The 144,179-nt window shown below is 39.9% G+C and overlaps 1 long non-coding RNA gene across 1 annotated transcript; it reads left to right on the top strand.

Annotated features, from left to right (window-relative positions):
* Positions 1–61,134: 61,134 nt before the first annotated feature.
* On the top strand, positions 61,135–108,513 carry LOC132709701 (uncharacterized). The gene is made up of 3 exons (XR_015731975.1): positions 61,135–61,235; positions 93,109–93,166; positions 108,177–108,513. It is a non-coding gene; the product is annotated as an uncharacterized LOC132709701 (long non-coding RNA).
* Positions 108,514–144,179: the final 35,666 nt, after the last annotated feature.

Raw genomic sequence — 144,179 nt, 5'->3', positions numbered from 1 at the left:
TCTTTCTCTAGAGTGTGGTGATTCTCTTCTCTTATACCTGTAATCTGGGGAGGTTCTGTCTAAAAAGTGTATTCTTCTATCCTTGTGTTTATATGAGTCACTGTATCCTATATTCTTGGGACAGTCTCTACTCTGATGTCTTTCAGATCCACATGTGAGACATTCATGTGGGTATCTGTCTCTGGCCCTGAAATCAGTCCTTCTTTGATTTCTACCTTCTCTTTGTTGTGTATATCGCTCTCTTCTAAGTCTATCTTCAGTAATAAGCTTATTGGTAAGGTTTTCTAAAGTAATTTGCTCTATACTTAGGTTATCTATTAGTGTAATGTAGTTATCCCAGCTGTGATCTAGTGAGTTAATTATAATGCTTTTCATGGTGTTGTCAGAAATGGTTTCTCCCCTTTGAATAAGGTCTGCTCTTACAGCGTTTAAATTCAAGATATGCTCACTCATGGATGTATCATGTTTTAGTTTGGCAGAATAGAATTCCCTAGAGATTTTTGTGGTAGTGGCTACATTTTTGCTATAGAACAGTCTGAATAATTTTTGATATACTTCAAATACAGTTAAATTATGCTCTATACTGGGGAGTATACTTGGGGAAATAGAAACAATTAACATATAGTATGCTTTGTGGTGGAGGCAGTCTATTTCATAGGTCCAAGGCTTATTTGGTGGGTTATCAATAAAAAATAAAACATTTTCTTTCATATATACAATCTGTAAACACTGATCCCATTCCATTAAGTTGCTTCCATCTAATTTCAATTTTATAAAGTCTGGAGGTATTGTCCCTGAGTGTAGTGAGGTGTTATTCATGTTTAGTAGCTGTCCATGATTTAAGACCTTAGCATACTCACAATAAGGCCTGGGTATGGTAGATGTATGTCTGTATTTACTTATCTCTATGTTGCGCTGACTTGTATTTATGTTTCCTTCTTCTTTCTTTGCAGGCTCGTTCTGGGCATGCTCAGTCCTCATTTTTCTCCAGCAGTCGATGAGGGAGGTTCCTGTGTCTGCAGCTCCTGGGGTGAAGTCCCAGACGGCCTTCTGTTGCTCTGCTTTGTTTCCGGAGGGCCTCTGGTGACTGAAGAATGCCTGGGGTGCTGCTCTGCTCATCGGGGAGTCTTCTCTGAGGTCGTCAGTAAGTGGAGCTTGAGGCGGGCCGCCATTGCCAATGGAGCCGGGTTGTTCAGGGAGCTGCTCTTCAGTAGGTAAGTATGATTGCCAGCTTGTCTTTCTTCGGGTGGCTAGGCCTTTCTTTAGACAGTCTATTTCTTTTTGGCCTTTGGTAGATGGTAGTTTAGAATTTTCTATTTCATTTTCTGGTTGTTTGTTTGGTATTGTTAGTTTAGTCCCGAGTGCTGCAGTTAGCACCTGTATAGCATTGTCTATTTCTACTTCAGTAGGTTGAGCTTTGTTTTGTTTAAATAATTGTTTTTTATTTGTTTTTGGACTCGGGTAATCATCTTCTTGGTAGGTTTTGTTTTTTATTTCGTAGTTTGAGGTTTGGAATTCTTTTAGTAATTGGTCAGGCATTTTAGAGGTATTAGGTGGGTAAGATGGCTGCCATGAAAAAGGCGGGAAGCTGTCGCCATCTTTGGTGTCATTTTTGAAGTCAGGGGTTGAATTTCTTACCTTGCAGTTTTCTTGTTTGTTATTTTCGTTATCTGCTGCTGTTCCGTGGTCGTTTATTATGCTGCGGATTTTCACAAGCAGATTTGATTCAGCTGTAGTTGTTTCTATTAATTCTAGTATTTTTCTTTTTACCTCATCTTCTTTGTTTGGTGTTAGCAGTTCATTTTCTTGTAATTGCGTTTGTTTCTTAATATTTTCAAGTGGTGTATATTTGTCAGGAGTTAGTTGAGCTGCCATTCTTTTCGTTATGTATCTGGTGGCAGGTCTTCTTTTGTCGTTATGTGAGTCTTGCATCTTTATGTTCGGTTGGGCCTACCAAACCATCCTCTTGCTACCAATTTGTTGCTAGTTTGGTTATCCTGGTTAGGCCCATATATAAGAGACTGTAGGCTTTCTTGTAATAGTAATATTTATTTCCTTTCTTCCTCAGGAACACAATTAGACAGGCACTAATCTGGGAGGAGCAAGAACTTATATACAGAGAAGGCGGGGCTAATGGTAAGTACTAACCAATGGTAAGTGACACAATGACATCACACAATGACATATAAACAAGCACACATATTTACAGATATCAGGTTAGGTATTTTCATCTGTAACAATTCCCTAGCCAGCTATGTTGGCTGGGAAATTCTGAGAGTTGAAGTTCACACATCTGAAAGTTATTTAGGTTGAGAAACTTTGCTGTATATAGAGTAGCCACATACTGTTCCCCACATAGTAGCTACATTTCATAATGGAAGTTAGAAGTTAGACATTTTATGATCATCATCTTCCTTGCTTCATTTCCCTTTCCTTTCCCTTTCCTAGACACTTGGGAGAATATGTGATAATATTGATCTGCACACGGTCTCTATTTCTCCAGATTCCTAAATTTCAAAATCCTTTAAGAAACATCAACAAGAACCAAATTCATTTTGCAAACCTTCTTTTCTCTTCACGTGTATCTTGAATCTTTCTGTATTTGTTTGAGGTGGCTAAGAATTCATTTAAATCCAATGCAACTTCATCTGAACCTGAATGGAAAGGTTGAATTTTTTTTAATATAATAATTTCAGGAGATTATGGAGATTAGGTTTTCACTGAATATCCATTCAAAAATCCATTCTCCAAGAAAAAAAAAATCCTAATTACCTGGCAAGTAGGTGGAAGAATTCTTCCCATCCCTCATTCATCATCCCCTTTTAATAACTCCATAATCCCTTGCGGGGTAGAGTCCGGCCAACTGAATGGAGCTGACTGTTTACTGGCCGGATGCCCTTCCTGTCACCAATGTGGAGTTATATTCAGCAGATATATTCTTAACATGCTCAGAGAGAGAAATATCTGCCTCTACCTAGGATTGAACTCACAATCTCCTGATTGTGAGGTGAAAGCTCCACCTCTAGGCCACCACACCACGCATTCTTCCCATCCCTCATTCAAATGAGATATTTTTTTTTTTTAGTGAAAAACCGTTATTAACACTTAAAATCCAAAAATACAAGTTAAAATACCTCTATGACAAAAATACATCCGTAATAATTATACAATTCCACGTCTTTCTGACATTCAAATGAGATAATTAGTCAGGAGACATTTACAGAAAATCTCTATATGTTCTCTTATGTATCTGCATCTTACCTTTTCTCTCATTTAATGTACATAAACTCTAGCTCGTATAGAAGATCAAATGTTTTTTAAAAATGCCCTATTCAGCACTAATAAAACTTTTTTCAGAGATATTAATCAGTCTCTTGTCATGCCCCAGAAATCTAAGTAATGTATTTCATAATGCAGATCTTACAAGAAAAAAAATGGTCTGGCTTAATTTATTATACCTGAAGCCAAAATAATTTGGGGGAAGAACTGTTAATTATCAACCATTTGGGGACATTTTTTAAAAGAAAAAATGTGGTTATGATTAGGCCACGCATACTGCAGTACAGGGATGTGGTGGCTCAGTGGCTAAGACACTGAGCTAGTCAATCGAAAGATTGGCAGTTCAGCGGTTTGAATCCCAAGTGTAATGGGGTGAGCTCCTGTTACTTGTCCCAGCTTCTGCCAACCTATCAGTTCGAAAGCACATAAAAAATGCAAGTAGAAAAATAGGGACCACCTTTGGTGGGAAGGTAACAGTGTTCTGTGTACCTTTGGCATTTAGTCATGCCGGCCACATGACCACGGAGACGTCTTCAGATAGTGCTGGCTCTTTGGCTTTGAAACGGAGATGAGCACCCCCCCCCAGAGTCAGGAATGACTAGCACATATGTGTGAGGGGAACCTTTACCTTACCTTTACTTTTAGTGCAGTACAAGTAGTCCTCAACTACTGACAAAAATTGAGCCCAACATTTCTGTTGCTAACCAAGACAGTTGTTAACTGAGTTTTGCCCCATTTTGCAATCTTTCTTGCCAAGTTGTTAAGTGAATCACAGCAACTGTTAAGTTAGTAACATGGTTGGTCGTTAAGTGAAATCTGGCTTCCCCATTCACTTTGCTTCTCGGTAGGTCGCAAAAGGGGATCGCGTGATCTTTATGACATGGCAACCACCATAAATACATGCCAGTTGCCAGGCATCTGAATTTTGATCACATGACCATGGCGATGCTGTAACGGTCGTAAGTGTGAAAAATGGTCATAAGTCACTTTTTCCAGTGCTGTTATAACTTTGAACGGTCACTAAACAAATGGCTGTAAGTCGAGGACTATCTATAAAATGCACTAATCACTTCAACAAGCCAAGCCAATCAACAATTTAAGATATGCTGATGACACAGTTCTGCTTGCCAGTAAGCATGAAGACCTTCAGCTCCTCATCAACAGTCTCAGAAATATCTGAAAAATATGGCTTGAAGCTTAACACCTCAAAAACCAAGATCATGGTCGTCAGCAAACAACCCATTAATTTACCACTGATAAATTTGGAAGGAATACCATTAGAAAAAGTTGAAAGGATCGGTTTTAATTTACGTGAAAGCTGGGACATTACCATTGAAGTAAAGAAAAGGATAGAGAAGCTCGAACAGCATTCTTCAAAATGAAAAAGATCTTCTGCAGTCACGACATAAGCCTAAGACTGAAAATCAGGCTTGTCAGATGTTACATCTTTTCTATCCTGCTCTACAGAGTAGAGAGTTGGTCTCTGACAGAAAACCACTTGAAGAAACTAGAAGCATTTGAAATGTGGATTTACTGACGGCTGTTACGTATAAACTGGGTTAAAAAAATCACAAATGAGGAGGTGATAAACAAAGGGAGGGAAAGCAAAGGGAAATAATCAAAGTCATTAAAAAGTGAAAGTTAAAGTATTTTGGACATGTGTTGCGATACCCAAAAAAATACAGCATCCTTCACTTAATCCTCCAGGGAAATGAGGCCCAGACAGAAAAAGAACATCATGGCTTCAAAATCTAAGGGACTGGTTTGGAGAAAACTCAGCAGCACTTTTTCATACGGCTGTTGACAATAATAGGATTGCCAACATGATCGCCAACGTCGGATGACGGACATGGCACAAGAAGAAGAAGAAGCCTCGTTACGCACGGTCACTCATGCCCTTGTCACCTCCCACCTGGACTATTGCAACGCTCTCTACATGGGGCTCCCCTTGAGGAGCACCTGGAGGCTCCAATTGGCGCAGAGTGCGGCCGCGCGGGTGGTAATGGGAGCGACATGGCGTTCCCATGTAACACCCCTCCTGCGCGAGCTGCACTGGCTCCCAGTGGTCTTCCGGGTGCGCTTCAAGGTTTTGGTTACCACCTTTAAAGCGCTCCATGGCTTAGGACCTGGGTACTTGCGGGACCGTCTACTACCACCAATAGCCTCCCACCGGCCGGTACGCTCCCATAGAGAGGGGCTCCTCCGGGTGCCATCAGCCAAACAATGCCGACTGGCAGCCCCCAGGGGGAGAGCCTTCTCTGTGGGGGCACCTACTATCTGGAACGAGCTCCCTCCAGAGATACGGAGGATCCCGGATCTGCGCACCTTCCGCCACACTTTAAAGACCTTACTATTTCACCAGGCGGGCCTGGCCTAATTTTCTCCCTCTTTTATAAAAGATTTTTAATTTTTAAATATCTTTTAGTATTTTATACATTCAATTTTAAATTGGTTTTAAAAGTTTGGGGTTTTAAATTTGTCGGGGCCAAAATTATTTAATTTGATTTTATTCTACTTTTAAATTTTGTATGTATGTGTTTTATTGTTTGGCTGTGCACCGCCCTGAGTCCTTCGGGAGTAGGGCGGTATAGAAATCAAATAAAATAAATAAATAAATAAATAAGCCAAGCCAAATCTTTTGTGCAGACAGGAAGTGGGGTAAAAGGGAGGGTCAGCCTTCCTGTTCAACTGATTGGCTGCAGAATTTGCTGGCTGTGTGTGCTGCACAAGTTTTCAATGTTTATTTATAATTACTGGTTAAAAATGTCCATTGGGTAAAATGGATTCATTTCATAACTACCATGTTTCCTTGAAAATAAGTCCCTGTCTTATATTTTTTTGAACCCTGAAATAAGCTCTTGGCCTTATTGCCATGCGCTCAAAAGCCCAATTGGGCTTATTATCAGAGGATGTCTTATTTTGGGGAAAACAGAGTATTGTGTTGGCTTAACAACCACTGCATTCATTTAATAGCTGCAGGGTTTGCTTAACCACTGCAATAAAGTAAAATCAGGCACAGTCACATGATGACCGATTTAATGATTGGCTTAACCACCATAATTGTGGATTCAATTACGGTTGTAAGTAGAGGACTTACCTGAATGCTTCTATACCATGTGCAAACCGATAGCTACTTAGCTGAGAACAAGCCTCACTGAATGCTGCAACTCTTATTTCTGAGCTAATATGTGCTTCTAAACAAAGAAAATGGTTGATCCCCAGTGCAGTACAAGAGTACAAGGTTTGGGAGTGACATCAGTGCTGCTATAACTTTGATAGAATCTACTGTTTTGATTAATAGCCGAAAGGAACAGCCTTCTGCACAATACAAATTAATGTGTAAGGCTGATTGAAAAATAATAAAAGCATAACACAGGTAGATTCCCTCAAAGCTAGTATTAAAGTGGACTTTGTTAGTATCCATTTGCATTCTTAGGTTGCAGGACTGAGAAATGTCATATGAATATTTTTTCATCCAGATTAGCTCAAAGTGTAATGCCTTGCGAGAATTTAACTAAATTTAGCTAAATACATTGTGAGGAGCTAATCCTTCGAAATCAATTAGCAATAGCACTTAGACTTATATACCACTTCACAATACTTTACAGCTCTCTCTAAGCGGTTTACAGCGTCAGTCTATTGCCCCCAACAATTTGGATCCTCATTTTACAGAGCTCGGAAGGATGGTAGGCTGAGTCAACCTTGAACCGGTAAGGATTGAACCCGTGGTAGTCAGCAGAATCAGCCTGCAATACTGCATTCTAACCACTGCACCTTCAGCAAATATAACATGTGAATGAAAGGGGATTAAGTCTGAAAATCATTCATTTCATTTATTTGAAATATAAAGGACATGAACAGAACAAACAAAATATATATATTTTTTTCAACTGCATAAGAACGAGAATAGGTGGATTAGGGTACATACCACTAGTGTTATCAGATTCAGGCTGCAAAAATTTGGATAATCACTTGATGGCAGCAAAGAGACAGAAATAATTTTTACTTTTTCCTTCCATCTGATAGTTCTTCATATTTTTGCAGCCCAGATTTGGTAGCTCAAAAAATTAACAGAGAATTTATGGGTACCATAAATGTGTGTCTACCAGAGTGTAGGCAATTCCCAAACCAATCACAAAACAACAAACCTTAAGTTTATATTATGGAATTATATTTTTATGATGTGTTTACATTATAGTAAGATTAGGACAGGATTATTGTCAATCTTCATTTAAATTCCTAGGTTGAATCTTGAATGGGGTAAAGCAATGCTAATTTCAGGGTTGACCAAAAGTGGAAGTTCAGAGCACTGCCTTGCAATATCACGAGTAAAAAAATAGTTTTAGAAAGTTATACTGAGCAGGGATACCCAATCCCCGGTCCACAACCCATTGGGAACCGGGCCACACAAGTGGGGGGCTAGCATATGGAGCTCCGTTTGTGAATGCAAAAAGAAGAAAAAAAGATTTTAGAACTCTTCAAAGATTGAATAGAAAATGTCAACATTTTTAATAGGAAAAGCACAATAGTTTTATTTCTTTTACTTTTTTTTACTGGCAGTCATATTTATAGTATATTCCACTTTCTGAGTTATTATTGGTTTTGGAATGCCATCATTCACCCAGGTCCCTGAGATGACTTAGAAAGAGGCCACTTGACATTTTCAGGTGGTGTTTGCACAATAGGTTTGGTTTTAGTTGCTAAAGTGATTACTTTTCTAGGTCTGCAGAGTACATTCAACTAACCAAATGGCCCGGATGTGCACAGAATGCTAAACTGCACACGTAAAAAAAATACTAAAGTAACCAAGTTTCTTATGTTGTGAAAAATGAAACCTCTAGGTAGGATGAAGCGTTTTGTGCAAAAACACAGCCTGGCTGTTTTGAAGTAGACTTTAATGTGGATATAATATGGTCATTGTTATTTCTCCTTGGGATATGAAAGGTATAAAATTAATTTATAATCTATGTGTCAGGGTTCCAAGTAACACCCCCAACGAAAGAAGACTCCGAGGCTTGAAGTTCCTCAAAGTTCCATTTTATTAGAGATGTCATATTGGCACATCTGGGAAAACCCGAATCTGAAAGCTTCCAGGTTTTCCCACCCAAAAGAAAGTCCAAGTCCCTTCCCCTGCATCCACATGGCCCAATCAAACCACCGTCTGAACTGGAGATGCCTCCCAGTTCCAACCCTCCAGGTGCAGGGCAAGATGTCCTTGACTCTCTGATAAAGGAGTTTTATTTTGACTATATATCACCCATGTTCCATACAATCCCCCCTCCCAATTTCCCATAGTAGTAAATGTGGCAGGCCTGTTCTGCCCCAGCTACTGACCCCAAAGAATGCAGCACACACAAAGTCTGTACAAACCTTAGTTTATTAAAATAAAATCAGTTTTCCTTTTTTTACAAACAAAGGCTGTTAATGAACTTTCTTAACAGCCGCAAGAATCCAAAGAATAAATAATCTTAATCTTACTATGGTTGGCAGAAAGCCCAGAAGCAATTTGCAGATAATGCTTCAGTCGGCGTTCCTCCTTAAATAGGCTAAGGGAGTGGCCAATTAGCCCCAAGCCTTACTCTCGAGGAGACCTCCTCCTGAGGAGCCACTCTTGCCTTTTGGGAGCTCTGCGCGCCCTTGCATCGAGAAGAGGCTCCTCCTCTTCGTCCTCTTCACTTAAGGGAGCTTTTGGAGGTTCTGAAGGCCCTGGCTGAATCCCCGCCTCTAGCACCACATCTTCTCCAGCCTCATTGTCTGACTCGAGTGCCAGTTTCACAGGCTGCTGGCGCAGCACCACACCAGCCTCCTCGCTTTCCGAATCAGCCAGCAGCCGCACAGGCTGCATACAGGCCACAACAAGGCCTGAAGGCCTAATGCAAAAGATGGCTCCCAGGCCTGACACTATGTAGATGATTATTTATTTATTTAGCTATGCCTGTACACTGCCTCACTTCTGAAAGATTCTCAGCAGTCAGACAAAAATTAAATGAATAATAATAAAGCAATTAAAGTAATGTAATATGCATGGAACAATAATGTTTTGTGTGCAATTTAATAATACAATTAAAATATAGGCAAACAATAATATAAAATAAAATAATCAACCCACAATAACATAATAGCAAATTTGTATGCTACATGTCCCAATAATCTAGTGGCTTATTGGGACACCTAGCAGGTCAAAATCCAGGCCAAAATCCAGAGCAAAACAGATACAAGGATAAGAGCTTTCTAAGGAAAGAGTCTTTCAAAGAGTAGGGACTTCCATAGGACAAGACCCACCTATTGTCTTATGTATATTCCATGTGTCTCTTGGAGGCAAGAGTGGGTAGAGGATCCTCAAAAAATCTTCTCTGTCTGGACTGAGCATGAAGATTCAGTACTAGCAAGGTACCTGATGGAACAGGATATTAAAGGTGACTATCAGAACTTTGAGCTGAGCCCACAAGTTTACCAATAATTAATACAATGATTCCAAAATATTGTAGATATCAACTGATATTGGTAGGCTTGTTCCACCAACAATCTGGGTGCCACATTTTGTACCAATTCCAAATCATTTCTAAGGGTAGCCCTACATAGAATATAGCCCAAATGAATGGTAAACAAAGCATGGTTTAAATCACCAGGGAATCCTGAGGCAGGTAAAGTTATAATTAGCGCACCTAGTAAAGCAACCTGCCTCAAAACGTTCCTCTAGAACCAAAGAAAAAGGTGATGGCTTCCCTTGCAAGGTGATATCCTGCCTTTGAATCATTACCCTGTCCACTGTATTCCCTGCTCTTCCTAACATGGTACATAAAAGAAGGCTATCTATTCTCATGTTAAAGTACCTGGATGGATGGATGGATGGATGGATGGATGGATGGATAGTTGGATGGACGGACGGACAGACGGACAGATGGATGGACAAATGTCATGGCATGGAAACAAACCTGCTTAGCAAATGAGTTGGAAGTCTAACAAATATTTCCATCTCATCTCATCCTTCTCTTAAAAGTGGTGATTTTAGAGGATGTTGATAGATAACACTATGAACACAGAAAATACAATGCCTTACCGTACCAAAGGTACTTTTGCAAGAGGCAACTGGACTTTCTGGTTTATCTTTGAAGATGTTTGAAGAAGCAAAACATCTTCAAAGAAAAACCAGACAGTCCAGTTGCCTCTTGAAAAAAAGCACCTTTGGGACAACCATGACCTGGAGGACTGAGAATCTCCATAGACACAATGCCTTTCTATAAATAGTGCCTTTCCCATGTGCCTTTCCCACATGGGAAAACATTTTCTGGGTATGTTCACATGATAAGTAATGACCCTTAGTCTTGTAGAAGACATTAAGTACTATTATATTATACTATCTGACTCACAGAGCAGAGTCCTCTTGAAGGGTTGCTTTTCTCAAACGGATGAGCCTTCCAAACTCCAGACAGAGATGGCCTCTTAACCATTTCTCAGAATTTGCTATATAGTAGTCCTAGAGAAAAGTGCTTTCCACGCAAATGTGTTTCATTAGGACAGATTCAAATGATGCAAGCTTGCAACTTTTAATTGAATCAGTTCTCTCATAACTTCATTTGCTTCGGCCCTAGTTATAAAGTGCTGGGACCCTATTATTTAAAGATTTTAATGCAATTTTGTATCACTGCTTTAGGACTAATGTGATTATGACAAAGAGCAGATGATAAATTGTGTAAACGAATAAATGCTTTACAAAGGCCGTTTTATTTATAACTGCATTTGAAAATTTTACCCTGCCCTTTTGATCAGAGAAGTCTGTGAGCTGATAAACATCTTTCCTGCTATTCCAATTCAACAACTTGCAGTGGGAGGGAAGAGATTTTGGCATGTTGGAGCACACCAAATGGCATCTGCTTCAGAACTTAAGAACACAATATCCATTAACAGACCTGCCTTTGAAGATCAAATTAGTCTGAAATAATATTTTGGAAGACTGTTAACCAAGACTGAGTGCTTTGATGACATTATCCCTGTAGTTTATCCCTTGCACTGACTTTTTTTTGGTCTCTTTCTCACCATAGTTCAAAGCTCTGCTTTTGTCTTCAATGCATTTCACAGCTCGAGTTACTTAATGGGAGGCAGCCCACATGTGCTTTAGTGCCTCTCTATAAAGTTAGATCTTCAGCTAGTGCCTTCAGTGAACTTCTGCTTTATGGGCGAAACAATGTTTAGAGTCCTTTTCAAAGGGATGGCCAGGATGGCTCTCAAATGTGGAAGAAGAAAATTTATATATTTATCAGATTTATATAATTGCCCATCTCACCAGAAGTGACATTTGCTTGAGTCTGAGGTAGAGTTCCTATACTCATACAGTTTGGAGATAACCAAAGAAGGCAAGTAATGTCTTATATTGTTGTTGTTGTTGTTGTTGTTGTTGTTGTTGTTGTTGTTGTTGTTGTGTTTTTTTTTAAATTTGATTTATATGCTGCCCTTCTCTGGAGACTCAGGGCGGCTTACAATGTGTTAAGCAATAGCCTTCATACTTTTGTATATTTATACAAAATCAGCTTATTGCCCCCACAAACTGGGTCCTCAATTTACCTACCTTAGAAAGGATGGAAGGCTGAGTCAACCTTGAGCCTGGTGAGATTCGAACTAACAGTAATTGCAGACAGCTGGTGTTAATCACAATGCTATCAGTCTGCTGAGCCACCAGGCCCCCCATCACGACCCCATGGACAACATACCTCCAGGCCTTCCTGTCCTCTACCATCCCCTGGATTTAAGCTCACACTGACTGCTTCAGTGACTCCATCCAGCCACCTCATTTCCTGTTGTCCCATTCTTCTTTTGCCCTCAATCTTTCTCAGCTCTTCGGCTCTTCTCCAGTGAGTTCTTCCTTCTCATTAGGTGGCCAAAGTATTTGAGTTTCATCTTCAGGATCTGGCCTTCTAAAGAGCAGTCAGGGTTGATCTCCTCTAGGACTGACCAGTTTGATCACCTTGCAGTCCAAGAGAGTCTCGCAGGAGTCTCCTCCAGTACCATAGTTCAAAGGCCTCAATTCCATTAAGAAAATGCAAATATATCAAATCAAAATGCAGAATTCTCCATGGAAAACATGTACAGTCCTTCACTTATGACCACAACTGAGCCCAAAATTTATCTGGTTAAGTGAGACATTTGTTAAGTGAGATTTACCCCATTTTACGACTTTTTGTGCCACAGTTGTTGAGTGGGTTGCTGCAGTTGATACGTTAGTAACTGGTTGTTAAGTGAATCTGGCTTCCCCATTAACTTTGCTTGTCAGAGGGTCACAAAAGGGGATCACGTGACCCTGGGACAGTGCAATCATCATAAATATGAGTCAGTTGCCAAGAGTCTGAATTTTGAACACATGATCATGGGAATTCTGCAACAGTCATAAGTGTGAAAAACAGTCATAAGTCAACATTTTTTCAGTGCTGTTTCAACTTTGAACAGTCAATAAATGAACTGTTGTAAGTCAAGGACTACCTGTAATTGAAATCAGTAATACCACCATAATACCACTGGAGAAGAGCTTAATGCTGGGAAAGATTGAGAGCCAAAAAAGAAGGGGACGACAGACAATGAGGTGGCTGGATGGAGTCACTGAAGCAGTAGGCGTGAGCTTAAATGGACTCCAGAGGGTGGTAGAAGACAGGAAGGCGTGGAGGAACGTTTTCAATGGGGTCGCGATGGGTCGGACATGACTTCGCAACTAACAATAACAACAATGCCAATCTTTAACACCAAAGGAAGCTGAAAAAACACCAGGAGAAGTTCAAAAGCATCGACAAGCACCTTTGAAATAAATTAAATAAACCAAAGCCTTATTCATAAGGGGAAAAAAAACATCTGGGTTATTGCAAAACATATCTTGATCCAAAATTATGTATTGGGCCCTCTCTCTGTGGCGAAGGATGAAGGATTAAGCCTCCCACTCAATGCAAAGTGTGTGATTCCAGCTGCAAAATTTGTGTTTGCTTGCCTTCAGTGCCATATGGGAAAGTTCACTTTTTTTTTTTTTTTGGAATTGTTTAAGGTATATATTTGCGTAGAGTGCTTTTAATCTTCAAAGCAAACTAACCTATGCCAAGAAACAGAGCAAAAATAGGAAAACCTCTCCAATAATAACAATAAACCAGAGGGCATATTAAACAACGTCTTTCAGATTGAAAGAAACAACCGGGGGAATGCTAAGCAGCTCTCTTATTAGAATGAGCAATGTCAGAATTCTACTGATATTCATTTAAACCCACTTGATTTAACAAAGCAAAACAGCAATTATAAAACGGAGGATAAGGACAAGGGGGAAAAAAAATAACGAATTGCAGAATTCTGCCATTTGCCAAGTCGCAGATCAAGCATTTTACTCTAATTCTATTGTACATTAAATCCGTTTTGGAAATCCTCAAAACTCCTCCTGGATCGATGGTGCACCCCAAAGCTTCTGAAGCGGCAACTCCTTGGCCATTTATTCCAGAACAAACACTGTTGACTTTAACGCAATCTACTTTGTAGTCAGTAGAGCAAGGCTGGGGGAATAAAATATATCTTTATTCTCTCCTTCCCACCCAAAGTGTTTGTCTGAGACTGCTACATGAAAGTTAACTTCCAGGGTTGAAACTTTCTCTAAAGAGCGAGCAATTTCAAGATCATTGAAAACCTCCAGTCTCGCCACTACTGTACAGTCTGGGTTTGATCTTGACAGAAAGAGAAGTGAATGCTTTATTCTTACAGGTTCACTTCCCCTAATGAATGGGGCATCGATCCAGCCTGCAAAACTTCAACCTTGTTGTCTAAAGGGAACTGAGTGGAGACAGCAAGCCATGTTTTCACAGTGAGCTGGATGCCATTGATTGCTATCAATCCAATACATTTTCATTACAGCAAGTGGTAAAGGTGTTTTATTCAGTCGTATTTTTTTCTCCCTTTAAGGATTTGATCATTGCTGTGGTTGCAAAAGGAACAGATAAACAGCACTGACCTGGATGAGTCAGGATAGGTTACTTGTTGGGTCTCATCCAAGGGTGCTATTCAGCAGGTTCTGGAGAACCGGTAGCGGAAATTTTGAGTAGTTTGGAGAACCGGCAAATACCACCTCTGGCTGGCCCCTGAGTGGGGTGGGAATGGAGATTTTGCAGTATCCTTCCCCTGGAGTGGGGTGGGAATGAGGATTTTGCAGTATCCTTCCCCCAGGAGTGGGGAGGGAATGGAGATTTTGCAATATCCTTCCCCCAGGAGTGGGGAGGGAATGGAGATTTTGAGTATTCTTCCCCTGCAGTGGGAAGAGAATGGGGATTTTGCAATATCCTCCCCCCAGGAGTGGGGAGGGAATTGGGATTTTGCAGTATCCTTCCCCCAGGAGTGGGGAGGGAATGGGGATTTTGCAGTATCCTTCCCCTGGAGTGGGGTGGGAATGGGGATTTTGCAGTATCCTTCCCCTGCCACACCCACCAAGCCACACCCACAGAACTGGTAGTAAAAAAAAAATTGAATTCTACCACTGGTCATCAACTAGGCATTAGGGCAGAACTGGGCATTTTATGGTCCCTGGGTCATTTCTAGCACTTTGGCTATCCTTATCCACATGATTTGTGTTGGAAGGAAAACCTATCTGGTTCAGTTCCAAGCTGGGAGAAAAGATGCTGGAAGCAACATAGAGGCTGGAGGTTGAAAGCTGGAAAGAAAGGTCCATTTATTGACGAACAGAATCATTAGGGTTTGTGGTTCTGGTGCAGCTTAACCATTGGATTGACAAGTACATGGATTTTTTTTATAAATTTCAGAGATGCTGCTAGGGAGGTTGTGCAATGTCTGAAATGCCCTTAGGAGATTGTGCAATGTAGTGAGCTCTGTGTCTTCTGCTAAATGGTAGTGGTTAATCCTATTATGCCCTGAAGGATCCTGTCCTGTTCTTCTTAATCCCATCATCCTGGAACTGAAGGTCTTTTGTTTTGTAGATAGGCTGGCCCAGTCTTTCTTAATGGGCACAAAATATCTGCTGGGGTGGGGTCTTAAAAAAGACTGAATTTGCTTTCTGTCTTTAAGAGCATGTTTCTCCATCTTTCCCTTTGGGGAAATATAATATTCTGCCAATATTCTGCCAATATTATATTTGTAATATTTCCCAAAATATTCATTTTTCTAGGAGGGTGGGGAGCAGAGGTGGGTTTCAGCAGGTTCTGACCAGTTCTGGAGAACCGGTAGTGGAAATTTTGAGTAGTTCGGAGAACTGGTAGTAAAAATTCTGTCTGGCCCCACCCCCATCTATTCTCTGCCTCCCAAGTCCCAGCTGATCAGGAAGAAATGGGGATTTTGCAGTAACCTTCCCCTGGATTGGGGAGGGAATGGAGATTTTACAGGATCCTTCCCCTGCCACACGCACCAAGCCACGCCCACCAAGTCATGCCACGCCTAGCAAGCCACACCCACAGAACCGGTAGTAAAAAATTTTGAAACCCACCACTGGTGGGTAGGGCTTCCCACAGTTGCTTTTATTTCAAAAGGTGACTGCTATTTTTTTTCCAATTTACGTGTATACATACGTGCATGATTATGCATCTTCACAGCCCTCACGCAGTGAGGAGCCATGGTGGTGCTGTGGTTTAGAATGCTGTATTGCAGGCAAACTCTGCCCCCAGCTTGGAGTTTGATCCTAACTGGGCTCAAGGTTGATTCATCCTTCCATCTTTCCAAGGTCGGTAAAATGAAAACCCAGATTGTTGCAGGCAATATGCAAATAATTGTAAGACTAAGTGCTCTTGCTCAGGGGTGTCAAACTCAATCTGGCCCATGGGGCCAGCCTGGAAATGGCAAAGGACCATTCAGCACTGCCTCTGGCTGCCAAAACGGGGCACGGGGGGCCACGTGCGGCCATTTTTAGCCTGGATGGCCTCCTGCAGCACTTTGCCGATTTCAATCACCCCGTGCCCCGTTTTGGCTGACAAAGTCCTACAGGAGGCTGTCAAGAATGTCTCCACCCCAGCTGGCCTGCAGAGGAGAACTACAATGCTGATCCTGCCCTCGAAGAGATCCAGTTTGACATCTCTGCTCTTGCTATTGGCCCTCCACCACAGACCCAGTTTCTCACGTTGCCACTATTAAATTGCCTATCCCTGCATTAGGGAAAATTCCAAAACTGGCTCTCTTCAGATTCCATCGTAGCCCTTACATTTGAAAGGTTTACTAGTCCACAGAAGGAAAAGAAAAGAACAAATTGCCCAAATAGAACATTAAAAAGAAGTTATGTCAACAGTTCCTGGATTCTGGACTTTATGCATCAGCAAAATAATGGAATGTCATAGTTCCAGATTTGATGAAAGGGGGGAGGGGAGAAGTAGCTGTCAACTGCTCCATTTAAAGCCCAGTTCTCTTGGTCTCCTGAGCCAGAATATCTTCAGCTCTGTAGCATATTTCATTGCAAACAGACACAGCAAGAAGAAATGGACCTCTATGCACCCCATTTTCAGCCTCCGAGCACCCAATTTTCAACCCTTCCAGGCGGTGGGGATAACTGCCATCGCCTCCTATCCCCACTGCCTCGAATGGGCCAAAAAAGGGGTGAACGGAGGCCAAAAATGGGACATGCAGAGGTGGCGCTAGGCAGCAGAAGCGGTGAGCGGCGACAGCAACAATGAGCGGTGGTGATCCCAGCAGCCTAGAACAGCTGATAGGTGGTATTCCGGGAGACAGATTCAACTGCCAATCAGCTGCTCATGCTAAATCAGGCTGTGTTGAAGCTGACCAGGCTGTTTGCTGTTTGCTGTAAGGAGGCAAATTGTTGGGAGGCCGAGGCCGAGGCAATTTTTTCCCCTTGTTTTCCTCTCCAAAAGCTAGGTGTGTCTTATAGTCTGAAAAATATGGTATATATTATTGACCTGCATTAAATCATTTTTGCTTATTTCCCTTCCTTAGAATTTCTGAAATGCCCATTATTGATTATGAAGTACTAGCAGTACAGGAGTCTTCATTTTCAATAGCCAAGGTTTTCCTGGATAGCCTAGAAAACTGCCTAAAAGCACTGCAGGTTTCTAAAACCATTCAAAAGCAACCAAAAAGATGTAACGTGGAATTCATAACTCCAGATAGGGTGCACCCAGCCACGCGGGTAGTTACGGGGGCGTCTAGATACTCCCGTGTAACACCTCTCCTGCGTGAGCTGCACTGGCTACCGGTGGCACTCCGGATACGTTTCAAGGTGCTGGTGCTCACCTATAAAGCCCTTCATGGCTTAGGCCCGGGGTACTTGCAGGACCATCTCCAGCCGTTCTCCCATCGTCCTGTGCGCTCTCACAGAGTCGGCCTCCTCAGGGTGCCGTCGGCCAAACAATGTCGGCTGACGACCCCCAGGGGGAGGGCGTTCTCTGTGGGAGCCCCGACCCTCTGGAATGGATTGCCCACTGAGCTCAGGACAGCCCCCGACCTTCTTTCCTTCCGTCGCGAGCTGAAGACGTGGCTCTTCCGCCAATTAAACTGATCCGTTTGGGGGTACACTGATATAATTTTAAATCGTTTTTAATTGGGTTACTGATTTTAATTTGGTATTGTATTGTGATTTGTATTGAAGTTGTCTTTTTGTAAGCCGCCTTGAGTCCCTAGGGAGAAAGGCGGCATATAAATCACAATAAATAAATAAATAAATAAATAAATTTAAATGTAACAGCTGTAAATTCCTATGACAAGCTTTGCTTTACCGGTGGGTTTGCTTATTTGACAGGCTTCCTGTCAAAGGAAGTGAGAATGGTGTGTTCCTCAATAACACTGCACAACCATTACATCACACAGGTAATATGCATAAACCACAGCATAATTTCCCATCTGCACAAGTCCCAGGCTGCCAGCTCTCCAATTAAACCAGCTAGGAAACATGGCCAGATAAGTTAATTCTACTTTATTATGAGGCTACATTGACAAAATCTTGTAAGTCTGAAAGTCCAAATCTCCTGCTATTTCTATTGAGAGCCTGATACACAGTAAGGTAGCGTCCTTCCTAAATTTCATTCTCTGAATGTCAAGCAACTGTAGGTTCCTCCCTCTCTTGCCTGATCTTTCCTAGGCAGAACCTCTTTCTCTTGACCCCATATACCTTTAGGTAAAGGTAAAGGTTTCCCTCACACATACATGCTAGTCGTTCCTGACTCTGGGGGGCGGTGCTCATCTCCGTTTCAAACCTGAAGAGCCAGCGCTGTCCAAAGACGTCTCCATGGTCATGTGGCTGGCATGACTAAATGCCAAAGGCCCACAGAATGCTGTTACCTTCCCACCAAAGGTGATCCCTATTTTTCTACTTGCATTTTTTTACGTGCTTTCTAACTGCTAGGTTGGCAGAAGCTGGGACAAGTAATGGGAGCTCACCCCGTTACGCGGCACTTGGGGTTCGAACCGCTGAACTGCTGACCTTTTGATTGACAAGTTCAGCTTCTTAGCCACTGAGCCACTGTGTCCCTCTTAATATACCTTTACATAGGTATATATAGGTATATAAAATATGCCTTTACATAGGCCCAAATTGCACTGCAAAAACTCAAGTGAAGAGATTTGAGTTCACTCACTGGAAACTCAACAATTTGAGAGGGTTAAGCAGGTTTCTCCTGTTTGGGGACTCAAGGGCTAAATGACACAATCTACGAGACTACTCTAAGATCTTCACAGCATGGACCATGCTCAGCAATGAGGTCCTAAGCAGGGCCCTCCTAGCTCATCTTAAAGTCTGACTTAACCAAGACAGGGGAATTTGGTCCTAAATCATTTAGGACAGATGTGTGTAACTTTTTTCTGGGCAATGAGCCATTCTCCCAAAATAACTAAGCTGAGCCAAGAAAAAAAAAAAGGAGCTAATTTTGGCTTAATTTAATTTACATTGAATTAATTCTAATGAAGGTGATCCCACTGCACTCCATTTTCATAATTTTGTTATTCTGAACACTAATTTAATAACAACTTTTTGAGTGTTTGAGAAGTAGCATGTGACCAGAGACCCTAGAATGTGTATCTCTGATTTTAAAGATGTGTACAAAAATCTCCACTCCTTGATTTAGGTCAAGGCAGTCAAAACAATGATTTTTAAACATGTTGGGATCTCATTCAGGTGCCTTTGCTTAATAATTGGACAGCTGCTGCCCTCAAGTCTACCTCCTTCCCCTTCTTATGATGGATTGTTTGTTTTTTCTTCTGCAGAATACTAATCCTTCTATTATTCTGCCATTCTTTCCCCTACACAAAAACAATTAAAATTGGGTTGAAAATGTTCCTCTTGTCCCTTCTGATGACCTCACCACCATGTCCTTTCAGAAAGCATCCCTCAAAAAGAAAAAGATAAAATGTGATTTCCTGCTGATAAATAAATACTTACATAAGTAAATAAGGCCCATTCTGATATAGATATTTGAAGACTTCCTATCAGGTGCAAAGAATCAGGATCACACATTAAGTTCCAGTTAAGATAATTTATTGCTCAAGCCTATACACTGGAATCTAGTCAACTAATAGTCAGCATTAAATTGATGCTAGATAAGAATTAACAGAATTCAAGGAGGGCTTGACTCCACTCTCAGGCTCTGCCTCCTCCTTTCCTATTCATCTACAAATAAGAGTTGCCCAGCTTGAGGCGTTCCAGGGAAGCATTAACTTTATGTATATTTAAGTGCTTGTTGGTTTGACTTCTTAATGTGACAAATTCCTTGTTTGTATAATCAGTTTCTGGTTGCTTCTTCTGCCATCAAGATCAAGTGAGTACCCATGATTCTTGGCTTTTATGTACTTTTCCCATTCAAATTGCATTAACTCTCAGGCATATCTATTTACTCACTCACTCTTACTGCAAAAGATATATTATGTCATTTTCCCCCCCTTCAAACTAATTATTGCTTGTATGGCACTGACTGAAGTTGTTAATAAAGTGTGAAGGTACCTTGTAGCTTTGCTGAGAGTGTTACAAGAATGATCCACATCTAAATTGCAGAAAATTGTGTTTTCTTATCCACCAATATTGCAGCGATAGTATCTTAAAAATTAATCAAACTTCTCTGAGTGTCAGAAACATTAATTTAAAAATTTTGTCACTATTAGAGAGAGTTATTGCAGCTCCAGACTTGTAATTAATTTCTCTCCCTTTTCATCAGGGAGCTAGAGTCTTTTGTAATAGTGATAAATGGAATATCTACCTGGCTGACCTTTTATTAGAAGATAGACAAAAAGAAAAAAAAGATTTAACAAAAACTCTAGTCATCATAACCATCATCTTTAAATAAACATGGGAATGGAAGGGAATAGCAAGCCCCCACATTCAAATCCTCTCAGTTGAACATGGACTCACTTTTTAAAAATATTCTTGTAGGTTTCTAAATGATTTTTAGTTGCTTAGAGAAAAAGACATAAGATGGGAATATAACCAGCATTTACTAACGTATTACAATGCAATTCCGTAAGTAGCTTACAGTACTTTGAATACTACTATTCATCTTCTTCAGAAATATGGGCCATTAAATTCAACACACTAGATTCAAAGCAGGCAAAGGCAGAGTAAGCCTTCCTTAAGTTCAGCTGAGTGAGTATGTTTTTGGCAACAATTTGGAAGCCATTTTCCTCCACCATTCCTAATCAATATCATCATCTAGTCTACAACTTCAGGATTTTCTGGTGATTTCTTATTCAAATAGTAACCAAGTCAGACTCTGTTTAGATCTTTTGAGATTAGTCAAAAATTCTGTCTGGGTTCTGTGGAGTAGACTTATTGAATCATCTTAGGAATTGTTTAGTTCAAAACACATAGAGCTCTTAAAATTAATGAAACTAAAGTAAATCATATATAGACATGCTAGTACTGAACAGCCAAAAGGGGGAATTTAAGATGAAATCAAGAGAACAATTGACTGCAGACAGATTTAGGTTTCAATGGCTCTCATATGCACAATTAAGAGATAGATTTAATATAGATGAAATAATACCAGGAATAAAAAGTGATAAAGTGGAATATGAAAATGAATTATGTAGAAATGATGAACATGCGATTGCTAAAATAGTCTTTTAAATGAATTTTTAACAGGGTTTAATCACCTTTGCTGCCTTTTAAATTCTAGATCTTTAATTTTTATATGCTGCTTTTGTATTTTAACATTTTGTTGAACACCGCCCAGAATCCCTCTCTGAGGGAGATGGTCAGTTTAAAAATGTGAAAAATAAATAGATAAATAAAATGTATAAACTTTTGCTGGGATTTGAAATTGAGGAAGTTAAAGAATGTATGGTAAAATAGGCCAAAAATATTTGGTTATAATATTGAAATGGCTTAGTGGGAAAAAATGTAGTTAAAAGGTCTGAAATTCACATTATGTTACAATTTAAAGGGAATGTCCTAAAAAAAAGATGTACCATTGGTATATGATCCCAGAGGAATTATCCAAGATATATAAATAGCACTATAACAAGAGCACTTAAACTTATGTACTGCCCCACAGTGTTTTACAGCCCTCTCTGAGAGGTTTACAGAATCACCATATTGCCCCAAACAATCTGGATCCTTATTTTACCAACCTCAGAAGAATGAAAGGCTGAGTCAACTTTGAGCTGGTCAGGATCGAACTCCAGTCAGTGAGCATTGAGTTAGCCTGCAATACTGCATTCTAACCACTGTGCTGCCAGGGCTCCTATATAAAGATACATCTACTCCAGAGGTGGTATTCAGCAGGTTCTGATCAGTTCTAGAGAACTGGTAGTGGAAATTTTGAGTAATTCGGAGAACCAGTAAATACCACCTCTGATTAGCCCCGCTCCCATCTATTCTCTGCCTCCTGAGTCCCAGCTGATCGGGAGGAAATGGGGATTTTGCAGTAACCTTCCCCTGCCATGCCCACCAAGCCACGCCCACCAAGCCATGCCACACTCACCAAGCCACGCCCACAGAACTTGTAGTAAAATTTTTTAAATCCCACCACTGATCTACTCACTGTTGTAAATGTGAAAAACATGAAGGCTCATTTGATCACGCGTGGTAGACTTGTGAAGAAGTGAAAAAATACATATGGTGATGCAGACAGTTTTAAAAATTCACATTCTGATGAAACTGGAACTTTTTTTATTAGGACTTATGAGCTGTCAACTAGAAAAGGCTGATGGACAATCGGTTTTCTATATGATAATTGCAGCAATGAAATTATATGCACAAAGATGGAAGACTACAGAAACACCAATAATGGAGGAATGAAGGGTGAAGTTTGCAAAGATGACTAAATTGACTTGTTTTGATTAAGGAAGGAATTACAACTACTTTCATAAAAGACTGTAAACCCTTTGCAGATTTTTTTTTCTTTGCTGAAAATGGATAAAAGTGAACTGTTGATTGGGGATTTATTGATTAAAAAGGTTTGTTTATGGGAAGAAGGGAACTATGATATGCACTATTGGAGGATGAAGATGGTAATTGCTATGTTTATCACAGCTGCAAAGAAAATTGGTTGTTGCTTCTTTGGATAATATTTTCTTGGTGGGTTTTTTTTTTTTGTTAGTCTTCACATTTTCTTTTAGACTTTTATCATCTCTTTTTCTTTTTTATTTCTGTAATTTGTAAAACCTTTGTAAAACCTTCTTTCAATAAAAATTATTAAAGACAAGTAAAAAAAAACCCCACAGATAGTCCTCAACTTACAACAAGGGGTGATCAGTTTCTGCCATAAATCATTGCAGTCATAACTCAAATCCAACTCAATTTTATGACTATTTTTACCACAGTTGTTGATGGAAACAACCCTCAGTGTGGAAGGGATTGCCACTCTCGAATTGGCCTTTTCAGTCACACTAGATGCTGTTTTAGGACTTCTTTCCAGAGCCCGATACCATAGTCTCTTGAGACTGAAGGATGCCAATGATGATGTTGATGGAATCATTGTAGTTGTTAATCAAATCACATGATCATTAAGGAAATCATGCAGTTGTTACACAAATTCAGCTTTCCCAAGTTTTTTGCTGGAAATTGGCAAAAAAAGGTCACAAATTATGATCATGTGACTGCAGGATGCTACAACCAGTCATAAATGCAAGCCAGATACCAAGCACTCAAACTGCAATCAGGATTGAGGGTGGTATGATGGTCATAAGTGTGTTTACAGGTCATCGTAACTTTGAATGCAATTTTATGCAATAATGATGCAATTTTATCCCATTGATTCAGATGCCAATATGATCAGTGGTGGGTTGTTCCCAGTTCGCACTGGTTCACAAGAACCAGTAGTAAAAATTTGTAGTAGTTCGGAGAACCGGTAATAACATTGGCTGGCTACACCCACAAACTGGTCCCCGGCCCGGTCGCCGCTCGCTTACCCGCCCACCTCATCAGAGGCTTTTTTTTTCTCTAACTTTTAAAAGCATTTTTTCTATAACCTCTTCGGCTGAAAAAATGCTTTTAAAAGTAAAAAAAAAGCCTCTGATGATCGTGCAGCTTAGCTGGGATCGTCAGAGGCTTTTAAAAGTATTATTTCTACAACGTCTTCTGCTGAAGAGGTTGTAGGGAAAAAAAATGCCTTTAAAAGCCTCTGGCGATCCCAGCTGAGTTGCCTGATCGTCAGAGGCTTCTAAAAGCATTTTTTTTTCTCCAACCTCTTAAGGTTGCAAAAAAAATGCTTTTAAAAGTTAAAAAAAAAAAAATAGTTGGCCACTCCCACCCAGTCACATTACCCCCCCAATCAAGCCACGCCCACAAAATAAGCCACGCCAACAGAACCAGTAATAAAAATTTCTAGAATGCACCCCTGAATATGATGCATTTATTTATTTATTTTATTTATTTGCCACCCATTCAGGAGTGAAATGCTACTGGTTTGGGCCGGTTCACCCGAACTGATAGTAAAAAATGTAAAAAAAAAAGTTCCGACGATCAGCTGAGTGATGCGGGATGGTCAGACCTTTTTTTTAAAAAAAGTTTTTTAGCATTTTTTTTAACTACCGGCTCAGGCGAATAGGTAGTAAAAATGCTTTAAAAAAGTAAAAAAGAGGCTCTGACGATCACAACTGTGCCACACGATCGCCGGAGCCTTTTTTTGTACCTTTTTAAAGCATTTTGTTACTACCTATTCACATGAACCAGTAGTTAAAAAATGCTTTTAAAAGGTTAAAAAAAAGATTCCGATGATCGCGCAGCACAGCTCATTAGAGTCTTTTTTTTAACCTTTTAAAAGCATTTTTTTACTACCGGCTCAGGCAAATAGGTAGGAAAAAAATGCTTTAAAAAAGCTATAAAAAAGGTTCCCACGTGTGCCATAGCAGATCACGCCCCCCACGTGCTGTTCTACTTACCTTCCTAAGCCTCCGTTTGGTGTGCACTGCGCGCATGCAGTGCACGTTTGGCGCATTCGCGACCAGCGAACCAGTAGTAAATCAGTTCAGATTTCACTACTGCACCCATTTCACCATGGTGCTATTCTGGGATGACTAAGTTCTAATTCTGTTCAACTGAGTGACACGTCTCTATAGATCTGCATAGCATCTCTCGTTGTTGTTGTTGTTAGTTGCGAAGTTGTGTTCGACCCATCGCGACCCCATAGACAACGTTCCTCCAGGCCTTCCTGTCTTCTACCATCCTCTGGAGTTTAGAGGAGATCTGACTGCTGACTGCTCTTTAGAAGGCCAGATCCTGAAGATGAAACTCAAATACTTTGGCCACCTAATGAGAAGGAAGGACTCACTGGAGAAGAGCCTAAGGCTGGGAAAGATTGAGGGCAAAAGAAGAAGGGGACGGCAGAGAACGAGGTGGCTGGATGGAGTCACTTGAAGCATCTCTAGTAAAATAACCAAAATTGCAATGTAAGTTAAATAGAAATATTGTGTTATGTGTTTTTTTTGAGATGTGCATATCTATGATTTGCATACATTTTGTTTTATCGAATAGGATTGTATTTTTGCCTTCTTTCCTTTTGGTCAAAGCTTTCCATATCAACAGACTGCAGGGATACAACTCGGATAGATTTGGAGGATTCCAAAATCCATAATATGCTGCATGCTTCTATTTGTATTCCCCTTCTTTCCAGTGGAAGAGCCATGTATGCACGTTTGTGCACCGAAAATTGCTCACGTTTCACTGAAATAAAAGAAGTTCAGGTACTCCTTGACTTACAACCATTCTTTTAGTGACTGTGCAAAGTTACAGCGGCATTGAAAAAAAGTGACATGACTGTTTTTCTATTCTTAGGACTGTTGCCGCATCCCCATAGTCATGTGATCAAAATTTGGATGCTTGGTAATTGGCGTGTATTTATGAGGATTGCAATGTCCCAGGGTCCTGTGATCACCTTTTGCGACCTTCTGACAAGCAGGAAAGGCTGTAGAATGGGGGCAAAACTCACTTAACAAATTCAACAGAAATTTTGGGCTCAGTTGTGGTCATAAGTTGAGGACTACCTGTAGTTAAAGATGTCAGCGTTCCAGAAAAAACCCCACTCCAAGTAAAGACGCAGAAGCAAGCATTTTCCAAAATCCTCTTTACTAAAATAGGCAAACTGGCACATCTGGGAAAACCCGAATCTGAAAAGCCCAGGTTTTCCTTCAGTAAGTCAAAGCTCCCCAAATCATCCCCTTTTCCACCCAGTCGGTCACATGCTCCAATCAACGTCTGTCCCATCCCGATCCAGCCCCCTGACCACTCCTTCTCCAGATGCGGGATCGTCCTGACCTTGACCGACAGGAAGAATGCTATTATGTCTCCTAACCCCCTCTCCTACTTTCCCACACATGAGAAGGTGGCAGCATTGGAGCTTCCGGCCTAATATGGCTTCCAAAGCTGACAAAAGAAGGAAAAGAACCATCAATGCAAGATTTGTTAAGACCCAGTGAAAAGTAATAGCTAGTTGTCTAATTCACATTTCCTGCACCAGTGGTGGGTTTCAATTTTTTTTACTACCGGTTCTGTGGGTGTGGCTTGGTGGGCATGGTTTGGTGGGTGTGGCAGGGGAAGGATACTGCAAAATCTCCATTCTGACCCCACTCCAGGGAAAGGTTACTGCAAAATCTCCATTCCCACCCCACTCCAGGGGAAGGTTACTGCAAAATCCTCATTTCCTCCTGATTATCTGGGACTCGGGAGGCAGAGAATAGATGGGGGCGGGGTCAGTCAGAATTTTTACTACCGAACTACTCAAAATTTCCACTACCGGTTCTCCAGAACTGGTCGGAACCTGTTGAAACCCACCTCTGTTCTGCACTCAACAAGCCTTATTCACACCAAAATCTTCAAACAGTTCAGCTATGAATGGCAAAGAATGGGGAAGAACATGATCTCATAAAAAACTGTATGTATGGAATAAACACTAACAAGAATAAGTCTGTCAATTTTAGGTTTGAAATATATTGGGTGACATCATTTTTGAACTTTGAGTTCAGAAGAGATTTTAAACGAATGTCATCATGTCTAATGAAGGTCCAACCTTTTTCCTCCAGTTTTGTTCAAATTATTCAATTATATCCTATCCGATCTCATAATGGTGAGTCGCTTGGCAAAAAATAATAATTCCAAAATGTTTCTAATTGGAGACGTCTCTTCCTGCAGCTCTTCCCACAGTGAACTCTACCAGAGACCTGCTGAGAAAATTGGTTTGGCTGACAAAGAAGAAATCTTCATTTTGCTGTAAAGCTCTTTTTTCTTTGCTCCATAATTCGAACTGACATTTAAAACAATCAGCTAAGTTTTGCCAGGTTTCCACCGAACAGCTGAGATCTGGACAAGGGGAGAATACATTTGCCAGTTCTGCCTTTTGCTGGCAAGTTAGAGTGCCCTAATTAAGACCCTCAAACTCATATAGAAGGAAGGTAGGTAGAAAGCTAGATATAAAGATGAGAGAGAGGGAGGGAGGGAGGGAGAGAGAAAGAGAGAGTGAGAGGGGGAGGGAGGGATAGAGAATACATTTATGAAAGAGAGAGATCTGTAGAAAGAAGGGTGGAAGTACCCAAACCTGATCTGAGATTTGAGTCCATTTATTTTGATAGTTCCAGGTAGAAATTAATTGCAAATCATGTAATTATGGGGAATGCTTTCCATTTGTCCCTACTGACTTGTTTCTAAACATGGGTTCATTATTCCAGCATTCATGACAATAAACAACACTACAAACCTGAAATAAACCTAATTATCCATCCAAGCAGTGGCTGGATGGGGAGGATACCTTATAGAAATACAGCAGTGCAGCTGCTTTATGAGCTGAGTCTTACACTATGTAGGGAGAAAGAAGAGTGGCTAAGAGATTTGGAAGAGAGAAGACATTTTCTCCCCCTGTTTTGTGCATGGAATTCAACAAGTAGAAGGATCAATTCATTCTGTGAAAGGGAACTTCCGTGTGTATTGCAAAATGACATTGAGCTGTATTGTTTGTTTTAACACACCCAAGAGGGTACAGGCACATCTACCATAATTTGCTGGAGCTTTAATTTTAATCTTTTACAGAGCTACCTTTCTGACATAGGTAGTCCTTGTTTAGTGACTGCCTTGTTTAGCCAGGGTTTGCAGTTACAACAGTAATGAAAAAGTTACTTTGTGACCAAGCCTTGCATTTATGACCTTCCCTGCTGTGGTTTCACTTAGATACCACTTTGATTAATGCATCAAAGAGGGATTACAGTCTTTTTTGTTAGAAAAAGCAACCTTTCCTTTAGGATGGGATGGGAGATTTTATGGGGGGAGAGAAAAAGAGAGAGAGAGAGATGGAGGGAGGGAAGGAGAGAGAGAGAGAGAGAGACAAACAGACAGACACACACAGGAGGGGAAGAGATAAACAAGAAGAGAGATTATATTAGCTACTTTTATGCTCATTATTTGTTGTTAGTTGTGAAGTCGTGTCCGACCCATCGCGACCCCATGGACATTCCTCCAGGCCTTCCTGTCCTCTACCATCCCCCCTGGAGGCCATTTAAGCTCACGCCGACTGCTTCAGTGACTCCATCCAGCCACCTCATTCTCTGTCATCCCCTTCTTTTGCCCTCAATTGTTCCCAGCATTAGGCTCTTCTCCAGTGAGTCCTTCTTTATCATTAGGTGGCCAAAGTATTTAAAGAGCAGTCGGGGTTGATTTCCTCTAGGACTAACCGGTTTAATTGCCTTGCAGTCCAAGGGACTTGCAGGAGTCTTCTCCAGCACCATAGTTCAAAGGCCTCAATTCTTTGGCGTTCAGCCTTTCTTATGGTCCAACGTTCACAGCCATACATTGCAACTGGGAAAACCATAGCCTTGACTATATACACTTTTGTTCGCAGGGTAATGTCTCTGCTTTTTAGTATGCTGTCTAGATTTGCCATATCTTCCCTCCCCAGGAACAAGTATCTTTTAATTTCTTGGCTGCAGTCCCTATGTGCGGTGATCTTGGAGCCCAGGAAAATAAAATCTGTTACTACCTCCATTTCTTCCCTATCTATTTGCCAGATGCTCATTATTACCATGAGTCTTTTTGTGTGTGGTTTTGTGGGAAGTGATGTTTATCTTGCAAACAACTTCCATAAAGCTTAACAAATGTCTCATTTAGCAACATAAATTTTGGGCTCAATTGTGGTCGTATGTCAAGGACTACCTGTATTTAGGTTGTTTGTCGTCATTTGTGATATTTTTTTTCTTTTATATATATATATATATATATATATATACACCACTTTGATCAAAGATATGGAAGCTGATCATAACTATCAATTCTGGGTCTCAGTCTATATAGAAGAGCAGTTCTCAAACATTTTGGTTTTAGGATCCCTTTACATTCTTAAAAATGATTGAGAAGCTCAAAGACTTTTGGTTTATGTGGGTTATATTTTTCAATCTTTAATTAAATTTTAGAAATTAAAACTAAGCCATTGAAAATATGTATTTATTTAACTTTATGGACCCCTGAAATGGTCTTGGAGATTCTGAGAGAAATGTCTATGGAGATTCTCATTCATCCAGGTCCTGGTTGTCCCAAAGCTGCTTTTTTCAAGAGGCAACTGAACTTTCTGGTTTTTCTTTGAAGATGTTTTGCTTCTCACCCAAGAAGCTTCTTCAGCTCTGACTGAATGGTGGGGAATGGAAGGATTCATACTTCTTGCAGACAGCTGGTCATTTGCCTTCTTTTAGAGCATGGGTGTCAAACTTGTGGTGTCACATTGCCGTCACATGACATATCATGATGTTTTTTTCCCTTCGCAGGCTGGGGTGGTCGTGGCCTGTGCGTGACGCATCCGGCCCATGGGTTGCCAGTTTGACACCCCTGTTTTAGAGAGTCATTAAGGTTTCCTGGAGGTTCATCTGTGTCATCAGGATCACCTGAGTGGTGCAAATGGGTGTGGAGCCTTCTTGGAACTACTGAAATGACTGTGTTGTAGACTGCAGATAGATGATGTCATATCCCTCCCCCTCTATTGAGAGAGCTGTATACATAGATGGCCTTTTTGACCCTTCTTTCAAACCAGCAGTCGTCTCTGTCCAAAATGTGGACTTTCCTGTCTTCAAAAGAGCGGCTTGTGTCTTTTAAATGCAGATGGACTGCTGATTCCGAGGGATCCCCAGACCACATTTTGAGAATTGCTGATCTAGAACAGTGGTGTCAAACTCATGGCCTGCGGACCTGATGCGTCACGCACTGGCTACGCCCACCAAGGGGAAAAAGTCCCTAAACTTCACTAAATTTGGGGTTTTATAATTGAGCCTATCATTTAATAATTTTAATTTTTAAATTTTGTCTGTCTTTGTGCTTTTAATCAGGCTGTACACCGCCCTGAGTCCTTCGGGAGAAGGGCGGTATAGAAATAAAATAAATAAATAAATAAATAAATAAATAAATAAATAAATAAGTCATGATATGTCACGTGATGACAATGTAATGATGTGAATTTGACACCCCTGATCTAGAAGAATCAAAGAAACTCAAACTTTGGGTGACAAATATGTGGTTAATAAATTATTATTATTTTCACCCTATCAATATTGCCCTGTAATGGGGAAGAAAATCCCTTGCAATATCTCCTCATTTAATACCAAATGGAGTATAACACCTGGCTTTTAATTTCATTAAATACAGCAGTCTCAGGTAGCCACCAGTGGGACTATTCAGTCAGGCTTGAAATTGGACGCAGGATATGGCAGTATGGCACTGGAGAGTTGTGCTAGGATTAAGTAGTCTTTGGGAGAAGGATATTAAATTTGGACAATTGTGCTGGATGAGGAATGCCATCAAAATTTAATAACCAGAAGTAATTCAGTGCAGAATGTACCAAATCCTGATTCCAGTTTGTGGATGTACATGTGTGTTTATAAAATCTTATACATAATGATTTTAAACTTTCTCATAGAATTGCATGATAGAGAAAACTACTTCTCCTCCTCCTCCTCCTCCTCCTCCTCCTCTTTCCTCTTCTTCTTCCCCTTCTCCTCTTCCTCTTCCTCCTCCTCTTCCTCCTCCTCCTTCTTCTTCTTCCTCCTCCTCCTCCACCAACATATTCATATATCTGCCCATCTCACAGATATGACTCTGCATAGCATATAATAAAAAACAATCATATAAAACTAACGATTAAAAATTCAGCAATCAAAATGACCAAGAATGATAATATAAGGGAGACAGTTGTGCTATTTCACATCATTGCATAATCAAGGAGAGGGCAATCCCTCTCTCACAAAACAATGCTACATTGCCACGCACCAATAGCAAATTAATGGTCCTTAAGTGTTTTTTTTTTTTTTAAGCATTTGGCTTGCTTGTTTGGTTTCAAACTCCTTGGTGTTTATATGTACGTTCTGTGACATGCTGGATCACATTAATCATGTCTCTTATTTAAGTTGGTACATATTTACATTAACCCTGCTGGGTGCACATGTGTAATAAATCCTATATATAAGCTTCCTAATATTTGCAAGTTTCTTTGTAAACACAATCAGAAGAATTTGATGTTTTAAAAAAGCTAAATACAAGAGAAAATCAAATTAACAGATTTGGTTGTTCAGATTGAGGGGTTGAATTAGGATGGCTGTTCCTACAGACATTCTTCTCCTTACAGAGAGCTATAAAATAAACAGGGTAGTGGATGAAAATTGCCTTTGTTATATTTTTTAAACCAAACATTGCATGATAAATTCTCACAAGTGGATCATGATATCCCTGCATTTATGTAGTAACATGCTGTCTCTTCTTTCTTTGCACAATCAGCTTTCAGGTGTTTGCAGTTTCCCCGGCTCTCCACACACACACTTGAGGAAATTTTTCCCCTTGGGCATTTTTAATAAATGTCTATTGTCACTGCCAGAAGAAAGTCCTTCCTTTGAGAAATGCCTGGAGAATTTCTCCCTTCCCTTTGAGATTTTAGCCATCCAATTTCTCTGCCAAAAGAATTTTGAAAGATTGTTTTTGTCCAGTGTAGTTTGTCAGAGTTTGTTGCAGAAATTAAATCCAGAAAGCACACACAGGTAAACGGATTCAGCAGGATTCATTAACTTCTTAGCCACTGAGCCACCACGTCCCCAAAAACTCTTAGGGCAAAGCTAAACAACCAATAGTTGTGCCAGCATAGGAAAGATCTGTAGCTAGTTGTAGGCTTCAGATATAATCCCAAACACGCCAGACAATTTTGGGATAGTCATAATAAAGTCCTATAGGAAACCCTAAAAGCTGCTAGTGCAACCAAACTAGTCTAGATGGATTTTATAACTCAGTTATGCAACAGTATCTGAAGTTCTTATCTGGCTTCCTAAGTAGGATGATTCCTGAAATACATTTAGAGACCTAAATGTATCCTAAATGTCAGTGTTCCAAGTAATGCTCCCATAGAAAGCAGAACTCTGAGGCAGATAGTTTCCTCAAAGAACAATTTTATTGGATACATCATATTGGCACAACTGGTGAAAACCGACTCTGAAAGTTCCCGTGGTTTTCACCTAATTAAAAGAAAAAGTTTTCTCCCTTTCCCCAAGTCATCAGTCACATAGTCCTATCAAAGTGCTGGCCAGCTGCTTGGTTACTTTGCTCCTCCTGTCCAAGCCACCTGTTGGAATGACCTTGGTTCCCCCAGGAAAACCTTTTGTTCTGGCTGCAGAACCCCAGCTAACTATTTCCGTCCCCCTCCCATCTAGTGGCAACCCTGAAGCCTCAAAGATGGCCCCAGCTATGTTTGCTTCAGGGTTGACACTAAATATATATCCTAAATAGGATGACTCCTGAAATGTTCTGCACTATTTTCATCCCTGAGTTCTTTAGATGTTTAATTAACTCTGGTGACCTAGACTTCATTTCATCCAGGGCCAGCAGAAGCTAAGTATCTGATTAGCACCAGGGTAAGAAATTCCATGAACTATGGTGCTGGAGAAGACTCCTGCGAGTCCCTTGGACTGCAAGGCAATCAAACCGGTCAGTCCTAGAGGAGATCAACCCTGACTGCTCTTTAGAAGGCCAGATCCTGAAGATGAAACTCAAATACTTTGGCCACCTAATGAGAAGGAAGGACTTACTGGAGAAGAGCCTAATGCTGGGAACAACTGAGGGCAAAAGAAGAAGGGGATGGCAGAGAACGAGGTGGCTGGATGGAGTCACTGAAGCAGTAGGCATAAGCTTAAATGGATTCTGGGAGATGGTAGAGGACAGGAAAGTCTGGAGGAACGTTGTCCATGGAGTCGTGATGGGTCAGACACGACTTCGCAGCTAACAACAACAAGAAATTCCAGTGAATAAAAGGATTGCAGACTAGACTGGGAAGTCAGAGAAATATCTTGGAAATAGGTAATGGCAAATCAATTCTGTATCACTGCCAAGAAATGTCAATAAATCACTAGGAGTTGAGCTTGATTTGAAGGAGTCTTTATCTTTACTTACACATCGTCACAACAGAGAAGGTCCTTGCACTGACAGAATGACAGAATGACAGGATGACATATTTCATGTTTCTTTATAAACTCTCCTTAAATGTACTATGTTCTCTACGCTTTCCATAAATGCTCTTGACATTTCATTTATGTTTCTAATTGCAACAAAACATTGACAAATATTGGAAGGCCACAATCAAAGCTTCTAAATGTCTCTTGTCCCAATTCTTATTTTGTGGTTGCATTTCACACCCATCTGCTAACATTTTTTTCCTATTATCTTTGGTTAAAGTTATAAACAGAACATTGTTCGATGAAGGCAAATATGGGGTGGTTTGCACCTGCTAATCATTTTTAGATGTGACTGTACAAACGCCCATTAGCACTCCAAGTTGATTTAAAAATATTTGTTTCCCATTTCCCCTATCAAATTGACATGCTTCACATATTAAAAATAGGAGGCAAGTCCACACAATGAGCATTGACACTATTACAGTATATATTAAAAGAAAACAGTTATCTGGAGAGCCTGTTATTTTGCAGAAGATGGACATGGAGATACATTTGTGTAGGAGGGCAATGAAAAGCAATTTGCAGGCAACCAAAAAGAAAAGTAACTGATATCTCTACAACAGCAAAAAATAGCCACGATCATGCAATCATTAGGATTTGTCTATTGTGAATAGCAAAAACCGTGTTACACAATCATTTCTAAATCCCAAATAAAATAGAGAAGGGAGACAACTAAATATAAAACAACATTGGAACAAAATGATTTGAGAAATACATAGCTGCCTGTTCCCAATTGTATTTGCCATATTAAGAGTTTGCATATATAAAATTTAGGAGGTTGGAAATTGTAAACCATGTTTATGTATAGGTATTTCCTCATCACCAAGAAATGGTGTTCTACTGCAGATGTTGAATGATGTGCTGGATCTAATAAGATAGCAGTGGCATCTGAGGAGGGACAAAGAAGTCAAGATGACAATCACAAGTACATCGTCATCGAAGCTTCGTTGCTTTGAAAGTGCATGTGAATGGAAGCATGTACAAAAGAAAGGGGACTGAGGCTGCCTTGTTGTGACTGACATCTTGCTTTTATAATTCTTCTCACTGCAGATTCTGTTGGAAGAAATATCTAGGTCCAGTTCCAAGCTGGGAATAAAATGGAAGCTGATTGGAAAGAAAGATTCTGAACAGAACCAACACACACACAGAGCTTGCAGTTCTGGGACAGCTGACCCAGGGGTGGGCTGCTGGGGGTTCGCAGGGATTCGGGAAAACCTCTAGCTAAGATTCTGTGCAGTTTGGAGAACCCACAAATCCTACTGCTGGCTGGCCCCACCCACCCCTCCCCTTCCCTCCCAGGAGTCCCCACGTGTCCTGTTATCAATGCAGCTAAGTGCAGGACATGTGTGGAGGCTTGGGGGGGGGTAAATAATGGGCCTACCAGAAGTTTGGGAACTCCAGAGGGCCTCCAGAGCCTGGGGAGGCCATTTTCACCCTTGCGGAGGCTCAAGGAAAGCCTCTGGAGCCCGGGGAGGGCAAAACGCCCCCCCTGCCACCGTGGTACAGGAGGCAAACTAGGCTACGCCCACCATGGCCATGCCCACCCAGCAACCTGGCAGACAACCCCTTGCTAAAAGTTTTGAAGCCCACCCCTGAGCTGAGCAAAATGGAATTGAGAGTGGGTGGGTTTTATACCTTTTGGATCCATATGGGGTCATGTATGGGTCATGGTTGGCTCTATAGGCAAAAGAGGAAATGCAAATCCTAGGTGTTTTTCAGGGTTAATCTTGTCAACCTTTGGCTTAGTTTATCTGAAGTTTCTGTCTGATCCAGTCTTTCTGAATGGATTACCAAATCTGCATTTCTAAAAGCTGGCCTCCTCAGTTTCTGCTTGGGGCAGGGAGACTGGGGTTGGCTTTTGCCTCCCTTAAGATTTTTTCCCCCATTTTTCCTTTAGAGGAAATATTCTATCCTGACTTTTTTAATATTCCCCAAAATATTTCATTCTCTAGGAGGGTTGTGAATGCTGACTTCTTACAATTCCTCCGATTTTTTTTTTTTTTTTTAACAAAGAAAAGAGTAGCATTCTGAACAGTAAATCTTCAGTCTGGAGAGCAGATAAACTTAGTCAGAACAAGAGGGCCAGGCTGGCTGCAGAATTTCCAGTGTTCAATGTTCCTAAGCCCAAGGGACGGAGAGCCACAGAAGAAATGAAAAATGCCAACTTAAATTACTGGTTAGAAATATCAACCAGGTGCCTACAATCGACAGTGCATAAAATATTCACCCCGTCTGCAGGACTCTTCTTCAGCTGGATGCTATATTAAAAAAATAAAAGGCAACAAGTTAAAAGCTTCAAGTTCCTAATTTATGAGGTTGCCTATATGGCATCAGATTCTAATTTGGAAATAGGAAAGGGCCATCTTCAGTGATGAAATGTAAAATTTGTTACTACCGGTTCTGTGGGCGTGGCTTGGTGGGGGATAATGTGACTGGGTGGATGTGGCCAACTTTTTTTTTTCTTTTAAAAGCATCTTTTCTACAACCTCTTTGGCTGAAGAGGTTGTAAAAAAAATGCTTTTAAAAGGCTCTGACGATCCCAACTGAGCCGCATGATTATCAGAGGCTTTTTAAAAACTTTTAAAAGCCTTTTTTCTACAACCTCTTCAGCCGAAGAGGTTGTAGAAAGAATGCTTTTAAAAGTAAAAAAAAAAAAAGCCTCTGATGATCACGTGGTTCAGCTGGGCTCAGCTGGGCATGTGGGGGGCAGGGATTTTTGCTACCGGTTCTCCGAACCACCCACCACCATCGCTACATGGATCGGGCGATTTGGTCCGAACCGGGAACATTTCACCCGTGGCCATCTTACAGCTTGGTAAGTGCTTCCCCCAGGTTTCTTTGAGTTTTGGAGGCTCTGACTCCGGGGTGGACTACTTACCTTTACTACCGATTTGCAACGGGAGCGCGCACGCAGATCGTACTTTATGATATCCAGGCAGGTGGACGGAGCCTCCCACCGCTTTTACTACCGGTTCTCAAGAACCAGACAGAACTGGGAGCAACCCACCACTGGTCTGACTTCATCCTTAGTTGGTCAGGTGTCTGGAATTAATGAAGACCCCCTAGAATTGATCCATGCTGAATTCCTCTGAAAAAAAAAAAGAAACAAGAAGAAGGGAATGTTAAAGTGACAGCTGATTAAAAACCAGCTTTTTTTTTTTTTTTTTTTGCAATGTGCTTTGCACACATGATGCACATAAACAATAGGCTGTTAATTGCACCATCAGGGCTGCCAAAATCATGCCCTAAAAGTGTCCTTTCAAACATACCTAAAAGGAAAGAAAGAATTAATGAAATAAAATAGTGTCTGTGAGCCAAGAAATCCCAAGCCACGGCTGCTAAAATGTCAGCAGCAGAAACTGCTTTTTTTTTTTTTTGCAGTTAAAAGACAGAGATTACTGTATGGAGACAAAGCAGAATCCCCGGGTATCTCATCGAATGATCTCTCATTCAAGGTTAGAAACTAGTTCAGGTGCTGCCAATATTATCTTTTATTAAGCATTTAAAAAATCTATTTTCCCTGAGGAAATACATTAGTTTGAACTGCGTTCCAGAGAGTCTCCCTCTACGTTTGATTATTTTTCTTATTACTATTATCAGACATAGCATTTGGAGAGCTGGCCTTTTTTTTTTAAAAAAAAATTATTTTATTTTATTTGGTCTGGGATCGAAGTCACTGTCTCACATCCCAGGAGAAAGGAAAAGTCCTTAAGCTTTGATAATCTTTTCTTTCACACTGTCGCATGGAAGAGACTCACCAGGGGAAGTTATTAAGAGGGGCACTTAGCAGAATACAAATTCATAATGCAATGAAATTTCCCCGCGGCAAATGCGTAACAAGTGTCCTTCCTCCAAAGTTGGAAGACATAATTGTATTCCTTTCTCAGATGATAAAGCTCCTTGCATATTTTAAACACTGGAGTGAGAAAGCAGAAAGCGCATCAGAGATTGTACTTTTTGATGATGTTAATGATTATTATTTTAGTTTCAGCTAGCAACAACACATGGGAACTGAAGGCATTGAAGTGGGGAGGAAATAAGGAGAAATTTTTATGAATCACAAATTAATCATAATTAATTATTAATTTCCATTCCTAGGATGGCCTTTGATGAGGACTTTGGTCTAGTTTGTGGGTAAGAATAATTGTCTCTGCATAATTGCTTACAGTTTTCCTAACTCTTAGCTTCAGGGAAATCCTTTTGCAACAACTGAACTCAACAATCAATGAGAAACGAAGTTTGTTTTAATTACTTGGCTGGCAAAAGAAAAAAATGCTGACCATATTTATATGCAGCTAAAAGGCATAGAGGTATAAAATTAATCAGTGCTATGGGCCATGTTGACAACTCCAGAGTTTCAACTCTGGTAGGTGAAGGGAAAAATGATAGAAAATGAAAAAAATTAGAGGAATAGGAATGAGAAAAAAAGCGAAGGTTACTTTTCACTCCTAGAGAACACGCCATAATGTATAAGGAGACATATTCAAATTACAAATTTGTATTTGATAAGTATAATTTCTTTGTAGTGGGAAGGTTGGGTGTTGAGAAGTTAGAGTCAGGAAAAGCTTGATGCTGTTGAATGACAGCTAAAAGAAATAAAAACTGACACTCTTGATAATGCATCAGGCTAAGACCTTGGGGCTAAAGTTGTAGGAGATGAGAAGGCAGAACTAGAAGGCAGGGTTAAATGTGTCAGCAGTTTGGAGTCATTGCACACTCTCAAAGGACCAGTGATGGGTTACTCCTGGTTCGGTCCGGTTCTATAGAACCAGTAGTAAAACCAGCAGGAGGCTCCACTCACCCACCACGACATCATCATGGGTGATCTGCGCATGTGCAGAAGCTTCTGTGCATGTACAGAAGCGTGCGCTTGCGCACGCAGTCCCATTACAAACCAGTAGTAAAGGTAAGTAGAACCCACCCCTGCAAGGGACACAATACAGTAGAATTCAATATTTATTTATTTATTTATTTATTTATTGGTTTGATTTATATGCCGCCCTTCTCCGGAGACTCAGGGCAGCTTACAGTGCATTAAGCAATAGCCTTCATACTTTTGTATATACCTGCTTAGTAGAGTTTTCAGCCCCCCCCAAGCGGTGTTCTTTTTTATACAAAGTCATCTTATTGCCCCCACAATCCGGGTCCTCATTTTACCTACCTTGGAAGGATGGAAGGCTGAGTCAACCTTGAGGCTGGTGAGATTTGAACTTGCAGTAATTGCAGGCAGCTGGTGCTATTTAACAGCATTTTAGTCTGCTGTACCACCAAGGCTCAATATAGTTACTGCTCTGGGATAAACTCTGTTTTTCAGCCTATTTGTCCTTGTTTTTATTGTCCTGTACCATCTGACAGATGGTAATAGTTCAAAATAAGGGTGCCCAGGATGAGTTGGATCTTTAAGAATGTTTTGAACTTTCTTAAGGCAGCGGGAGCGATAAAGCTCTTCCAAAGAGGGCAGAGGGCAACCAATGATTCTCTGAGCAATGATGTTAATCCTCTGGAGCGCTGTCCTATCTGCCACTGTGCAATTGGCAAACCGTACATCGATGCAGTAAGTTAAAATACTCTCTATGGTGCAGCGATAGAAGGTCACCAGCAGTTTTTCATTCAGTTGTTGTTTCCTGAGAAGTCTCCGGTAATATAATCTCTGCTGGGCCCTTTTGACCAGTGCTGCAAAGTGAGCACCCCAGGTCAGGTCCTCTTTTATGATAACACCCAGAAACTTAAAACTGGCCACTTGCTCCACTTGGTCTCCATTGATAACCAAGGGCTGGTTAATTAGATTCTTGTGTATAGGTAGCAAGAATGGAATAGAATAGGATAGGATAGGATAGGATAGGATAGGATAGGATAGGATAGGATAGGATAGAATAGAATAGAATAGAATAGAATAGAATAGAATAGAATAGAATAGAATAGAATAGAATAGAATAGAATAGAATAGAATAGAATTCTTTATTGGCCAAGTGTGATTGGACACACAAGGAATTTGTCTTTGGTGCATATGCTCTCAGTGTACATAAAAGAAAAGATACGTTCATCAAGAATCATAAGGTACAACACTTAAAGATAGTTATAGGGTACAAATAAGCAATCAGGAAACAATATCAATATAAATCGTAAGGATACAAGCAACAAAATTACAGTCATATAGTCATAAGTGGAAGGAGATGGGTGGTGGGAATGATGAGAAGATTAATAGACTTACTAAGTAGACTTAGTAAATAGTTTGACAGTCTTGAGTGAATTATTTGTTTAGCAGAGTGATGGCATTCGGGGAAAAACTGTTCTTGTGTCTAGTTGTTCTGGTGTGCAGTGCTCTATAGCGTCGTTTTGAGGGTAGGAGTTGAAACAGTTTATGTCCAGGATGCACGGGGTCTGTAAATATTTTCACAACTCTCTTTTTGACTCATGCAGTATACAGGTCCTCAATGGAAGGCAGGTTGGTAACAATTATTCAGTGCTTTGTACTCAGTGAGTGCTCCTGGTCATTTGTGCTTACAAAAGTCCACTCGTTAGAATGTTTAGGAGAATTCCAAAGCAGGACTGACTTGAGAGCAAAAGAAAGAAGCTGCACACAGGATAACGTGTAGCGAGGACAGAACAAGAATCTAGTTGGTATATTTGCCAATATCCATGTTATTCCATAGAAAATACTTTTTATACAGTGGTGGTGTAGGCTATAGTGGCAAACTTCCTGCTTCTGCTTCTCTTCCTATTAACTGAGTTTGGGGAAGGAAGAATGTGCACTAAAGTTAAATTCTTTCAGAAAGGATTCTCCAAGATTCATCTCAATGGCTTGTCTTCTGACCAGGAATACATAAAGAGAACAAGACAAACAAATTTGCAGCACCTGAGATACTGTAATTCTACAATCCAAAATTCTAATTCACATCTAACTCCACTCTCCATCAGATTGCTGAATTTTTACTGGTTCTCCAACTCCAGATCCATGGTCATAAATTGTTTCAACTTCTACCCTCAAAAAGATGCTATAGGGCACTGCACACCAGAACAACTAGACACAAGGACAGTTTTTTCCTGAATGCCATCACAACTAATTCCCACAGCACTGTCAAATAATTTACTAAGACTGTATTGCTATTATTCTTCTCTTCCTTACTAGTATCTATCTCTTCCCACTTATTACTATAACCATGTTGCTTGTATCTTTCAATTTATATTGTTTTTATTTGTTTCCTAGTACGATTTGATAGCTTATTAGTAACCTTGACTATCACTGTGTTGTATCTTTTATTCTTGATGAATGTATTTTATTTTCCTCATGTACACTAAGAACATATTCATCTAAGACAAATTCCTTGTGTGTCCAATCACACTTGGCCAATAAAGAATATTCTATTCTATTCTATTCTATTCTATTCTATTCTATTCTATTCTATTCTATTCTATTCTATTCTATTCTATTCTATTCTATTCTATTCTGAGTTTCTTGCTTCTCAGGAGTTGGGAAGGAATTGCTCCATTCATTGTACAACTCAAAATGGTGTAGCTAGTGTTCCTATTGTCAAAACTCCAACTAATGAACCCAAGCAAATCAGAACTCTTGAGAGTAGGCTCCTTCTCAAAGGTCTTCTTTATTGATCATATCGGCACAGCTTCAAAGGAAAACCAATTCTAAATCTTTCCCACAGTTTCAGTATAATTAAACTAGGAAATAACCCTATCTCCAATTGTCACAAGTCACATTGGCTAATTGGCTTAATTAGCAGTCTCTCCAGGCACTCCTTCCCCAACGTTATCTGTTGCCAGTAGAGATGACCTTGGTTTCCATGAGAAAGCTCTCTGTTGTGCCTAGTAAAGCATTCCAACCTCCCCCCTCCCTTTCTGTGTGGCAACTGAGGAACAGAAAAATGGCTGCTGCCAGATTTGGTTCAAAGTTGACACCTATCTTCTATTCCCCCCCCCCACAACCCTGTGCGGTGAATTGGGCTGACACTGCCCCAAAGTCATCCAGCCACTTTCATGGCTAACAAAAAACTAGAATTTACAGTATCCCAGTTTACTGACCAACGGTACCCCATTTGCTACTAGGTCAGTTATACAAAAATATGGTATTAGAATTTGCAATGGCATTACCATATTAAAGCCAAGGTGGGACAGTAATTTTCAGTGTATATAAGGGAAGCAGGCTGGGTAATGGATGAGAGATACTAGGACACTGAGACAATCTTGTGTCATTTTGCTATTCCTACTATACAGACTTTATAAAGGTAAAGGTAAAGTTTCCCTTCACACATATGTGCTAGTCATTCCCAACTCTAGGGGGCAGTGCTCATCTCGATTTCAAAGCCGAAGAGCCAGCACTGTCTGAAGACATCTCCGTGGTCATGTGGCCAGCAAGACTAAATGCCAAAGGCGCGTGGAACACTGTTACCTTCCTACCAAAGGTGGTCCCTATTTTTCTACTTGCATTTTTAAAGTGCTTTCGAACTGCTAGGTTGGCAGAAGCTGGGACAAGTAACAGGAGCTCACCCCATTATGCAACACAAGGGATTCGAACTACTGAACTGCTGACCTTTCGATCAACAAGCTCAGTGTCTTAGCTATTGAACCACCGCATCCCTTCACAGACTTCATACATACTGCCTAATTATAGGGCTAGCTCTGTGAGCTGGAGGTCTCCTCTGATCTACCTGTACGTGGCCATGGACTTAAAACATAGCTCTCTAACAGCTCCCCCACTCTCCAAATTGTCTCATTGCCTTTCTAGATGGAATTGAACAGGCAAGTTAATCAGTTCCTATGAGACAGAACTCCAACAACTAATGGGTTTCCATAGAAACCCAGCCCCAATCAATACCCTTCAATTGGTTGGGTCAGCTGACAGAAAATGTCTGCCCTGTTCGTAGATTCTGAAGGATGAAGTGCTACCCTCTGCAGCACAAGAAATCTCCATGGAAATCTCCATTTTGCTAATGAAACATCCTACAGTCCTTATAAAGCAGAAAAATATTAATGCTTCCAAAGGCTGCTTATTTACCTCTTGGGAGGCATTCTGATACCGTTAGAATCAATTACATTTAGTACATTGTAGGAGGTCTCGATCAGTAAGTTGTTTAAAGAGGCAGGCCAATTACTGGATGGCACTAAGAAATGCATTTGCTCTTTCTGGCATCGGAGTGAAGCACGCATCGATTTCTGAAATGATGAAAAGCAAAGAAGAAGAAGGGCCTCAAGAGATCCAGGAATCTCCTTTGCAAAATCAGATATTCAGAACTGCCTTTTCTGGGTTATTCCTGGAATTTTAGCCACGTTTCAAACTTGCTGACAAACATCCAGCTAGGATGAAAAATAGGCAGGTCTTGAGTGGTGGCACTTCAGAATAGATCATGTACAGAGAGTCCTTGACTTTCAACAGTTCATTTTAGTGACTGTTGAATTCAGCCCAAAATTCATGACCAAAATTCAGACACTTGGCAACTGGCTCATATTAATGAAGGTTGCAGCATCTTGGGGTCATGTGATCACCTTTTGCAAAGCCAATGGGGAAGCTGGATTCATTTAACAATTAATTTAAGAACTGCAGTGATTCACTTAACAACTGTGGCAAGTAAGGTTGTAAAATGGGGTAAAGGTCCCTTAACAACTGTCTCACTTAGCAATGGAAATTTTGGGCTCAGTTGGGGTGGTAAACCGAGGACTAACTGTATTTGGATAATCCCCATTGAAAATATACTACACCTTTGCTGTGTTTGGAAACTATCAGGGAGAAGTTGAAGCTATTCTCCATAACTTGCTAACTTTCTGTGTGCAAGAGTTTCATATCTGAATATTTTTTTTAAAAAAATTGCAATTCTCCCACATTCTTCCATTTTGCTTCACTACTGCATTCTCAGGAGAGGATAATATTTAAATATCATAAACTCAACCTCATCTAGCAACTTCATCTATGCAGATGCCACGTGCAATTAGTAGCACGAGTTAAGAGTTCTGATAAAAGGATAATACGTTAGCCAGATGTCAAGTGCCTTTGGTTTTAAAGGTGTTACACAATCCCATCAGAACCTTTCCTTACATCCATTTTTTTTCCCTTCAATTTTTCAAGAGAAGATTTGTTTAACCTGGGGACGACTACCCTAGCGAGGGATGTAAGATTCTTTCCTCTTTTCAAGTTGTTTGGAAGATGTAAAAATGGTCTCAGCTCTCCATTCCGTTGGATCTACTTTTCTATTTAACTTATAGAATCTCTCATTTACATTTCAAAATTGGCACACCTACAAGCTACTGCATTGGTTGCTTTCCCCCTCTTGTGTGCTCAAATGTGTGTCTGCGGGTATGCCCAAGATCTCTGCAGTTTCAGTGTGTAAAGGGGGATTCATTTTAAAATATGCCAATAAACGAGAAAGAGAATACATTTGTCTTGATGATATTCTTGAGGGACGATATTTTTTCACACCCCCTTCTTGTCTTTAACTGCTAAATGCAGTTAATTTTTTTTTCCATTTCTGTCTTGCTTGGTATTCTTCACTTTTGTCAAGCTCCAGTACCTTCTGATTCAAGCTCAAATTACTGTGTCATAATAGCATTTGCCATCCCAAGTCTTTCTTAAAGCTGAAGGATCAATAAACGCTTATGGTAATTCGCTTCTAAATTCTCTTGAGATCTCATTCAACCCTGGGGGCATCAGCCAGCACAGAGAAAAGAGAAGGCCTTGCCAGCAATAGCTGTATTTTGTGTCAACCTGGAAAATCACAGACTCATTTTTTTAAAAAATGAGTTTTGCTTTGCTGACAGAGCTGTAATTAAAACGGCTGCACATAAAATGCAGATGGTGAACTCTGGCTGGAAAACATCTTCTTTTTTTGCAATCCACACATCCTATTCATTTTCTCCCTGTCTTCCTGCCTGGTTTCATGGAGGGAAAGAGAGATGAGCAAATCTGCCAATGTTGAATTCACTCAGATTTCTTTTTTTTTTTTGAAAAAGTTTTTTATTTTATACACAAACAAACATTTAATACATCTATCTTCCTTTCTGTGCAACCTCTCTGTGTTTTCTCCGTGACCTCATCTTTTTTTGTTGTTGATTCTTCTGTCTTCATTTTTACCTTTCTTCAAAAGTACAATAGTTTAATTATGCCATTTTTTACGTAACTATTAATTTACTTATCTATATCTCTTTTCTAACCAATGGTAAAATTGATCCCATATCTTAAAGTATTCCGAATCCTCTCTTTGTTTAATCATCAAAGTTAATCTGTTCATTTCTGCACAGTCTAAAATTTTTTAAATTACTTCTCCTTCCAGAGATATTTTCTCGGCTTTCCAATTTTGTGCAAAAACAATCCTTGCAGCTGTTATGAATTCACTCAGATTTTATTTGGTCCAGTTTATAAATGTGGATGATGGTAAACAAAATCTATCTATCTATCTATCTATCTATCTATCTATCTATCTATCTATCTATCTATCTATCTATAAAGTGAAAACCACTCATGCATTAATCACGAAATCTCCAGAACCGTAAAACCTACAAACTTGAAATTTGCCACATATGTTCCTCTTGGCTTCTAGGTGCTCGCTAAGAAAGGATTTTTCGGAAAGACAATCAGAGCATTAGTATTTCCTATATTATTATAACACTCTCTGATGCTAATTAGTTAGACGTTCTACTCCCCCTCCCAACTTGAAAATAACTTTGGAGAAAATGGGATAGCATAGGACAGGCTTCTATGGGGCAAGCCTCATGGAGAGAAGGGGCTAGAAAGCCTGAGGGAGAGAAGAGGATAGGATAGGAGACGTTTCTGTGGGGCAAGGCTGAGGGAGAGAAGAGGAGGAGAGGCCGATCATAACTACTCGTTAATTTTCCAACTCTAAGTGTTGATTTATCTAGCCCGATCACATAGTTTCGTAGCAGAGCATGGGTATTCAGCTAGTGTGTAAATATTTGTAAATGTGCTTTCAGTTTTTTTTTTTATTTTCAGGTTTTCTCTGCCCATCAGATGACACTAGATAATAAACACATAAAATACTGACATTGTTTAACTAATGTAACTATTATAATTTTGTAGAAGTATTTGAATGCACCTTCCAACCAGTGGTGGGTTGCCCCCAGTTCAGTCTGGTTCTATAGAACCGGTAGTAAAACTGGATCCGCCCACCCACCACAACATCATCTCGGGTGATCTGCACATGCACAGATGCTTCTTCACATGTGCGCACGCTCCCATTGCAAACCGGTAGTAAAGGTAAGTAGAACCCACCCCTGCTTCCAACCCATGATATATATTTCTATAAAAAGTCAGAGCCCTGGGCCTACAGAAAAGGGATTAGGAACATAATCAATGTTGTATAGTTTATTTTTCATCTCTCCATATTTGTGCAGCACTGTGAAAAATTGGGTTTTGTGTATACAAGCATATTCCAATTTCAGCAGAGTAGAGATGATCAAACTTTTGAGTTGGGCAGCTCCACTTAAGAATAGATATTTATAGGGAGATTAGATATTTCATTTATAGAATAGAATAGAATAACAGAGTTGGAAGGGACCTTCCTTGGAGGTCTTCTAGTCCAAATCCCTGCTTAGGCAGGAAACCCTATACCCATGATGGCAAACCTATGGCACGCTTCTTTGATGGCATGTGAGCCGTCGCCCCAGTTCAGCTCCAATGTACATGTGCATGTGCCTCCCGCCAGCCAGCTGGTCTTTGGGTCTCTGCCTTTGTGGGGTTGTGTGCCATGCACAGGGCTGCATAGAGAGGGCACGCACACATACACAGGGCACGTGCATGGGGGGGGGTGCATGCAGGTGGCTGTGTGTGCATGCGGGGGGCATGCATGCAGGCTGCACAAACATTGCATTTTGGGGGTTTAGACACACACATGTGCATTCACGCTTGCACGCACGCTTTGGGCACTCAGTCCAGAAAAGGTTAGCCATAACTGCCCTATACCATTTCATGACTGATAATGCTCCCAAGACATCAAAGCTATGTTTATCACAGATAAGGAATAATGGAGGGAACTGATCAAGGAGAGATTCAATCTAGAAACAGGGAGAACAATCAACCAATGGAACAGCTTGCCTTCAGAAACTGTGGGAGCTTCATCACTGGAAGCTTTCAAGAAGAGACTGGACTGTTCTGGCACCTTTTCTTGTTGATATAGACTCTTATAATATTTCTCAATTATTTTTTTCTTTTCCTCATTTTGATAACATATCTTTCCATCTTGATCTAGTATTTGGCTTATCAATTTCTTTCTTTTTTTTTCCTTCTTCATTTTACATGCCAGCCATCTTTCTGGCTTATTCGCATTTTCAAAGAAATTCTGCTTTGTTGATTTTATTTGCCAGATCTTCATTTTCTATTAAATTCATTTTATGTTTTTGCAAGTCCATCAAATTTTTAATTTTTTTGTCCTGAGGATTTTTCCGTAGTTCTTTCTCTAACTTCTTCTACTCCTCCTCCAACTTCTTTTGAGTTTGTCTATTCTGTTTGTTCCTTTTTCCTACATATGTCATTGCCAATCCTCTAATATATGCCTTACTAGTATCCCATACAGGGCGGGGGGGGGGAGGCAAGGAGAACGGTAAGACTCAGGGAGTAGGTCAGGTGGAGCTGGCTAACTCAGGGCAGCTCAGAAGCTGCCCCCACTGCTGCCAGAAGTTTGTGTGCCTCGGCTTTAGATCACTCCCTCCCTCTCTCATACACAAAAACAGAGATTGGAGAGATTGCTCTCTCTCTCCAAGCACCCCATGCACAGCCCATTTGAGGAAAGGGCATGCACAGCTGGGCGCGGTTTATTTTTTTAATTGATTTATATGCCGCCCTTCTCCGGAGACTCAGGGCGGCTTACAATGTGCTAAGCAATAGCCTTCATCCTTTTGTATATTTTATACAAAGTCAGCTTATTGCCCCCACAACTGGGTCCTCAATTTACCTACCTTAGAAAGGATGGAAGCCTGAGTCAACCTTGAGCCTGGCGAGATTCAAACCTGCAATAATTGCAGGCAGCTAGTCTTAATAACAGGGTGCTTTAGACCATTCCGAACTACTCAAAATTTCCATTACTGGTTCTCCAGAACTGATCAGAACCTGCTGAAACCCACTTCTGCTCAGTTGCTAAGTGAATCACTGCATTGTTAAGTTAGTAACACGGTTGTTAACTAAATCTGGCTTCCCCATTGACTTTGCTTGTCAGAAGGGTGCAAAAGATGATCACATGACCCCGGGACATTGCAACAGTCATAAATAGGAGTCAGTTGCCAAGCATCTGAATTTTGATCACGTGACCATGGGAATGCTGCAACGGTCATAAATGTGAGAAATGATAAGGGTTTTTTTTTTCCCCAGTGCCATTGTAACTTCAAAACTTCAATGGTTGTTAAGTCAAGCACTACCTGCACCTCAAAAATATAATGCCGGAAATCTTTTTTAGTTGCTTCAGAGGCTTTCTGAAGCCCTGTGTTGCAAAATAGTTGTTTGTGAATACTAATAATAATAATATAGCCTGTCCAGAAAAGAGACACTTTATCAAATCATTTTAAGAAAAATGACATGCTCTGTAACATAATAGAATGGATGATGAATTACAATGTGAAGGGGGAGAAATAATAATAATAATAAAAAAAACCAATGGTGTTACATTTGTCTAGGTATGAATTCTCTTTCTAAGATCTATATATTATGTTTATGATGGCATAAATTTAATGAAACTAAAACTTTGGAAATGCTGGCCGAGTCAATATGCATCCCAAGCCAGGAAAATTTCTTAATCTCTCCTTTTTCACAACCACCACTTCTCTTGCCTTAGTTCTTAGATCTTTTGATATCTTCCTTATTAATTGCCATGGTATGATTTCTGCCATGGAAACATCAGATCAAATGTCACCCTTAACCAATTAGCAGCTGCAACATTTTCCTCTGGCCAAAAAATACTTGATTCCTTTTGGTCTAAAATCTTTGATTTTCAGGCACACCAAAATTTGGGCTGTAAATGTCTGGAGAATCTCTTCAGGTTGATAACTGTATAGCCTGTATATATTGCCATGAGGTGAAGGGGAAAGAAATCCCCTCCATTTTCTTCCTGTTCCTTCATTTTTTTTTTTTAAAAGAAAAATCAAGACAGTTTTATGGCTGTGGGTATGTCAGCTGCTGTCAAAAGTACATACAACTAAGGGGAAATATTTTCTTTTCAATTGAAATCTGAAGAGAAAGGAATTGAAGCTAGGGCTCCAAAGTGTGATTTCTGAAGAGAGTTATCATACTAGAATGCTTAACCTGTGAAAGCCATTACTATAAGAAACTCCAAAAGCTGACCAAACGGTATATCCAGGTGAGAGATATGATCATTTCAGAAATACATAGCTATTAGCCAAGTGAATCTGTGAATGTTCTGTGAGGCTTAAAGCATATCATAGCTATCATTTATCTTTTGTGGCTGTCATGTTGCAAGATAAATTACACAGTGGATGTAGATTTCCCCCCCACTACGGGATGGGATGGGGAGGGAGTGGGCTAAGGTGGGGTGGGAATTTTCATCTTTCTTTCTTTCTTTCTTTCTTTCTTTCTTTCTTTCTTTCTTTCTTTCTTTCTTTCTTTCTTTCTTTCTTTCTGTCAGATGTAAATGCCTTATTCTCTAATGTGTAAATAGTGTACAAACAGGGTATCAGGGGTTAACTTATTCTTCACTTCTTAATGTATTCATAACTCACCACTCCCACATATAGCTCCACCCATTGTATATATAAGGAGCTACCTACACCCTTTCCCTTGCTTCTATCTGTGAATATTCAGTGAATATAGAATGCCTATTGTAAATAAAAGAATATATAGTTAAACCTTTAACTCTTGCTAATCTTATTGAGTCTGATCCTGAAAATATTGCAACAAGCTGGTAGCAGAGGATGGTTAATTGACTCAATAAAAACTTAAAAATGTCTAAGAAAGATAGGCCCAACACTAGGGCCTACAGCAAAGAAATGGAAACGGAACAAGAAATAATCAACGAATCCACAAACGCAATTTCGAGAGAATCCGAAGAATACACCACTGAAGATGAAGAAATAATTGATGACCAGGAGGAAATCGAAATAGAGAATAACGAACTCAGGTCAGAGATATTAAAGCTATTAAAAAGCCAGAAGAATGATGAAAGCCTCATCGCGAACCTCCAAGATATGCTGAAGAACAGCGGAGCAGCGAGAGAGAAAAACATCACTAATGAAAAGCCTAAAGACCCAAAAATAGTGAGTGATATAATTGCGGAGAAAATCATTACAAAGAAGAAAAACAGTGATCCCGCGCGAAAATTTGAATGGCAGCCATCTTGGTTTCAACAGACCTCCAAGGTGAGCGAAGCAGAGCCAATCAAAATGCTCAGTTCAAAATTTCTGGCGCGAAAAACGTTATCAGACAACGAAGATAAAAAAGAGGATTCAAACTCCTCGGAAGAGTCAGAATCAGAAAGTGATGATGACTCAACAAAATCTCAAGTAAAGTCAGCGATGAAAACGCTTTTTGCTGCTTTCGGGCCAAAACTAAAAATTACCAAAAAGGCACCGAAGAAGAGAACGAACAAGCCGATACCTCAAGACCTGCCCGCTCCCACCATGACTTCGAGAGCGACGACGCCCGAACCTAGAGAGCCTTGTCGATTCCGCCCTACACCAAAGACCGAAGCAAGTGACTACACTCCCAAAAAGAAAAGAAGAACAGCCGCCGTCGTCAGAGCTCCCAAGGCCGAAACAGAGACCGACTCGTCTGAAGAAGAGCAGCGCGAGCGAGCCGCGGTGGAGAGAACCTTCCGTAGCGAAGTCAAAGAAGAAATGGACAACGCGCATGCGCGAAACTACGCAGACGACCCGGGAAGACATGAACTGGTGAAAGAGCCACGCAGACTCGTTGCGAGCATTCCCATGCCGTTTTGCGATTTTCTACACTTGCGAGACCACGGACTACCTCAGGTTGTAAGTAATGGACAAAATAATGTGGGAAACTTACCCAGTGACTTCCCAAAACTAAGGGTTGATGGCATTAATTTGCAAGAATGGTATCAACAGCTCCAGGTGGTCTTTATGAAAGAGAACTTACTATTCTTTATCACTAGTCCCCCAAAAAGACCTTGGACTTTAAAAATAGATTGTTTACACCATAGAGCTTTTTACTTAATAATATCTAGTATGTCTCCTGCAATGTATCATAGCATCAAACCAAATCAGACTGTTTCTGAAATTATCCAATGCATGTTTAATTTGTTTCACAGCGACAGTGTAGCTACCACCACAAGAATGTCTAAGGATTTCTTTTCATCTAGAGTGAAACCAGGGGTTTCCATAAGTGAGCATTTAATATCTTTAAACAAAATAAGAGCTGAACTGCATTTGAGGGGGGAGGTGATCTCAGACCAAACAATGAAAAGTGTTATTATCAACTCACTTGATCCATCATGGGACAATTTTATGTCACATTTAGACACAATCAATCTAGGATATTTATCCATAGAAAGTCTATCCAACAAATTAATAACAGAAGATAATTCAAGGAGGAATCGTTCTAACAATCACACAGAAGACAAATCATATAGGAAAGTAGCTTTCCAAGAAAAATATAGTGGAACATTTAAATGCCATAATTGTGGATCCAGGGAACACAATAGAAGAGATTGCCCAAAATTTTTAAAAGAAAGATATAGATCAGAATACAGAAACAAATACGATTATAGACAGCCTTCCATAGAAAGGCATAGATATAGGAGCCCACCAAATCACAGAGAAAATAGAGGGGGCAGAGACAATTCAAAGGATAGAAAATCTGGTTCACTGAATGGATTAAATAAACAAGACAACACTAACACACAGCAAAGTGAGAACAATAATTGGCTTATTGATTCTGGAGCAACTAATCACACCACTAATAACAAAAGTATATTGTCTTCATTTACAGAAGATAAATTTGTAATTAAGGTAGCTAACCAAGAAAAGGTTCAAGTATTAGGTAGAGGAAATGTAACCTTACCTGGTCTAGGAAAAATAGAGGGGGTATTACTAATACCTGAAATACCTCATAACATATTAAGTGCCATAAAACTAAGCAGAGATTCTGACATTAACATTGTCTTTTCAAAAGGAAAGGCAACTTTGGAAAAGAATAAAATAAATATAGGCACTGTGGTGATTAAAGGAGGCCTGCCTTATCTGATAACAAAAGAAAAATGGTTACATAACATTGATTCAAATATGGAAGATTGTATTGAAATAGATGATGAGAATGTTAGCAACAGTGACAATGATGAATGTAAAATATCTCATGATCACACAGATGCACACAACGATAAGAAGCCAAAAATAGGTAAACCAATTCATGATGAGTGTGCTCACATCTTACATAGGAAGTTGGGACATGCCAGTTTTCCTGTAGTACAAAAAATGACTGAACACGCAGAAGGTGTTAAAATAAAAAATTGTGAAAATTATCTGGAATGCTCAGTATGTAAATCTACAAAACTAAAAACTAGTCCCAGGCCAAGAAAATCTACTAGATCAACTAACAAAATTTTTGATTTAGTACACATGGACTTAGTTGGTCCATTAACTCCATCAATCACTTATAGAAAACGTTACTTCCTGACAATAGTGGACGATTATAGCCGCTATGGATTTGTTTATACTTTAAAACACAAAGATGAAACATTTCAAAAATTTAAAGAATTTTACAAACGCATAGAAACACAACATAACATCAAAATAAAACAAATTATGACAGACAGAGGATGCGAATTCATGTCTAAAGAATTCTCCCAATGGTTAAAAGACAAAGGAATGTTACATTACACATCTAGTCCATTTTCTGCGTTCCAAAACGGGATTGTAGAGAGAAAAAATTCCACATTACAAACCATGATTAGATGCACATTGGAAGATGCTGGCTTAAGCAAACAATTCTGGTCAGAAGCCTTACATTATTCAAATTACACACAAAATAGAACATGGTCCAGCATTGTAAATAAGACACCATATGAAGTGATGTATAATAGAAAACCAAAATTAGCACACATGCATATATTTGGAGTCACAGCAGACGTACACATACCTAAACAATTAAGAAGAAAGGGAGAAAATGTGTCCAGAAGACTCAGATTTATGGGATATGAGACTGGCACTAAAGGGTACAGATTCATTGATAGTAACAACAAATTTATAGTCTCCAGAACAGCTGTGTTCCATGAACAAGCCAACTGGTCTAAATTACATCTTAATGAAATATTCCCAAATAAATATAAAGATACAAAATCTCATGAGAAAGAGACTATAGAAAAGCAAAATAACAACAAATATAAAAACAAAACCAAGACTTGGACAAATAGTCAACACAAAATAAAGACAGACACACTAACAAAAAAGGAAGCAAGATATTTGCATGATAACGATAGTAAACCAGAAAAAATCATTAGAAACACCAGAAATCAAATGCCAAATAAATACAAGGATTATGTAATGCATATGGATGGTGAACCAACAACACCTAATACATATGAGGAAGTGCTAAAACTTCCTCGCGAAGAAAAAGAAAAATGGGAATTAGCAATGAAGAAAGAGATGGAAAGTTTACAAGGATTAAATGTATTTACACCTGCAATTGCACCTAAAGATAAAACAATTATTGGTACCAGGTGGATATATAAAATTAAGAATTTAGAGGGAGGTAATACCCTATACAAAGCTAGATTAGTTGCACAAGGTTATGCACAGAAATATCCGGAGGACTATACCGACACGTATTCCCCCACTGTAAGAACAGAGAGTGTCAAAACAGCTCTAGTGGTAGCATCAGCACTCAATCTTGATGTATTCCAATATGACATACAAACTGCGTACCTACACGCAAAACTAGATAAGGAAATATACGTGAGAGCGCCTCACAGTCAATACACAAACAGAAATGAGACTTGGTTGTTAAACAAGAGTTTATACGGGCTAAAACAATCTGGTAAACGGTGGTATGATTGTTTAGTAAAAGTACTTAAAACCATGGACTTTAACGCTACCACTGCTGATAATTGTTTCTTTGTCAAGAGAGGTGATGATTACATTGAATTTGTATTGATTTATGTGGATGACATTTTATACATAGGAAAACATAAAGAAAGAAGAGAAACATTTGTAACTAAACTAAATGAGCATTTCTCGTTGAAATCTTTAGGCAAGGTAAACAAATACCTTGGTGTCCAAATTAATAAGACTAAAAGGGGATTCAAACTTACCCAGAGAGATAAGATCATAGAACTTTTAAATAAATGCAATTTAAACAATGCCAAACCTTGTGATACTCCTATGCAAACTGACTTTCTAAGAAATAATGATGAATCTTCTCCCGAATTCAAGGACAACACATTTTATAGATCAATCATAGGTTCACTCCTTTATATATCTAATTGGACTAGACCAGATATCGCTTTACCACTCAATTTATTATCCAGGCATGTCAGCAAACCAACAATGTATCACTGGGAAGCTGTTAAAAGAATTTTAAGATATCTAAAAAGTACACTAGACTTTTGTTTGATGTTAGAACCTAATGATAATAAAGAACCAAAGCTTACGTGTTATGCAGATGCAGATTTGGCTGGAGACATCTCATGCAGAAAAAGTACATCTGGTTATGTATTTCTCTTAAATGACTGTCCAGTTTACTGGTACACTGGTAAACAAGAACTAGTGGCCACTTCAACGACAGAAGCGGAATATGTTTGTTTATCCAAAGCCGCAAATAACCTTGTATGGTTTAATGATTTAATTTCAGATGTTTGGAAAAAACCTGCTTTGCCTTTTGTTATGCATGAAGATAATAAAGCAGCCATTGAAATATCCAGATCTGATGCCATTGGACAAAGGTCCAGACATATAGATATAAAATTTAAACATGTGAGACAATTATCTCAGGATGGATTTATTAAAGCAGTGCATTGCGACACTTCAGAACAATTAGCTGATATATTGACAAAGCCTTTACCTTCTAAACAGCACAAATATTTAACCTCTAAGTTGTATGTTTTGTATTGTCCTGAATCTGAGTGTAACTGGTGTTGTATAACGAATCGGCATTTAGAGGGGGATTTGTCAGATGTAAATGCCTTATTCTCTAATGTGTAAATAGTGTACAAACAGGGTATCAGGGGTTAACTTATTCTTCACTTCTTAATGTATTCATAACTCACCACTCCCACATATAGCTCCACCCATTGTATATATAAGGAGCTACCTACACCCTTTCCCTTGCTTCTATCTGTGAATATTCAGTGAATATAGAATGCCTATTGTAAATAAAAGAATATATAGTTAAACCTTTAACTCTTGCTAATCTTATTGAGTCTGATCCTGAAAATATTGCAACACTTTCTTTCTTTCTTTCTTTCTTTCTTTCTTTCTTTCTTTCTTTCTTTCTTTCTTTCTTTCTTTCTTTCTTTCTTTCTTCCTTCCTTCCTTCCTTCCTTCCTTCCTTCCTTCCTTCCTTCCTTCCTTCCTTCCTTTCTTTTCCTCCTCTTCCTCCTCCTCTCTCCCTCCTTCCCTCCCTCCTTTCCTTCCATTGGAACATCCTAAGCCAGTCTTGGTGACCAGTGAAACCCACTCCAGTCACAAATGATTGGCCATTTGGCTTCCAAATTCATGAAAATTGTGGTGATTTCCCCAGCTTCAATATAATATTTCTAGCTTCTAATAGCTATACTAAGAGCCAACTTGGTATATTGGTTAAGGTGCCAGGCTAGAGGTTGGGAGACTAGTCCTGCCTTAGGCACAAATTACTTTCACTCTCAGCTCTACAAACAAGGCAAAAACAAGCCACTTCCAAAATAATAATAATAATAATAATAATAATAATAATAATAATAATAATAATAATAATAATAATAATAATCCTTCCCAAGATGCAGAGATTTGTCCCGGCAGTCACCAGGAGTTTTAAAAAAAACAAAACATCACCTCTAAATAAATATATTGCTAAAATGTGGCACTTGGGATATTTTTCATCTCACAGATCAACATGGCTGTCACAATTTTCTATATTATCTATATTATCTTCTGTGACAGATTTATGGCAAGTACCAAATAAGGAAACGGGGAATAAGGTTGACACTTATTACACCAAAGTATTGGGATTTAAAATAATAATAATAATAATACAAAGAGTGGTTTCCCTCCCTCATTTTTCTATACCTTCTGATTTCAATCTCCTGTATCCATACACCAGGGCTGTGATTTCATCTGTAATATCCCCCAATGTTGTTTATAATTCCAGTGGAAGAGAATATCTGTAGCTCAGGCTACAGAGCCGAGGTGGTGCAGTGGCTAGAGTGCAGTACTGCAGCCACTTCAGCTGACTGCTAGTTCAGCAGATCAGCGGATCAAATCTCACCGGCTCAAGGTTGACTCAGCCTTCCATCCTTCTGAGGTGGGTAAAATGAGGACCCAGATTGTTGGGGGCAATATGCTATTTAGTATACTGTCTTTGGTGTAAGCCGCCCAGAGTCTAATAAAATAAAATAAAATAAAAATAAACTGTGAAGTCCTTGGTGCTCTCTTGAGACTTTTCATCATCCAGCTAGGTAACATTATCACCAAGGACTCCATTGTTTACCATTCTTCATCAAGCTTCAAGTCAAGTGGTCCTAAGCGCTATTAGTATAAATAAATCAGTGATTTTCCAGAGGTTGCTTTATATTAGTCCAGGGGTCTCCAATCCTTGGCAACTTTAAGACTTCTGCACTTCAACTCCCACAGAATTGGAGTTGGCTGCCTGACGAGTTGAAGTCCACAAGTATTAAAGTTGCCAAGGTTGGAGATCCCTGCATTAGGCAACAGGAGCCAATATTGTCAAACTGAAGAGCCATTACCAGTTGCTTTTCCAAGTTTGAAAAGTAAATATCTTTTCAAGATCAAATTGGAAAAACTGGGGATTGAATCAGGAACATTTTGCTTATGAAATCTAATTCCTAGGCTCTAGCTCTTCTCAAATGTGGATAGCAGAAAATATTGGTAACTCAGGGTTGAACTGTAGGGTCATTGGTCCTCTCTGAGCTTAATGGTTTTCTTGCAGGCATTTCATTACCAAACTAAGTAACATCATCAGTATTAGAAGGAATGTGATCTGCTCTTTTTCTTAAATATATAAAATACAGCAAATAAAAATAAGAGCAAACCCCACTCCCTTCCAGCACTGATGATGTTTCCTAGTTTGGTAATGAAACATCTACAAGAAAACTACGAATTCAGAAAACACCAAGGACCCCTTTCTCAAATAATTAGTAATTTATTTCATGTTGAAATGGTACTTCAATGTACTTCCATCTTGACTTGACAACTGAAATTATTTGATTCAATAAACTATTTCCTTATTTCATGATGTGTAATGATTTTTTTTCCTTCCCAAATGCTGCATATACTAGTTGTCATCAGTGATAAATAAAATGCAGTAATTGGTGCTGGGAAGCACAGATTCCACTTTGACATTTCTTCAATCATTGTTTAATATCAACAATTTGGTTCCAGTATAGAACAAAATGGGGAGGGAGGAAGTAAATAAATAAGGAAATAAAGCCTTTTCATTAAATGAAAAGTGTTACACAGCTCTGTTTTTATCTTACATATCTAAACTGGTGTGTAAAGACAATATTGGACAGCACTGAAAGGCCCCTCCTCCACAAAGTGCCCGAGGTATTTGGTTGTTTACGAACACAATAATAGAAAACCAGGGTTATTAAAGAATTTGAAATCACTCAGTAATTCACCTCCTGACATTGATCAATGGAATCTGGCTGTTCCTTTTGCCTGATGCTGCTGACTGGATAAATGTTTTATGCATGAGGTCCAGGGCAAGAAAGAATGCCAAAGGGTTAGGAATATTTTAAGAAATTCTTTAGGATGTTGAAAAAGTTATCCCACTTTTTTTTTTTTTTTGAAACTCAAGCACCCCAAGGCATAACACTCAAGCATGAGTAGACAAAGGATGGTGGCAGAGAAACATCTGGAAAGAGGATGACATTTTTGTCTGCATTTTGATTTGAGAATAGAATTCTGGAGAATTCTGCATTTTGATTTGATATATTTGTATTTTCTTAATGGAATTGAGGCCTTTGAACTATGGTGCTGGAGAAGACTCCTGTGAGTCCCTTGGACTGCAAGGCGATCAAACTGGTCAGTCCTAGAGGAGATCAACCCTGACTGCTCTTTAGAAGGCCAGATTCTGAAGATGAAACTCAAATACTTTGGCCACTTAATGAGAAGGAAGGACTCACTGCCTAATGCTGGGAAAGATTGAGGGCAAAAGAAGACAGAGAACGAGGTGGCTGGATGGAGTCACTGAAGCAGTCGGCATGAGCTTAAATCCAGGGGATGGTAGAGGACAGGAAGGCCTGGAGGAACATTGTCTATGGGGTCATGATGAGTCGGACATGACTTCGCAACTAACAACAACAACAAATGGTTGTGCAGGATGAGCCTTGAATAGGACTCCAGTACGCCAACTGCCAACTGGGTCACCTCTGAATGTTATGCATGACAACCAGTGGTGGGTTGTTCCTGGTTTGGTCCGGTTCTATAGAACTGGTAGTAAAACCAGCAGGAAGCTCCGCCCACCCGCCACGACATCATCATGGGTGATCTGCGCATGCGCTGAAGCACATGTATGCGTGCGAGCGAAGCAAGCGCGCACACACGCTCCATTTGTGAACCGGTAGTAAAGGTAAGCGAAACCCACCTCTGATGAAAACCTCTGCTCAAGGCGGCTGCTACATTTGGAGGAAATATTTTAAAGATGTTTCCATAATTAAAGTAGCCTGCTTTCTTTTAAAAATAGTCAATTCTAGAAGGGATAACAAAGCGTTTCCTTGGCAGTAGCTGGCTGAAGGCCCCTCTTTGCAAAATGTAATGTCATTTTGGAGCATTCTGAGAAAATAAAAGAGTCTTCCATTTACCTTCTACTTCTCTATTATCCGGAACAATAAACATTGTTCTGCAGCAGCCAGGGAGGGAATAAAAAGCAATGTTAAAACATTCTGTCATTTTTTATGGCAGAGATCAGGACCACAAATTAAGTCTTCTAAATGCTTTGCACATGTGGCTCCGTTAGATTAGCCAAAGCCCTTTAAAAATTCAGAAAGATTTTAACATTTTACATTAAAAATTAGGTTGGAGTCTCATGCAATCTCTATTTTTGCATGAAGCCCCATGAGATTTTTAAAACAATGTTTTTATTTAAATAACAAAAGAGGGATGATAAATTACATCAGCAACATTGTGTGAAACTGCAGCCAAGGTGCCCACTGACAGAAAAAAAAGTTGCTGATGCTAATTTTCTGGCAAGTCTCTGCCAATTCTTTAAGATGCTTTTCTTTTCTCTCTGCAATTTGCATTTTAATCCAAAATTTATCGAGGATGTTAACGCTCGGCACTAGTCTGTATCATAAAACTGGGAAATATCTGGGTTTCGAAATCACTTTAAAGGGTTTGCTTTTCTTTAAAGAGCAGAATGAATGCATGCATTTGGAAAGAACCTGTCAACCCAAGAATGACTGGAAGTAGTTGAGGTGATAACTCCGGCCTCCCAAATGATGTCTCTCTTGAGAGAAAAAGCGCTTTCTAATGAAAAATGATAAAAACCTATGCCACTCCCTCTTAATCATTCTTAAAGTATGGACTGACATATGGCTTGGATGGGGCCATAATCAACAAGATGGCAGATAGATAGAGTGTCACAAGGCAAGCTCCACATTTTTTCAACATGTTTGTGACATTAACAATAGGATTGGCCCACCAAAGAAGGTGTTTTAGCAGAAGGACCCCATCAGTCATTGAATTTCAGCTGGTGGGTCCTAGAAGAAGAGCCTTTTCTGCCATAGGCCCCGCCATTGGAACATCTTGCTCCTTGAGATGAGATCTGCCCCTATTTCTTTGGCCTTATGGATGGGCCTTAAAACTTGGCTCTGCTAGTTTTGGGGCTGCAATGGGGGCAGTCTGTGCTGGAGGTGTTTGGTAGAGTAATAGAGAAAATCCTATCTACATACCAATCGTGCTCCTGGTGTTTAAGTTTTTTTTAAATGTTTTTTTTAAAAAAAACATTCTTGTCCACAATACTTTCGTATTTGTGATTGTATTGTACTGTAAGCCACCCAGAGTTGCTTTGGATAGTAAGATGGGCAGCATATAAGTTTAATGAATCAATAAATAGAGTAAATGTATTTATGTTAATGAATGAAAATGTGAAAGGTGTCACATTTTTATTACACTGGTTCATCTGCCATCTTGTTGTTTTTGATTTCTCCATCCCTCCCACGTGGAGTAGTGAGGTGAAGTGTGTTCTTCCCATGATTTGGGAAATAGTATTCCATCATAAAATTATATTTCTTTTTTTATTTTCAGACACATCTGACTGCCGACTCATATTTAATAAGAAACAAATAATACATTTCAATTTAATTTCTGAACGTTTTGTTACCAGACTAGGTAACATCACCAGCAGGATTGTCTTGTCCTATTCTCCTCAGCTTATAAATATCTTGTGTGGTCAGTTGGTCAGTTGGTTGGTTGTTCGTTTGGAGCTATATTTAAATTCTGAGCAGCTAATTGGTTCTTTTGTTGATTGGTTGTTCGAATGGTCTGGTGCTGTTTTTACATGATCAAAAATCCCTGATCTCAAACCAATTGATAATGAACAACACCAGTTTGATTGAGAAGGAACAAAAATAATTGGCCATGCCAGCACCCGCCATGCACGTGAATTAGTTGAGGCCTGGTATTCTACCAAAGGAGAAATTAACAAACATATTGACCTAGATCCAGCCTATAAATATATAAGAAACCAGACCATTCAAACAACCAACAACCACACTGGCACACAAGACATTTATAAGCTAAGGAGAATAGGGCAAGTCAATCCTGATGATGATGTTACTTAGTCTGGTAACGAAACGTTCAGAAACTAAATTGAAACAAGCTTGGAGAGCAAACCACTTCCAAAATCTAAAACCCGAGCTACAAATATTTTCTATTATTTCAAAATAAATAATACGTCTTCACAAGGGGCCAAGCTAGGGAATCTAGCGTTCTTGATCTGTGCCTTTGATTTCTGTGTCTCAAGAATTTGGTTTCCTAAGTAAAATTTAAATAGGAGATTACAGGGGAAAAAAAAAATTAACAGCAAATAAAAAAAAATGGAAAGCATGTTACTTCTGCACAGTTGATTTGACTTGGTTGCTGTGGTGGAGGTAATTTGAATAGGACTCTCCAGATTCTATGACCCTTCATATTTCTCCTGGGTGCTAGTTCAAAAATCACATCTTGTAGTCTAGCAACAAAACTGCCTGTAACTGTAAAAAGGCTGTCAGAATAGATTTGAATACCTGGCGGTGTTACCTCTTTCTATCTGTCAGAGACATCGACTACTTTCACCGGCGAAGTCTTTTTGACATTTGCTTGAAAGGGAGGCCTCCTGTATGCTGTGATGTGGCTGAGAGCTGTCAAGTGGCCTTCTAAAGAGATAAGGCAAGAAGGATGTCTCTCCAGGCCTGTCTGCAAACACACAGGCAGAGGATAGGAGTGTGACGGGAAAGTAATGTAGTATTGTTAAAATCAATCAATCAATCAATCACGGGAAGGAAAGAAGCTCTAATTCCATACATCTCGCTACTAGAAAATTAGAGAAAATGTTCACGGCTCCGTTGCATACATCTTTCGTACGCATAAAAATGGGAGGGTGAAAATGTTATCTCGTTTTCTAAATTTGGAAATAGCATAGCGGACACAACTAAATTGTGGGGAGGTGTGGTGGAAGGAAGGGATGGATAATATGCTCCTAGATAAACCTTTTATTTTTTTCAACTGGTTATTGCTTTTCAATAGTGGTTTCCTTCTGGTTTGCTTTTCCTATCTTCAATTATAAGGAGCAAGAGCAGAGGTAGGATTCTACTGGTTCAGACAGGTTTGGGTGAACCGGTAGCTCCAACAATCAGCTGGGAGTGAACCGGTTTGCTCCGACGATCAGGTGGGCATGCCCACCCGCCCCTGCGCTTTACTGACCTATATCTTCTCAGCTGATTCGTGCAGCAGAGCAGTTTGCCGCGCCTCAGCTGTGTTACTCCCCAACAGTAACGCGGAAGGTAAGTTTTCATAAAACTGCACATGCATGTGCAGCGCACAATCACTGAATCAGTTGTTAAACCAGCAGGATTCTACCACTGAACAAGATAATTTTTTTTAAAGAATGTGAGATCTAACTCTGAAAAGGAAGCTTCCATTCCACCCACAATGACATGACTTGAAATTCTCCCCAATATTTGAAATGCCTCTTAGGTCTTTCAATGTATAGAAAAAAGTTATTGGATTTAATTCATGACCTGTAGCAACCCTTGACACAAGTTGCTACAGGTATTCCTACAAGTTACTACGGGTAATCCTCAACTTACAATTATTCATTTAGTGACAGTTTGGAGTTATAATGATGCTGAAAAAGTGACTTATGACTACAGGTTGACCTCAATTTACAGCTGTTAACTTAATGACCATTCGAAGTTACAACGGAATTGGAAAAAGTCACTTATGACTTGGAGAGCCTTGGTAGTACAGTGGTTTAATGCACCCTGTTATTAACACAGCTGCCTGCAATTTCTGCAGGTTCGAATCTTACCAGGCTCAAGGTTGACTCAGCCTTCCATCCTTTCTAAGGTAGGTTAAATGAGGACCCAGTTTGTGGGGGCAATAAGCTGACTTTGTATAAATATACAAAAGTATGAAGGCTATTGCTTAACGCATTGTAAGCCGCCCTGAGTCTCCGGAGAAGGGCGGCATATAAATCAAATTAAAAAAAAAAAAAAAGTGCCAGAGCCCACTGTAACAACATCACCAAAAAGGCATTAAGAGTTATAAACCTAATCTTGTGTAGCTTCTTCTCTGGTAATATTACACTACTAACCAGAGCATACAAAACATTTGCTAGACCAATTCTCGAATACAGCTCATCTGTCTGGAACCCGCACTGCCTATCGGACATTAATACAACTGAGCGTGTCCAGAAATATTTCACAAGAAGAGTTCTCCACTCCTCTGCTCACAACAAAATAACTTATGCCACCAGACTTGAAATTCTGGGCTTAGAAAACTTAGAACTATGCCGCCTTCGGAATGACCTAAGCATGGCTCATAAAATTATCTGCTACCATGTCCTACCGGTCAATGACTACTTCAGCTTCAACCACAACAATACATGAGCACACAATAGATAGAAATTTAAAGTGAACTGCTCCAAACTCGATTGCAGAAAATATGACTTCAGCAACAGAGTGGTCAATGCCTGGAATGAACTACCTGACTCTGTGGTTTCATCCCAAAACCCTCAAAATTTTGACCTGTCTACTGTTGACCTCACCCCATTCCTAAGAGGTCTGTAAGGGGCGTGCATAAGAGCACCAGCGTGCCTACCGTCCATGTCCTACTGTCCCTGTTTATTGTATTAATTTTATGCATTCAGTTCATGCTTATACTTATATATATTATCTAATACGTACTTGACAAATAAATAAATAAATAAAGTCAACAATTGGATCAGACATCTGCAGAGTAGAAGCCCTGTCAATCAACTGTTTGACAATTTGGATAGTCAGGTTAGAGTTGGAAGATTTGGTGATTTTGCATGGGAGACAATGGCAGTACTGGTCCAATGCCTCCCTGAAATGATGATGTTGTTGATGATGACATACTTGGCCAGATCAGTGTCTTCTCTTCCCTTAAGCATCTGCAGTAATCAATGAGCTGCCTGCTTCTCACACAATGCCATGTGTGTAGGCATTCTTGGAAAGATGCTGAATGACAGAGTAGTGTCTTTGTGGCTTGTGTGGATGATTGGTTTGCATTCTGTGACACTCAACTGGCCTACCATATGGAAACAGTAATCTCACCTTGCATTTGCAATAGTCAGATCTAAAGGAACTAGAGCAGAGTTTTTCAAAAAACACTTTTAAGAGAATTGGAATTCAACTCCCAGGATTCCCCAGTCAGCATGCCCGCTGGGGTATTCTAAGAGTTGAAATCCACACCGCTTAAAGTTTCCAAAGTTTAAAAACATTGAACTAGAGTGTGCAGTATTTCCACCTACAATCTTTTAAAACGTCTTCCCAAAATTATATGAATGTACATGACAATTTTAGATCAAAACAAATAGAACAAGACCAAATCATGTGAGTTAAAGATAGTTCCATTTTATTACATCATCAACTTAAAAAGTCTGTTGTCCATCCTTTTTAAAATATTCTTTGGGGGTCCAATAGAACCAAAATAATATTTACTGCTGAATTACTTTCATTTTTAAATGATCAGTAATTGCATGTTTCATATTTTAAAGACCAAGACCCATTGATTCACAATTGGATGTTATAATTCTTCCTTTTACCAATCAAATAAATAACTAACGCTAACTTCCATTTCACTTTTTAATAACATTTGATTGACTTTTATGTTTTCATTCAAGTGCAACATCCCTTAAAGAAGCTAAAATAGCCGACAGTTTAGAGCAGGGGTGTCAAACTCAAGGCCTGTCAGGGCATTGATTAATCCCATGTTTGGCTCTGGGACAATCACCCTGATTTAATTAGAGGATGGATCGAGGCTTCCTCCAAGTTGCAATATTCTGAAAAGAAAACCCGAAGAAAAGTTCTCTAATAAAACTTATTTATTTGTTATAAAGAAAATAAAACACCTCACTAACTAAGAAAAGTAATTGCTACATTTTGAAATAGTTCTTGCCAGCTATTTCTCAGCCGGACCTTTCTGGCAAGAGAACAAAGGAAAAAATGTGTGAAAGGAATGTGGGTGGATGGACATGCGTAGTAGCTTTTGATAACAATTCTTGGCAAGGTATGGAAAGTCTGATAGTCCAGAAATATGAGCTCAGCTGGTAAATAAAATAACACAGTGACAAGGCCCGTGGGCTGGATCAGGCCTGCGAGTTGCTTAAATCCAGTCCATGGGGCCGGCCAGAAAATATCAAAGGACCAGCCCACAGTGCCTCTGCTGGCTAAAAAGGGCCGTGGGAGGGGGCGCCCCTCGTTTTCACCCTCCATGGCCTCCTGTAACACTCTACTGGCCAAAAACAAGCTGAAAACAGGGGCAAAAATGGGCTGTACGGGGCCCATTTTTGGCCAGGAGAGTGCGGCAAGAGGCCAAGGAGGGCAAAAACAAAGCACAGGGGGCTGTGTGTGAACACCCATGCCCCGTTTTGGCCAGCAGAGTGCTGCGGGAGCCAGAGTTCCCATCTCCCCCCACCACCCCACCGATACCCTCTCTCCTGCCAGCCCACGGAGGAGAACTACAATGCTGATCTGGCCCACTAAGAAATCCAGTTTGACACCCCTGGTTTTGAGATTGTTAAAATATCTGGGCCAGCCATACCATTTAGCTAATATTTCTTACAAGTTTTCTTTTCTTTCTTTCTTTTTTTTTTGATTTTAAAAAGCAAAACTTTATTCATTCTTAAAAAAAACATTTAAAACATACAAAAGCTTGATTAAGTTAAAAGTTAACTTAATCAAGAAACAAATTTGACACCCCTGGTTTAGAGATTGTTAAAATATCTGGGCCAGCCATACCACTTAGCTAATATTTCTCACAAGTTTTCATTGTATATATTGCCAGGCATGTACGGAAGGCAAATCAATCTCCCCAAATCTTTGAAATAACCATTAAGGATGAACTAGTTTAAAGCCTTAATCCCTTGCTTAGTTCAACCACTTCAATGAAACATCTTTCCTGCTATATTCAGGTTTGAGTTATACTGCGGTATCAACTCTTCTTGTATTCCAGGATCAAAATGCAACTGCTAGCCTATTAACAATCACAAATGCCTAGCAGCTTGCAGGGCAGGAAATAAAGATCCTGATTTAATACACCCAGATTCTAAGGCCTGCCAAGATTTCAAAAGCGTTACACATTTGCTTTTTAAATGGGATGAGAGAGGAAAGTAATCATAATGAGTGATTTCTTCTTTAGAAAAATATAGATGTTTAACATGATGACATAGTTGAAAATCTGGTCAGGTTAAAGCTGCCACCTTCATAAAATATCTACAGTTTGGCCAAAGATATCCTTAGCATGCCATGAAATATTATTTATCTGTACGAAATATCTGATCGGAATTAATATTGAGTCCTTTTCAAGACAGGCATTAAGCTACCTATGAATGAATATATACTGATTAAAATAAATAATTTTGACGGTTAAGTTGTATTCACTGAAATTACATTTGTACATTTAAACATATTTAATTCAACATACTGAGGTAAACTTTGGGAAATATGTTAACCCAATAGGCAATGGCATATAACACCAATTTGTATTCAGTGACAGTTACTGCCATACCTTTAATATATGAGACTGTCTAATGAAGAGGCTTATAGCAATAGCACTTAGACTTACTGTGTATACCATTTCACAGTTCTTTACAGCCCTTTCTAAGCAGTTTTACAGAGTTGGCATATCACCCCCCCACCTCCAACAATCTGGGTCCTCAGGAGGATGGAAGCTGAGTAACTTTGAGCCAGTCAGGATCAAAGGCATCGAACTCCTGGCAGTGTGAGCAGAGTTAGCCTGCAATATTGCATTCTAACCACTGCGCCACCAATGGTTCAAGAACTACACTGAAAATTAAGGATAATGAGGGACATTGTTTTTTAAGTACCATGAGGTAACTTAGAATAGAATAACAGATTTGGAAGGGACCTTGGAGGTCTTCTAGTCCAACCCCCTGCTTAGGCAGGAAACCCTACACCACTTCAGACAAATGATTATCCAACATCTTCTTAAAAACTTCCAGTGTTGGAGCATTCACAACTTCTGGAGGCAAGTTGTTCCACTGATTAATTGTTCTAACTGTCAGGAAATTTCTCCTTAGTTCTGAATTGCTTCTCTCCTTGATTAGTTTCCACTTAAGCGCGCTGGAGCTGAACTACAGCAACGCTTGCGTGCCCACAGATATGGCTCCACATGCCACCTATGGCACACATGCCATAGATTCGCCATCACGGCCCTATACCATTTCAGACAAATAGTTGGAAATTTTAAAGAATTTAAAAATTTGGTTTTAAATTTTAAATTTGATAATTTTAAAAAATATATCTAATTTTAAAGAAGGGGTAATTGAAACTGGAGGACCACTGAGTACATAGTAGCCTTCCTGGTCTTTATTTAGCTAACTCCTGAAGAGTATTAAAATTCCCGTTAAGAAATAATATCCAAGCACAAACAGTAAATTACTCTGTGTCAATGCTTACTAGAGTTGCAAATAAGTTAGAACCAATATTTATATTTTGCCTAATATAACTTAATCCCATTTGCTATCAATATTCTCGTCTCATATTATATTCTTTATCCTCTCTAACGTACGCTGGTGGCAACATCTTTTAAAAACGGTGACAGATTCAAAAGCTAATAAATTATTCTGCTTTGCAAGCACAGGAATTACACTGAGATATGATTGTTAATGAGCTTTTCAAAGGATTGATTCTGTCTGACTGATAGACCTTCAGCCTCTCTTCCATTTCCTGGAAGAATGAGTTAAGTTAGTAATCATCCAGCAAGAAGGCAGCCTTTGAAGGAAGACTTGCCTTGCTCTTCTTAAAGAGGCTGCTTATTAATGAAGTCATCGCTGATCTTCATAAGTGGGAACCAATTTTATGTGGAGACAATAGGAAAAAAAGGTGAAAGAAAAAGAAAAGCCCATTAGCTTTGATGTAGTCTCACATCTTCCAGGATTTTGAGTGCCCTTTTCTGGATCGGTAGCTTCAAATCTTGTCAAAGAATATGTTCCTGGGCTGGAAGACTTGGGTGTGTACAGAAAGGGTAATTAGTGACAAAATACATCAATTACAATAGCACTTAAGCCTATATACCCACCCCATAGTTTTTTACAGCATTCTCTGGGTAGTTTGCAATGTAAGCAATTATTTTGCATATTGCCCCCAATAATCCTGGTCTCGATTTTACTGACCTCAGAAGGATGGAAGGCCGACTGAACCTTGAGCTGGTCAGAATCGAACTCTGGGCTACAGGCAGAGTTTGCCTGCAATACTGCACTTTAATCCCTGCACCAACAGGACTCCTCATCAAATGATAAGGAAGTGGTGTATTATTTCCTGAGATCACTTAGATCCAAGAGAAGAGAGCCAGGTTAGTCCAGTGGTTAAGGCAGCAGGCTAGAAACTGGGAGAATTTCCACTATCTAATTGTTCTAACTGTCAGGAAGTTTCTCCTTAGTTCTAGGCTGCTTCTCCCCTTGATTAATTTCCACCCATTGCTTGTTGTGCCTTAGCAATGAAACTGTACTAGGTGATTTTGGGCCAGTCTCAGCTCTTGACATCACACTCAGGTGACAAGCTGGTGGGTTAGTTCCTGTTGCAACCTTCTAATAACCAGTCATTAACAGCTTACCCCTTTCTCCTTGCTATGGACCAGTAGCTTCTTTGGTTTCCCTTTTACCTCTAACATGAAAACCTGGAGATACTACTAATACTAATACTAATTCTAATACTAATACTAATACTAATACTAATACTAATACTAATACTAATACTAATACTAATACTAATACAAGTACGTTGATATTCCTATAGCTCTTTGACTGCTGGTGAAATTTTGTATGTGGATGAAAAATGATGCCATATTAATTTCTTTGCAATATTTCTTACCTAGGATGGCAATATTCTTTTTCAACATTGTCCACACTCTCTATGCCTCCAGGCTGTCATCTGGCACTCAAGATGTGCCCTCAATCTTAGAAATGCACCACCTGACATCAGTGGTGGGATTCAGCCGGTTCAGTCCGGTTCAGGTGAACCGGTAGTTAAATTGCTGTCTGGCCCCTCCCCTCCCCACCTCTTCCCAGAGTCCCCATGCACCCCATTCTGGCTTCCAGGTAAGTGCAGGGAGGCCTCCAAGGTCCAAAACGAGGCACGGGGGACAGTGTGTCCCCCCCACGACCCATTTATGCTCCTAGGAGGCTGAGAGCTGCCTGTCACACTGCCTGGCCACACCTACCCAGCCGGTCATTAGGGCAGAGAACCAGTTGTTAAATTATTTGAATCCCACCACTTCCTGTCATGTTCCATTGTTTCAAATAACCATCCATTTTCATCTGAATGCCTAAATTGAGATGAGCATTTTAGCAAAATCAGAGTTATTGTGTGCACCCACCTTTCTACTGTGAATATTAGTTGCGGCAGTGCAACATTATCAACTTGAAGCTGCAATCGTTCCATTTGGTGAAGAATGCCAGTCCCTAAATCTAATTCCGATAATTTCTTGCAACTGAAGTATAGCAGTAGTAAAACTGAGCACTAATTTGTTAATTATGATGTTACCTAGTTGGGTAATGAAAAAACTGCCAGCAAACAATCAAGAGCACCAAGGATTTCACAGTTTGACCCTCAGCTACAGATATCCTCTTCCTTTGGAACACTAATTTATTTGTAATTTACTATACTGGTTTATAATGAGCATCTCTGAAATTCTGGATTCTGAAAGCTCAGCAAGTTTCTGAAGTTCACACACACAAAAAGAAAGAAAACAGAAGGAACAGTCCAGAAAGATCACCTCCTCCCTCCAGCTAAACTCTCCCTTTATAGTAGAGCTTATTAGTGGCAATGTGCAGGGATGGAACCATTCATTATCTCTTAGTGAGACATATGCCAGCAGAAACTTCCCCATTAATTTAGTTGTCCTGGAAATTAAAGAAGAAGAAGGAGGAGAAGGAGAAGGAGAAGGAGAAGGAGAAGGAGAAGAAGAAGAAGAAGAAGAAGAAGAAGAAGAAGAAGAGGAGGAGGAGGAGGAGGAGGAGGAGGAGGAGGAGGAGGAGGAGGAGGAGGAGGAGGAGTTCATATCTTCAGTAGCAAGGTCTGAATTTGCATAGAATAATAATATACTGTTAAATGATAGTTATTCCTAATGTGTTGGATTTTACAGTGATGGTTAGAAAAGTAGGAAGCAGAAGGTTAACGCTCAAGAGATCCTGATTACTGAAGCTGACATTAAGGAATCCTGAGGAAGAGACTGCTGGTGAACAGTTGTTAGGAAACTTTTCCTGATGTTCAACCAAAACCTAGTGCCTTGTAATTTGAGATCATTATTTCTGTCTTCAGGAAGAACTCTGAACAATTAATTCCACCCTGACTTCTACTTGAAAATCTGAAAACAGCTATCAGCACTCCCCATTGTCTCCTCCATGCTAAGCATAACCAATAGCAATATCAGTTAGTACTAGTAGTAGTTATAAAATAATAGTAGTTAGTACTTACATAGTGTTTCATAGTGCTTTACAGCCCTCTCTAACTGGTTTACAGAGTCAGCATATTGCCCCCAGCAATCTGGCTCCTCATTTTACCAATTTCAGAAGGATAGAAGGCGTCAACCTTGAGCCAGTTGGGATCAAACTCCTGGCTGTGGTCAGAGTTAGCCTGCAATATTGCATTCAGACTGCATTTTTTTTTACAGTTGCATCACATCATCTTTATTTATTTTATTTGTCAAGCATGTATAAGATAACAAATATAAGTATAAACATGATTATGAATATATGAAATGGACGTGAATAAATGGGGACAGTAGGACAGGGACAGTGGGCACATTGGTGCACTTATGCACACCCTTACAGACCTCTTAGGAATGGGGTGAGGTCAACAATAGACAGTCTAAGGTTAAAGTTGTGGGGGTTTGGGGATGAAACCACAGAGTCAGGTAGTGCATTCCAGGCAATGACCACTCTGTTGCTCAAGTCGTATTTTCTGTTTGGAGCAGTTTACCTTAAGTTTGTATCTATTGTGTGCTCATATATTGTTGTGGTTGAAGCTGAAGTAGTCATTGAAAGGTAGGACGTTGTAGCAGATAATTTTGTGTACCACTCTTAGGTCAGACTGAAGGCGGCGTAGTTCTAAATTGTCTAAGCCCAAAATTTGAAGACTGGTGGCATAAGGCATTCTGTTGTGAGCAGAGGAGTGGAGGACTCTTCTTGTGAAATATCTCTGGACTCGCTCAATTATATTTATGTCTAATATGCAGTGTGGGTTTCAGACAGATGAGCTGTATTGGAGAATTGGTCTAGCAAATGTTTTGTATGCTCTAGTTAGCAGTGCAATATTAGCAGAGAAGAAGCTACGCAAGATTAGGTTAACAGCTCTTAATGCCTTTTTGGCAATGCTGTTACAGTTGTTATGAACCACCAAAACATCCAGATAATTTTCACATGTACTATTGTTCTGCACGTTTTCCATTTCTGATCCATTATGCCTTCGGTTGTTTTTCTTACCTAAAGGAACTTACGTTGTTGCTGCCGAAATTAATCTGCTCTTTGTTCCAGCTTGCCAAGACTGCTGAGGATCTTGATACTCTAATATATTTGTTCTCTCCTCATCTTTCTATCACCTGCAGACTTGGTTATCAAATTTTCTAACCCCTCCTCCAAGTGGTTTCTAGATATCTTGAACAGACTTTTCCCTTTGATCCAATCTGCATGTTGAGAAAAAGTCAGATATTAAAAACTGACTTCCCCCCCCCTTTTTTTTTTTTGCCCTGCACCTACTACTAAACATTCTGCTTTGTGGGCATTTTTTGAAGCAAAAATTGCGTCACTTACAGCCAAACCAATAAAGCTGTCTGCTTTTATTTTGAAAAGCTTATTTGGAGAAACCGACTGAGAGAAGCTAACATTCATGTGTTAAAGAGCATGTCCAATAATGTTAATTCAATTGCTCTTTTTTTTACAATTTCCCTTTCGAGTTTGACAACGAAGCTGCCTTATATAAACGAAGATGCATCTTGTATGCTAATTAATATCATTGAGGTATAATCAAGGCATTTATAGCTAAGACTGTAGTGCACTGGCCCATGTTCCTCCCCAGACTCCTCACTGTCCGACTCCGCTGCCAGCTCCACAGGCTGCTGGCGGACCACAACACTGAAGTGGACTGCCTTGTCAATGGAATAGTCTCTCTGCCATCCTCCGATTATCTTTTGAACAGAACCAAAAGCCAGGGGCAATTGACTGGAGCCATGCATCATCATCTACAAAAGGAACAGCAGGAAAGAAGAGTTAAGGAGCAAGTAGGAGGGCTGCAAATGGCAGCCTTTAAATCAGCGCTAAATGATGGCAGCAGGAAGCCAAAGCATGGGGATTCTGGGAAGCAGGTGCTCGGATGTTCAGCCTAAGCTTCATTATACATAATGGCTGGCTTGCAGGCATCTGGCAATAAATGGTGCTCCAGGACAGTTGGTATAGGAAAGGGCTATCCAAAACATGTTTATTAATGCAGTGCAGCTACAAAAAGAAGGGATATTAAAAGAATGAGAAATCTGGTGCGGCAAGATTGAGAAAAGCAAGTATCTCCCTTCCCAAGATACTTACAGTATTTCAGAAGCCCCAAGAGAATGAGTCCTAATAATGTTGCATTCCTTGGCAATTTTGCTTGGCAAATGTGGCTGTTCATTTGAATGGCATTTCAAATGACTTACTCAGATTGTTCTTATGCTAGTCCTGTAATGTAATTTCATGACTACTATATCTATATCTATGTATTTTGATCTGTCGATTGAAAGATCGGCAGTTCAGCGGTTCGAATCCCTAGTGCCGTGTAACGGGGTGAGCTCCCGTTACTTGTCCCAGCTTCTGCCAACCTATCAGTTCGAAAGCAGGTAAAAAAAATGCAAGTAGAAAAATAGGGACTACCTTTGGTGGGAAGGTAACAGCATTCCGTGTGCCTTTGGTGTTGAGTCATGCCGGCCACATGACCACGGAGACGTCTTCGGACAGCGCTGGCTCTTTGGCTTTGAAATGGAGATAAGCACCGCCCCCTAGAGTCGGGAACGACTTTTACCTTTTATATCTGGGCTACAGAATTGTCAATGGCCACAAGGTGGCAGCAAACACAATCTTCTTCTTTGGCATCTAATGGATATCCAGATTTTAACAACTCAGATATTTAATGAAAATGATGCAGAGTCACAGTATATTATAATCTCACAGGATAATCAAAGTTACTATGATTAATTAGTCTATACATTCATGTTAGATTAATGTATAAATATACATGTTTTAGATCATGATACAGTACGCATAGAAATATATTATACCTCAGTTTCATAATGTAGCAAAATGAACTGGTGGTTTCATCAATATAAATACTTTGATATTTGCATATATGGCAAATCCTGGTTAGAAATAATTATTTTGATGCTACCTAAAGAAAACGTGTATATCTTATATAAATTAACCTTGCTATATCATAACCTGTTTTTATGATGCTGTCACATAAACTGGCTGTTCCACAGTATACATTTGTGGCAGGCCTTGAGGAAAATAAATCTTTTAATTTGTGCTTCTAAAAGAAAGCCTGTATATGTTATATCAATCCCATAATTGGTTTCAAAATTATTAGAGCCTGAAATATGTCTAGATGTCTGTTATGACATTCACAGACTCCAAATCTAAATAAAATTTCCTTTTAACAATTGGCTAAAGACCTTGAGCAAGAAAATTGATTTTTTTCTAGATCTTGTGTGAGAATTCATGAAATGCTGGAGATTAAGAGCACCAAAATTTTGTGCTGTTTTGAGTTTTGGGCTAATTTTTTAAAATGCTGCCATTGCATAAACTTTTATGAGATGAGTGTCCATATAAATTTGATTAGGAAAACTAAAAGAGATTGATAATTCCCTCTCCACATTTATTCTTCACACTGTATCAGGGGTGAAATTCAGCTGGTTCTATCCAGCTCGGCTGAAACGGTAGCGGTAGCTGGAGGCTCCGCCCACCTGCGCAGATGCCATGACGATTTTTGGTGACGATTTCAGCCTCTGTGCACGTGCAGAAAGCTTTGCGCATGTATGGATGGCACGCTCACATTTGCGAACCAGGAGGTAAGTGAATTTCACCCTTGCACTATATGTACTAGGTTCAGATTTCAGTTGAGCTCAAAACAAGATTCCTTACAAATTACAGTGTTACCCCCAAAACAAACCATTATGGACTTGTGTGATATGTTATAAGGAATCATACATGCGATGTGATTTCTCCTGAAATTTAAATTCACTAAGCACTTTTCTACTGATCCTAACCTAGGGAGAGAATGAGGAGTTATCAGCCTTGCAACATAGTCCAGACAAGAAACATGCCCAGATGAACTAATTCTACTTTATTGTATGGTTACATTAACAGAATCTTGCAAGATTGAGAATACATTCCTCCTCTGTTGCCTTTATAGGACAAGAAACTAGAGACAGTCCCTTCTGAGCCATTTTCCACATACACACACATCTGCTATGGGCCACGTCGCCTCTTATTGCTCTTTTCTCTGCCTTCCAAGGTCATTCTCACATACAATTACATCTGGTAATAGTTGTGGGACAGACAAAACAAACTGCTTCCTTTCTTGAGACAGACAAGTCCAGAAGTACCGTCGACTTGAATTAAGCTTATAGGGGAATAAACTTTCAGTCCCGGACTAGATTAATTCGCGGCCCTTCCTTGCATCTTCTTTTGCGAGTGAATCACTGTCAGGAATATCACTGATGGAAATCACTTTATGAATTGGTTCAGCAATCATTTCCAGAATACCCTCTTTTCCTTTCATCTTGATGTTTTTTTGTTGTTCACTGATACAATCAATGGGAAAAATAATTATAAACACAGGCCTGGGTTGTTGTTTTTTTGTAAAAGGCCTCATTATTAGGATAATAGACTTTAGGTAAAAACAATCAAAAGATGTGTGAGCTTTTCCCCAGACAGTCTAGAAAGAAATGGAAAACAAATTCAATTAAAATAACATTCAACCTTTTTGTTCCTTCTGAGATATGATTTCTCCGAGGCAGAGGCATAGTGGTAATGGGCATCTGTTTGAAATACTGGGCACAGAGACCCTCCCCCCCCATCCAAACCTCTTATGAAAAAAAAATTTTTTTTCTTGAATTTCCAACTTCACACAATTTGAGCACTCTTTCCAGTCCGTTTGAAAGCATGAACTAATATACTTGTAAAAAGGGTGTCCATGAGATTGCAGGAAAAACAGAACAATCTAGTCCTTTTGCACACCCAGCCTGCTCTATGGCTCACACTTCATCACTCATGCTCATCCACCATTACTGAGGTCATTGGCAAACATTACGCTAGGCCCTAAAGTGTTTTGCCCCAGCTACGGACCCCAAAGAACGCAGCACACACAAAGTCTGTACAAACCTTAGTTTACTAAATTAAATCAGTCTTTTTCAAACAGCCTTTGTTTGAAAAAGACTGATTTAATTTAGTAAACAGCCTACAAGAATCCAAAGAATAAATAATCGTAATCTTGCTATGGTTGGCAGAAAGCCCAGAAGCAATTTGCAGGAAGCTGATAAGAGAACTAAGATCAAGACGAAGGAGAGTGAACGAAGTTGTTCCCTGCAAATTGCCTCAGTCGTAGTCCTTCCTTAAATAAGATAAGGGAGTGGTCAATTAGTCCCAAGCCTTACTCTCGAGGAGACCTCCTCCTGAGGAGCCACTCCTGCCTTTTGGCAGCTCTGCGCACCTGTGCATCAAGAAGAGGCTCCTCCTCCTCTTCCTCTTCACTTATAGGAGCTTCTGGAGGTTCTGAAGGCCCTGGCTGAATCCCCGCCTCTGGCACCACATCTTCTGCAGCCTCCTCATTGTCTGACTTGAGTGCCAGCTGCACAAGCTGCTGGCGCAGCACCACACCAACCTCCTCGCTGTCTGAATCAGCTACTAGCTGCACAGGCCGCTGACAGGCCACAACATAAAGCATTTTTTTTTTGCTTCAGCAAAGAAGTACCATACCATGGTGCCACATTCAACCCTCTAGGTATCCCAGCTCTCCCCATCTTCAATTGATATCTGAAATTTAGTTGGGTATATTTTATTTACTGTACTTTTCGGAGTATAAGACACACTTTTTCCCCCTAAAAGAGGGTGGAAATGTTAGTGCTTCTTATACACCGAATGCAGCCAGTTTTGGCCTCCCGAAACCCTGCCCTGCATGTCCCGTTTTTGCCAAAAATAGGCCTGTTTTTCACAAAAATGGGATGCGCAGAGGGTTTGAGATGCCTGCAGAGTGCTCCTGGGGGCTGGGGAGGGCAAAATGTGATGCATGGGGAGTTTGGAAACTCTGCAGGCCTCCCAAACCCTCTCCGCATCCCATTTTTGCAAAAAAAAAAAAAAAGGCCCATTTTTGGCCTCCCAAACTCCCCACGCATTGCGGTTTTGCCCTCCCCATCCCCCAGGAGCACTCTGCAGGCCTCCAAAACCCTCTGTGCATACAGTCTCTCTTTTTAAAAGGTAACAGGTAAAGCTTTTCCCTGTCCATTCATGTCCAAATCTAGGGGGCAGTGCTCCTTTCCATTTCTTAGCCAAGGGAATCAGCGTCATCCGAAGATGCTTCCATGGTCATGACTATACACTGAGGCGCATGGAATGCTGTTACCTTCCCACCAAAGTGGTACCTATTTATCTACTTTCATTTACATGCTTTCAAACTGCTAGATGGGCAGGAGTTGAGGCAAGTAATGGGAGCTCACCCTATTATGCAACGCTTGGGGCTCGAACCTGGGCTGACAGCTCAATGTCTTTAACTCCTAGCCATTGTGTCCCCCTTTTCTCTTTTTAAATTGCTTCAATTCCCCAAGTCATTGGAAAAACAGGCTAAGAATGTTTAGCTGCCATCACCATAACATTGTTGGATGGTGGCTTTCGGAGGGCAAAACAAGGGATGTTCCCCAACCAGTTGGAAGTTGCCTGCTTTGACCCTGCACATTGTATGAATGTAATCAATGCAAGACTGAGGTTATACTGAGCCTCCATCACTGAACCAGCTGGATCTCTGCCTGATAGAAAGTGATTAAAAACCATGAGTTCTGCTACAAGGAAAATTACAAAACCCTGGCAAAGCACGTTGGAAAGATACTCAGGGAATGATACAGGAGTTTTAAGAGTTCTCTACATTTTTTTAAAAAACTTGCTTCTATTGGGAATTAGGACAAATTGTAGATTTTATTTACTATGCATAACTGCCTGGAAGTTCAATTTATGCTATGAATTCCTGCTGGTAACCGTCACATGTGAATGAAATGTAAATTATTCAATCAAAGCAATTGCAGATGGGCACTGTGCCAGCTAAGCTTTCAGTTATAAGCACCCAACCATCAGCTTGGTTTCCCTTCAAGGCCTGAAAGAAACTAATGGGCCATTCAGGAGGCTTTGAAGGTTACAGAATTGGGAGAGCCACCATTAGGAAATGCATCTGATGAAATATGTATAAGAGGGATGAAGAAATATAGAATTGGGGTAGTGGTGGTTTTTTTTTTTTTTTTTTTTTGCTTGATTGGTTGTAAGGAAAGGGTCTGGGGGTAGTGGGAAATTCTACAAGTGAGCTGTATGAATCACACTGATTTTAATTCATGTGGATTTGTTCTGAAGTACAGGTAGTCCTCCACTTACGACCACACAGAATTAACATTGCTAAGCAAAGAGATTAAATGCATTACTCTGGCTCCTATGCTCTGGAATGAGAGAGAACAGGTCTTTTTCAGCTATTTTAAGATATCATTAAGAATTTTTTTCTTGATATTTGCATGAAACCTATGGGGACTGCAACTTGGACCCCTTATTGCCCCATAGCTGTTTCCAAAGGGCCTCAGTCAATCCTGACTGGATTTTCTTAAAGCTTGCATGAATGCACATAAGAACAGCATAGAGCCGTGGTGGCGGAGTGGTTAGAATGCAGTACTGCAGGCTATTTCTGCTGACTGCTGGCTGCTTGCAGTTTGGTTGTTCAAGTCTCACCAGCTCAAGGTTGACTCAGCCTTCCATGCTTATAAGATTGGTAAAATGAGGACCCAGATTGTTGGGAGCAATAGGCTGACTCTGTAAACCACTTAGAGAGAGCTGTAAAGCACTGTGAAGCGGTATATAAATCTAAGTGCTATTGCTATAAATGGAAATTGTAGATGGGTCATTTTTATTGAGCTTTGAGTCATTCTTGACTCTTGGTAGCTACCTAAAAATATCTCTGCAGTTTTCTGGCAAGGTTTTTTCAGAATTGGTTTGTCTTTGCCTTCTTCTTAGGGCTGAGAGAGATGGACGGACCCAAGGTCTCCTTAGTGCCCAAAGCAAAGTTGGAATTTATGGTCTCCTGGATTATAGTCCAACACTCTGACTCAAATACACTAGACAACTCTTTGAGAAGTTGCAGGGTTCCATAATCCAGGGCTTCCCTATCTTGTCTTCAAAATCCAGATGATCATGAAATGGCAGGAAAGATACACATCTTTGCTACTACCTAGCTAGATTTTTTTTTCCCCAACACAGATATGGTAGCCCTATCCTGGCCTAAGCCTCACTACTTTTATCTAGGGTTACCATGTATCTTAAACTGGAAAGGAAGGTATGGATAATTGGAAAGGAGGACAAATTGGGAGAAAGGAGGATACTGTGGCATCTGTGACACAAATTACAGCAAAAATATGAAAAAAGTATTTAGGCCTATATGTATATGAAATTACCTTTTCCAGCATCATAAAGCCTGGTTTTTCAATTGCAATACTTTTACAACAAATCTTTCTTTCCAAAAATATCCCAAAGTCGAATTTTTCAACTGGACTTTCTTGTTTTTTCTTTGAAGACATTTCACTTCTCATCCAAGAAGCTTCTTCAGCTCCGACCGGATGGTGGGGAATGGAAGGATTTATATTCCTTGTAGAGAGCTGGTCATTTGCATCCTTTTAGAGGGTCGTTGAGGCCACTTGGAGGTTTATCTGTGTCCTCAGGGTCACCTGAGTAGCGCAAATGGACGTGGAGCCTTCTTGGCTGCAGGATGTTTTCTGCCCTGTGTCCCTTTACCATTGAAGACAGAAGCAAGCTATTGGGAATGAGTCTGTTGTCTGTATCTCAAACTGAAGCACAAATGGTTCCTGTATCCTGCAATTTTTCTGGAAATCCGTTCATACTCCTGCACCATTCAAAGCAGTGGGTGAAATCTAAAATTTGTTACTACCGGTTCTGTGGGCGTGGCTTAGTGTGGGGGGGGTAATGTGACTGGGTGGGCATGGCCATTTTTTCTAACTTTTAAAACCATTTTTTCTACAACCTCTTCGGTGAAGAGGTCGTAAAAAAATGCTTTCAAAAGGCTCTGACGATCCCAGCTGAGTTGCCTCATCGGCAGAGACTTTTTTTCTTTTAAATGCCTCTGACGATCAGGCAAATCAGCTTGGATCGTCAGAAGCATTTAAAAGAAAAAAAGTCTCTGCCGATCAGGCAACTCAGCTTGGATCATCAGAGCCTTTTGATCCCAGCTGAGCCTTGTGATCATCAGAGGCTTTTTTTTTTTTTTTACTTTTAAAAGCATTTTTTTGGCCGAAGAGGTTGTAGAAAAAATACTTTTAAAAGTAAAAAAAAAGCCTCTGATGATTGTGCAGATCAGCTGGGCATTGGGGGGGGGCAGGGAATTTTGCTACCGGTTCTCCGAACCACCCGCCTCCATTGCTACTGGATCGGGCGATCTGGTCCGAACCAGGAGCATTTCACCCCTGATTCAAAGGGTGTTCATTCCAAAGCACACAGCTAAATAAAAGTCCAGTTTCTTCCTGAAAAAGCATGGGATTATGGGATGACCATAACCTGGATGATTGAGAATCTCCATAGACAATTTCAAAAATATCTGCTAGCAATAATACACAATATTTCACCATAGAAATGTACGATGAGTCATGTGAAATACAGATTACTGTGATCATAGATTTGAAGGGGCTAGATTGAAACCAGGGGTGGTATTCACTTACCTTCGCTACTGGTTTGCAAATGTGAATGTGTGCCTCCTGTACGCATGTGCACAGGCGCAGAGGGTCAAAAATGGGATGTGATGATGTCTGGGTGGATGGGTGGAGCGATCGCGCGATCCGGATAGAGCCGGCTGAATTTCACCACTGATTGAAACCATTATTGGAATCAGGGAAATAAATTAAATAATGTAAATATAGGTTGTGGAGTCTATTGTTGGAGGAAAGAAAGAAAGAAAGAAGCAGACAATTTACAAGGTCACAATTCATGAAAGTTTGAATCATTCATGTTGTGGAAACAGCCCAAACTGCAGAATAGAAGAGAAAGAACTGGAGAAGATAACAAAATACAAAGACCTGCAAATAGAAATAGAATGACTGTGCCAAAAGAAAGCGAAGGTAGTACAACAGCGATAGGTGCCTAAAACAACTGGAGCACCACTTGATCACCTTCGGCATTGACAAATTCACCATCAGTCAATTGCAAAAGGCAGCTTTACTTGGAACAGCTTACATCGTGTATCAATACCTTTGACATGATTAATCAACGTTTCCCTATCCCACATCCTTGGGAAGGATTCAATAGGTGGATACAAATGCCAAATCTGACTGTGTGAGAGCCAAGGTGGCACAGTGGTTAGAATGCAGTACTACAGGCTACTTCTGCTGACTGCTGGCTTCTAGCAGTTCGACAGTTCAATTCTCACTGGTTCCAGGTTAACTTTCCATCCTTCTAAGGTCGATAAAATGAGGACCCAGATTGTTGGTGGCAATATGCTGACTCTGTAAACTGCTTAGAGAGGGCTGCAAAGCATTGTGAAGTGGTTTATAATTCTAAATTCTGTTGCTATTGTGTGATGAAACAAAACAATAAAAAAAAAAGCTGGACAAAATTTGATTTTAAGCATATGCCTGTTGGACCAAGGACACGAGGATAAAAACCAGAACATGTTCTCCTGTTGCCCCACACCTGCTAACTCTACACTTAGCAAGCCAAATATTTCTTTGGAAAAAAGGCAGGAAAAAAAATAGTAAGGTTGCTTATAATACAGAGATATGCCAATGGTTTCAGAGTTTTAGAAAATAAATGTAGGTTTGCTCATTAAAAACTCCCCATTTTAAAACAGGCACATCAAACCCTTGCACCGAGGGACTTTAAAATATAATTCCTGTTAATTTGGAGAAAACACTTTATATTCATAAGCTTTTCTGATTGAAGCAGCCCATTTCAAAATATCCGTACTGACAACACTAACAGTGTTTTCACGTAGGCAAAAATAAAATATCAGAAACCAAAAGAAAAACCTCTCAGCTTTCTGTAAATTAAGTTGTGTCCCTTGCTTGCATAATTGGCTGCTGGCAGAAGCGCCTGTGATTTGCAGAAAATGTGGCTAGAAATGCTCTACTTACTGGTTGCTATTTGGCAATGGGGATTCAGGCAGATGCCTTGTTAGTAGGCACATCAGTTTTTTCTGCAAAATCCTGGATTTGCCAGCTACTTGCCTAAAAATATATATATGAGATTATTTTTGCTCTCAAAAGGTGTTTTGCAAAACTACAGCGTCATCGCGGTTGAAATAATTGAAGTCTTACATTTCAAACACTGCAAACAGCCGCTACAGCAAATCCTTGGCAGCTCTGAAGAATTCCTTGTGCCTCTGAGAAAAGAGCCTCAAATTACTCCAACAAGAACTGAGTAGGATGCATTGGTACACTGATTTCTGCCCTAACGCTCAGCATTGCTATTGTCTGAAAACTAGTATCAGATGCCTGTACACCTAAAAGAGAATTTGGAACTCTGGGTTAGCATCACCATTTCAACTTAGAAATGTATATATTATAGGACTTCCGGGAAAGAAATGGGATGGAGAGGACCAGGATTAGCCACAAGTACTTCAGACAGTTGCTCCTTGTGTGGAGACTGCAAACAATGGTCTCTGGCAGGTGAGAGCTTTGAGAGTCAAAGGAATATCATCATAACCCAAGCTATGATTCGGTATTTCTAGAACAGGGATCGGCAACCTTAAACACTCAAAGAGCCACAAAGGTCCTAACCCCCCTTCAATTCTGAAGCCAACTGGAAGTCCGGTTCCCCTATCATAGAGTCTCCTCCTAGCACGGCGTCTTTTTTCCTCTACCTGTCCTAACCAAAAGCACTATCAATTGTGGAGCCAACTGGCGACAGGGAGCCACAGCAGAGGGATGAAAGAGCCACATGTGGCTCCAGAGCTGCAGGTTGCTGACCCCTGCTCTAGAAGGACCTACAGTTTGCATATGCTGTCAACCCTGAAGTTGGCTATGCCCTAATGCTCAGCATTGGTATTGTCTGAAAACTAGTATTAGATGCCTGTATGCCTGTGAAAGCTGCAGGAACTTTCACCAGTTGTGCCAATATGATGTATCCAGTAAAATTGTTCTTTGAGGAATCTACCTGCCTCAGAGTTCGACTTCCTATGGGTGCATTACTTGGAACACTGACATATGCCCTTCCTTAATCACTTTGGGAGATTGTTTATTAACTGCTTTTAAAATATTAAGGACCTTCATGAAGGTATGTTTTACCTTTGCATTTTCTTCAATCCTTAGTGAAGTAAGTTTTAAGGACTTACTTTTATTTATTTATTGTCTAAAAAAGGATGATAAGAACATTAATTATTGAAAGTTACAGATTAAGAATTCAAGATTAAAAAAATCTTGAATTAAGATTTTGAAATTAATTATAAGAATTCTTCCCATGGGAAAATACTGATGATTTGAATATTGCAAAAAAAAAAAAAAAAAAGATAAAAAGGATTCTGAAGGTTAGTAACTAAAAGGAACCAGAAGAATAAAGATTGTAATTAAAGGAGAAGAGTACTTAAATTGGACTTACTAATAAAGAATGGAACAAAATACTTTAATGTTGAATGTGTAGAAGAATGTTCATGAACAATGAATTCAGAAGTTGATTTTAAAAATGTCTCTTACTATAGACAGGCTGTGATTGGAAGATAATATGGAAGAGTAAGATTTGCCAGTTAGGTTTGAGACTGTTTTAAAAGTAGATTTAAAAATGAAAATTTTTAAATTTTTAGGGGAATAATTTAGAAAGTGATGCCACATGGATATACAAATGAAACTGATTGATATCTTATCAAAAGAGTGAACTAGATGTCTTCCTTATATTGGATTTATAACAGAGACTTCAAGTTTTGAAGGATTTTGTTGGAAGGGACAAAGAAAAAATGAGAAGAAATCAAATTCTGGAACCAATATTTGAGGGGATTAAGGATCAAGATTATTAAAAGTAAAGGGAAGGAATATAAAATTGGTCTATTTGATCAAGGTTAAGGTAGACATGTTGTTATATCTGATAAACCTTAATGGATTTTTGCTGATTGGAATTGAATGATGAGGTTATAATAGTTTGCTTAGAAATAAGAGATGAGATGTAGGAAAAAATATATATTTTCTCATATTTTAGTAAAAGATAATAATTTACTATTTTTTTCATATTTATTGTGATGGGGGAAGTAATTTTTATATATTTTTCTTTTCTTTTTCTTTCTTTCCCTCCTTTACTTTTTATGGTTTTCTTTTTCCTTTAGTTAGTTCTTACCTTTTTAATTGCAATGTCCAATATATTTAAAACAAACAAACAAACAAACAAACAAACAAATAAACAAATAGGTTGTAGAAGTTAATATAAATTAAGAGGGCCAATCTAGTGTAGAGAGAGAGAGAGAGGGAGGGAGGGAGGGAGGGAGAGATAGATAGATAGATAGATAAGAGATGATGGACAGGTAGGTAGGTAGATGGTAGATAGATAGATAGATAGATAGATAGATAGATAGATAGATAATAGATGATGGAAGGATGGATAGGTAGGTAGAAGATTGATAGAAGATAGATAGATAGATAGATAGATAGATAGATAGATAGATAGATGATGGGCAGATGGAGAGGGAGGGAGAGAGGGAGGGAGGAAGAGAGAGAGCAAGCAGTATATCACTTGTGAAAGATCTACTGTTTAATTTTCTGGAATTGAAATTGGAAAAAATGCAGCTTTTGTATATGATAAAATAATCTTCCTTTTCTCCTTCTTTTGTTTATTTTTTGATTCTTCCATTGTGCTTTGTATGTGTGTGTGTGTGTGTGTGTGTGTGTGTGTGTGTGTGTGTACGTGTGTACACGATTCCTCTCCTGATGAGAGCTTTTTGGAATGAATTGAGAAGGGCTTGCTCTGCTGGGCAGCCCTGTATTGTTATGTAATCATGTTCTATTTATTCATACAAGAATTATAATTAAACAGCAGGCAGCACTTGGAGAAGCAATTATTTTTAGAAGTTATTTGAAAACAAACCAACAATATCTGGGATAGGAATGGGAACACAGGCTGTAAATCAGATCTATTGTTCTGGCTTATCCTCATGACTCACTAACTGTAACATCTAGGTATTCCACTGTTTTGAAAGCCTATATCCTTTTACTGTTGCCTATGTCTCATTCACCTTCAGCTTGTGAATGCAGACTAAATTTATCCTTAGCTTTCCAGTTTTAAAATAGCATTTTCCTAGTTCTCCTGATTTGCCTTGTCTCATTAACATTGCTGGGGAAATCTGGTCATTGGGACCTTTTCTTCATTGCCATGTTGTCTTGAGCTGCTGAAGAGACTGGCCCCACAATTTCCAACCATCTGCCCACATACAGATAGTCCTCAATTTAACAACTGGTTGCTTAGCAACAGTTCAAAGTTATGACGGACTCTCCCCCTCCCCAATCTAATTATAACCTGGTGCCAAAATTCTGATGGTTCCCCCACTCCACCCCATGGCCACACAATCACGTTTCGGGCACTCGCCCAACCAGTCTGTATTTATTGCGGTTTGCAGTGTCTGCACTCATGTGACTGGGATTTACAGTGTTTTTGCTGGCAAAAAATAGCCCATAGCAAACCATAGATTCACTAATGACTTTACGACCGTTGCCTCATGACTGCTGCAAAAAACATAAAATCAGGTTGGTCATGTGGGTGAACCACTTTAAGACCATCACAACTTACCACCATAATGGGCAGGCTCCATTATGGTCGTACATCGAGGACAACCTGTACTGTCCGAGCAGTACTTTATCAGTACAGCTTATCTGGTATGTGTTTGTGTGTGTGTCTGTGGTTACTCTAATGGGTGGGGGGAATTCTGGGAGTTAAAGTTCACACATTCTAAAGTTACCAAATTTGAAAAAACACTGCTATAACATTTCCAGAGAGATGAAGGTAAAAACCAGAATGGTTCAAATTCTACTCAGAAATAAATTCTCTTAAATTAAATGGAACTGGTTTTCATATGCCAAGCAAAAGAATGTATGCAAGGAGGATATGGTGCACAGGATCAATCTTCTCCTTCTCCTTCTCCTTCTCCTTCTCCTTCTCCTTCTCCTTCTCCTTCTCCTTCTCCTTCTCCTTCTCAGTATATTATCCGGGCACTTCATTTTACCAAAACAACGACAACAACAGATATACTGGTAGTGATAATAATAATACACATAATAATTATAACAATAATTATATTAGCTTATTTATAATCATGTTATACTAGCATGCTTATAGTTATAGAGAACATTCATATTTTGCATACACATAACAATAATCTTTCTTCATCTAACGTCTACCTCTTATCTCTAGCCATTAATAAAACCTATTCCACGTTGAAGTCTACGCAAATTATTATTATTTCTATCATCACCTGTTTTTGATAGTTATTTTATTAAAGGTTACAATTTGCAACATTAAATACCCATGCAAATTATAAAAAGGAAAAAAATAGAAGGTGCAGAAATGGAGAAAAAATAGAAAGGAAAATAGAAAAAGAAAGGAAAAATAAGAATATAGTAAAGGGGAAAAAAAGAAATATATAAAGAAATGACTTTGCCCTTTATCATAAGCATAAATAATTTTAGTGACTTATTGCCTTCTCCTTAAACTACAGCAAATGGTCTCTACTTCTCATATTTCATCTCTTTTTTGTATACAAATGCATAAAATCTCTTTATTTTGGACAGGATGTTAGCGAAAGTCCATTAAGGGCTACCAGGGAAATCATCTCTTTTGAAACACAAGCCATTTCTATCATTTCTGTAGCAGGTCTAACTATTTAATTTCCTTGTAAAATCATATGTTTTGTCCTGCCTGTACTATTTCATGTCTAATTTTGTTTGTAAGAAAATTATTATGCATCTCCGCACGTACAAAAAAAAATTGGTATAATTTTCCAAAAAAGTCTTCCTAACAGTTATATTTTGATCACTTCCCTTTCTTGATATATTGCTGTTATGTTGATTTTCCTATGCTGTATGCATTTTGGCAAGCATTTTCAGAGGCTATTTATTCCTAAGGTGTATTTTTTTTTACATGCAGAATTTTGCAAAATGACCATTGCTAATGTACGTGCACATAATATACTCTGCTTATACACCTTTGTGCACAATTGTGATTGCAGCACGTAAGTTGGGGAAATGTGACCAACCGAAGAATAATTGCGATCGGGTTCATCTATTAGTTTGGGAATTGTAAATTAGATCAGGGCATTTTAATATGTGAACCCCATTTAAATCTCGTCCTTAGGAACTGGGTTATTATCATCCCAACAGAAACGACACAAAGAATTGATGTAGACATTTACGTCGTTCCAACATGACATCCTTTTCGTCTCTGGTGAGCTATCTAGAACAAAGCAAAAATGAGCCATAATGTTGCCCGTGTGGGAAGCAATGGCCACGTTCAAAGCAATAAAACAGATGTTTGATGGCTGAAAAATATTGGGCAGCTCCTGGTGTCGCAGTGACAAGTGCCAGCAGATGTTGTTTTTGCCATCTTTCCTTCTCCTTCCTTGACCTCCTGAAATTTTTTGAAAGGCCGTTGATCGCCTTTACATCTCGTGTAGGTTTTCATCCCCTGTCAGATTAAGGGACAGGGAACACAGGAACAAGGAAAAGGGAGGGTCCACAATCTGTCTTTCTGTCTCTCATCTCAAACCTGTTTTCCATTTCTGCATTTAATATATGTATGAAAATGAAGGAAACCACTCTTAATCTGCAGATAAAGACCATAGAAGAACGTCAGTGTTCCAGAACAACCCAACTCCAATTAAAAACTCCGAGACAGGCATCATCGCAAAGCTTCCATTTATTAGAGTAGGTATACTCTAATAAGTGCACTGGTGCACTTCAAGGTGTTGGTTACCACCTTTAAAGCGCTCCATGGCATAGGACCTAGTTATCTTCGAGACCGCCTGCTGCTACCAATGACCTCCCACCGACCTGTGCGCTCCTACAGAGAGGGCCTCCTCGGGATGCCATCAGCCAAGCAATGCAGGCTGGTGACCCCCAGGGGGAGGGCCTTCTCTGTGGGGGCACCTACCCTCTGGAATCAGTTGCCCCCAGAGATAAGGAGAATCCAAGACCTCAGTGCCTTCCACCGTGCCCTTAAAACCCACTTTTTCCAGCAAGCCGGGCTGGCTTAAGAAGAAATTTTTAAAAGTTTTAAATTGTTTTGTGATTTTTAATTTTTGGGCCAAATTTATATATATCTTTTTAATTGTTTTTAATGTTTGTATTGTATGTTTTTTATCTGGCTGTACACCGCCCTGAGTCCCTCGGGAGAAGGTGCGGTATATAAATTCAAAATAAAATAAAATAAAATAAATAAAATAAATCTGGGAAAACCCGAATCTGAGAATTCCAGGTTTTCCTTCAGTAAATCAAAACCCCAAAATCCAGCCCCTGCACCCATCAGTCCATCACATGGCCCAATCATCATCCGTCCCAACTTGAGTCACCACTGCAACCACTCCTCCTCCAGATGCAAAAACACCATGACCTTGACCGAAAAGAAGAATGCTATTATGTCTAACCACAATGTCTCTACTAAATCTCCCCCTCCTACTTTCCCAAGCACAAGAAGATGGCAGTGTGGAAGCTTCCAGTGTTAATATGGCTTCCAAAGCTGACAAAGAGAACCTTCCACATCCATTGGGTGATATGAGGCAATAGCAGGCAGTCCTCAACTTATGACAGTTCATTTAGTGATAGTTCGACGCTACGACAGCACTGGAAGAAGTGACGTGTGACTGTTTTTCATATTTCTTATGACCATTGCAGAATCTCCGTGTTACATTCATCAACATTCAGACTCTTGGCAATTGGTTCATATGGATGATGGTTGCAGTGTCCCGGAGTCATGCAATCCCCTTTTGACTAGCAAGCCAGATTTACTGAACAACCGTGTTACTAACTTAACATGTGCAGCAATTCACTTAACAACTATGACAAGAAAGGTCGTAAAATGGAGCAAAGCCCAGTTAACAACTGTCTTGCTTAGCACAGAAATGTTGGGCTCAGTTGTGGTTATAAGTTGAGAAGTATCTGTACAGTTTTCTAAACGGCTGCATTTAAAATTTGACCAGGAAGGGAAGCATAAATCTATAGAAAATGTGCATATGCTAATATACCATATTTTTCAGCGTATAAGATGCACTGGAATATAAGACGCAGCTTAGTTTTTGGGGAGGAAAATAGGAAAAAAAATCTGCCTACCAGCTAGCATCTGGCTAGCATCCTTAGCCTGGTCACTTCAGCACATTAGTTTGCTGGTTTTGAGCGTGCATGCTTTTTATCTCCTGCTTGGGGAGAAAAAACAGCTTCTAAAGCACAGCTGAGAGTCAGAGGGAGCAGGCAAAGCATGGAAGATGGCTTCACTCGCTAGCGCCTCGTTAGGGCTGATAAAAAACTTCACAGCTGAGAGTCGGAGGGAGCAGGCAAAGCAGGGAAGCAGAGATTGCTTCACTCGCTAGCACCTCGTTAGGGCTGAAAAAAAGCTTCGAAAAAGCTACATTCGGAACATAAGACGCACCCAAATTTTCAGCCTCTTTTAGGGGGAGAGGGGGAAGTGCGTCTTATTCTCCGAAAAATACGGTGTAAGTATGGGTACTAATTTACTATATCTTAATTTGTGATATCTTAATGAAAAATGGAGGCTACTGCCTTGGGAAACGGAATGATGAAATGCATGTGGTATCATCCCAGGATCTTGTCCAAGTACCTGAATCCATGGGCAGCCTGATGGAATCTCCAATCTTCCTGTTTATGGTTTTTTTTAATCTTAAAAAAAGAATTGGCCAGATAGTAGGCAAATGCATTGATCGGAGTAGTTCGCACAATTTCTTGCTTTGGCAAGCACAGCTGAATTTTACCTTGCTGAGTGAAAAGGGAAGCAGGCAGCAGACAAGGAGATCATTAGTAACAGTTGAAGACAAGCGTTCACCGTTCATGCCGGAGAGGAAGAAGCAAGATTTATCTGTAAATAAACAAGCATAGTTTCACAGGTAAGGGGACAGGACAAAGATGGATAGGTTATAAGGAGCTGTGAATTTCCCCTTGCCAGCAAAGTACATTTACAATGATGTTGTTGTTGTTTTTGCATGCATTAAGGTAGATGTTATTTTTGGTGGGGCATTTTTCATAGGATGAACAAGAAGAGAAAGTTGGAGGGATTCATCTTCAAATCTGTCATGATAGAATGCAAATAGATGATAGATGATAGATAGATAGATAGATAGATAGATAGATAGGTAGATAGATAGATAGACAGATAGATGATAGATAGATAGATAGATAGATGATAGATGATAGAGAAAGAGAAAGAGAGAGGGGTATGTGTGTGTGTGTGTGTGTGTGTGTGTGAGAGAGAGAGAGAGAGAGAGAGAGAGAGAGAGAGAGAGAGAGAGATAATAGAATTAAGAGTAGTATGGATACAATACAGAATTTTTTTTCTTTCTTTCCTGTAGGATGCTATCTAATTCATTACCTAACAAAATGGCTTGGTAAAAGCAGATAATACACTTCTCTTAATAATTATTAGAATTTAACAGTGAATAATTCAAGAATGCATCACCACAGGCAGAATCTTCCTGTGATGCTTCTATTGTTGGTTCTATCTCAAAAAAAATAGGTAGACTGAATAGTGGTCCACATAAATTACTCCTTACATGGATACTCATAAGGATATTTACACATCTAGAATGTCAAGGCAAAGTGTGGCTTGGGCTCTTCATTCTTACCTGCCATTTTCTAGGCATTCTCTCTCCTCTCTCTGGGAAATAAAATGGTACTGTCCACACCAGTACCCTAGACAATACATGACCTAGATCAGGGATGGCTAACCTGTGGTACGCATGCCAGAGGTGGCATGCAGCGCCCTCTTTGATGGCACGTGAACCGTCGCCCCAGTCCAGCTCCACTGTGCATATGTGCGTGTCTCCCGCTGGCTAGCTGGTCTTCGGGTCTCTGCCTTCAGGGGGCTGCGTGCGCATGTGCGGTGGGACGCATGCAGGGGGGGCACATGTTTGTTTATTTATTTATTTATTTATTTATTTATTTATTTATTTATTTTGTCGCATTTCTATAGCCTGGCCCTGAGCCATGTAGGGCTTTAAAAGTAATAACCAACATCTTGAATGTGCATTGCATTTTGGAGGTTCAGGCGTGTGCATGCAGATTCACACGCATGCACGCACACTTTGGGCATTCAGTCCGGAAAAGGTTAGCCATCACTGCCCTATATCTTCAAAGACTTGACAGTTGTTCTATTGGAGTTACTCATTCTAGCACTAGCTGTCCTGTCTCACAAAATTCAACTGGTAAATTTATAAAGCTCCCAACTCTTCTAAGAACTTAAGTAGACACACATGAGTATTGATGGCACCTTGCTCTGCTGCCACAGGAGAGAGAAGTTCATCTTCCAATCTTCTCTCCATCCTCATCTTCCAAGATGGATGATAAACGATTGGCAGTATGGTCCATAGTGTCTTGTCCACTCATCCATGGCTTAAGGTATGAGTAGCTTCAACAGTTCTTTCTCCAGCCTCTGCTGCCATCTCCCATTCTTCACTGGGCATAGACAGTCCTTCTATTCCATCATGCCATGCTTGTACAGGTCTGTTCTAAAATGGGGCTGCTGACATCCTTATAACCTGGCTCTTAATATTTGGAAGAGCGAGCAAGCTCAAAGCCAGTTTAAATATCATATAAATTGGCTATATTTTAAGCCTTTCAGCACAGCAGGCCTCATTTCCAAGAGAGCGTAATTTATCACACACCTGGTCACTGGTGGATGGATAGGAGACTGGTTTAACTGAAAGATATCATCTGCCAAACAGAGGCATGATGAACAGCCCTCCTCACTTAACTTCCATATCTAACGTTCCAGATATTGAAACAGTTCTGTGACATGAGCAGTAGATGGAGCACAATCTCCTGCTGAAGGATCAAATGCACATTCTGAAATTGTATTTGTAACAGGCCAGGAATTCAGTCGGGGTAAGTAACTACAGATCAGTTAAAACAAAGCGGGGGACATTGGAGTTTGGAGAGCAGGGTGGGTGGGAAAAAACCCTAGGTGAGGATCCCAATATTTTCTAAAAACCAGTGAAAAAAAAACCCACAAAAGATGCCTGTGAGTGCATGAATGCATGCGATTTGGGCCAAGTATTTTGAAAGCCTTTGCTTGTATTAGAGTCTTTACATAATTTCAAAGTGAACTATCCAACATTCTGATCAACATTCTTTCAACATTCTATCAACAAGTCTATCAACATTCTGCTCAGTCTATGCTGTAGACCAGAGGTCTTCAAACTTGGCAGCTTTAAGACTTGTGGACTTCAACTCCCAGCATAGCTGGCTGGAGAATTCTGGGAGTTTGAAGTCCACAAGTCTTAAAGCTGCCAAGTTTGAGGACCCCTGCTGTAGACAGTGTCTCAGTACTGAACTGCAGCAGGTAGTTAAAATCCTGACAAGAGCATCGCAGGATTATATTTTGGACTGTATTGCTTCTTTTATGATTTTAATATACTTGATTGTTTTCAGCATAAAACAGTGGAGGCTATCCTTAAAAGAAACCTCAGCACAGCAGAAGTTAAAGGGCGATAGAAACAAAGCATTAACAACTCAGATCTCTCTCTCTGTCTCTCTCTGAAAATCAAGTGAGATGAAGGAAAAAGAAAAAGATTCTAGATCAGAAATGTCAGGTTTTAACTCCCTGTGCCTAGTTTGTTAGTGGCTGCAGCAGGACACCTGCCACTATGGTATAGTGCTGTGATGGCGAACCTATGGCACGCATGCCCAAAGTGGCATGCAGAGCCCTCTCTGTGAGCACACCAGCCGTCACCCGTTGCTCTTCCAAGTTCCGGTGTGCACATGCACACTGGCCAGCTGATCTTTGTGCACACGGGAGTGCCAGAAACTGGAAGAGCAGCTCCCTGGTGCGCATGCACATTCCGGAAACCAGAAGCTCAGCTTCCCAGCCCACGCATGTGCACCAGGGAACTGCTCTTCCAGTTTCTAACACTCCTGTGTGTGTGCACTGGGGAGCTGCTCTTCTGGTTTCTGGCGTTACTCCACCCCCACGCGCGCTCCCCCATTTTGGCACTCTGTGTAAGTCTCATTTTGGCACTGGTATAGTGGAAGAACCAGTTTCCAAATCTGGGTTATTTTCTAATCTTACTGAACTGCCCTAGGCCAATTGATTTCCTCCTACCCAATTTACTTTTCTGGTCTCTCAGGCAAAGAAGCCCATTTCCAAGTAAAGGTGGACTTTGTTTTCTGCCGCATGCCAATTTCCCTTTTTAAGATAAACAATTAAAAGACTCTCCTAATTGGAATAGGAAGCCTGCTCCAGGGGTATATGTGAGGGATCCCAGATTTATGTTTATTAATTTAGATTCTTTTATCCCTCCTGTATTATTCTTTTCATAAATAACTCAAGGCAATGAACATACATAAATACTGCAAGATCCAATCTGAGTTAGTCACCGGGACCAAAGGTTTGGTTTTCTGAACTTTCGGACTCGCGCTGGAGCCCATCCCCAGGGACTTCTCTGAGGATGGGTTCACCATTCTGGTGAGAGAGAAGTGCTCTCTGATGATGGGCTCCAGCATGAGTTCGAAAGCTCGGAAAACTATACTTCTGGTCCTGGTGACTGACACAATTACAATTGGATCTTGCAACAGTATCCTGGGACATGTATATTTGCCAACCTAGCAGTTCGGAAGCACATAAAAAATGCAAGTAGAAAAATAGGGAAAACCTTTTGTGGGAAGGTAACAGAGTTCTGTGAGTCTTTGGCATTTAGTCATGCCAGCCACATGACCATGGAAAAGTCTTCAGACAGCACTGGCTCTTCGGCTTTGAAACGGAGATGAGCACCACCCCCTAGAGTCGGGAACGACTAGCACATATGTGCAAGGGGAACCTTTACCTTTATACATAACATTCCTTCCTCCTCCTATTTTCCCCAGGACTATGTGGTGAGTGTGGCTGAAAGAGAGTGACTGGCTCAAAAGTCACCAAGTTGGCTTTCATGCCTAAAGTGGGATTAGAACTCACCATCTCCTGGTTTCTAGCCTGGAGCCTTAATCATTAGCCCAGGTAGAAGCAGAGCAGTCTATCTATGAATAAACAGCTCATATTTGGTTCATATGTCCTCTCCATATCATTGATGTTGTTATCTCTGACCCCTTCAGCCTCAAGTCTTCCATTTCAAGAACATCAGATATACTTGCACTGCAATCCTACATCTGGCTATTCACATTAAAAACCCTAGCACACTTAATGACATTTACTCCTAGAAGAAAACCAGAATAAATAATAAAATTTAACTAGGCAGCCTCAATGGCACAGTGGAATAAATAAAAATGCTGAAAGAATGCATTTTTAAAAGTTCACAATCATGAGGTCTCATCCCAATGGGGGTACTTCGTGAGGGATGATGATGAACCCAGGATTAGTGCATTCAGAAGGAAAGAAATCAAAGTTTTGTCTTTTCCTTGAACTGGCTTTACAAATGTATTACATTTTCTGTGGCCACATGATAGTGGTTTAAGAACAATCTTAATGGCCTTGGTTTGCAAGTCAACAATGCAATCAATGAAATACCCAGATTGAATAGTTAAGAAGCAGTTACAGATAGAGATAATAAAGATCCTAGAGAGGAAGCTGGGAGGCAAATTTAAAAAAACATAGCAACCAAAGTATTGAATCGGGCAAGAAATGATGGATAAATGATTTCTTTTTGTTGTTGTTCTGATTTGCTTTTCCTTTTCTCTCTCTCTCTCTTTTCTTTTCTTTTCTTTTTCTTTTCTTTGTTTCAGGTAGGTGACACGAATAGAAGCCAGGCAGGATAAAAAGAACATGTTTTTTCAGTAAAAGGTGATATGATTAAAAGTTAGAATAAGTGATAGAAATAAGAGAAAGGGGAATGTTAGTGTAGACACTTTTATGTAATAAAATAAAGTAACAATAAGAGAAAATATGGAATAATTGAACAATGACAGATTGCAATTTATTATAATTGTGTATCATTATTAGAAATATATAAGTAGATTGAATGTAATAACTATGATTAATTTTACTAGTTTTATTTGTATTAAATGTATGACACTCAGGTGCCACACTGTTCACGCATTGATTTGAAATGTTTGTAATTTTTTTTAAAAAAAATTAAAACAAAAAAAACAATGCATTCATATGAAAACATTTAGAGGTTTAGATGACAGTGGGATGGATCAAACATCAGTCAGTGAAGAGGGGCAGAAAGTATGACCTAATTGACGATGGGGACAGAATTATGTAGGGCTCGGTTCACATGTTCATCTTCACATTAAATAAAATGAGCAAGTGAGAAGATGATATTTGATGGAAAGTTGGATAATTGGATTGTGATTGTGTATTGACTAAAGAGTCTCCTAGTTGTACCAACACTATTCCCCCCACCCCTTTCTCTGCAGTGTCAGCACAGTCTATGCTGATTGTGGTTTGAAAAGCAAAATGACCCTGGCAGAAACACTTCAATATTTAATGTATAAGCTTCCTCCAAGAGACACTTTTATCTCTATTGTAAGTAGGTGCTAAACTCAATAGAAATCAGTTCAGGGACATTTCATCTACAAATCTTTAAATCCATTTCTGAAAGGTGCTCATAACATTTTTTTTTTTTGAGGTACACTATAATAAACTTTGAGAGATGCGGTGGCTCAGTGGCTAAAATGCTGAGCTTGTTGATCAAAAGGTTGGCAGTTCAGATCCCTAGTGCTGCATAACGGGATGAGCTCCCGTTACTTGTCCCAGCTTCTGCCAACCTAGCAGTTCGAAAGCACGTAAAAAATGCAAATAGAAAAATAGGGACCACCTTTGGTGGGAAGGTAACAGAGTTCCGTGTGCCTTTGGCATTGAGTCATGCCAGCCACATGACCACGGAGACGTCTTTGGACAGCGCTGGCTCTTTGGCTTTGAAACGGAGATGAGCATCGCCCCCTAGAGTTGGGAACGACTAGCACATATGTGCGAGGGGAACTTTTACCTTACTTTATAATAAAGTTTGCAGCAAAAGTGGACTTTATGATGAAAAATATTTGTGGCAAATTTGAAAGAGAAAAGTGGAGAAAGGTTTTGGCAAAAGAAACTGGGAATGGCAAGGAAACATGATGTTATTTTGTGAATGGATTGGAACTGATTGGAACTGAGTGTTGGGATTAGAGATTTATTAACTCTCTATTAGTAAGATTAATTCACTCATCTTTTACATTAAACCAGATGATGGCCCTTATGCTAGCAAAGTTCCTGCAATTTCTTGTTATTTTTAAAAATGGGAGGTGGGAAAAAGTGAAAAGCTAAACTCTCAAATTCTTTGTATCAACCACCTGAGATGTGGAGATTTTAACAACCAATAGTGGGTATTTGATTGGAAGATAGAGCTGCCAGTCGTTGGACATGTTTCTCTATCCTCTTTCTTCTTTTCCACTGGAAGATTTTAGAATACTAAGAAGAACCAAACAGTTCAGTGTTGTTTTTTTTTTTTAATTGAACGCAGCTTTCTGCTTTGCCTTGCTTTGTTGCCTTGCATTGCTGACATGGTAATTTATAAATAGCAGAGTTGGAAGAGAGTTGGAAGAGATCTTGGAGTTCTTCCAGCGCGTTGCTCAAGCAGGAAAACTTATACCTGTCCAAAAGGTGGCTTTTTCAAGAGGCAATTGAACTTTCTTGCTTTTCTTTGAAGATGTTTCATTTCTCATACAAGCTTCTTCTTCTTCTTCTTCTTCTTCTTCTTCTTCTTCTTCTTCTTCTTCTTCTTCTTCTTCTTCTTCTTCTTCTTCTTCTTCTTCTTCTTCTTCTGCTTTAATTTATATGCCGCCCTTCTCCGGAGACTCAGGGCAGCTTACAATGCGTTAAGCAATAGCCTTCATACTTTTGTATATTTATACAAAGTCAGCTTATTGCCTCCACAAACTGGGTCCTCATTTCACCTACCTTTGAAAGGATGGAAGGCTGAGTCAACCTTGAGCCTGGTGAGATTCTTCAAGAAAGTCCAGTTGCCTCTCGAAAAAAGCACCTTTGGGATAACTATGACCCGGATGACTGAGAATCACCATAGACAAAACCTTATACCATTTCAGACAAATGGTTGTCCAATCTCTTCTTTAAAGCCTCTAGGGTTAGAGCATCCAAAACTTCGGGAGCAAGCTCTTCCACCAGTGGTGAAATCCAAATTTTTTTACTACTGGTTCTGTAGGCGTGGCTTGGTGGGCATGGCAGGGGAAGGATACTGCAAAATCCCCATTCTCTCCCCACTCCTGGGGGAAGGATATTGCAAAATCTCCATTCCCACCCCACTCTATGGCCAGCCGGAGGTGGTATTTGCCAGTTCTCTGAACTGCTCAAAATTTCCACTACCGGTTCTCTAGAACCTGTCAGAACCTAGTGGATTTCACCCTTGTGTTCCACTGATGAAGACCAGTCATGATTGAAACAGCCATTGTCCATCTTTTCATTCTTGAGCTTGTGATCCACGGAGTCTTCTCAAAGAGGTATAACAAATCACAACATTTTAAAATACCTGGTAACTCTTTAAAACTATTATACAGGTAGTCCTCGACTCACAAGCATTCATTCAGTGACCATTTGAAGTTAAAACAGCACTGACAAAAAGCGATTTACATCTGGTTCTCTCGCCCATTACAACATTCCCACAGTCATGTGATTGAAATTTGGGCACTTGGCAACCGGCATAATTTATGATGGTTGCGGGATCCCAGGGTCATTTGATCACCGTTTGTGTCCTTGCCAGCCATTTTCTGACAACCAAAGTCAATGGGTTAAGTCCAGTGGTGGGATTCAACCGGTTCGCACCACTTCAGCCAAACCGGTTGTTAAATTGCTGGCTGGCCCCTCCCCGCCTCTCCTCATCCCAACCCTTCCAGAAGTCCCCACTCACCCCATTTTGGCTCCCAGGTAAATGCAGGGAAACTTACTAGGTCCAAAACGGGATGCCGGGGGTTGCGGCGTGGCCCCTCTGTGGTCCATTTTTCTTCCCAGGAGACTGCAGGGAGGCCTACTAGGCCCAAAATGAGGCATGGGGGTGGCCAGTGTGCCCTCCCCATGGCCCGTTTATGTTCCCAGGCAGGTGGAGGAGACTGAGTGCTGCCTGTCACACACCCTGGTCACACCCAGCATGGCCACACCCACACAGCCAGTCATTAGGGCAGAGAAATTTGTTAAATTATTTGAATCCCACCACTGGGAAATCCCTTAATGAAGTATAACCTCTTCATTCACTTAATAACTTCAGTGATACGTTTAACTGTGGCAAAAATAAGGTTGCAACACTGGGCATGATGACTCACTTAATAATTGTCTTGCAGAACGATGGAAATTGTGGGTTGTACCAAGATCGTTTTTATTTTGTTTATCACAAAAAAATTATACAAGCAGTTTTGTGGATACTAGAAAAGCAGACAGGGTTTGCCTCGCCTTGGGGGAGAGACAATTGGTACCTGTCTTTTCAACCAAAAAGTGATGGATGACCAGTAATTACCAGAATTACAAACTATTCAAAAAAATAATGCCAAAAATGTACCTACAGAAGAAACTCCCAAATCAAATTGCAACAAATAACTCATCAAAGCTGACTTTTTTTTTGTTGTTTTTTAAAAAAAATGTGGGAGTGAATGCTAGTTCTCTTGCTAAATTTGAGAATTGATTGTTGATTTATGTAAACTTTTGTTGCTTGTGGAAGGTCACAAAAAGGATACCTGCAACTTTGAACAAATAACAGCTTCTTCTAACCTACAGAAGACAAATCTCTAGCGATTGTGCAAAATAGAAACAATTTCTAGTGCAAATTCCATTGTGTAGAAAAATTAATACATTGTTTGATTTTGATGGTTTTCCTCTCTATAGGATCAGGTCCACAAAGGACCACTTTTAGCATTTCATCTACATAATAGGTGAAGTGAGAATTCATTCTATCTCAAATGGGCACCCAGGAGGCTGTTTGGTCTTTTGTGTTTTTCTGATAATAAGAGGTGAGTATGTTGTAAGCTCTGTATATTCCTCACATACCGAATATCCTGCTATCCAGTTGTTCTATATATGCAATCCACAGTATGACTTATAGATCATTATGTGCCTGGAAGTTCTTAGCTTTCTTCTTACAAGATTAATGGAGCTCTTTAGATGTGTATTTTAGAAAACAGTTTTAATAAACAAAGTATATTTTGAAGAGATATCCTTTTTCTGCCCTAGAAAGTATACTTCAAAGAATTCATTCTTTTATACAATAATATATTCAATACCCCATGCTAAGCAAAGTGGCTCCAATTTAGAAAGTATTATGTCGATCAGGTTTGTGACTCTCTGAACTTTGATAAAACTTTCAAAGCAGTTTTGCTATGAATTATTTTCACAGAAATAAATTTTCCTTCTCTGGGAATATATGCTATTCCACATTGGCCTGTAATTTTTTTCCCCCTGTTGCATGTTATGCAATTCTCTCCTTTCTTCTATTTCAGATCTGCTTTTCTTACTTTATTCCAACAACAAACAAACAAATAAACCAAAAAAAAAACAACTATTAGCATACAGTAGGATTAGCAGATAGGTCTATTCTGTTTAATTGCCCACTTTGGGAGGCAAATTTGTGATCAAGGAAATTTTGGTTCTGAACTTTAAAAAAAAATAAAAAATAGCACCATATCAGAATAAAGTATAGATGGAAGTTGCGCTTACTTTCTAAATTTTATGAGATGACTGAAAGATCCCTTCACTCTTTCTAAAAAAAAAACAAACAAAAACAAAAACAAAAACAAAAAACAAACCCTGAATGCATTTATGACAGTTCTAGGCTCTTCGGTGTACAATATATACTGGGTGTCTGCAACCTGCAGCTCCAGAGCCGCATGTGGCTCTTTCATCCCCCTGCTATACCTCCTTGTTGGCTGAACCCACCACTGGCTGGCCCTGCCCCTCCCCTCGCCCTCCCCACCCAGTCACTCGTTGCCTGGCCTGAGAAGGTAAGGGCAACGGTGGGGGATGGAGACTCTCTCCATATTCCAGAGTGGATGCGAAGCACCTCTGTACTTGCCATATCTCGCAGGTGCTTCTTCCAACCCTTGTTGGTGCTGCGCATACTTCGGTCGCTCAGGCAGATGCACGACTTGCTCTCCACCCCAAGACACTGGCCCAGCCCAGTTGCGACCAATGCCCTGCATTGTAATGGGCTCCAGGAGGAGGAGGGGACACCATCTCCCCCATTGTGAAGTACGCTAAATTTAACTGTACTGCGCAAGGCACTGTGAGAGCAGCGGGCAGGCTATGTAGGTAGCAACAGCAGTGGCATTAGCCGCAGCCAGGCCAAGCCAATGTCCTGGGGCGGAGAGCAAGTCGCGCATCTCCCCGAACGACCAAGGTGTGCGCAGCACCAACAAGTGCCGGAAGAAGCATCTGCAAGAGATGGCAAGTACAGAGACTCTTCACTCCGGCTCTGGAATATGGAGCGAGTCTCCATCGCCCGCCATCGCCCTTATCTTCTCAGGCCAAGCGAGGAATGACTGGGAGGGGAGGGCGAGGGGTGGGGCCAGCCAGTGGTGGGTTCAGCCAACAGGGAACCACAACAGGGGGACAAAAGAGCTTCATTTATCTGGGAACCTGAAATGACTCTTGATTTAAATATGGTAAATACCACCCAAGGAAGAAGAAAGAACAACATCAGCAAAAAACAAACAAACACCAACCCTTGCCTGTTTTTGGAAATGGTTCAAGCGGGAACACACACAAACACACACATGAGACAGAGAGAGAGGGGGGGGAGATGAGAGGGGGAGAGACAGAGAAAGAGAAAGAGAGAGAGAGAGACAGGGAGGGAGGAAGAGGGAGAGGGAGAGGGAGAGGGAGAGGGAGAGGGAGGGAGGGAGGGAGGGAGGGAGAGAGAGAGAGAGAGAGAGAGAGAGAGAGAGAGAGAGATACCTGTTTCCCACAGAAAACACCAGCATAAGACAGATTTGCTGGAATTTCCAGAATTCAGAATTCAACACATTTGGACACTAATGGGCTTGAAAAGCTGTTCTGTCCAATCAAATAATGCTTGGTTACATTCTTTCCAAAGGTGCTCTTTTAATTGATAATAAGGACTTCTACCTGAGAACATTTTATAATTAATTAAAATATAAACCCAAAGGGTGTGAGGTGCAGGACAAATATTTACCTCTTTGATTAGACCTCCATATGTCTGGTTTGTGACTGAAAATCCAGGTGCTTTTGCTGTTGGCTGACACACACACACACACACACACACACACACACACACAGACACACACACACACGGTTCTCCCAACAGCAAAGAGCACACTTGTCTTAATTTCCTCTCGATTACACCCAAACATTAACTATTACTGACTAACTACAGCCCCAAATAATTATTGCTATCTGTTCCCTTTGTAAATATAACTCCGGTACTGAGTGAGAAGAATAATGGCATATTTACAGAAGGCAGCTAATTAAACTCAGCTTCAATTGCCTTCAGTTTGCCAGAAGGGGCCATTTTCACGGGAAGGAAAAAAAGAGAGGAGAGGAGGGAGAGAGTAAGAGCAAAAGAGGCATAGAGAAGCTTGACTACATACTGGGAACAAGCTGGTGATCTGTACATTCAGAATTCTCAAGATAAAAATTCAGCTTGAAACAAATTTACACTGGTAGTAAAAATCTCATTAGGCAACATTCCCCAATTATAAATGTTTCATTTCCTTTCCTCTCTCAACACATCCCAGATTACTGAAGCTTTAAGCGCATACATATTCCTTACATAACATATGCATATTTCTTAAATAAAATTTAGTGTGTTAAAGCCAATAGAGTCAAAGATTAAGGGGCTGGCTTAGGGGAGAGGGACCCTCATTCTAGTTTTCTCTTGGCAGAGAAGCAGCTGACAGGGTGACTTTGGGCCAGTCATTCTCTCAAAGCACTAGACCAGGGGTGTCAACCTCGCAGTGTCACATTGTCGTCACGTGACATATCGTGACTTTTTTCCCCTTTGCTAAAATGGGGATGGGCATGGCCATTTGGCCCATTTCTCTGCCAACTTGCATTGGACCACGATGATAAAATTCAGTTCATAACCTTCAATGAAGATACTTTCAACCAGGGGTGAAATGCTCCCGGTTCGGACCGGATCACCTGATCCGGTAGCAATGGAGGCGGGTGGTTCGGAGAACCGGTAGCAAAAATCCCTGCCCCCACCCCCATGCTCAGCTGAGCTGCACAATCATCAGAGACATTTTTTTTACTTTTAAAAGCATTTTTTCTACAATCTCTTCGGCCGAAAAAATGCTTTTAAAAGTAAAAAAAAAAGCCTCTGATGATCGCGCAAGTCAGCTGGGATCGTCAAAGGCTTTTAAAAGAAAAAAACCCTTTTTTTCTTTTAAATGCCTATGATGATCGAAGCTGAGTTGCCTGATCAATAGAGGCTTTTTAAAAAAAGCCTCTGCCGATCAGGCAACTCAGCTGGGATCATCAGAGCCTTTTGAAAGCATTTTTTTACAACCTCTTCACCAAAGAGGTTGTAGAAAAAATGGTTTTAAAAGTAACCAAAAAAAATATTGGCCATGCCCACCCAGTCACATTGCCGCCCCCCCGCCCCCCAACCAAGCCATGCCCACAGAACTGGTAGTAACGAATTTTAGATTTCACCACTGCTTTCAACATATGTTATTTGGGTTAGTGATCGTTATAATTTTCTTTCTATCTGTCATGGGTCCTTAACTACTTTAATTGCAGGTGCTCATCAAAAACCTATGGTGCTGACTGTCAACACACATACACTGTTTGGTATATTTTCAGGTGGAGAACTACTGGTAGATCTTCATCAACCAGATAATGGAGGTCAAAGATTTGGAAGTTTGATGACCTTTTAAAGTCAACCATTCACTATATTTTCTTCCTTCTGGTTTTATTTAATTACCATCTTTAATCAATTATAGTTATTGTATCTTGTTATTATATTTGCTGCGCAAATTGATCTCTTCCACAACTGAGGGCACAGATAGAAAACTTACAGTCTCCCAAAAGTTGTAAAGAATCCAAACTCTATGAGTCCTGAAAGGCCAAAAAAGATGGGAATTGTGGTTCAACGGTATTGGAGAATCACAGATTCTCATTCCCGATCCTGAGAAATTATTATTGGTCTCATCCAGATGTTTAGACTGGATTCAGCATTTTTATCCTTCTATCAAGTCCTTCCCAAGGGCCTAGGACAGGCAGATGTAGTTTGATGGTGTTAAAGGTAAAATTGCAGGATGAAAGCTGTTGCCATTATTATGGTTGATGGCAGCATTAAGCCTGAGGTTTATACTGAATTTGGCGCTTTGGTCCACCGATCGAGTCCTTCCAAAAAGGTCTGGGATAGGCAGATATTATTTATTGTTGCAGGTAGCAAGCTGTTCCAAGTATAAAGCTGTCTTTTTCAACTGACTGATGGTGATTTTGTCACTGTCAGTAGTGTTCAAGTGATGCTCCAGATGTTTTGAGATTGCACCCAAGGTGCCCATTACTATTGGTGCTATTTTTGCTTTTTTTGGCATACTCATTCTACTTCTATTTGCAGGTATTTATATTTTGTGATTTTCCTCCAGTTCTTTCTCTTCTTTTCTACCCTCTAGATATTGTTACTATCCAGTCTATTGCTACTATCCAGACTTTTTTGTCTTTCTTATCAACAACTGTTAAGTCTTTGCTTTCTTTTGCCACAGTTATTCTATTTCTGTTTGATGATCTTAGTGTTTTGTGATTTTCTTCAGTTCTTTCTTTTTATTCTGCTGTCTTCAGTTGGTACAATGTCCATTATCGAGGTCTTTTTTTTTGTCTTTTTTATTGATAATTGTTAAGTCTGAGGTGTTGTGTGGCAGATGATTGTCTGTTTTAATTCTAAAATCCCAAAGCTCTGACTTCTTCATTTTCTGTTACTTTGTCTATTTGTGGTCCCTTCAGTTCTTTATTGCAGGAGCCTAGTATTTCTTAAAGATCTTCTAATGCACCATCATTGTTGTTTTGTCATCCTGTCAGTGAGATCAGTTCAATCTCTCCAGTACTAAGTAAGATTTCATGGTGTACTAGCTTTGGTGCTTCTTCTTTATTGTCATCCTCCAATGCCCTTTTTACTTCTTCAACTGTCTGGTGTACTTACAACATTCAACGCTCACCCAATTTTCCTTGGTAAATAGAGTGTGTCAACATTACTGCATGGATGAAAGGTATTGTTCATTATAATTAATTATTATTATATACATAGCAGTGTGAAATCACAGCTGCAGTTCTCTGGCTGGTGTTGACTTTCATATGCATAGAGTTCTTCCCAGGAAGTATGTCATCATGTATCAGCATAGTAGCATATGCGTATCCAAATAGTGTGGCCTTTTGTAACTGATAGATGGAAATTTTGTCAGATGTGCTATCCAAAATTTTTGGGTATAGCACCCAATGTGCCAATAATCACATTGGGACCACCACAACTGTTTTATGCCATAATCATTCAACTTTTTCAAATCTTGATCCTTCTCCAATTCTTTGTCTCCTATTCTACTGTCCCCTTGAATTGGTACATCAATTATCCATATTTTCTTCTTTGCAACCACTGTTAAATCTGATGTGTTATGAGCCAAGAGTCCTATCAGTTATCTTTGGAAATTCCACAATACTTATTAAAATTTATATACAGTAGCTACCCATCTCATATACGTTATTAACAGTTATACTGTGAATAATTGCAAAGTCCTATTACATGAATGACACAGAGGACATGAGGACAGAAAGAAGGACATGTCTTCCTAGAATTGAGTTTGTTGAATTGAGCTGCTCTAAAAATATAAGTAAAATAGCACTTAGCACTTAGAAATAGCACTTAGACTTATATACCGCTTCACAGTGTTTTACAGCTCTCTCTAAGGGCTTAATAAGGGCTTGAATGTTTTTTTTCCTATAAGACTTTGAGTAACATTTTCTCCCAATTGCTTTGCCTGCTGTTTAGTTTTTTGGGGCAGATGCTTATTGTTTTACCTTTCCTTTCTCACAATACGATCCTGAACACTCAAAATAGCAATAGCAATAGCACTTAGACTTATATACCACTTCACAGTGCTCTACAGCCCTCTCTAAGCGGTTTACAGAGTCAGCAGATTTTCCTCAACAATCGGGGTCCTCATTTTACCCACCTTGGAAAGATGGAAGGCTGAGTCCACCTTGAGCCTGGTGAGATTCGATCTGCCAAATTGCAGGAAGCTGGCAGTCAGCATTCTAACCACTGCGCCACCACGGCTCATAAAATAAATAAATATTTATTTATTTATTTATTTATTTATTTATTTAATTTGTATACCGCCCTTCTCCCAGAAGGGACTCAGGGCGGTGAACAGCCAAAATTAAAAAACATACAAATGCAAAAGTTAAGATAATTAAAAGAATTAAATCATTGGCTACCCAAATTTAAAACCCCAAATCCATAAAATTTAAAATCCCAATTAAAAACCATTTAGGCTAGGCCGGCTTGATGAAATAAAAACGTCTTCAGGGCTTTACGGAAGGCCCGGAGGTCCGGGATCAATCGTATTCCAGGAGGCAGCTCATTCCACAGGGCGGGTGCCCCCACAGAGAAGGCTCGCCCCCTGGGGGCCGCCAGCCGACATTGCCTGACCGAGGGCACCCCGAGGAGGCCCTCTCTGTGAGAGCGTATTGGCCGGTGGGAGGTTATCGGTAGCAGCAGGCGGTCTCGCAAATACCCTGGCCCTAAGCCATGGAGCGCTTTAAAGATGAGAACCAACACCTTAAAGCGCACCCAGAAGTAGGTCTCATTATTTCCGGTGAAACTGACTTTCATGTAAGCATGTAAACGGGTGTATCTATGTGTGATTTTCCTACATTCCTTTGCTTCTACTTCTGAAATTGTCTTTTCCCCCACTTGGCAGTAACAACTTGGCAAGCACTGGACTTCTTTTCACCCACGTTTAAACAATTCCTTCAATTTTGAGGCAAATTAGCATAATGGGACTAAGTTTTGCTATTTATGTGAAATTGATTGGTAATTACCATGTGCACAGGAGGCTTGGCTTTGCACTTTGCAGCAGAATGACTTCTTTTGTCAACATGTTTTCCCAGCACGTCTGAAATGATCTGTGTACAAGCTGGTGCAGCAGGCTTTTAGGATGGAGGTGGGTAAATAGAGGCTGTGCCTTGACACATTCTTTGAGAGAAGCCATTGATTGCAGGCGGTGCAATCCACCGCCCGGCACAATTTTATTGTACCAGATTTATTGGCAGACTAAGCGCAGGAACCATTTTGTAGTTCTGGCTTTCGATCTGTGAGAAACGTCTCCCTCACAATTTGGGGTGAGGAAGAAAGAAGCAGCTTTCACTTACGTGGGCTCACTTCCCCAGTTCCTTCAAAGGTAGAACATCCTTCGCTCTTCCCTAAGAAATGTGGTGTCATTGCCTGATTTGACTGCTGTCATGATGCCACAACCACTGCAACATAATTTTTGAGCCTCGGTGGTGCAGTGGTTAGAGTGCAGTACTGCAGGCTACTTCTGCTGATTGCCGGCTGCCTGAAATTTGGCAGTTCAATTCTCACAGGTTGACTCAGCCTTCCATCCTTCAGAGGTGGTAAAATGAGGAACCAAATTGTTGGGGGCAATATGCTGACTCTGTAAACTACTTAGAGAGAGCTGTAGAGCACTGTAAAGCGGTATATACAGTAGTGGCCAAAATTGTGAAAACCTTTTGGGAAAAGTGTATTTTCTAAACCTAGTTAATAACACCTTTTTTTTTTTTTTTTGGAGTAGTACCGTAAAATTATAAAACACGTAGAAAAAATGAGATATACAAAAATTATCACCATAGAAAAAACGAGATATACAAAAATTATCACGTCACTTAATACTTAGTTGGGTAACCTTTAGCATGAATTATGGCCTTACAACCTCTTCCTATGGAGTGAACCATTATGTGTATTGCGGAAATTTAACTTTACAAAAAAAAATTATCTGCGGAGAACAAGAGAAAGAACCTGTTCTTTGAATAGATGGACAAGATGTACAACAGTTGACACATTGAAAAATAACCAAGCGCTTCCCTAACAAATGGAGATGCAGCATTTCAGATAATGTTCAGATGGATAGAAAATACCACATCAGTGGCAAAGATGCCTGAGTGCCTAAAGTTACTTATACATAATTGTTTATTAGAGCTCATCTCTAAATCTCTTAAAATTGGATGGCAGTAGCATAATAGCATAATAGAAGTAGATGATTATAATCTTCTTTTTTACAGTCCATAAAACTGTGGTTCCAATATGTTGCTAGGAAGCTCCAGTGCAATATAGATAGTGTTTGTTCAAGTCTTGCTTTTTTATGCTGGCCTTCTCCGGAGACTCAGGGCGGCTAACACTGCATTAAGCAATAGCCTTCATACTTTTGTATATTTATACAAAGTCAGTTTATTGCCCCCACAATCTGGGTCCTCATTTCACCTACCTTTGAAAGGATGGAAGGCTGAGTCAACCTTCAGCTGTGTTGCCTGATTGGCAGAGGCTTTTCAAAGCATTTTTTACATTTGATGAAAAAATGCTTTGAAAAGTTAAAAAAAAAAAAAGTTGGCCACGCCCACCCAGTCACATTACCCCCCCCCCCCAGCCACGCCCACAGAACCGGTAGTAACAAATTTTACATTTCACCCCTGGTTAAATGTCAGTACAAGGGCTGACATTGTGGTGTAATGAAAATAATCTCACACTTAACACCACAAAAACTAAAGAACTTATAATTGACTTCAGGAGGAAGAGAGATGTACATTTACCATTGTACAAAAATGGTGAGGAGGTAGAGAGGGTGGGTAGTTTTAAATTTCTGGGCATTTATATCTCGAAGGATCTCTCATGGACTATGAATGCTAACATGCTTGTGAAGAAGGCACAGAAGAGGCTGTACTTCCTGAGAATGCTCAGGAAGATAAATCTATCTCAGCATCTACTTCTGTCCTACTATCACAGCACCATTGAGAGTGCTCTGACATACCGCATTCTTGCATGGTATGGGAGCAGCTCTGTAGCAGACAAAAAAGCTCTGCAGAGAATCATTAAAACTGCCCAGAATATCATCGGACTCCAACTACTAGCCCTGGACGACATCTTTGAATCTTGCTGTTTGAGAAAGTTGCATAATATTCTCAGAGACTCTTCCTATCCTGCTTACAATCTTTTTGGACTATTGCCTTCTGGCAGAAGATACAGAACAATTAAAACTTGGACCACATGTTTTCTGAATAGTTTTTATCCCAGAGCTATAATTGCACTCAACAATGAACTAAAGGGCCACCATCAGTGAGCTGTTGGACAGCATTACTTGGTCTGTTGTGTGGATTTTTGGGTGGTTCAGGGGTGGGGAATTGTGGTGGGTGGGAGTGTGTTTGGGGATTGTTATGTGCGTTGGACCTGGTCTTTGGGTGTTAAGTAAATTTCGTTATATGGGTATACTGTGTATACACGTACAATGACAATAAAGTTATTATTATTATTAAGGAATAACTGGGGCAATGGGCAACAGACAACAAGCCTGAATGCTGTTAAAGATGCAAAACCATTCTGATAATAAATTGATTGAAAGTAAAGAGATAGTGGGGTCTCATCAGGAAAGCTGACCTTTCTTGGAGATGTCTATTTCCAAATGAGTTCAATTTCTGACTACTAAGCCACATGTATGTCAGAGAAGCTCAAGATTCTGAATAGTTCCTAGAGGTAGGGATTCTTGCAATGTGGACTGGAGAATGACATCGCGAAAAGGGTGGTTTTGAGATTCCTTGTATTGAGATATGGAGAGGAGGAAGAAACAATGTGTCAGCCGGATCTCCAGCATGGGTTTCTGCTGCTGTAGAAATGGGGAGGAGGTATGGGTATTTGCGATGGGGAAGTGAGCTGGTGTGTAGTAGTCCCATGAGAACTGGAAGGGAGGTTTGTACTCATGAATTATGGCGCTGCTGAGTGGAGTTTATATTTTGTCAAGGCCAACCGTCCTGAGATTCCAGATTAGAGGTGGGTTTCAGCAGGTTCTAACCAGTTCTGGAGAACCGGTAGCAGAAATTTTGAATAGTTCAGAGAACCGGTAGTAAAAATTCTGACTATTCTCTGCCTCCCAATTCCCAGCTGATCAGGAGGAAATGGGGATTTTCCAGTAGCCTTCCCCTGGATTGGGGACAGAATGGAGATTTTACAGTATCCTTCCCCTGGAGTGGGGTGGGAATGGAGATCCTTCAGTATCCTTCCCCTGCCACGCCCACCAAGCCATGTCCACCAACCATGCCATGACCACCAAACCACGCCCACAGAACCGGTAGTAAAAAAAATTTGAAACCCACCACTGTTCCAGATGCGAGAAATACCTGAAGAGGAGCTTTCCCATAACATCATACTGGATGTTGATTGGACTCTCAGTGCTGGACACTGGGGGGAGGGATTTGGGGTGACTTTCAATGTGTAACCTTTGTATGTTTTGAATCAGATCTTTCCTTGCTTTCGTTACTATCGTTTCAAACTTAGTAAAAGTACCTCTTTTCTAATTCAAGGGAGTGGGTTTTTTTTTCCCTTGAGATTTGAATGGAGGCAGGCTTGACACAATGATAGAACTGTAAAACTTATTAATAATAGATTAGGAGTTTTGTTTAGTAAGAAAGTTATTGATTGTGTCTGCAACACTACTCACCATTAGGAAAATTACATACATTTTGCAAATGTCAATTATCAGGAATTTCAGGCAATTAACAAAGAAGCAGTAGGGAGCATCAACAAAAATCTTACATATTTTGCTTGATGGTTTATCATCATTCTTTGTTTCTCCACCACTCTATGAAATAGGCCTACTGCATCAATTCAAGAGTCCTTAAAGCTCCATTCACTCAATCCTTAAGGATGCCAAGAAAGCCTCACTGCTCAACTTCTCAACAGGAGACAAGACTAAAAGAATCCAAATCAGATCAAGGTCGGATATGCTCAAGTTTCATCAGAAGCTACGAGTCTTTAGTAAAGTTCATAACTGCTGGGACAGTGCCTGGCTCTGATGGCCTTTGTGACTTCTTTCTCTTATAATTCCTAGCTGCAAACTTTCTTAACTGACTTGTCTCATCTCTGACTGCTTCCCTTTCTGCTTCCTTCTAATACAATCCTCCCAATGAGTCTGCTTGTGAGTGTTTGAAACCGGGATTGAATTTACAACTTCATGATAAGTGTGGCAGATTTGCTATAACCTTAACCTGGATAAGAATTGCTATTCATGAAGTCAAGACTTGAACACAGACGAACTTTCCCCCATTGAGACACAATGAGCAGCTGGTGCAGAAAACCATGTATTTAATAATATTATTCCTTGTCTATCTTTATCTTGCAACCGTTGGACTGTGGCTTGTTTAGAATCAGATTCCAGCTTTTCAGTTTCTGCACTCTAATGGCTTCACCTTACATTTCATTTGTGGATGCATCAAGTGAAGAGGAAGTGACACCCAAATCCTGAGAGATTAATTCCAAGGATTGCCATATAAAGAAAAATATAATTCCTTAATTTTTCCACGATCAATCTCACTCATACCCATGCAGCTGACTTCGATCTTGCAAAAACAAAATTAAAACCATTGCTCTCTGTATAATAAGTTTGAGAAAACAGTACTTACCTGGCAATAATATTGTTTCACAAAAAAAGAGAGACCAGATTAAATCATAATCATAAATTTATTTGTCAAGCATATATAAGATAACAGGTAACAGTATAAACATAATTTGAATACATGAAAAGAGTAAGTAAAAAGGAATATTAGGACAGGGACGGTAGGCACACTGGTGCACTTATGCACGCTCCTTACAGACCTCTTAGGAATGGGGTGAGATCAACAGTAGGCAGTCTAAGGTTAAAGTTTTGGGGGTTTAGGGAAGAAACTAAAGAGTCAGGTAGTGCATTCCGGGCATTGACCACTCTGTTACTGAAGTCATATTTTCTGCAATTGAATTTGGAACAGTTTACCTTAATTTGTATCTATTATTTGCTCATGTATTGTTGTGGTTGAAGCTGAAGTAGTCATTGACAGGAAGGACATTGTGGCAGATAATTTTATGTACTATGCTTAGGTCAGACTGAAGTCGGCGTAGTTCTAAATTGTCTAAGCCCAAAATTTGGAGTCTGGTGGCATAAGGTATTTTATTGCGGTTAGAGGAATGGAGGACTCTTCTCGTAAAATATCTCTGGATTCTCTCGATTGTATTTATGTCCGATTTGCAGTGCGGGTTCCAGACAGATGAGCTGTATTCAAGAATTGGTCTAGCAAATGTTTTGTATGCTCTAGTTAATAGTACAACATTACCAGAGAAGAAGCTACGCAAGATTAGGTTAACAACTCTTAATGCCTTTTTGGCAATGTTGTTACAATGGGCTCAGGCACTTAGATCTTTAGAAATGAGTACTCCATTCTTTTCAATGGTAAGTACTAATTTACTGCTATTGAATTTCACTTAAAGAAAAGGTTAGAATGAAACTTGGAGAACGCCAAAGGAAAAAAAAAAGAATCTTTATAAAACTATCCATGTTTCGTGTTGACCAGCGAGGTGACAAACATATTGAGCTGAGTGATTGACGGACAGCTGGATGACTTTGCAACAAATCTACAGATGGCCAGTTCTTCCAAAGCTTTTCAATTGACTCTCTTCTCTTCCTTCCTGCCTCTGTTCATTCACTGGCACTTATTTTTTGATGATTATTACCAACTGATAAATCTCCTAACATCTCCATCTGCCTACAATAGCAATTGCTCCCATCCATTCTCTGAGAATGAAAAATAATGTGTCAACACTATTATTCAATGCATTAAGAATATATACTGTACTCACCAGATAAAGATGTTATTTCGGAACTCATTAGATGGATATGCAGAAGTATTTAGTGGTCTAATATCCTCCTTCATCACTGTGGCAAGAACATGGAAAAGTTAGGAGAAAAAACCAGATGGTAGCACAGCTTCTCGTTTTCTCTTGTCCTGGAGTTTGCATGTGTTGGAAGAAATATCCAAGTCCAGGTCCAAGCCGGGAGAAAGGTACTGGAAACAAAATGGAGGCTGGAGGCTGATTGGAAAGAGGGTCCATTTATTGATGAAGCAGAAGCACCAAGCGCGTGTGATTCTGGGCAGCTGACCACATGGAGTGGAGAATGGGTGGCTTTTATACCTTCTATTGGGCTTTGCACTTGAACTTCCTGTTCCTGTGCAAGAACATGTATTCTATTAACTGTTATAGGGGTCATAGCCGGTGCTGTCGGTTTTTTGAGCTCCCAGGTTTGGACTGCTGATGCAATGAAGGGGCATTGGGCAATTCCTGTTGTGGCTGAGGGCTAATCCTACCTTTGTTCAGACCTTGCTGCAAGGTATAATGGTTTACCAAATCTGCATTTCTAAAGTTGTCCCAACTCAGTATTTGCTTGGGAGGGCAGGGAGCTGGGGCTCTGAGTTTCTGTCTCCCTTAAGATTTTTTATTTCTCTTTTGGAGGAAATATTTTACCCTGCCTTTTTAAAATATTCCTCAAAATATTTCATTCTTCTAGGAAAAGGGTAGGTGCTAACTTTCTACACATGAATGAGACTTTGAGAACAATCAGTAGTTTTTAACTAGTGTTAGGGTGAATATTTTGCAATGTTCCATATTCCAGCTTTTCAGTTTCTGTTATTCAATTTGAGGAATAAGATTTGGCTTGTCTTTTTTTTTTTTTTCCCAAATAAAAATATTTGAGGTAAATTCTGAGGTGGAGTGAGGTGTTCTTGTGCTAACCTCAACTTACGAAAGTAATTGGAAAAAGAAATTCTGTCACTAAGCAATGAGGTCCCTGCGGTCCCAATTAAAGATAAAATGCTCCAAGCTACAGACTGGGAATTAAATAGAAAGTTTACCATCCAAGCAACTTGGTTATCTCTGCTTTGCTCTGCTAACATTCTTCTCCAGTAATTTACAGTGAAATATAAAATCAGATATATTTGTAATTAAAATGAACAAATAAAAGCCTGCTGTCATATGTGTCCAGTACGAAACATGATGACAGAAATATGAAGAAATGTGCATCACAACATCATAGAGGGTTGTCATGCTTGAACCCCAATGTTGAAGGCAAACATATAGGGTCTTTCTCAAAGCCAACATTTAAGTTAAACGTTTCCACTTGGTGGGAAGTACATTCTGAAAAACCAGGGCAGTGATGGACAAAGTAATAGCTGAACCAACAGTCCATATGTCAAGGTTCCAGCTAATGAACCCAACCAATTCAGCACTCCGAGACTTTCAGCTTTCTCAAAAAAACTGTTTTATTATCGTTTTGGCACAAATAAAAACAAAACCAGTTCTAAATATTTCCCGTGGTTTCAGTATAATTAAAGAATAGATAGTTCCCTCCATCATGGTCACAGGTCACATTGTCCAATTAGGTGTTCTGGCATCTCCTTGGCAACTCCCCTCACTCTCTGGCCAGGACCTGTTGAGATGACCTTGGTTCCCATGGGATGGTCTGTTTTTGTCATCTGGGCTGACATTCCAGACTCCCCCCCCTCCCACAAGGGGGGAATCTGAGTGGCAATCTGAGAAACAGAAAAATGGCTGCAGCAGGCCTTAACCATTTCAAAGTTGGCACCATATTATTTGGATAAACTGACTCTGCCTCCCTTGGCATTTATAAAAAGGTAGAGGTAAAGGTTCCCCTCACACATATGTGCTAGTCATTCCTGACTCTAGGGGGCAGTGTGCTCATCTCTGTTTCAAAGCCAAAGAGCCAGCGCTGACTGAAGACATCTCTGTGGTTATGTGGCTGGCATGACTAAACACCAAAGGTGCACGGAACGCTGTTACCTTGCCACCAAAGATGGCCCCTATTTTTTCTACTTGCATATAAATTTGATTAAATAAATAAATAAATAAATAAATAAAGTCAATAGAGAAACCAGATTCCCTTAACAACCATGTTTCTAACTTAACAACTTCAGTGATTCACTTTACAAGTGTGGCAAGAAAGGTCGTAAAATGGGGCAAAACTGACTTAACAAGTGTCTTGCTTGGCAAGAGAAATTTTGGGAACAATGGTGGCCATATGTCGAGGACTACCTGTATTTCTTTAACATTTCTTTAATTATTACTTTGGAACTTATGATTGTAAGGTAGTAACAGGGGTCGTCTTCAGTTATGCCTCCCTGGGTGTCCCTCCAATGCGTTTCCTGCGGCGTGAATAGCAACAGGAGAAGCCTTGTGTGTCCAATCACACTTGGTCAATAAAGAATATTCCAATTCCAAAGACCCCAGGCTCAAAATCGCAAAACATTGTATAAGTTAACACATAAGTCTTGAATAATGTAATGGTAATACTTAGACTACTATATCATAGCTATATAGCAGTGGTGGGATTCAAAAATTTTTATTACTGTGGGCGTGGCTTGGTGGGCATGACATGGCTTCGTGGGTGTGGCTTGTTTGGCATGGCAAGGGAAGGATACTGTAAAATCTCCATTCCCACCCCACTCCAGGGGAAGGATACTGCAAAATCCCCATTTCCTCCCAATCAGCTGAGACTCAGGAGGCAGAGAATAGACAGTGGCGGGGCCAGTCAGAGGTGGTATGTACTGGTTCTCTGAACTACTCAAAATTTCCGCTACCGGTTCTCCAGAACTGGTCAGAACCTGCTGAATACCATTTCTGCTATATAGGACTTTCTTTTCCAAAATGTGAACTTCTACCAGGGGTGCAATCTGCTGAAAAGAAAACTATCAATCACCTGGCCATTTCCTAGTATTCACCTGTTGCTGATTTGCTTCTCCTTTGAATGAATGAAAACATTTGATCAGGTTGAATCAGAATAGAGGGAAAAAATAGAAATCAGAAGAAAATTCTAATATTGGTTTCATCCTGCATTAAACAGAAAATCATCCAACAGTTAATTGACCCTCTTTCAACTGTGTCTTCCTTCAAAATATATTACACTTATAGCTGTCTAACCTGAATTGTTTGAAACCTCATTGTTATCCCATTAAAGGCTCACCTAGCAGCAAATGTAGTATGTTTCTTTTGCAAATGTTCCTCAGTAATCTTATTAATTATTACTCTCATAAAACACTGGTTAATTTTATCCCTTTACAAAAAATTCCCCTTAATTTACTTAAGGTGACTTTGATCATAATTGCCTAACGTCCACCACGTTCTCCATTTTTATAATATTGTGTTGTACAGTGGGAAGTGGCTTTTCAATCATAATTGATGGAGGCCATAATTCAGATCAAATTATAACATAGGAAGCCATATGATCATTCAGCAATTTAATAGATTTCTGTAGTTAGGTGTCACTTGGATTGATGGATTCTATTTTCGGAGTCTTATTAAAGAATAGGTTTAATTCAAGGTAGTAGGGCTTCCCCTCCCTCCTTGCAATTTTCAATGATGCATGAGCTATTCATGTCTAATTACAAGCTTCAGTCAAACCATTCAATTCTGAGATTCTGAATCTAACCTCCACTTATTTCAATATCAACAGGTTTTGTTATATTTATCAATTTAATGTCAAATGTTGTAGTTCCTGTCAATCAATACCTGATACACTCAAAGTCAGGTGACATAGTGCATGTCCTAGGAGTGAATCACACATCCCTGTTCACCACTTGATGGCATAATTAGCAAGAGATGACGTACATATGTGAATGAGCAAAACCATCTCTGTACAACAGTCAGCAACTACCAAATCCCCATCTTTCTAGCATCATCAGTCAAATGCTGAGTAGGCCCAAACGTGCCATCAAGAGCATAGAACTTCGCCCTTTTCCATTCCCCATAATGTAAGGCGAGCATAATATAACAATTGAGAGCATGAATTAGAGAAAGAGAATATATGGCCCAGTTACTCAAAAACTGTAATTGTGAGAGGGACCTTGGAGTCCTACGGGATGATCATGTAAATGTGAGCCAGCAGTGTGCAGCCAAAAAAAGCTAACACGATCCTTAGTTGTACAAACAGAGGCATAGAATAAAAAAATCACGTGAAGTATTAGTACCACTTTATAAAGCCTTAGTAAAACCACACCTGGAATACTGCATCTAGTTTTGGTCCCCACATTACAAAACGGATGTTGAGACTTTGGAAAAAGTGCAAAGAAGAGCAACTAAGATGATTAAAGGCCCCAAAACAAATGAAGAATGGTTGCAGGAATTGGATATGGCCAATCTAGAGAAAAGAAGGACTAGGGCAGGGGTGAAATGCTCCCGGTTCGGACTGACTTGGGCGAGTAGGTAGCGATCGTGGCGGGCAGTTCGGAGAACCGGTAGCAAAGATCCCTGCCCCCACCTTCCATGTCCAGCTGAGCTGTGCAATCATCAGAGGCTTTTTTTCTTTTAAATGGCTCTGACGAGCCAAGCTCTGACAATCCCAGCTGAGTTGGCTGCCGATCAGACAACTCAGCTTGGATCGTCAGAGCCATTTAAAAGAAAAAAAGTTTTTTTCTTTTAAACGGCTCTGACGATCCAAACTCTGACCATCCCAGCTGAGTTGCCTGATCGGCAGAGGGTTTTTTAACCCTCTGATGACCAGGCAACTCAGCTGGGATCGTCAGAGCCTTTTGAAAGCATTTTTTACATGGTTTTACATGTAAAAAATGGTTTTAAAAGTAAAAAAAAAATTGACCACGCCCACCCAGTCACATTAAACCCCCACCACCATCAAGCACACCCATAGAACCGGTAGTAACAAATTTTAGATTTCACCACTGGACTAGGGGTGACATGATAGCAGTATTCCAGTATTTCAGGGGCTTCCACAAAGAAGAGAGGGTCAACTTATTTTCCAAAGCACCAGAGGACAAGAAACAATGGATGAAAACTAATCAAGGAGAGGAGCAACCTGGAATTAAGGAGAAACTTCCTAACAGTGAGGACAATTAACCAGTAGAACAGGTTGCCTTCAGAAGTTGTAGGTGCTTCAACACTGAAGGTTTTTAAGAAGAGATTAGACCAGAGATCTTCAAACTTGGCAGTTTTAAGACTTGTGAAGTCCACAAGTCTTAAAACTGCCAAGTTTGGGGACCCCTGGATTAGACAATCAATTGTCTGAAATAGTATAAGGTCTCCTGCTTGAGGAGGGGATCAGTCTAGAAGACCTCCAAGTTCCCTTTCCACTATTCTAATTGATAGCTCTTGACTTACAACTAAAATTCAGACTGGAATTTCTATCAAGCAATGCAGTCCTTAAATGAGTCATCATGTGAGCGTGAACAATTTTACAGTCTTTTTGCCATCGTTAAATGAATCATGCATTCATCATTAAATGAATTGAGCTTCCTCCATTAACTTTGCTTGTTGGAAGCTGGCTAGGAAGATTGTGACTCCAAGATGTTGTAATGCTTGTAAATGTGAAGACTGATCATTAGTAATTTCAGCGCCATTGTAACTTTGTACTGTTGCTAAATGAATGTTTGTAAATTGAGGATTAGCTATACTGGCATTAGGCTCTAAAAGATGGTTCATATTTATCCCAAATATGACATTTGCTTTTGCTACTGTGTTCTCAGCAAATCCTTGCATTCTAAGGTAAGTGGAGAGGGAAAAATCTGTTTGTTTGTTTTTTTGCACTACATATGAATATGAATACAGAAGGATGAAAGAAACAATGTAATATACAAAATCAACTTGGGACAAACTTCATGTTAACATCACGTCAATTAAAAACCAGGATCCACAAACACTGGCTGGCAGTCAAACATCATGATCCCAAATCATGATGTTTGACTTATTGCACACTGACATCAAACAGCACCAGTTCGATTGGAGCAACACAAAAATCATAGGCCATGCTATAACCCACCACACTTGTGAGTTCATCGAAGCCTGGTGCTCTACAAGCAATAGACACATTGACCCCACGCGCGATGCAAACCGGTAGTAAAGGTAAGTAGAACCCACCCCTGGATGGAAGGCTGAGTCAACCTTGAGCCGGTCAGGATCGAACACCTGGCTATGGGCAGAGTCAGCCTGCAATATTGCTTTCTAACCACTGTGCCACCCTGGTTCTTTTATTACGTATTATTATAACTAGTAAAATAGTCTATATATGCAGGTTTTTCTGAATGAACTATTTTGTATCATATTAAGTTGTGTTATAATTATGAACTGCTCTGAGCCATGGGAACTAGAAGGTCAAGGCAATATTCACTACATATTTTGGGAGCCTTTCTAATATTTTGTACTACAACTCCTATCAGAATTGCCAAGAGGATGGAAGGGGTTACACATACAACAAAATCTCTGAGGAGTGCAAGGACTGCCTGTCCCTTCTTCTTATCAGCACATTGCTGTCCAACAAGAGTTGAAGAATAGAAGAACAAAGGAAGCCTGATGAGACATTAAGATGCTGTCAGCAAGTTGAGCTCCTGTTCTTTTAACACCAGAACACTTTCTAAAAATCTTGTAATCCTACACAGCATCTTCTCTATCCCTCAAAATGACTGAAACAGAATACAAAATCAAGGCCAGGCAGTCATGGAAGGACCTTTGGCATTCTCAGGTATGCGAGATTATATAAGAGGCTTCTCCAAACAGCAAGAGTTAGCCATGACAAAAGAAAAAATCCTAATTGACTGAAAGTTGAGGGAATAAAGGTAAGTAAAGTATGATTTGCTGTAAGCCAGTAGTTTGACCTTGACAATAAAGTGGATTTCTAAAAATGTGGCTTTTACCAAAGAGGACACTTTTGATCCTTTCTACGCTCCTTGGCCAATATGACATATCTTTAAATATGTCTAAAGCATTGCTGTCTGGGGAATTCTGGGAGCTAAAGTCCACACCTCTTGAAGTTGCCAAGTTTGAGAAACACTGATCTAAAGAAATACCTGGCTGTCTAAACTTTAAGTCAAGGAAGTTATAAAATCCTTTCATCTGATTGCTGTCAGTTCAAAACAGCATGGTACTATGACTGGAAGTCGATTGGAGTTCCACTGTATTCTGCATGAGAAAAGACGGCTGCTCTTCCATCTTGAAAGGAGATTAGAGCAGGGGTGAAATCCAGCAGGTTCTGACAGGTTCTGGGGAACCGGTAGCAGAAATTTTGAGTCGTTCAGAGAACTGGCAAATACCACCTCTGGCTGGCCCCAGAGTGGGGTGGGAATGGAGATTTTGTAATATCCTTCCCCCAGGAGTAGGGAGGGAATGGGGATTTTGCAGTATCCTTCCCCTGCCATGCCCACCAAGCCACGCCCACAGAACCAGTAGTAAAAAAATTTGGATTTCACCACTGGATTCAAGGGAAGGAAGAAAAAACTTTCACACACACAAAAAATTCATCTTATATAAAAATTGGAAGATTCTTGTTGAATGTTGTAAAAAAAAAAAATCCCTAACAGTTATAGCAGTTAAATGTTGAACCAATTACCCAGAGAGGTGGTGGTGAGGGTATCCATAGAGATGGGATCAAAACAATCAAGATGGTAGCCAGGACCATGTAATTGAAACCCCATCCCTTTATAATAGGGGTGTCAAACTCAATTTCATTGAGGGCTTCATCAGGATTGTGTTTGTTCTGGGAGGGCGTGGGGGGGGGAGCATGGCCAGGGTGTGTGTGACCAGCCTGACATCACTCATGTTGGGGGCACCTGTGGTGGCCCAGACAGGGCTGAGGGGATCTATTGTCTCCAGCGGAGGAAGGCTAGACCAGGGAGAGCGCCAAACCCTTGTCCGCCAGAGGAGCCTTGCCATCTGCTGGTGGCCAAGTGCTAAGGCAGGACTTCCTTCTTTCCTTCCCTTCCCTACCTTCCTTTCCTTCTTTTTCCTTCCCTCTTCATTCTCCTTTCTTCTTCCTTCCTCTCTTTCCTTCTTTTTCCTTCCTTGCTCTCTTATTTTATTTATTTATTTATTTATTGGTTCGATTTATATGCCGCTCCTTTTCTGGAGACTCAGGGCGGCTTACAATGCGTTAAGCAATAGCCTTCATACTTTTGTATATATCTGCTTAGTAGGGCTTTCGCCCCCCCCCCCAAGCAGTGTTCTTTTTTATACAAAGTCATCTTATTGCCCCCACAAACCGGGTCCTCATTTTACCTACCTCGAAAGGATGGAAGGCTGAGTCAACCTTGAGCCTGGTGAGATTTGAACTTGCAGTAATTACAGGCAGCTGGTGTTACTTAACAGTGCTTTAGTCTGCTGCGCCACCAAGGCTCTATTCTTCCCATCTTTCCTTCTTTTAATTTGTCTTTCCTCTTTCCCTTTTTCCATTCCTGTCCCTTCTTGGATGCTCAAAGGCAAAACATTTCTCCTTTTGGTTTGCTTTGCTTCTAGTTTGTTTTGCTAGCCCTCTGCCAGCAAAAACAGCACCCCCCCCTCCCAAGCACGATCCTCCCAAGCTCCATTTTCACTGGCAGAGGCACCACGGACCAATCATTCACCATTTCCATGGCTGCCCCGCGGGCCAGATCTAAGCACCCCACGGGCCAGATTTGGCCCGCAAGCCTTGAGTTTGGCAGCCCTGCTTTATAACATTGGTCTGGACCTTTTTGAGTGAGTGGTGACTTTTCATTGAATCTATCTGTATCTGTCTGGAATAATGTAATTTGGATTCCTCTGCAAAGGACTCAGTTGCTTAAGAAGCGCTTTCTAGTTCTATGATTTTATGATGACTAATTCTTCATTGAAAATATGTTACATTGATAAGCTTGGGTAGTATTTATAAGCTTATTTATAAGGTAATATAAGCTTGGAGGTTGCTGACAGGAGGATCTTATTCTATTTGCTCAAACCAATGATATGTTTGAGCAAAACCCTGAAGGTTAAGGAAAAGTGTTTTTTCCTTGAAGATGTGCAGAAACTATTGTCCAGGCATAAAAGGGACTAACACATTTTTAAAGTTCAGAGCATCCAGATAATATCCAGAACCAGTTCAGACAAGACACCTCCCCAATTCATTCAGTTATGAGGAGGAGAAGGAGACACAGTTCAATCAGACTGGCAAGATTGATATCAGCTTCATAGGTAGATCAGAAATGGAAATAAATTCCAAGGGATGGCTAAAACTACTTTTATTGAGATTGGCTATAATAATAAACTCGCATAAAGTTCCTCCTCCTCCTTATAGTTCAGTGAATTACAGAACTGTCTGAGTCCCTTTTGAATGTTATACTTAAAAAAATGCTTCAGCTCTTTTGTTTAGGCAACAAATTCTGCATATTTTTCCTCAAGGACCATCTTCTTTACTCTACCCAAGTTATCAGTTCATCAGTTCACATACTGAACACTAGCAGTACTGCAGTACCCTGCACTGCTCTGGAATAGATGTCAAAAAACCAGATTCCTATCTATCAAACTTTTTTTAAAAAAAATTCTTGACAGGAAGGAGGTCTGAGACTCCTTTGCTCTGGAATATCTTCCATTAGAGAGGGTTTATTTCCTGGTGAATAGATAAGATACTAACTTTAATATATTTCTGCCGATATTCTTTGGAGGGTCAGGCTAGAGAGAAGTTCCCTGAAGATTGGCTCCAGCATGAGTCCGAAAGCTCGGAAGACAAAACCTGTCAGGCCTGGAAGCCATCTTTTGCACTAGGCCTTCAGACCTGCCATGTTTACTACTGTGGGAAACTGGGAGGAGGGATTGTATGGAGCAGGGGTGATATATACTCATAATAACATTCCTTTCTCAGAGAGTCAAGGACATCTTGCCCTGCACCTGGAGGGGTGTGACTGGGAGGCCTCTCCAGTTGGGACAGTGCTGTGATTGGACCATGTGATGGACATGTGGGTGTTGGGCAGGGACCTGGAGTTTCCTTTAGGAGGGGAAAACCTGGAAACTTTCAGATTCGGGTTTTCCCAGATGTGCCTGTTGCAAGATTTTCAGGATCAGACTCAATAATAGTAATAAGAGTTAGAGGTTTAAATATACTTCTCTTTAATTATAATAGGCATTCTATATTCACTGAATATTCACAGATAGAAGCAAAGAAAATGGTGAAGGTGGCTCCTTATATATACAAAGGGTGGAGCCAAGAGTGGGAGTGGTGAATTATGAATACATTAAGAGTCAAAGAATAAGTTAACCCCTGATATCCCATATATACATTATTTACACATTAGGGAATAAGGCATTTACATCTGACAAATCCCCCTCTAAATGCCGGTTCGCTATACAACACCAATTACATTCAGATTCAGGACAATATAAGACATACAATTTGGAAGTTAAGTATTTGTGCTGTTTAGAAGGTAAAGGCTTCGTCAATATGTCAGCTAATTGTTCAGAGGTATCACAATGCACTGCTTTGATAAATCCATCTTGAGACAATTGTCTCACATGCTTAAATTTTATATCTATATGCCTGGATCTTTGTCCAATGGCATCGGATCTAGATATTTCAATGGCTGCTTTATTGTCTTCATGCATAACAAAAGGCAAAGCAGGTTTTTTCCAAACATCTGAAATTAAATCATTAAACCATACAAGGTTATTTGCAGCTTTGGATAAACAAACATATTCCGCTTCTGTGGTTGAAGTGGCTACCAGTTCTTGTTTACCAGTGTACCAGTAAACTGGACAGTCATTTAACAGAAAAATATAACCAGAAGTACTTTTTCTGCATGATATATCTCCAGCCCAATCCGCATCTGCGTAACATGTAAGTTTTGGTTCTTTATTATCACTAGGTTCTAATACTAGGCAAAAGTCTAATGTACTTTTCAGATATCTTAAAATTCTTTTGACAGCTTCCCAGTGATACATTGTTGGTTTGCTAACGTGCCTTGATAATAAATTGAGTGGTAATGCAATATCTGGCCTAGTCCAATTAGATATATAAAGAAGTGAACCTATGACTGATCTATAAAATGTATTATCCTTGAATTCAGGGGAAGATTCATCAGTATTTCTAAGGAAATCAGTTTGCATAGGAGTGTCACAGGGTTTGGCATTGTTTAAATTGCATTTGTTTAGAAGTTCAATAATCTTATCTTTCTGAGTAAGTTTGAATCCCCTTCTAGTTTTGTTAATTTGTACACCAAGGTATTTGTTTACTTTACCTAGAGATTTCAACGAGAAATGTTCATTTAGCTTGTTTACAAAGATTTCTCTTCTCTCTTTGTGTTTTCCTATATATAAAATATCATCTACATAAATCAATACAAATTCAATGTAATCATCACTCTTTTTGACAAAGAAACAGTTATCAGCAGTGGTAGCGTTGAAATCCATGGTCTTAAGTACTTTTACCAAGCAATCGTACCATCTTTTGCCAGATTGCTTTAATCCGTATAAACTCTTGTTCAATAGCCAAATTTCATTTTTATTAGTGTATTGACTGTGAGGTGCTCTTACATATATTTCCTTATCTAGTTTTGCGTGTAGATACGCAGTCTGTATGTCATATTGAAATACATCAAGATTGAGTGCGGATGCTACTACTAGAGCTGTTTTAACACTCTCTGTTCTTACTGTGGGGGAGTACGTGTCAGTATAGTCCTCCGGATATTTTTGTGCATAACCTTGTGCAACCAATCTAGCTTTGTATAGGGTATTGCCTCCTTCTAGGTTCTTAATTTTATAAATCCACCTGGTACCAATAATTGTTTTATCTTTAGGTGCAATCGCAGGTGTGAATACATTTAATCCTTGCAAACTTTCCATCTCTTTTTTCATAGCTAGTTCCCATTTTTCCTTTTCTTCACGAGGGAGTTTTAATACTTCCTCATGTGTATTAGGTGTTATTTGTTCACCATCCATATGCATTATGTAATCTCTGTATTTATTTGGTATTTGATTTCTGTTGTTCCTAATAGCTCTTTCAGGTTTGCTATGGTAGTCATGCAAATATCTTGCTTCCTTTTTTGTTAATGTGTCCGTCTTTATTTTGTGTTGACTATTTGTCCATGTTTTGGTTTTGTTTTTATTTTTGTTGATATTTTGATTTTCTATTGTCCCTTCCTCACGAGATTTTGTATCTTTGCATTTATTTGGAAATATTTCATTAAGATGTAATTTAGACCAGTTGGCCTGTTCATGGAACACAGCTGTTCTGGAAACTATAAATTTGTTATTATTATCAATGAATCTGTACCCTTTGGTGCCAGTTTCATATCCCATAAATCTTAGTCTTCTGGATACGTTTTCTCCCTTTCTTCTCAACTGTTTAGGTATGTGTACGTCTGCAGTGACCCCAAATATGTGCATGTGTGCTAATTTTGGTTTCCTATTATACATCACCTCATATGGTGTCTTATTCACAATACTGGACCAGGTTCTATTTTGAGTGTAATTTGAATAATGTAAGGCTTCTGACCAAAATTGTTTGCCTAAACCAGCATCCTCTAATGTGCACCTAATCATGGTTTGTAATGTGGAATTCTTTCTCTCTGCAATCCCGTTCTGGAATGCAGAAAATGGACTAGACGTGTAATGTAGCATTCCTCTATCCTTTAACCATTGGGAGAATTCTTTAGACATGAATTCACATCCCCTATCTGTCATAATTTGTTTTATTCTGATATTATGTTGTGTTTCTATGCGTTTGTAAAATTCCTTAAATTTTTGAAAAGTTTCATCCTTGTGTTTTAATGTGTAAACAAAGCCATAGTGACTGTAATCGTCTACTATTGTTAGGAAGTAACGTTTTCTATAAGTGATTGATGGAGTTAATGGGCCAACTAAGTCCATGTGTACTAAGTCAAAAATTTTGTTAGTTGATCTGGTGGATTTTTTTGGCCTGGGACTAGTTTTTAGTTTAGTAGATTTACATACTGAGCATTCCAAATAATTTTCACAATTTTTTATTTTGACACCTTCTGCGTGTTCAGTCATTTTTTGTACTACAGGAAAACTTGCATGTCCTAACTTCCTATGTAAGATGTGAGCACACTCGTCATGAATTGGTTTACCTATTTTTGGTTTCTTCTCATTGTGTGTATCTATGTGATCATGAGATATTTTACATTCATCATTGTCACTGTTACTGATATTTTCATCATCTGCCTCAATACAATCTTCCATATTTGAATCAATGTTATGTAACCATCTTTCTTTTGTTATCAGATAGGGTAGGCCTCCTTTAATCATCACAGTGCCTACATTTGTTTTATTCTTCTCTAAAGTTGCTTTTCCCTTTGAGAAAACTATATTGATGTCAGAATCTCTGCTTAGTTTTATGGCACTTAGTATGTTATGAGGTATTTCTGGTATTAACAATACCCCCTCTATTTTTCCTAGACCAGGCAAGGTCACATTCCCTCTGCCTAATACTTGAACTTTTTCTTGATTAGCTACCTTTATTACAAACTTATCTTCTGTAAATGAAGACAATATATTTTTGTTATTAGTGGTGTGATTAGTTGCCCCAGAATCAATAAGCCAATTATTGTTCTCATTTTGTTGCGTTTTAGTGCTGTCTTGTTTATTTAGTCCATTCAGTGAACCAGATTTTCTCTCTTTTGAATTTTCTCTGCCCCCTCTACTTTCTCTGTAATTTGGTGGGCTTCTATATTTATGTCTATCTGTGGAAGACTGTCTATAATTGTATTTATTCCTATATTCTGACCTATGTCTTTCCTTTGAAATTTTGGGACAATCTCTTCTATTGTGTTCCCTGGACCCACAATTGTGGCATTTAAAAGTTTCATTATATTTTTCTTGGAAAGCTAACTTCCTAAAAGATTTGTGTTCTGTGTGATTGCTATAACGATTTTTTCTTGAGTTGTCTTCTGCTATCAATTTGTTAGACAGACTTTCTATTGATAAATATCCTAGATTGATGGTGTCTAAGTGTGACATAAAACTATCCCATGATGAATCAAGTGAGTTGATAATAACACTTTTCATTGTTTGATCTGAAATCACTTCCCCCCTCAAATGCAGCTCAGCTCTTATTTTGTTTAAAGATATTAAATGCTCACTTATGGAAACCCCTGGTTTTACTCTGGAAGAAAAGAAGTCCTTAGACATTCTTGTGGTGGTAGCTACACTATCGCTGTGAAACAAATTAAACATGCATTGAATTATTTCTGAAACAGTTAGATTTGGTTTGATGCTATGATACATTGCAGGAGACACGCTAGATATTATTAAGAAAAATGCCTTATGGTGTAAACAATCTATTTTTAAAGTCCAAGGTCTTCTTGGGGGACTAGTGATAAAAAATAGTAAATTTTCTTTCATAAAGACAACCTGGAGCTGTTGATACCATTCTTGCAAATTAATGCCATCAACCCTAAGTTTTGGGAAGTCACTGGGTAAGTTTCCCACATTATTTTGTCCATTACTTACAACCTGAGGTAGTCCGTGGTCTCGCAAGTGTAGGAAATTGCAAAACGGCATGGGGATGCTCGCAACGAGTCTGCGCGGTTCTCTGGCCAGTTCAAGTCTTTCCGGACCGTCTACATAGTTTCGCACATGCGCGTTGTTCATTTCTTCTTTGGCGTCGTCGTGGAAGGTTCTCTCCATTGTAGCTCGCTCGCTCCGCTCCTCTTCAGACGAGTCGGTCTCTGGCTCGGTCTTAGGAGTTCTGATGGTGGCGACTGTTCTTCTCTTTCTTTTGGGTGCGTTGGCACTTGCTTCGGTCTGCGGTGTAGGGCGGAATCGACATGGCTCTCTGGGCTCGGGCGTCGTCGCTCTCGAAGTCAGGATGGGAGCGTGCAGGTCTTGAAGTATCGGCTTGTTCGCTTGCTTCTTCGTTGGCGCTTTGGAAATTTTTAATTTTGGCCCAAATGCAGCAAAAAGCGTCTTCATTGCTGACTTTACTTGGGATTTTGTTAAGTCATCTTCACTTTCTGATTCTGGCTCTTCCGAAGATTTTGAATCCTCCTTTTCACTTTCGTTGTCTGATAACGTTTTTCGCGCCAGAAATTTTGAACTGAGCATTTTGATTGGCTCTGCTTCGCTCACTTTGGAGGCTTGTTGAAACCAAGATGGCTGCCATTCAAAATTTCGCGCGGGATCACATTTTTTCTTTTTCATAACGACTTTCTCTGTAGTCATATCACTCACAGTTTTTTGGTCTTTGGGTTTCTCTTTAGCGATGTTTTTCTCTCTCGCTGCTCCGCTGTTCTTCAGCATTTCTTGGAGGTTCGCGATGAGGCTTTCATCATTCTTCTGGCTTTTTAATAACTTCAATATCTCTGACCTGAGTTCGTTATTTTCTATTTCGATTTCCTCCTGGCCATCATTTTCATTTATTAATTCTTCTTCTTCAGTGGTGTATTCTTCGGATTCTCTCGAAATCGCGTTTGTGGATTCGTTGATTATTTCTTGTTCAGTTTCTATTTCTTTGCTGTAGGCCCTGGTGTTGGGCCTATCTTTCTTAGACATTTTTAGGTATTTATTGAGTCAATTAACCATCCTCTGCTACCAGCTTGTTGCAAGATTTTCAGGATCAGACTCAATAATAGTAATAAGAGTTAGAGGTTTAAATATACTTCTCTTTAATTATAATAGGCATTCTATATTCACTGAATATTCACAGATAGAAGCAAAGAAAATGGTGAAGGTGGCTCCTTATATATACAAAGGGTGGAGCCAAGAGTGGGAGTGGTGAATTATGAATACATTAAGAGTCAAAGAATAAGTTAACCCCTGATATCCCATATATACATTATTTACACATTAGGGAATAAGGCATTTACATCTGACAGTGCCAATATGACATCTCTAATAAAATGTAACTTTGAGGAGGTTTATTTCATTGGAACCCTGACAAAACCTCTGTTCCCAGTGACCAACTCAGATTGGACTCTACAATATTATCCTGGGAACCATATATTCACCTTCATTCCTGAGAGTCAGTATTGTTCACGAGGTGCTAAGTGTGAATTATTTTATCCTATCTTTGCTTTTGGTGACATATTTGGGTTACATAATTTAAGGTGACCAAGGCACAGTTAGGTCTGGAACCAATTCCCAATGAGAGAGAGCTATCTTGAGGGAAAAAATGATACAGAACATAGAAAACTGCACATCGTGATTCCCAGCTAGCTCCATTGAATTGCCTGCATTTCTAAAGCTCTAATTAGGCATGTCTAAAGCTAGATTGTGACACAACATCACATATTTCAAACTGAAATGGCAATATACCTCCATGACTGAGCATTTGTTTCATCTATCTGCAACAGAACTTCTCTTTGTATTGAGTTGTCTCTTCTGGTTAAATGTAGAGGCACAAAAGGAACAAGATTATTTAAGTCAAATAATATATATTGCCTGAAAATGTATTTCCCCTCCTACATTTTTTAATGTTCTGCCTTTTCTTGTTAGTCTTTCCAAGACATTCCTAGTCCTTGTCAGCTCCTCAAACAGGCTGTCATGGGAAATATCAGATGGAAAACATGGTTAGTATATGAGATTGTTTTTCTTTTCTTGTTTCTTGTAACAACAAAACATATCTGAAAGAAAAAGAGAGATTGCGTTCTGAGTGCAATGAAAGTTTCAAATCCAGTTCTCCAAGGACAGCTGTGTTAATCTGTTGTAGCAAAAAGTGCCTGAAAATCTCACAGAAAAGTGGCAAGTGTGATGAAACTTAATAATTTCCATTCTTAGACTTAATAGCTTTACCCCCTTCCTTCTTATTGTTTTCTTTAGTGATTTAAAATTATATGCTATCTATTCCCAGGTGACTTTGAAATGTTCCCATTCATGTAAATATTAAAAGAAGAATCGGCATAAAATCTGAAACTCTAAAATACCTAGATTAACATGTTGGAAGAAATATCCTTCTGGGTTCAGTTCCAAGTGGGGAAAAAAGACACTGAATTCACAGAAGTTGCTTGGAAAGAAGGTTTATTGATGAACAAGATCACATGGCTTGAGTTCCTGAGCAGAAAAAAGTGTCGAGATCTGAGTGTGCCTTGGTTTTATGCCCTCTGTTGGGCTTTGAAGTTGAGCTTGTATTTTGATTGGTTGTCAGACTCCCATGGGGCCATGCAGGGCAACTCTGTAGTCTGTCCTGAGTCCCAAACTTGGTTGAGCCTTGCTGGATGATGCAATCACCCCAGGTGCCATGAGGCGAGTTATGTTGCTAGATGGATAGAGGGCTAATCCTATCTTTGTTGGAACTTGGGTGAGGGCATTTGCTTATGAATAGACCTAGCTACAGTGGTGAAATGCTACCAGTTTGCACCGGTTCGCATGAACTGGTAGTGATAAAAACTACCAGTTCGGGTGAACCGGTAGTAAAAAGAAAGCTATCAGTTCCTCCGAACCAATATTTCCGATGATCATCTGTGCCACATAATTTAAAACAACTAAAAAGCAGGAAATCCGGCTTTCTAGTGAATCTAAATCATGCGGCACACCTGTCCCCGCCACTCACTGTTCTACTTACCTTCGAAAGCCTCCTTTTTCCACGTGAAGCATGTGTTTGCTGTGCATTGCGCATGTGTACACACTGCACATTTGGCATGCATTGCACATTCACATGCACACAGACCACCTTTGGCGCACACTGTGCATGCACAGGCAGCAAACTGGTGGCAAACCAATTCAGATTTCACCACGTCCTAGCTATCTCTTTATCTATTAAGTGTGGACATCTGCTATGGGCTATTGAGGAAGGTGGGGGCTATTAAGAGTAAGTCTGTTTCCTGCCTAAAAACATGTTTCTCCATTTCTCATCCAGGGAAATATAATAAAATGAATAAATAAGGGCCTGGTGGCTCAGCAAACTGATAGCATTGTGATTAACACCAGCTGCCTGCAATTACTGCAGGGTTCGAATCTCTCCAAGGCTCAAGGTTGACTCAGCCTTCCATCCTTTCTAAGGTAGGTAAATTGAGGACCCAGTTTGTGGGGGCAATAAGCTGACTTTGTATAAATATACAAAAGTATGAAGGCTATTGCTTAACGCACTGTAAGCTGCCCTGAGTTTCCGGAGAAGGGCGGCATATAAAAAAAACTTTATTGTCATTGTACGTGTACGTACGTGTATACACAATATACCCATACAACAAAATTCACTTAACATCCAAAGACCAGGTCCAACACACATAACAATCCCCAAACACACTCCCACCCACCACAATTCTCCACCCCTAAACCACCCAAACATCCACACAACAGACCAAATAATATTGTCCAACAGCTCACCCTTTAGTTCATTGTTAAGTGCAATTATAACTCTGGGATAAAAACTATTCAGAAAACGTGTGGTCCGAGTTTTAATTGTTCTGTATCTTCTGCCAGAACAGAACAGTCCAAAAAGATTGTAAGCAGGATGGGAAGAGTCTCTGAGAATGTCATGCAACTTTCTCAAACAGCGAGATTCGAAGATGTCATCCAGGGCTGGGAGCTGGAGTCCGATGATATTCTGGGCAGTTTTAATGATTCTCTGTAGAACTTTTTTGTCCGCTACAAAGCTGCTCCCATACCATACAAGAATGCCGTATATCAGGACACTCTCAATGGTGCTGCAATAATAGGACAGAAGTAGATGCTGAGATAGATTTATCTATTAATAATATTCTGACTTTTTAATATTTCCTTGAATATTTCATTTTCCCAGGAGTGGGTGGGTGCTAACTTCCTACAAAAAAAAGAAGAAGAGAGCCAGTTTGGTGTCGTGGTTAAGGTGGTTGTCTAGAAATCAGAAGACTGTGAGTTCTGGTTCCACCTTTGGCATGAAAGCTGGCTGGGTGACTTTGGGTCAACTCACCTTACAGGCTTGTTGTTATGGGGGAAAAGAGGAGGAAGGAATTTTATGTAGTGTATGTTCACTGCTTTGATAAAGTAATAAAGGTGGGATAAGAATGTAATAAAGAAACAAGTTTATCTCCTAAACTATGCTAATGGGAGACAAACTTTAGTTCTTAGATTGTTCTGCAGTATAGAACATTTTGTATTACTTCATGCTGGTTGGGGAATTCTGGCAGCCGAAGTCTACGCACGTCTTAAAGTTGCCAAGGTTGGGAAGCCCTACTCTAAACCAACTTTCTACCAGCTGCTGGCTTCCAGATGAGGTGGGACTTCAAATCCCCAGCCATCGCAGACTGAAACATTCTGAGAAGTGCAACCCAGCCACATCTGGAGAATACCAGGCTGTAGGAGTCGAGTCTAGACAGAGTCTGCTTGGAGAACATTAGGCCTTGCAGTTCCTTCTGATGATAAGAAGACACAGCTGGAAAGTCAATGTTGGGGTTGCTAGGAAACGCTTTCTCAACTAGCAAGCCTCATTCCCTTCTCCAGAGGAGAAGAAGCCATTAATTAGAGCAATTTAAAATCACTTTTCACTTTCAGGAATTAATTACAAACATAGGTGAAATTATCCCAAAATTTGAGATATTTTGGTTCCTTTTGAAACGTGGTTGTTTAATTGCATGTTTGGATGTTTCACAGTCGGAGGCTCCAAAGGCACAGCTGGTGAGTAATTACTGTTGTCTTCCTCTCCTTTTCTCCTTTCTTTTAAGTTGTTCAAGGTATGCTTCATGCAGTCAACCTCCAGTGCTCGCTCACTGTGTGCTGTTTAAGTAATTATTCAGCCCACCAACACAGCCAGCTGATGCACGAGAACATTTTATTAAAGATATAGTGCCTATTTTAAAAAAAAGCTGGACCGCTAGATTGGCTTCCTCATTTCTGGGTGAGCTGAAGCAATGATTTCTCCTGAAAAATCAGTGAGACTTCAATGAAGGATTGATTAAACAAGGCCAATTTTTTTTGTCCCAAAGCTATTTGGATAGCCCCATTACAATGCTTGCAATTGGAGAACAAAGAGATGGTGCTCATAAAATCAGTATTACACTGGGTGGAAATGCTATATGTGCAGTGGTGGGATTCAAATAATTTAACAACCGGTTCTCTGCCCTAATGATTTCTTCCAAAAACCAGTTTGTCAAACTACTCAGAAAGTTAACAACTGGTTCTCCCGAAGTGGTGCGAGCTGGCTGAATCCCACCACTGTATATGTGGGTTATCTACAGTTAAAGTCATAGTCTAAGACTGGTGGCAATTTAATAATTTAATTCCTGTACACAAAATCTCAAAATACTATTTTAAATGTTTAGCTTCTCCAAGACTCTTCACCAGAAAATGTGGGGGAAATGTTCAAGCCCAACATGTTTTCTTGTTTGTGTGCCTTCAAGTCAGTCTTGACTTCTGCTCAATCCATTGGCAAGTCCATGCCCATCTCTTGGCAACTGTTTTTGGAAGTTGCTTGCCATTGCCTTCTTCCTAGGGCTCCAAAGAGAGAGACACTGACCCAAAGTCAGCCAGCTGACTGAATGTCTAAGGCAAGACTAGAACTCATGGCCTCCCAACTTCTAGGCAGGAACTCACTACACTAAACTGGCTCTTCTGTGTTTAGTTACACACTTAATAGAAGATGTAGGAATAGGCTGTAGACTAGGGGTGTCCAGCCTTGGTAACTTTAAGACTTGTGGACTTCAACTTCCAGAATTCCCTGTTGTCTGAATTGAGGTCCACAAGTCTTAAAGTTGCCATGGTTGGACATCTCTGCCATACACATTTGAATTAAGAGCAGAAGAAAAACATTTGAAGAGCTACTTTGCATAGAGTGTTGATGTAAATGAAGAATCTCTCTAGAAGCATTGAGGTAACCACATCTTCTGAGAGATTTGGGGCAACCTGCAAAAAAGATCATTTCTGCATGCACATTTTGTCTCATTGTCAGATCCAGTGGAGGTTCTGTGCTTATAGAAACAAATGCAACATGAGAAACATTTCAAAAGCTGCACAACATCCTCTAAGCAATGTGAATATTTTAATGTTTTGAGGAAAATGTTTGCTAATCTTCTCACAAAAGCTTCACGTAGCATTATTATTTACATTTAAATGTGATTGTATTGCAAATTCCACCAAAGGCTTGTCACATCTGGTAAAACAGCAGTATTTAGACTTCTAACAATAGTAGCTAATCCTAGAGAATGCCACGCTACACACCCAGTTCTTTATAAGAGTCCAATTTTTTTCCAGATTATATTGGGAAAGCACTGTTCTACAGTTTTTAATCTCATTTAAACTGGAGTTTGTTATCTACAATCTCATCCATTGTTTCATTCAAGTGTTTATCTAGGCTACATTGATTAAGATGTAAAAGATAAATAAAATACTGTAGGTAACAATAGTTATTTACCTATTCCTGAGTAGTTGTATGTTTTTACAAATGAGGAATAAGATGGAAATTTGAAAAACCCAAAATGTAAAAGCAAATTATTTTCATCCAAAAGTATCTGAACCTCACTGACCATCTCCTACCTGAGCTCTTGAAGAGTTTCTCAACCTGGCTGGGGAATTCTGGGAGTTGAAGTTGCCAAGATTGAGAAACATTGAACCCTTGACTCAACAGTAGAACATCAGATATCACCCAAAGGTGCTTTTTCAAGAGGCAACTGGACTTTCTGGGTTTTCTTTAAAGACATTTCGCTTCTCATCTAAGAAGCTTCTTCAGTTCCCCACCATCTAGTCAGAGCTGAAGAAGCTTCTTAGATGAGAAGTGAAATGTCTTCAAAGAAAAACCAGAAGGTCCAGTTGCCTCTTGAAAAAGCACCTTTGGGAGAACCATGACCTGGATGACTGAGAATCTCCATAGACATCAGCTATCAGCCTTTATTTATGAAGGCATTGAGAAAGTAAAACTAAGTACTAAGTAAATTACTAAGTAATTACTAAGTAAAACCACAGACAATCAGTTAATTTTGTTTGGAGTGTAGCTTTAGAGAAACCAAATACCTTGAATTAGCAATGGCAATCTCTGCAAATAATTTTGTGGATTGTATGACAATTGGATTATATGGATATATAATTGGAATATATGGATGCTATAGGGCCATGATGACGAATTTATGGCACGCGTGCCACAGGTGGCACGCAGAGCCATATCTGTGGGCACATGAGTGTTGCCCTTGCTCAGCTCCAGCGTGCATGCTGGAGGCCTCTGGAGGGCATCCGTGAGAGTTGGGAAGTCCGTTTTCATCCTCCTCAGGCTCCTAGAAAGCCTCTGGAGCCTGGGAAGGGCGAAAAACAGGCCTACCAGGCCCACCATGCCATCACGTGCCAAAAGTGGGGGAAGCACGAGGGGGTCATGCACGCATGCGCGAGGGGGAGGGCACATTGAATTATGGGTGTGGGCATGTGCGTGCGCGACCCCCCGCTCTCCCCCCGCTTTCGGCACATGATGGCAAAAAGGTTAGCCATCACTGCTATAAGTAAATCATCTTTAATCTTTCATAGGTTTTCCTTGCCAATCAGCTGATAAACATGGCAAGAGTCATCAATATTATAAATAGTCAGAGAACCATGTGGTTTTGAAATAAATCACAGTAATTAATGGATAAAATGACTCTGCAATAGAAGTAAGTAAATGAAGATGAATCTAAAGTCTGATATAAACGTTAGTTTTACAGTGTTAAAAATATTTAGCCATTGTTTTAGAATAACTTTGAAAGGGTATAAAGAAAAGTTTCTTTAGACAACATTGAAAATTATATAGTATAATTTTCAGATTTCATCAGCCACTTCTGAATGCAGTCTTGGCATAGGGTCTATGACAATTCACCTCAGCCCAATTGCCACAGCTAACCTGCCGTAAGATAACTCTCTACAGCCAACTTGCTATGGGTCACTGCTGGACAAAAGTTACACTAATATCAAAGAAATGGTAGAATAGAATCATTAAAGCAAAAGGAAGGGCAGAATGAAATGTGAATGACAAAAATTAAAATAATTTTGTCTTTATTTTAAATAATTGAATTGTTAAATTATCCTGCAGCAAGTAGGCCGTGGTGAGTAGGCCCATTCCATGGGCAAGTATAGCTTCAGATAGACAAAGCAGAGAGTGAGAATTTGCAGTGTAAGAAAAAAAAATCAACATTTATATCTCCTGCCATGGCATATACTTTGTGGAAACTCAAAATGCAAATAAAATAAAATAAATAAATAAAAAATAAATCAGTACCATTCCAAAGTATCTGAACCAGGGATGAAATCAAGCAGATTCTGACAGGTTCTGGAGAACTGGTAGCGGAAATTCTGAGTAGTTCAGAGAACCAGCAAATACCACCTCTGGCTTGCCCCAGAGTGGGGTAGGAATGGAGATTTTGCAATATCCTTTCCCTGAAGTGGGGAGGGAATGAGGATTTTGCAGTATCCTTCCCCTGGAGTGGGGTGGGAATGGGGATTTTGCAGTATCCTTCACCTGGAGTGGGGTGGGAATGGAGATTTTGCAGTATCCTTCCCCTGCGATGCCCACCAAGCCCACCAAGCCACACCCAGTAAAAAAAAATGGATTTCATCACTGATCTGAACCTAGTTGGGCATCTCCCATTTGAGCCTTTGCGGTGTTTCTCAACCTTGGCAACTTTTAGATATGTGGACTTCAACTCCCAGAATTCCTCAGTCATCCATGCTAAATCCAAGGCCAGCTACTCTAAAACTAAAGAGTCAGCAACTCCTCAGAGAAGCAACTAAAGGGGGAAATTGAATATGAATCTAATTTGTTAGCATTTTCCTTTAACATTTCAATCTCTACCTTCTTTCACATCTTCTTTCAGCCAGATAATCTTGGCACAGCAGACTCCTAGCCTAATGGAAATGGAGAGGGTTGATGTGAGTGACCTTCAACAGGAGAACCTGGTTAATCCTGTTATATGTAATGGCCATGGAGGAAAGAAAGGTCAGGAGTGCATTTTTTAGCTTTGGCATTTCTCACATCTCAAAATAATATGTTCTAAGGACAGTTTTAACTTCTTCATAGCTAACACTAAAGTGAGACACGTCTTTCAATGCTTTTAAAGAAGCTGGATGATAGGTATAGATCAGGGGTGTCAAACTCGATTTCATTGAGGGCTGCATCAGGGTGGGTTTGATCTCGGGGGGGAGGGCAGGCTAGGCGTGGCCACCTCCATGACACTTGTGTGATCCAATGCCACTTTTGCTAGTAGTTTGTTTAGCTAGCACTCTGCCAGTGAAAATGGAGCTCATGAGGGCCACGTGCGGCCCTTCCGGGCTCCATTTTTGACTGCAATGACCTCATGCAGCGCTCTGCCAGTGAAAACAGAGCTCATGAGCAGAGTGCTGCAGGAGGACATCACAGCAGAAAACTGCTGGCAGAGCGTTGCAGTAGGCCATTGCAGCCAAAGTCCTCCTGAGCTCAATTTTCATTGGCAGAGGTACCGTGGGCTGGTCCTTCACCATGGGGCTTCCCTGGTTGGAGTAGTCTCCAACTAGGGCAGCCCCATGGGCCAGATTTAAGCATCCCGTGGGCCACATCCGGCCCACGGGCCTTGAGTTTTACACCCCTGGTATAGATGGGAAAAGCTCGATGTTGTGTGGAAAGAGAGGAAGAGGGAGAGAGGGGGGGGGGAGGGAAGGAGAGAGAGAGAAATATAAGCCAAAATGGATTCAGCAGTGGAAGAAGTATTTGGGACTATGATCCTAAACTGGGAAAGTGGCTCCAATAGATCCAAGGAACAATCTCAGAATTCTATGTCTAGAATTCAATACAGATAGTTCTCAACTTACAACCATTATTGGCTCTGGAAATCAAGTCAAAATCATTATGGGAAGTAATTTTCTGGCCTTTTTCACAGTGGTTGTTAAACAAACACTGAACTGCTCACTATAGAAACTGCTTGTTAAAGGAGAGCGGGTAAGTCCCAACTACTGTCTTGTTCCGGTTCAAGCGATGGTGATAATCTTTCCTTCCTCTTTTGGAAAGTTCCTATAATCCACACCACCACTGTAGTGGTGGCACTACTACAAGAAGGTGAGAGGTGGTTACTGGTAGTTTCACAGCTAGTTAAATGAACCTATTCGTTTGAATGAGTGTTAGTTGCCAAAAGATATATAATTATCTCAACAATGCTTAAAACTTGGGAAAAGGCATTACAGATTGCAGTTACATTGATGGAACAACACGATGGATTGCAAAGTTGACCAATTGTCCAACACATGGTCATGTTACTGCTGAGGAGGAGCAGCATGGTCATTTACAATGGCTGGGAGTGCTTTATTGGCTGTAAAGCATCCGTTCCATGGCATGATTTCAAATGATTGTAAAATAACAGGTTGTAAATTGAGAACTATCTGTACTAGGAACAGATAAGATACATAGAACCTTCAAACTCCAAGGCCTATATGGTGGAAGACCCAAGACATATACCACCCATTGGGGTGAGAAAGGAATTTTATTTATGTTTCTAGTATTTTCCTGCAAGTGCATAGTTCACTTTTTTTTCGCATCTATTCGTTTTTGTCAGGAATTGACCAGTTGATTTGTGGTCCAAGTCTGACATCATGGGCTGTGAGATAGTGACTGGACCAAAGTAATGCAGCTGGCTTTCATGGCTTATGTGGGACTAGAATTTATGGTCTTTTGACTTCTAACCTGATGCCACTAAACCAATCTCTCTCTCTCTCTCTCTCTCTCTCTCTCTCTCTCTCTCTCTCTCTCTCTCTCTCCCTCCCTCCCTCCCTCCCTCTCTCCCTCTCTCCCTCTCTCCCTCTCCCTCTCTCTCTCTCTCTCCCTCCCTCCCTCTCTCCCTCTCTCCCTCTCCCTCTCCCTCTCTCTCCCTCCCTCTCTCTCTCTCTCTTTCTCTCTGTCCCTCCCTCCCTCCTTCTGCCTCTCTCCCCCTCCCTCTGTCCCTCCCTTCCCCCCTCTCCACTTAAAAATGAGCCAGCAGTGTGTGGAAACAGCCAAAAAAGCTAATCCAATCCTTGGTTGTATAAACAGAGGCATAGAATCAAAATCACATGAAGTATTAGTACCACTTTATAAATCATTAGCAAGAACCACACCTGGAATACTGCAACCAGTTATGGTCAACACATTACAAAAAAGATTGTGAGAATTTGGAAAAAGTGCAAAGAAGAGCATATGGAGAACGGTTGCAGAACTTGGGTATGGCTAGTCTAGCTCAGAAAAGAAGGACTAAGAGGGGGACATGATAGCAGTATTCCAGTATTTGAGGGGCTGTCACAAAGAAGAGGGGGCAGCTTATTTTCCAATGCATCAGAGGCAGGACAAGAAACAATGGATGGAAAACTAATCAAGGAGTGAAGCAACCTGGAATTAAGGAGAAACTTCCTAACAGTGAGGACCATTAACCAGTGGAACAGCTTTGCCTTCAGACGTTGTGGGTGCTTCATCACTGGAAGTTTTTAAAGAAAAACCTGGACAGCTACCTGTATGGGTATAGAGTCTCCTGCTTGAGCAGGGAGTTGGACTAGAAGTGCGGTCCCCAATCTTTCCAGCTTGGCGGCCCAGTCTGGTGCAAGGGGCTGTGTGAGTGGCAGGTGCACACATACATACACAGCTCCATTGCTGCAAGCGGCAAGCACGTGTACCCTTCACGTGCACGAATGGAGCTTTGCACTTGCACTCATATATGAAGTTCCACTCACATGAGTGGAGGGCACTAGAGAAGAGGGCGCTTGTGCGCAAAGCTCTATTTGCATGAATTAACATTATTTTTTATTTTAATACAGCTATAAATGTAGCCAATGTCCTTAAATTGTATATTCAGAATTGGGAAACATATTTTCCAAGTTATAACATTAGGAATTCTAGAAAAAGCAATCAGTTGGGGCACCTTCTACATGTCCCAGACTTCAATTCATGAAATCCAATTATTTGAGCTCCCTCCACTCATGTGAGGGAAGATTTGTGTGCAAGCACAAGCACCCTTTGCACGCAAGCGAAGGACCCACCACTCGGGCGAATGGAACTTTGCATGAATACACTTGCCCACTGCCAACACAGCCCAGTTTCAAACAGACTGTGGCCCAGTAGTGGTCCACGGCCTGGGGGTTGGGAACCCCTGGACTAGAAGATCTCCAAGATCCCTTCCAGCTCTACTGTGACTGATTGACCTCTCTCTCTCTCTCTCTCTCTCCCTCCCTCTCTCTCTCACCTCTCTGAATTTAGCAAGAGAAGGCATACAAACATTAACTAATCAATCAATCACTGTCAGATCTATGTTGAGTTCCTTTATGTTTTAACAGCTGCTTGAGTGAAGAGTGGATTGTTTGGAATTGGGGTTGAATAAAATCTCCCCTGAAATCCCCTGGTTACCTTAAAACTTTTTAAATTCTCCTATAGTTTCCTCAGAGGGGAAACAACAAATCTTGCTTCAGAATTTAGAGTTTCTGGTATTTCTCTTTGGAATGCCTGTGGTTGGTAGAGTTTTTTCCATCTTTATTCCTGTCGATGTAGAATAAACACATGGAAGTTAATAGTAAAAGCAAACAAATATTATGATCACCCGTGATCATTATTAGTAAATACCTGGGGCTGAGTGGAGTGGGAATCAAGGAATGAGTATCATACATTCAGGAATTCAACTGATGTGATTTTTACTTCCGTCTATTTAAGAGTGTAAGAATTTTAATTACTAAGCCTTAGAAGAAAAAGGCTGCCACTAATTCTACACTCATATATACCCTATGAATTCAAGGGAAATTAGTTCTGGTCATCATTCTTAAAATCAGTTTGCACCTATGTGGGAACAATGATATTTTTTTTTCTGTCAAATTCATCTACCCCATTTCTGGCATACAGTGCCTGCAATTTACTTAATGGACAAATGCTATACTTACCTTATTTTGGCAAATAAAGATTAGATTATTTCATTGCTAAATTTATAATTGTAGACAGTAAAAGATATGCTTTGTTAACAATAAATTAAACTAAGCATGCTCACCAGTCTTTACACCATGTGTCTTGCATTGTACTTTTGTGTATTTCTGACTTAGAGAATATAGAATAATGCAATTGTAAAGGATTTTAGAGGTCTTCTAGTCCAGTTATTTTATTATTTAGTCCAGTTATTATTAATCTCTAATAATAATATAATATTATGACCGTATTTTTTGGAGTATAAGACCCATCTTTTTACCCCCAAAAAGAGAGTGAAAATCTGGGTGCATTTTATAGTCCGAATGTAGCCCCGCCCTGCCTCTCGAATGGAGGTTTCAGAGGCTGAAAAAAAAGCCTTTCAAACGGAAGTTTCAGAGGCTGAAAAAAGCTGGAAAAAAAGCTTCTCAAATGGAGGTTTCAGAGGCTGAAAAAAGCTGAAAAAAAAGCTTCTCAAATGGAAGTTTCAGAGGCTGAAAAAAGCTGGAAAAAAAAAGCTTCTCAAATGGAGGTTTCAGAGGCTGAAAAAAAAAGCAAGGCGCAGAGCTCACAACCAACCAACCTGTTGCTAAAGTTCACCTCTGGGAACAGCTGATTGGGGGTATTCCAGGAGGCCATCAGCTTTTTTCTTATTTTCCTCCCCAAAAACTAAGATGTGTCTTATATTCCAGTGCATCTTATAGTCCGAAAAATACAGTATATGCTAAAGATACTTACTATACAGTATAATAAAGATACTAACTTTGTGATCATATAAAGGTAATATTACCATATATATAAGAATATATGATTAAATCAGAAGGCATAGTATTTATTTAGTTTAGTATTATTTGTTAATTTAATAGCATTTGCTGTATTTGTTTTAACAGTGAAACATTTTCTGCTGAATGTTTCAACATTGATCAGGAAATAAGAAAGGATGCTTGCAGAGATACTGGAGCTGTATTGATTCAGAATGTTAATGTATATATATTTTTATATGCAGATAATGTTGTTAAGAATATTAAGAATAATGTCCAGTAAATGTTAGATTGTTCATGCAATCAGGAGTATAAAGTATAGCTTTAAAGGTTACTATATAAATCACGTTAGTTGTGCTTAATAGGGAAAATGGAGGAAACAATTGCAGGTTATTAATTAGTGGAAAAATTAGGGCAGATAGATTAATCTCTATCTCCAGTAGAATGTTTATTAAACATGAAAAAAATAGAGAAATTTGAAGATGTCAGTAGAAAGATAGGGTATAATATGAGATCAATTGAAATGAATTAAGTTTCGAAAGGAATGAAAACGGTTGCATAAAACTGCACGCTGCTACTGCCCCTTTTTCAATATGGAGAGTATGAGATGTCAAGAGAAATATAAAAATAAGTTGAATGCAATGGAAATGCAGTCCTTAAAAAAGAAGAGATAGGTCAAAAAGGAATAGCAGTTAAAGGCATGTGAACTGAATGCAAAAGTGAATGAATGAAAGAATGAAAGAATTAATTAATTAATGATATGAAGGAGGTACACTGAGGTGCTTTGGCCACAGAGAATGAAGGAAAATCAAATTGTAAAACAAATATTTGAAGGAGGAGATAGTAGCTCAAAAAAAAAGGGGGGGGACAATGAAATTCATGGGTGGTTGGAACTGATAGGATGCTGAACCAAAGAGAGAAGAAAAGTTTTAAAGAAACAAAAGTCAGTATATGAAGCAGTAAGAGGACATGGTGAACATAAACCTGGTTTGCAAGGACAGAGATGTTTAGTCTTTGCACATTTATCATTTCTTGGTAAGAACCTGAAAAGGGTTTTGCTTTGTTTTGTTTTGACAGTTCCATGCTCACTCTGAGAGGAAATTCTTTAATTTTTCACTGATTGGCTTTATTTCTTAAACATACCTAGGCAGGTAATAAAGCATAAAGTGAGGTAACTAGCTTTATTAAGTGAGCATCCTGAGATATGGGTGGGATGGGATCCACTCTTAGCTCAGAAAGCAAGCCTGAGAAAGTAGACTCACAGAACTGCCAATCATAACACACCTCAGTCCACCTAAACAGATTAAATTACCGTCAGATATATGTATTACAATATTGTATTTAAGCTAGTCCAAGACGTCCTAAAATTCCCCGTGTGATGATATTATAGAACCCAGAATTTCACTGTCTGATTTCCTCTGATTTTATATATTGCCTTTCTATCGCAACTTGTGAGCCAAAGGGAAGCTGTTTAACACTCTGGAAGATTAAATGAACAAAGGGAGAAACCTGAGCTGAATTTTCTGGAGGAGATTAAGTACCTCCCAGCTTCCTCTGAGGACTGTTTTGTATTTTGGATTTCTACTCTCTTTGGTCTACAATTTGGGAGCTGATATAGGGATTAGAATGCCAAGCAATTCCCTCCTGAACCCATTCTAATTAAAAGGTCTGTCTGGATAAGGATTGGAATATTACAAAAGAGCAATAAATTAAAGTCGGTGAATCTTCAGCCATGATGTTCAAAGGTTAGCAGTAAACAGATTGCTCTCTCATATGGGGAGGGCAACATTAAAGACTTAGCTGCTGCCTGGGTAAAATTGTACCAAAGTTCTTATTAAGAACTAACTGCAAATTTATGTAGTACTCAGTGGTGGGATTCTACCGGTTTGGACCGGTTTGGGCGAACCGGGAGCTCCGATGATCAGCTGGGAGCAGACCGATTCCTCCCGACGATCAGATGGGTCCACTCGCCCACCCGCGTTATTTTCCTACCTTTATCTCCTCAGCTGATTCATGCGGCGGAGCTGATTGCCATGCGAATCAGCTGTGTTACTCCTCCAAAGAAACGCAGAAGTGAAGACTTCTTGAAACTACGCACACGCACGCAGCGCACATCAGTTGCGGGCATGTGCAAAGCGCATGTGCGCAAAGCACATGATCACTGAACCAGTTGTTAAACCTGGAGGATCCCACCACTGGGATCAGTAAGTCGAATGAGAATTACTGAAACAAGTCACTTACTTACAGGTTATTTCAAAATGGACTCTATTTCCACCATCAAGATAGTCAAAGTGATGAGCATGTGCAAGAAAACCAAGTAAAACTCAGAAGCTCAGAAGATGGTCTTGGGAACAGTGCAGTCACAGGAAGAGGCCTCTGAAAATGGAGGATCTACTTTGGCAAACTTCTGCCTTTGGTAGAAAATGCCCCTGTTAAATTTAAACAATAGTTATAATCACAATTATGAATAACTGAAATGAATAGCAGACCATCAGGGTAGCAGTAACAAGGTCTCTTTAGGCAGAACCATTTTAATTTTTTAAAGTTTTCTTTTATTTTCCTCAACCATAAGGAGTCAATAACCTACGGACTGGGAAAACCGCTTTGTATCAGTTCATATTGTCCAACTGTCCCAGTACTATCAATTTTGATTGGATGTACTTGGAACAGTGAATAAGGGCTTTTTTAAAGTATAATTAATCTGTGGAACCACTTGCCTTGAGAACTTGTGGGTGCTCCAACACTGGACACTTTTAAGAAAAGATTGGACAACCATTTGTCTGAAAGGGTATACGGTATCTTCTCTGAGCAGGGACTTCAACTAGAAGATTTCCAAGATCCCTCTGTTATTCTGTTATTCTGCCACATCCATGCAATTGAAGTCCTGTCTTTTAAAGCCCATACCCTGACTACAACACCTGCAAAAATGGGACAGAGTTTTGATCACATTGTTTCCGCTGCCATGTTTACTTTTTTATTAGTCATGGAGTTCATGGTTGGATTGATGGTTTGGGGGGAATCTAGCCTGCCTTCTCTGGGACTGGAGTCAGATGGGGTTCAGGAATTCATCCTGAATTCTGATTCAGAATTATTGATAGCCTGACTCACAATGGGAATCACAGATCTCATGTGCACAATGATATCATGACATGCCTGATATCTCTTGCTCCTCATAAATGCCCATTCTTCTCTGGATACATTAGAAACCCTTTATTCCATGTTAGGACCTCTAGTTTATAACTCAGGATTAAGTGTGAACCTACCCATTAAAGCAGGGGTGCTATTGAGCAGGTTCTGATAGGTTCTGAAGAACTGGTAGCAGAAATTTTGAATAGTTTGAAGAACCAGCAAATACCACCTCTGGCTGGACGCTGGGCCCAGAGTAGGGTGGGAATGGAGATTTTGCAGTATCCTTCCCCTGCATGTCCATCAAGCCACACCATGCCCACCAAGTCATGCCCACAGAACCGGTAGTAAAAAAATTTGAATTCCACCACTGCATTAAAGTCTACTCATGGCTGAATGTGATTTGTGATTCTGGAGATGCCAAATAAGTTCCTTGCTTAAAAATGTTTCTTTTGTCATGGAACTCTTTCTTCTTCAGAGCAGATGAAATCATGCCTGCCTCAGCATCTTTACAGTAGAATCAGGTCATAGGTACCCTTTTTTGGGGGGTTGTTGTAACTTTGAATAGTCACTAAGCAATTGGTCATAACTCAAGGATTTCCCACCTGCCATAGGAAGCACCCTGACAAATGAGCTCTTTAGGTTGATGAGTTCCTGCTTTGCAGCCTAGATAGGCCTTTTTTGCTGGGGAAACAATAATCATTTAACAAAACTGTATTGTATTAAAAACCTGTTATGAAATATTACATTGTCTGTTCTTTTCTCTCTCTCTCTTTCTTTCCCATAACATGACCTGAGGTATACGGAATGTAGCGTATGTAAGACACTCTGAATTATTTTCCATTTCAAAAAAAATATTCAGTATATGCTCTGTATTATAATCATTAATCTTCCTATTTAAATGCAAAGTTTTCTCTTTCAACTTCCAAATCAAGGCATTAACTAATAAAACACAAGTTTGATTTCCCAGTGTATGCATCAGAGAGATGACTTATTTGGAGTTAGATTCAGAATGTGCTCATGCTGGAATGCATTTTTGTCTCTATATTTATGTCTAAATGTTGGAAAATACAATTGCAAAAGAGCCTAGACGTGTGCCCATTTCTGTATTTAGTACATGTATTTAAATAGCTTACATGGGTTCCTCTGGATCTTGAAATCTGTGACATTTATTTTAGCTTTCTGAGTTATTATCTCTCCCATTTCCTCCCACAGCAGCAAAAATACACCACATGTGTTTTGCCCTTTTCTTAGCCCTATTATCTTTATGAACACAAGAATATTTTTGTCAATCATCGCTATAATTAGAGCAGTGCAGAATAAATACAACTAATGTCAGCATTGCAAGCATTCATTTATTATTCCCATCTGCCTATTTCCCCTTATATTAGGGTTTTAGAAAAATAAGAAAATAAATAAACCTGCCGAATGGTGCAAAATAATGCAAATAATTAATTAATAAGGCAAAATCTCCTTAATAATACAATCACCTTCCTCCAACAGAGGAAGTGGTCCTTCATTTACTGCCTTCCTCTTCCTCTTAAGGATTGCATTTATATTTTGTGTATCTATCGTCTGTCAGACCTGGAAGCCATCTTTCTACCTTTGAGCCTTCAGGCTTCAGGCCTGCCACAAATTCTACTGTGGGAAATATAGAGTGAAAAGGATCTGTAGTCAAAATAAAATTCTTTTTTTTTTTTATTATTTAATTTTTATTAATTTAAGAAACCACATAATACATTTATAAATGCAAGTAAAACAATTTACAACAAACATCATCTTTATAACATCTACCTATAATATCTGAATTGTTACAATATCAATATCCTATATTCTTCAATATACAATATTTCTCTCACCTTATATAATGATATTATTTTATTGATATCTCGTGTCTCTTTCTTAAATTTCATTTGATTTAAAACTTTATTTTACTCTATTGATATCTTTTCTTTTATTCAATTTTTCTTTCTTTCTTCTTCTCTTCTTTTTCCACTTCCCTCTAACCATTTATACCATTTTTGCCAGACTAGATAATATTCAGATTCTTCTTTTCCTTGGATCTCCTTGGTAAGTTTATCCATCTCAGCACATTCCATAATTTTGGATATTAATTTCTCTTGAGTCGGGACCTCTTCTTGTTTCCAATTTTGTGCGTATATAATTCTTGCTGCAGTCAAAATGTGTGTTATTAAATATATTATTTCTTTTTCATATTTGCTTGTAGGTATTCCTAATAAATAAGTTTCTGGCTTTAATGGCACCTTTTGAGTTATTATTTGTTCTAGTTGCATTTTTATATTGTTCCAGAATTTTTTAGCTTTGGAACATGACCACCATATATGATAATATGTCCCTTTATGCGCTTTACATTTCCAACAGAGTGGAGATGTGCCAGGAAACATTTTA

The sequence above is a fragment of the Pantherophis guttatus genome, chromosome 2 (genome assembly GCF_059756535.1).
Source record: "Pantherophis guttatus breed Tessera chromosome 2, ASM5975653v1, whole genome shotgun sequence".
Lineage (NCBI taxonomy): Eukaryota > Metazoa > Chordata > Lepidosauria > Squamata > Colubridae > Pantherophis > Pantherophis guttatus.
This window is presented reverse-complemented; position numbering and strand designations above follow the sequence as displayed.